Here is a 126949-nt window from a genome sequence, read left to right as displayed (position 1 = left end):
CAAAGTTCCTCCTGCAATACGAGCCATAAATCCCCTAATCTGAGCCGCTCGCCGTTCCCCCCCCAACACAAACGGGAGATGCAAAACTAAAAGAAACTCGCCCAAAGTTGGAGAAGTGCTAAATTTGGACGCCGTGACAAAGGCAGCCTGGTTTGATTTAGAAGGTGTTGGAGTGAGAAGGGCTCCGGTTTTATTATTTTATTAAAACACAAAAGATTAGAATGATTTTCCTTTGGAAAATCAACGCAGTGGTCCCATTATTTGCTCAGCTGAATCCTTCCAGTGTGCACAGGGATTGCTGTCAGGAGGGGAATAAAGGAAGATAGTGCCTGGGCTGGGGCTGAGCTCAGGAGGTCCGGAGTTACTTGCTGCTGCAGTACCCGTATCCCATGGGATGCAGCTGTAAGAAGGCTGCACTAAGCAGGGCTCTGGGGGATGTCGGGGGATGCTCTTCTGGGTGACCCCAGTCTGGTGATTTGCTGGATCAAAGCTGTTATAGGGATGGGGATCACCAGAGGAAGCAGGGTGCTGTAGCTGTAGCTAATGCTGTGCCAGCACAAAGTGGGACCCAATGGCGTTGGCACCCCCCAGCCCCACGCAGGGCTCAGGGATCCCACCCAGACACCGGCATTTGGGAGGAAATCGGGGGGTGGGGGGGACACAGTGACCTACCCAAGGTCCGACTTAACGGCGGGGTAATCACTAGCAAATGTGCTCAGGGTGCTTGTTTAAAGCGGGTGGGGAAGGGAGGGGGGGGCTTTGCATCGTCAGAGAACAAAGCAGGGGGTGAGGTGGCCCCCCACCCGACCTCTGGAGCCCGGCAGCAGCGGGGACCCCCTTGCACCCTGCCCCACTGAATAGGGGGCGCAGAGCCCTGCCTCCCTCCTCTGCAGCTCGCCTTGTAACAGCTAACGATGGAAAATCCGAGGCATTTAAGTGGCTCCCGAATCCGCCCGGGAACCGTGATTGAGAGAAGTCAAATAAAATTTGTCATCTTTAAAATGCAGGAGGACGTTAATGGTGTGTTAGCCCGGATGATTAATACAAGCGCCTGCAAACAACCCTCCAACGTTTCCACCCTCCGCTGCAAGATGAATCGCTGCAAAGCGCCGTTAATCGCTAACATACCTCGGGCCCGAGCCCCTTCCTGCCCCACTGCCGCCGTCACCGCCGCAGTGCCCCGCAGTCCACGCTGGGACAAACTGAGGCCGGCCCCGGTGCTGTCAGATGGGGAGTCGTCACCCAGGGGTGAAGCAGCACGGCCACAACGGGGCTCAGCCTGAGGATGGGGGGAGTGCGAAAGCAGCGTTGGGACCCCCCTGTCCTGGGATGGGGAAACGCAGGGCATGTCCTCACCTACCCACTGCCCTGTCAGAAACGTGTTAGTGTGCACGCACAGGTTAATTCCTATGTATTTATATCTGGAGGTGTGTGTTTTCTGTGCACGTGCGTGTGTGTGTGAATTAATATGTGTGTGAATAAATCTGTGTGTGTGTATACATACACGTGCAGATATCTATGCACAGAACACATGGTGGGTGTGTGCAGGCCACGTAACACGTCTGTGGTGGCATGATGTGTGCGCAGTGCATCAGCTGCAAGTGTGTGCATGGCTGCAGCCAAGCGTGTATGTGACCCAGCTGTGTGAGCAGTGCACGCAGCATCTCTGTGATGTGCTCCCATTCGTGTGCAAGTGCTGGACGTGTGCTTTCCCCAAGTGCACTTGCACACATCTATGCAGCACGTCTGTGTGCTGACTGTGGATGTGCAACATGCTCCCTGCATACAGGGCTCACATGCAACAACCTGAGGGTCCAGCACCACCATCCCAACACACGGAACCCAAAGTTGCTCCCTGCCCACACTGCAGCACCCTCTGCCGCACCGCTCCCACGGGGCCGGGTCCCCCTCCCCGACCCCTCCACGGCTGCGGCTCTGGGGCAGTAGAATCCCCTGCGTTCCGCGGTGCCCACCCGGCCCCGCCGCCCCCCATTCCCCCAGGGGCGCTGCGTGGTAAGGGGTGCGGAGATCCCGGCCCAGGAGAGGGAAGCAGAGAGGATCAAGAAGGTTGCGGTCCCCCCTTGGTCACCGTTCGCCCCTTTCTCCGAGCTGGGAGGGAGGAGAGCGAGAGGCGGAGGTGTGAGCCCGAATAAAACGCCCCTCCGCTCCCCCCGGGGCCCCCGAGCATCCTCCCCTGCCCATTGGTTTCTCGGCGCGGGGGGGGGGCCGGCCCTATAAAAAGGCAGAACCGGGAGGATCCAGAAAGGGTTAAAAAAAAAAAGAATAAAAAAAAAAAGAAAGAAAAAAAGAAGAAGGAAAAAAAAAAAAAAAAAAGGAAGGGAAAAAAAAAAACCCGAAAAAAAACACCCAACCCCGGCAACAACGAAACAACCCAAAGCCCGAAGGCAGCTCCGCCGCCGCAGCCCCGGCCCCGCCGCCCGCCCGGAGGAGCGCAGAGCAGCTCGGCCATGGAGCGGTGCTGAGCCCCGCGGGGCCCCGACGGACCATGAACCTGGTGGGGGGCTACCAGCACCATCACCATCACCACCACCACCACCACATGCTGCACGAGCCCTTCCTCTTCGGGCCGGCTGCTCGCTGCCACCAGGAGCGAGCTTATTTCCCCGGCTGGGTGCTGAACCCGGCCGAGGTGACCCCGGAGCTCCACGGGCAGAGCCCCGCGTACGGCCCCGCCGAGTTCGGTTCGGGAGGAGCGGGAAGGCTGGAAGCGCTCAACGGTCGTCTGGGGAGAAGGAAAGGGGTCGGGGGTCCTAAAAAGGAGAGGAGGAGAACGGAGAGCATCAACAGCGCTTTCGCTGAGCTCCGTGAGTGCATCCCCAACGTGCCGCCCGACACCAAGCTCTCCAAGCTGGATGTGCTCCTCCTGGCCACCACCTACATCGCCTACCTGATGGAGGTGCTGGCCAGGGACAGCCAGCCCGGAGAACCCGAGGGCTTCAAGGCCGAGCTGAAGAAGGCCGACGGCCGAGAGAACAAGAGGAAACGGGAGACGGTAAGTGGCGGCCGCGGCCCTTCCCCTGAGCTGCCCGACGGGAGCGGCGGGGCTGAGGGAAAACCCTTCCCGGCTCTGCTGGGGAATTGCTTTTCCCCTCTTAAAAACAAACAAAAAAAGGGAACAGAATAAGGTTGGGGATTTCGGTGCAGGAAAGGTCGGGGATTCGCGCTGAAATTGCGACGGGCCGCCCTACCCCATCAGCTGGGGCGGATCGGAGCTGGGGCGGCCGCGGCTCTCCCGTCCGTGGGGGGAGAACAGATCGCATCGTATCGTAATAGCAATAATAACTGTAACGGCAGTAATAACTTTAACAACAACTGCGGTCATAGTGTTATTAATAATAGTCATAATAGAAGGAAAAGGAGAAAAGCTCAGGCTCCATATCCCGGGGCTGCTCAGAGCCGCTTTGCTCTGCCCGGCTCTCCTCTCCTCACCGCTCTTTTCTCCGCAGCAGCCCGAGGTGTACTCGCAGCCTTTGGCTCATGGCGAGAAGAAGCTGAAGGGCCGCACCGGTTGGCCCCAGCAGGTCTGGGCTCTGGAACTGAACCCCTGAGCCCCGCTCCATGTGCAATGCCACCTGGGGGGGGGGGAACCGGAGGGGGCACAGCGGGGCCGGGTGCCGCCGTTCCCCCCCCACCTCCCCGGGCTCCGTCCCCGTTTTGAAGCCGTCCCCGCTCCCCCCGCCGCCCGCAGCCCCCGCCCGAGCCGGGCCGGGTGGGATCGGTGTTATTCGTTCGCTGTTGGAATAGCGGAGAAACCCCGACCGCGGCCGAGAGACTGCGTTGAAACTACCTAAGGTGCCTCCGGGACCGCGCCTGGGCCGGGCGTTCTACCTCAGCTCTGCATGACCACTTCCCGAGGGACCGGGTGCGCCACACCACGTATTTAAAACAAACAAACAAACAAACAAACGAAATCCCCCCCCCCAAACCGGAATAATTAAAAGAAATAATAATAACAATAAAATTTAATCTTTATGCAAACGAGCCCGGCTCCGCCCGCTCCTCCTTCCCTGCCGCCTTCAGAACCGCGGTGTTGCTTGTTGGATGGGGCAGAGGGGCCGGGGGACACTTATTTTTGCAGCTCCCCGTCCTGCAGCCGCGTGGTTCGGGTCGGTACCGCGGGGTCCGATCCATCTCAGCGCTGCACGGGACGGCGCTCCCTGCTGTTCCCATTCCCTTCCCCACGAGGCGGCTGCCCCGCACAGCTGCACGCAGCGCTACGGTGGGGCTGAGCCCCCTATCCAGGCTCGGACACCCCATTGCTCACAGAACCCCAAACCTCCTCATTGCAGCCCCTCGGTCACGGCTTCTTGGGCTGCTCGGGGCAAAAGCAAGATGGGAAAGGCATAAATTCATTGTACGGTTAATTCGAGAGTTTAGTTGGGAGCACTCTAGCTTCTATTTCACTAAAAATATATCAACAGGGACGCAACACCTATAAATCTCAAATGTTCCTATGAGGATCGCTGGTTTAAGGACCACGTTGTGCGTGTGCCCGGATCCGTCCGGCCGTGCTGTGGGTACGGATGGTGTAAGGATAACAGCGGGTTGTGCGATGCAGCCCCGGCCCCTCCGGCCCCACAGCGGCTGTGTGCTGGGGGGAGCACCCCGAGCTCAGCCATCCGCCCGCTGCTTTGTATTAACATCATACAGAGTTTTGCGTGGCATCGGATCTGCGAGTTAAAGCAGCAAGGGGGCTTTGTAAAAACAAAAAGAACAAGAAAACCAAAAAGGAAGAAAATGTACCCAAAAGTGGTTGTCAGTGCGTCCTATTTAAGGCTGAGTTTCACTGTGCCTTACGGGGCTGCTTTATACAGGAATGCTCCCTACGCTGCTCTGTCATGAACTGGTGCAGCCCGAGCTCCTGTTCACACGTCCCTCATCCGTATGGCACCGCACGGGGCTGCCCCATAGCGTGGGGTGGGAGGAAGGGTGATGGGTGCAGGGACAGTGGTGTCCCTGGTCCCTGTGCTGTGCTCCCATCACCTGCAGCCTGGAGACACCGCGCTCACTGCTCTACCAACAACCTCCGCTGCTGTTTCTCCCGTGTGTTTCCAGCTGTGAGATCAGATCACAAAAACAAACGCTGTGTGTTTCCTGTGCCCTGGTGCTGCAGCCGGGCTGTGTGTGTGCGGGCAGCCCGGAGTGCGAGGATCGCTGAGCCGGGGAGCATCAGCTGGGGGCCGTCCTGACAGCGGGCAGGCAGCTGCGTGCACCTCGAGCATCCCCATTTCCCACCCGGCAACACGTACCGAGTGGCAGCTGGGCCGTCAGCTTTGCACTTTCGGCCACCTGATGGCAACACCTCCGCCTCGACCCTGCCGTGAACTTGGTGCCGCTGGGACACGGCAGCTCCCGGCACGGGGCTCGGGCAGAAGCGAACGCCCCAGGGCAGCGCCCTACGTGCTGCAGTGCCTGCAACGGGATGCAACCACTGGGGATGGCGGAGGGGACTCGGGCAGCCCCCGCCTGCACACAGGGATGGGAGCTGGGCAGCAGCCCTGTTGGGTCCTTCCCACCCCATCCCTGCACCTCTGGGCTTTGGAAGAGTCCTCTCGTCCTTTTGCATACTTCTGCCAAGCCGAGACCCCGCTCCTTGTTGTTGTAGGTATTTATGGGCCTGTTTATCTGATCTCCAGGGAGCCCGCTCTTATCTCAGAAGCAGCGAGGGAAGGGTTACGCTGGACAGCTCAGTAGACAGTATGGAGCCAAATAAAATACCAACCTGACAAAGGGGAAAAGAAAAAGGGGGGGGGGGGGGGGGGGGAGAAACACCCAACCCCTGCCCCAAACCCAGCTCAGCCAGGAGCAAAAAGGGACCTGGAGCAAAACGGTGAGGTCAGAGGGTGCCGTGCACAGTGTGGGAAGGGGAGAGTGTCATGACAGAGAGGCACTAATGCAGTGGCACAGCATGGGGAGATGTACGGGGTACCTGTGGGTACCAACAGCAGGATGGACTGGCACTCAACACAGCGCTGCTGCAGCCTCCAGCGAGAGCCACACGGGCACATGGGGCAGCAGAGCTGTCCTCTAATAGCACTGAAAAAGAACTTTTTTGTCAGGGTTTTGGTGCCCTGCACTGCAGCAGAACCAGCCACAGGCCCAGCGGCAGCTCAGATCAAACTCCCCCCGAAGGTCACGGCCAGGGCCAGGCAGATGCAATGTGATGGGGTCGGTGGGGCAGGGCTGGGGGCAGCCCCTGTGCTGTGCTGCCCGCACCCACCAGCAGCGAGCCCTGGCCTCCAGATCAGATGCAGCTCGGCCAGCACACGATAATATGTCTACATGCAGGAGGGGACCCTATGCCAAGGGGAGGGTCACCCTCGTCGCTGCCCCCCCCCCCCAGTAATGACCTGCTCTTAAGGAAGCGCCTGACAGTTGTGGCCATTTAAGGTAGCCCCAGCCCCTCTCGGGAGGAGTAATTGGGTCATAATTTGTTTTCAGTGTCAAGATGGCGTCAAAGATAAGACAAAAATCTCCAGGTTTGGGGGCTAAAGAGACAGGAGAAATCCTGACCTGGGGCCGACCTCGCAGGAATGGCCACAAGCTCCAGTGAGGAAGATGGCAGGTGAGAGATTTACAGCCCGGGCAGCTTTTTGATCCTCTCCCAACACTCGGAGCCGCTGAGCCCAGTTGCCAGTTCCCAGGTCAGACTGTCTCCTGCAAGGACTGCTCAGGTGGGAGGATTCTGTCCAGCACAGAGCCCCTCAGCTGCAATGTTCCCAATGCTTTCCCTTGAATCTCCTTGCTTGCAAAGCCTTGTGACTGGGGGACCCACCTAAAGAGAAGACTTGTTCCCAAACCATAGCTGTAGGAACAACCTTCAAACACAGGGTGACACTGCAGGTAGAAGGCAGACGAGAATAAACAAATGCAAAAGTGTTTAAATCAATGCATGCTCTCTGGCTTTGCACCCCTCTGGCAGCTCCCACTTGGATCCACCAGCACTGTGATCAGCCCAGGCTGCAGCCAACAGCGCTGGAAGAAAACCAAGAGCAATGCACCCTTCCCAAGAGCATCCTTGGCACAGTGGACAAACCACAGTCCTGTACCCTACACCCTCTCCAACACTGGCCCACATTGCTTCACTCCACAAAGGATCCATCTCCAGCACATTTACTGCTCTCACAGCGCGCAGGTGCTCAGGGTGGGGTCTGTAAGCATTCTCCACATCAAGCATCCTTACTCGTGAAGTTCCCTTTTTCTCTTTGCCTGCTTGTTCTTTTGTATGAGGAATTCAGGTCCTGACCGCCTTGAAAGACTTCCCAGTAACCAGAGAACCAGGGGAATGTATGGCGTCATCATCAGCTGAAAGGAATTGAGAGGAAAAAAGGACTTTTTCCTTTCTCAGTCTGCAGCTACCTTGACAGAAGTTCTCATGGTCCATAACTGACCTGCAGGAGCAGCCTCAGCTGTTCACCTTCCTTGTTCCAAGTGCCTCAGCCCAGCTTCTTATACAAGGGTCAGGGCTTACACCCCTCCTCTGTGGCCACAGATGGAGTTGGTGAGCTTGGTGATGCTGCCCTGAGCCGTGGCAGAGGAGCATCCCCCCAGCCCAACTCTTCCCTCCTCACCTGCCTTGTGGTTGCTGCTTTCCCCTGCATGGGCAGCCGTGCTTCCACCTTGGTGCTCTGTGCTGAGGAAGCAGACCCTGCAAAACATTCCAGAAACAATTAAGTAAAAGCATATTAGGGGGCTTTGAGGTACTTAGGCAAGAAGCCAATGCTGCTTGCAAGGATAAGAGATGCGAAATTGGCTCCAACTCTTGGCAAAGCGAGACTGAGCGCTGGCAGAGCCACACAGTCACCTCTGATTGGAAACAAGGGAAAGAAATTAGAAATCAAAAAGGAAAAGGAAAAAAAAAATAACAGCACACCCAAGGCCTGAGGCTCCCCCCCACCCTCAGCCTGCTCTGCTCAGTCACATCTCTAAAACACTAAAACAGAAAATCATTAAATGCACATTTGCATTTTTCCCCCAGTCCTCTTTGCTGCCCTTTTCTGCTGAGGAGCAGGGAAGCGGAGCCTGGTTTCCATCAGCACAGCCAGGAGGCTGCAGGAGGGCTCACACAGACAAGAGGACACGTTCAATTTCAATCTCCAGCAGGCAAAAAAAATATGACCAAAACAGAACAAGAAACCATTTCTACAGCCTTTACATCCCACTGCAGCATCACTCCACTTCCAACATCCGACAAGCCCCGCCAGCTCCTGCCCAGCAGCCTCCCTGGGGACAGGGAGATGCGGCCGGTCAGTGGGCACCCAGCACAGTGAGCCAACACTGCCCTCGCACGGCAGATGGGAGCAGAGGAGACACGTTGGTGTGGCCGAGGCGCTCAGTCTGCTTCACTGCAGGGCTTCTGAGTGTGAATACATGAAAAAGAGACTGAGTGGATTCCTCCCTGGTTTGGAGCATGGAAGCCGTGGGTTGCTTGGTGAGGAGCCAGCATGAGATTAAGCAGCGTTATCTATAAGTCTGTGCAAGCTGCAGATTCATCATCAGTTTGTTTCCAGCACTGGAGATCCCAATATACCCTGCATGCTAAAGCTGGCACCTGCAAAACTGCTGCTTGAAGTTGTTCTCCCTTCAGCCCCGCTGCTTTTCCCCCCAGCAGCTCCTCACTGTGCTGGCAGAATCCACACTCAGCTTTGGGAATGCAAATAATGCAGCTTTCCCCTTTCCATTGGGGTTTGCTGCTCTTGTCCTCACCTGAAGACCCAGACACCTCCTAAAAGTGCTTGGCAACACACAGGTGATGTCCTTCTCTGTGATAGTCCAGGTGTTGGAAAAGCTACGTTACAACCTCCTCCCTGGCTAAAAACCAAGGCTAAAACATACCTCAGCCAGTACCAGCAGAGCCTTAGGAAATGCCATGACAGGCTTCAGGAGAACAAGCATTCCAGCCACAGCTTCTGTCATAACTCACTTCTTACTGAAGCAAAACACAGGGAGGAGTCTTTGCTTACGAGGGGGATGGTCAGGATGAAGAACAATACAGGGAAATGAAATAAAACAGAGCTCTACATGGAAGACAGTCCCTGCTTGGCTGATTTAACACTGCAGTGTTACACATTAGCACTGGAGTAGCACCCACCTTAGCAGCTGGGCAGTGAATCAGAAACACCTGCCACAAAACACCCCATGCAAAGCACGACGCCATTGGTTCTGGAGCTGAAAATGCTAAGAGAAAAGCAAACACAAAAGGGAATGTAGGCCTTGTTGCTAGATAGATCATTTATTAAAGTGAAATTCAGCGTTTTATCTTTGTCAGACGGTATAGATTTAAAGTCTTATACACAGTGGAAGCAGGACATCTCCTACACCTCAAAGAAATGAGTTCTACAGTTTTGCTATAAGTTACTAAGTAGCTTTAACAATACACAGCTATATTACACAGTTAAAAATACAAGGTGTCCAAAACATTTGGCATAATATCAGCACAACACATGGAAGCCAGAAAGAGAAGAGAGAACAGGTTTCCTCTCCCAGTAAAGCCACTGAAAGACTCCAAGCCATTCTGTGAGTTACCTGCTGTTCACCTCCCCTGTGCCCCAGTGCTGGGCAGGACAGGAACCGATCCAGCCCTGCCAGGGCACAGCTGGGAGATGCTGGAGATGCACAGCATGGCCTGCAGAGATGCTTGCGAGGGAAGTTTGGGTTTAAGGCAGGAGCCCCCCAACACTCCTCACACTTTCTTCAACCATTTCATGCGCTTCTAACAGACGTGTTCACAGCCAAGTCAACAACACGAGACCGGGGACAGCTGTGAAAAGTGCAAGGGGTATTTTACATGGTAACAGTTCGTTTGCACTTGGAAAGTGGGAAATGAGATCTCCTCTAACTTGGTGAGTTAGAGATGGCTAAAGGACATCGGTGACAGGAGGAGTGAGGCATCAGTAACATTCCTTCACCTTTAGGACTCTTCAGTGGACGCTGTGGGCAGTGCAAGGACTCCTTCTGGTAGGGAGACCACCTCCTATTACCCACTCTGTTAAACTGTAGAAGCAAAGTGACGCTAGTGCTCCAGGGAAGTATAATGATCTGCCAATTTAAATAAACAGTCCTCCAGCAGACCATTTCTCTTCCCTCCAACTGCAGTTACTGCTGAAGATCTCCCATTGGTATTTACATTTGGCTCAACCAAAAGACGTAAAGTGCACAGCTCCCCCTCCTTCCCCTCTCATAAAACATCCATTACCAGAGTTAACACAGAACGAGTCTTCCCCCACCTTGCTAACTGTGGAAGCGTGTTTTGCTCAGCCTTTCCATGGGCTGTGTCCTGTTTCTTTCCCCCCTTGCCATCATGATGTGCTTGAGAGCATGCATTTACTATGGATTATTTTGGCTCACGATTTCAAACCCTCTCTTCTTGTACATAAGAGCAACTTTAAAACGTCAGACAACATGTTCAGATCTAACTCTGTACACCACACTATCTGGTGGTTTACAGCCACAATTCTGAGGAAAACTGGGACACCAGAGTATAGGGGCCAAGCAGTACAAGCCTGTCCTCTCAGTCTGAACATCTAAAGTGCCTGTCAAAAGAAACATTAGCTTTTAATGCAATTGCTTACTTCAGGTTGACACGCAACGTTCTTTGTGTGGCAGAGTTTTACAATAGCTGCATTCTAACACAGCCTCCTTGGAAACGCAGGCACTTTCCAGCCACCAGATTGTTGCTGACTTCACTCTTCACGTTTCAAACTCCCTTGAGTTGAGCTCAAGCCAATAACTACCAGTAATTATTTCTTCTTCTTCCCTTAAAAAGAGCAGAGGGTCAGCACACAGGATAAACTTAACTCCAGTCGAGATGTTTCTGCATTATTCAGATTTCCTACAAATGACTTTGGATCTGATCACAGGTTTAAGAAGTTGATATAACCCTTCAACAAGGATTGAATCAGGTTATGCTATGGGAGTTAGGATGCATAAGAGCTGGAGGGCTTCACAGACAATTCCTCTGCCCCTGGGTGAACATTTCCTATGCAGGTTTGTAAGAAATAAGCTTCCACTGTATTCTAGATGGAAAATGGCATATGGCCATCCTCCATGCCCCAAGGCTTGTGCTCCATGGTTCAAAGCTAGACAGAATTTAAGGCCCAACTGTGAAAAGCAAAAATGGAAAAGAGGCAAAAAAACCAAAAACCCAACAAAAATAAAGCCCCAACCCACCAAACATCATAGCAGCCAAAGCCATCTGGGTCTTCTGCCTTTCCAAACAGTCTCATCCAAAAGTGCTATGAAAATGTCCTACCTCATGGCTTCGCAAGTGTGAGGTTCAAACACATTTACTTCCAAGTTAAAAATAAAGAGTTGGAAAGTCTTTTTTTAATTGGCATGCAGCATAAGGAATCAGATACACAGAACGCTATCATACAGAACGACAATTGCATTGTTGCGTTTTCTGATTATTAGACACTAAATGCTTTTCAAGAATCACAGGCACCCTGAACATGGATATTGCTACTGAATTGACGTGTGATTTCAGTTTATACCACGGCAGCCATCGAGTGGCTCACCCTTCCAACAAGACATAGGCTTTCATTTGCTCAAGGCGTTTTGCTCTAGCTAAGTTGAGAACAAGGCAATAAGGCATTTGCAAGGATTTATAAGGCCATGGGGTCTGACAGCCAAAGATTCTTTTGGGTTTTTGTTTGGTTTTTTTTTTTTTTGGTATCTTTGCCCCCAAGCTTTCCACCTTATAAACAAATAACTGCTAATGGCTGGTAAACATCACTTCATCATCACACATCATCATCATCATCATCATTATTATTATTATTAATTTCTCAACAAAAGTATAATTGCTTTAGGAGTGAAAGCAAGGATCACATTTTACATCAGTTGACTATTTTCAGGAAAAAAAACAAATAAAAATAGAACAAATTCCTGGCTACCACCTCCGCACAAAGCATTCCAGTGAATACACCTGAACAGATGGAACCTGCCACCATAGTTCCTCAAAAAGAATCGTTTTGCTGCTGGCTGCTAAAACACCCCAATGGATGTGTCCAGTCCTAGAAATAAAACAAACAACCAAAAACCCAAATAAACTACTTGTGTTTTTTTAACAGTTTTGGTCTATAAGTTACGCTGAGGCGTAACTCTCTACTCAGAAACTCATTTTCCCTTAATAATAATATCCTCTGACTACATGAGCACTTTGAATATTAACATGGCAGTCAGAGAACATACCCTTTTAGCTATCCATCCTGAATGAGAGAAGCCAGATCTTGTTGACTGATGTGGGAACTGTTCCATCCTTCCAGTAAGGATCGCCGTAACTCAGAAACCTTTAGACATTCACAAAACAGCAGTGGATGACGTTCTCTCCTCATTCTCTGAGCATTTCTCCTGCCCGATGTTCTTCAATTTCACACCGAACTGAACAAGGAAATGTTGAAACCACCCCATTCCCAAAACTTCACAACTGGGGCATGTACCAGAACGGGTTTATCCTGGCTATGACACAGAACTTAAACATGCTGATGTTCACTTAACCTCTCCCTAGACTGTTAGCACACAATTCAAACCTGATGTGAGCACCTTGCTTTAAACTGTGACTTGATTTTTTACAGACTTCGGGAGAGCTCCACTCGTGCCTTACAAAACATTTGACGCAGTATCAAGCTGGGATTGTGACCGTGTGTTCTTCTCTTCAACACAGCATCATCTAGCTCCAGATTATTAAAATGCTACCCAATGTTTTCAACTGTTGAGTTCAGTGTTTAAGGCTTTTTGAGAACATGCTCTGTGTGGAGTCTTGGCATCTTGCGACAGAGTGGAGACAATGGTTAGGACTGCATGAAAACAGAGTGGTGCTTTAAATCAGGAGATCCCCTTGTGTAGCATTTGAGGTCACTGGAGAGCAGACAGACTTGACCAACAATTTCACTAACTGCTTTAGCCAAAATAACCACTGTGTTATTTATAAGGACACATTGGCTTTACATAACAAAACCAAGAGATATTTCTGTCTACAGCTCTCTTTGTGAGCACCAACAATCCTCCATGTCACAGAACTCTTAGGAAAGCACAAGTAGTGCTCAAAAAAGAGAAGTGTTTCCATAATTCTGCTTGCTCTCAGAGACGGATGAAACGCACCACTCTCCAGTCAGTTCATTACCTTGGTTACTGTGCTACATCTGTGCTTAAGTCTGATTTACACTAAACAGAGCACAATAACCCACACTGCAGTTTTGTGACACCTGCTAGAGACCAGTTCAGTATAAAATTCACATTGCTCCTGATAGATACTTCATCTGGCACAGAGATTAAGAGACAGACATCTTAACCCACTCTTTCACCCACTATCATTAAGCCTTGAATACAAGGGAAACACATAAGAGTGAAGTGAAAGAGCATTTCTACCAACATGATCAATCCCAGCAAATTTACCTTGATACCACATTCTGAGCAGCTGCAAAACTCCTTAAATGCTTATAGACAAGTGTGAAGTGAGTTCTTAAATAAAAGAAACTGGAAAAAAAAAAGATTCTAGAAAGTTGCTTGGTTTCCATTTTTGGGGGAGAGGAGGGAAGGGAAGATTAAAAAATATATATCAATTGTCAGACTAGTTGAGTAGCTCATTGGAGTAGAGTTGGTGAGCTGGAGCATTTGTAGTAGTTTGAGACTTGAAGCATTACCTCAAGGCAAGATAGAGCACACGTATGTGGGGAGCAAGCTTCAAACAAACTGCTGACCCGTGCACCTTGACAACACATTTCATCTCTGCTGCTTTTCCAGTCCTGCATGGAAACAAACTGCATGGTGTTTGGTGAGACAGTTGAATTCAGGGAAAAAAATCCATCCGTGATCTAAATTGCATTGAGATGTGGATTTCCAGAAACATTTTAAAACACTATGTTAGCAGATTCCGCACCCCTAAGAAGTTTACTGTTTCCTTGTTATTCTCCTTGCTTTATTCCAGCGTGACTTTTAAATGAGGACGAGAAGTCTTCAGAAAAATGGTGTGCATGTGTTCTCAAATATTCCTGATAAGAACTGTTTATACTTCTCCATCATTCAGATTTACTGCATTAAAAAAAATATTACAATATACTTTAACAGTTTTGATATATCTACAAAGCACAATACCACGTTTTCCTTCAAGATCGCTCCTATTCCAAATCTTGTTAGTCTTCATTCTAGTTGCTTGCTGCTTTCTGACTTCTGGTCCAACCTGCTCTTGTTGTTCTTCACCATATAGATGAAATAAGCAAGAGTCTCTTTCTCATTCACAGGAATATTCCTGAAGTGTCGACTGACCGTCTAAAGGGACAACATGCAAAAAGACAGAAATATGGAAATTTACAAGTAGAAATAATCAAAACTCTGGATTCCCTGCGTATTCCAAGAACTGATTTTATGGTCGCTGAGCACAATATACTTTTAGGCAAACATGCACCAATTCAAACTGTCAGTCCTCGTTTACCTCTCTCTGTCTCTCTCTTTACAGTTGGAATGTTCATATGAGCAGAACACAGCCTTGCTATGTCAGCAGTATTTGCAGCCAACCTACAAGTGGAGTTTGAAAGCCAGAAAGTCCTCCTGCCAAAGCAGCATATTCTCATTTCATGCCGAGATTATTTGGAAGAGTAAAGTCTTCCTGCGTCTCAGTATTTTAAGGCGGGTGTCAGAAATACTGAAACACTTTGCTATGTGAACCAGATGTAGGCAAGTCTTAAGAGTCCAAAGGAAAATACACTGGGTAAGCTTTCACCAAAAGGAATCCCTGGGGATTTGCAATGGGAATGTCAGGGTTCAGTTAAGGCTACCCATCTCAGACTTGAGTGTAAGCCCTGAACCACAGCTGCTTTTTTTTTTTTTTCCCCCTCAGAAAATGAATGTAGAAAACACTGGAGCTGGCTGAGACCTGCTTCTTAGACAGAAGAAGCTTTTTGGTACTCAATACAGCTCCAGAGTTTGATATTAATGCAGGCTGAGCAATAAGTCACTCCAAGAAGATTTATGGAAGTTTGAGTTTTCCTTACGGTGGGGTAGCAGCAGGAGTCTAAGAGCCTCAGGCAGCAGTGATTCAAGCATGGGAGCTGGACGAGGATCCAGCGTAGTGTCAAAGCTGCTCAGACTTCACAGGAAATCTGGGAAGTGTGTGACAACTTTAAGTTAGGCTCTCTTTAGAGTTATTTTCTGCTTGCACAGTAGGTTTGTTTTTTCTGTTTGTTTTCCCCTCCTGGGCATATGCATGGTAAACTGCTTAAGTATGCAGTCCTTCATGGCAGGAGGCAACCGACTGACTGGTTACTTATAACATAGAAATCTGATACACTAATGAGGACATACAATCACCTTACTCCTACGTGCACTACACTATATATTCTCTACATTCATTCCCTAAATGACATTGCAAGAAGAAGAAAGTGTTTTGCTGTCTTTTTAGGTTGTTCTTTAAAGTAATAGCAAAACTGTTCAGTCTTCAGGAAGACAGCTGTGAAAACTCCAGCTTACAAAAATAACCTCATTATCACTCAGTAACTGCTACAGTTCCTCTAAGCATAGAAAAGACATTTCCTAGAGAATGCCTTCAGATCATGTTAGGAGAGAAGGAAGAGCAGATGCATGTCAAGCACAACCCTGACTAACAGTTGCAGAGTTATTTCCCAACAAATATGGTGTGAAAGAAACAGTAGAGTTTTTTTTCCTTAAGGAAAAAGCAAACCCTTTTATTGACTTACTAGAGAATCGTAAGTCAAAGACAAGGGAGAGAAATAAGGAATCTGAAGTAGCAGTCAGTGATTTTGCCTTAAAAAAAATAAGCAATTCCAACCAGTTCAGGTGGCTGCAAGGAAATAAAAAAAAGAGGGGCACTTAAGGTGACTATTAATGGGGAGGTTTTAATTTTGGTAGAACAGCCATCTTCAGCTAACGCTCAGGCCAGTCAAAACTAAGTTTGTTTTCCTAAAGGTAATAGATCATGTCTTTAAGTATGGAAGTAAAGGAAGCAGGAAAAAGCAAGTTACTAAAACATGCTTTAAAGAACAAGCTTCCATGATTCCCATGACCGCCCCTGGTGAAATAAAGCACACAGCTTTCTGCTCACACCACCACCTCAGATCTGCCATGGAGCACATGCTACGTGTTAGTGAGTCACTGCACAGATTAGTGTCCAAGAAATGGGCACTCCAGCATAGGAGCAGAAAAGAATTTTAATAACAAGAGAGAACACTAACACTTCATCATCACTTACTTCTGCCAGCTGAGCCTTGTTGAGTCCAGGCCTAGTCTGCAGCTTATAATGTCTCTTGTAACGTCGCAGAGTATTCACTTGAAGCTGGAACAAGTCAACCTGGAGGTAAAACAGAAAACAAGGGATGAATACTCACTTTAGCATCTATTAAGCGCAGATGCAGGATGATCTAAAAATAACTACTTCCTCATCAACAGAGCTGCTCCTTGCTCACATTCAGAACCACGTCAGCTTGCCTTACGGACAAATCTAAATCTATTTTCTACTTGTTAATGCTAAAAGACTACAATAGCCTTAGGGAAATAGAGAACTGTGTTCTGGTCCACATGCTGTCAACAGAATTGCTGGCCAGTTTCTACTATCAATTACACCTCTGCAAGCCTTGAGCAAAAGGAAACCTTCTGCTCCCATAAGGTTTAAAAAGCTCACATACGAAATATCATTTCAGCAGGCATTGAACAAATGCCTCGTGACACGAGACAGAGCACAGAGATAAAAAGTAATTAAAACATGTATGCTGTTCACAAGCAGGTTGCAGGGGGAGGCTACAGGAAGATGAAGATCATGGGGGAAATGCCAGGTTCCAGAGACAGAGAGAAGTTTTGTGTATTTCCCCACCCACACACACACACACAAAAAGAAATAGAAAAAAAATGACATAAAAACTGACACGCTGCAGAGTTCCACGTTTGGTAACACGGTGAACATCCCTCAGTTTTAAAACACCACACAGCCTACATATGCTGCAGCACTGACATCCTGGGATGCCAGCTGGGCTTTCACCAGCTGTTACAGTAACTGATGTCATGTCAGTATTGTAAAGTTCCAGCAGAAAACCAGATGCAACAGAAGCACAAACAGCTACAACAAAGGGTCAAAAGCAAAACCAAATTTCAGTGCTTCTTCCAAACATCCAAGCAGAAGGTGTGTGAATTGCTGGCGTAATGCCTCACTTTTCTTCTGAGGAGAAAGGCTTTTTACCAGTGTGGGTGGCACATCCAGCAGAGGGCTCTGCTGACACAGCCAGAACTCAGCACCTCCATCAGTATTACCTCTGCACAACTTCATGCAGTGCTCACAGTGCCAGAATCATCAAAAAGCAGACACCGCATACAGCAGGACAAAGAGGTGATTCTATCATTTTGTAATGCAGAAAAAAATATGCCTATTTCCTTAAAATAAATAAATGTTACCAATACGGTCTATAACTTGAATGCAATTTTAAGCTAGAAGTATGACATGCAAAGGTCTGCAGAAGCCCAATGTCTCTGGTTGTCACCAGTCATACAGAGGTTGATCTGATGTTCCAGAGCCTTTGAACTAAGAACCACATTGGGAGCACAGTCCCCTCTGTAAATACATGAGTTGATTAGCTTCAAAAAAAGGAAGCAATGTTTTCTTATCTAAAAAAGGTAAAGTAACCCAGCAGCTCCCTGTTTGGAAATGGTACATACACTAAGCTGTGCAGTCACATTATTATACCTCTTTTTATAGAAAGCTTTACACGGTCGGAGAATTCCTATGGGGATGATGAAGAAAACCAGGATATCACACAACAGCTGAGTCTTGGAAATAAAAAAAAATCAGGGCAACTTCACAGTAGTTTTGGTGGTGCTGAAAATATCCAAGTGAAATTTCACCATGTTCCAAACTGGTAAAGAATCTACAACCAATGTAAAGAATGTAAAGATGTACAATGTAAAGAAGCTACAACCGGTAGCTACTGACCTCCGGGACGTCCGTCTCATGCTCAGGAGAGTCTCCTCCATCATCACTTGTTTTCCTTTTCCGTTTGTTTCGGACACTTTGAATAAAGTTCTTGTGAAAATCACATATGTACAGATGTCTCACCTAAAAAGCAGAAGTGATAAAGAAAAACAATACAATGAAAACAGGCAGTGTAAAAATGGCATCCACTCAAGCAGCTGTATTACAGAGTACCTGCTTACTGCCTCGTGACTAACATTAAGACATTTCTAATCTTAAAGCCCAGGCATGAAAGATTACCTGCACTACGAACACTAAAAACAAGGAAAATGAAGGACTCGAGGGCTGCAGCCGAACCTTTGCAGATAACATATTTCTTTTTTATGGGTGTAATCACATGTCAGAAGAAAAAAACAGTGTGCTGTCTGGAGGAAATGCATCTGCTTTAGGAATTACTGTCAGGGCGCTACCAAGAGAAATGTTGCTCTGTTCCAGACTTGCGAACTTTCTGGTTCGAGCAGAATGTGAGATGATCAATTTAGACAAAACAGAAGTTGGCTATTTAGCTCAATTAAAAGGCAAACCAACAGCAAAAGCATCCCTTTGCTGTAGCTTTCCTTGTCACAGATGCCCCATATTTTAACTGGGATTATCTCACTAGAACCAGCACAAAAAAGGACCACGAGTGATCAAAACTATTTGATAGCAATAAAATACGAATATCTCCAAGTGATGCACACGCCCTGCATTCAAAATGCCTTCATGCAGCACACTTCATACACTCCATTAATCCGATTCCTTCTTTTTATATCTGAAGCCTCTAACCTGGCAATGAAGACTTACTTCCTAGAATGAAGTGACTGCAGCAGCACACAAACCCACGGCACAGAGACCAGCAGAAACAAGATTTCATCCCTAAAACCCCAGAGAGTTCAAATTTACTCCCCTTCTTCCCATCACTTTCTGTATCTTGGCTGCGTAAAAGGGACACAGCCAACAGAAGAAGCTGCCAAACCGAAGGACTCGGAACTTCGCCTTCTTTATTTTTCTCAGTGCTTTCGATCTGAGATCAGATAAGAACAACAGGCAGAGCAGACTTCCGGCAACAGTCTCACTTCTGAGAAATGCCCTCTGCAGTTCCCACCGCTGCTCTGCTCTATGCATTCTCTGCTCTGTGCATTCTCTGCTCTATGCATTCTCTGCTCTGTGCATTCTCTGCTCTGTGCATTCTCTGCTCTGTGCATTCTCTGCTCTGTGCGTCCTCTGCCCGTTTCTATCTTGAGCTGACAGCTGTCACTTGGTGGCACAAAGCAGCCAGCAGCGAACCAAGCCGCTCGGTGCCAAGCAGCCAACACATGTGCAAGCGCTCTATTTAAAAGGCACCTCACATTCTGAGTTTGATGCAATGGGTTATTTTTAAGTGATCCGCTCCAGTGCTGCACTCATTGAATCGTCAAACAGACGGCACGGGCTGGAAGGGACCTTAAGGACCATTCCCAATACTTCCAGGCTAAATCATATTCCTCAGCACCACATCCAAGCGTTTCTTGAACACTCCCATGGTCGGTGACTCCACCACCTCCCTGGGCAGTGCATTCCAATGCCTGACTACTCTTTCTGAAAAGTAATACTTCCTAATGTCCAGCCTGAATCTCCCCTGGCGCAGCTTAAAACCATTCCGTCTAGTTCTATCACTGATTACACGAGAGAAGAGGCCAACCCCCAGCTCACTACAACCCCCCTTCAGGAAGTTATAGAGAGCAATAAGGTCTCCCCTGAGCCTCCTCTTCTCCAGGCTGAACAATCCCAGCTCCCTCAGCCTCTCTTCATATGGCCTGTGCTCCAGACCCCTCACCAGCTTTGTAGCCCTGCTCTGAACACATCCTAAACAACCCCTGCTGCTCTCCCCTCTGCACCACGTCCCTCAATCCGCCGCAGTGTTACGGCAGGGCATCCCGTGCCCTACTGCCAAGAGCTGGATGTGCTTCGCCCCCAGCCCCCGGGGCACCCCGTGTCAGGCAGGAGGCCGCGACTCACGCTTTTATCGATGTCCAGCTTGAGCTTCTTCTGCGAGATGCTCTTCTGGATCCTCTTGCTGAAGGACGCGTTGCCCGCGGGCCGCACACAGCGATCTCCGTCGTCGATGAGGCAGCAGCTCTGACCGTAGAATGGGGCTGCGGGCGGCCCGTCCCGGCTGTCCTCCTCGGTGCTGAACCCATTCATCGCCCACCCACCCGCCCCTCGGCCCCGAGCGCGGAGCCGACAGCCGCGGACGGAGCCGCCGCCCTCAGCGAGCGGCCCTCGGGGGGACCCCGCTGCTGCCCGCGGGGGCCCCCCACGCCCGCAGGGACCCCCTGATGGGTGATGCCCCAAAGCGGTTCAGGAAGGAGCCGCCGCCTCTCGCTCCTATCGGTGCCCGCAACGAGCCGAGAAGCTCCGCTGCCCCTCGGGTAAAGCCGGGACCCCGCTCGCAAAGCTCTCACACACAAAACCGCCTCCCCGGCGGCGGAAGTCCCGCTCCCCGCCTGCAGACACGGCGGGGCAGAGCAGTGCCGCTGTGTGATCCTATTGGGAGGCGCTGCCGTCTGTCTGCCCATACACACAGGCTCCTCCTCTCCTCCGCTCTCACACGGCGGCCGGAAGGCCGGGATGGGGGCGGGCGTCGTTGCCAGGGCACCGCGGTAGAGAGAAACAGCGGCCTCCACACACAGCCGGCACCGCCACCCCACACAGCACCCACAGGCTGCTCCGTGCTAATGAAACACCGCCACAAAACACAGCAAAAACAAGGAAAAGCAAATCTGGGGGTGAACGTGCATTGCTGCCCTCGTTATGAGCTCCTTCAGACACGCTCCAAGCAGCACCCGACCCTGAGGGGATAGTGTTGAATAAATATCGTTTCTAATTACACAACTGAGAGGGAAATGTTGGTAAATCACCTTAGGATGTGCTGTCAGCTGCGGGACTGCAGGCAGTACATATTGCTGCCAATGGGAAGAGCAAAATCAGCTCATCTGGCTGAGGAGAAGACGTGTTGTACAAGGAGAGAAGCAGCGTGCTATAGGATAATGTATTGCTGCAAGGTCTGAGCTCATACACAGGGAACTCAGACACAGAGGAACAGTGTGATATAGGATAATGTATTGCTGCAAGGTCTGAGCTCGTACACATGGAACATACATGTGAAAAGATGCACTTCAGAGCAGGCTGAGCTGTGCTGAAGTTACCCATGTGAAATACAGACAGCAACATCAATGCTTGTGGCCTCTCAGACAGCCAAAAAGCACTAAAATACACACGTTCCAAGCAGCCCTTGCATCACCAAGTGTGTCTCAGGATAAATACTGAGGGCAGGGCTCAGTCTTAGTGCACTTCCTTCTTTTTATTCCCAAGTTGCCTTGAAATATCTATTAAGGGGGAAAATAAATGTTCCTCTTGCTTCTGTTTGCTATTTCAATGCCAGCTACTTCCAGCTCAGGGTAATACAGTGACACATCCTTCCAGTCTCTCAGAAAAAAAAAGCAGGTGGAGGTCTTCATATAACTGCAGTCTATTTCAGCATATTTATCCTCACGGGAACCTGAAGATTTCACAGTCTGCTAGACCAGAACTTGCTGGCTGTAAAATAAACTGCTTCGCAGAGCCGTTCTTTATTAGGTATCTATCACTAACCTGATCTAATAATTCTTTGTGGGAGCTGCAATGAAGTGAGAAACAATGTTTCATACACCCATCAGCACCGAGGCAGCTTTAGTGCCTTTGAAGCAGCGATAGCCTGCTCATCCGAGTCAGCCTCTAATGAAATTAAGGGAACATGCACAGGCCCTTAAATCTTACCTGGAACAGCTCTACCTTCTAAAGATAGGTCTGCAGCATAGCTGTCAGCTGGAAGTTGCTGTTCTAATGGCATCATTCACGGTTCTTGAGGCAGAAATACTATTCTCCAAAGAGTATGTGCTGCAAAAGATGTCCCGAGATGGCCTTTTTTTTCACCTCCAGTCAGAAATCAGATTGTTCCCATTTTCTCTGTGTTGGAAGCCCATGGAAACACAGCACCCAGATTCTCACTCTCATCACTGTTTCTGTGATGGCATATACTGAGTTGCAGGTGGCATTGCTGTGGTGCTTAAAGTCCCACAGCTATAGGCATGTTCTGCCCCCTTCTCCTCCCCCCCCCCTGCTCATTTTATTTCACTGTTTTTCAGTTTTACCCCATGAAGTCATATAAAAATGAGAGCTGGGAAGACCGTGAAAGAAATGAGGTGGTGACACCTGTAGACGCTTCTCAGTGGGGCTGAAGGAGAGCACTGTGTCGTGTGGCAGGAATCCTATGGTATAGAAACACCAGACCAGGTAACGAAGCTACTTCTATGAAGTAGAGAGAAGGAAAATCCATCACCAGAGCAAAACAGTCAGGGACAGTCATTTCTGCATACACAGATTCAGAAAACACATTAAAAATTTATTTTAAATATATTATAAAAGGAAGTCCATTCAACTTTAAAAACACTAGGCATTCTATCAATGATTCCCAGTTTATGAAAGCTACTACATTAAAGTGCTACAAGTCCTTTACCACCCCCAGATATTAGGCTGTTGGTCCTAATATGCACAAAATAAATATACACTGATTCAAGAGGCACCATCCAGTTTTACAGATAAAAATGCATGCAGTACAAGGTATAGACAAACTTAGATCTTATCACCACCATTCTGAAGAATGTCTTTTAAAACCAATTCTCTTCTCCGCCCTACAGACTAAAGCTCTTTGTTGCTTTTATCACAAGGGTAAATACTCGCATCTTTTAGCTTGATCAGGTCTTTTTCTTTTTAAAGCCTGAACTTCTCATGCGGTTGACGGTCTCATTTGCTTGCTTTCTAATTAGGATTAAAACTTTTTTCCAAGAGCTGAACTAGTAGCTTCAAGAGCACACAGATCCAGCGTCTTTAAATAAGACTGCTGGAATCACTGAAGTCCTTTGGGTAATACAGAGGTATCAAGAAAGCTCAAATGCAGGGAGCATAATCAAGTAGCAAAAGCAGAGTTTAAAAAGAAAACAGCCATAGGGTTTTAATGAGGATTTCTGTAATATATCATTGCCCAGCTTCATACGCAGATCTCCAAGTTAAAGTGTGATGCTACAGAGGAGCTATCTGAACACCTGCTAGGGTAGAAAAACAAAGCACTTAAAGCTAAATCTTACACAGGTTAGGAAATTCCAGCACACAGACACACCTTGCTTAGGTGAGTCAAGTCTATTGCTTGAATCAAGCCAAATCAAACCTATTTCTTGATCCACTGAGAAATGGAGCAGGACTTCATGGTGCTCCTGACTCCCAGTCTGGCTCCCCTTTTACTGTGTACATCCTGTGAAGGGCCTTTTTAACCCGTCTCCACAGATCCTGACAGTAACCTAATGTTATTCATCATTTTGACAATAGTTTGCTAACTATTTAAGAAGCTGGTCATGCTAAGTAACTGTTCAAACAAATCTACCTTGCTGCTCCTCAGGTAAGGACCACTTAGGCACTATCAGGCTCCTTTGTCACAAGTGCTTGGAAACACAGTAGGTGATTACGAACTTGAACCACAGCAGCTGGGAACGGATAGCACACTTGGATCCCCTGCTAGCAAAGCCAGACTGTTTCACACAATTTTAACAGCACTCTTTTGACTGAAAGAAAACATTGCAGGCTGACTGCTAGAGGCTGTCTGTTCTCTCAGTCAAAATAGTCAAGTGTCTGTTCGTATCTTGAAAGAATTTTAAATAAAGGCTTCTCCCTTTTTACGCCCAGCACTTATGCAATTGCCCAATACAACTTTTAAGAGATCTCCCTCATCTCCCCTCAGTGATGCAAGCCAGTAGAGCTACTATAATGATCCTACTATAAGAACAATATGTTCTTGCAGTACTGGTTGCTGGTGGTGCTTGTTTGAGTTCAGTACACTGATGTCTCAGTGCAGCACGGAGGAGGAAAGATTGCTGCCTGGATCTTTCCAGTACAGGAAAGCAAAGTGCTGTGGACAGAGGTTTACAGAAAAGCAAACCAGGAAGAAAGTTTAGGGGAGAAATTGCTTTCTTGCTACTTCTGTATTAGATTTGAACATATACTTTCAAAGTTCCTCAGCAACTGAAAGTATCAACTTTCTGTAGGATGCTTCTGCTACAGATCTGATAAGCCCTCGGGACTATTTGTGATTTCCAATTTGGATACTTAGAACATGAAATTCAGGACCTCACATGCCAGTGAACCTCATCAGTCTTCACCACGAACAACCAACAGCCAACCAAGAAAACCTCTGGTTTAACCTCATTCATTAGTGACAACGTCCACCCTACCCACCCCCAAGTCATTAATTGCATCAATTTAACAGAGGAAACCCAGGAGCTTCTGAATTACTGCCACCCACACTAATTTTGCACTTACACACTTAAAAATAAAATGCATACACACAAATTCTGCATGAGTCAAACTTTCTCATCCATCCTCATCCCTCCAGCCCCTTCCTCCCTTCTCTCTTGTCCAGCAAGGCACTAGGAAATGGTTCAAGTTTAAGCATTTGCTGTACATTTACATTTAAAAAGGCACATCTTTATTTTAAGGATGCTGTATTCCTCTTTCAGTAAGGCTCACTCTTTCTTCTACTACAATGTGAAAAACAAAGTTATACACTGAGGCATGAAAAAGGACACCTTGCATACATAAGGTCCTCCAACATTACTCTGTAGGCCTTGGAGATTAGCACCTGTATAAAACAACAAGAGCTTCAAGAGCAAATCAAAGTATAATAACACATCATAACGAACATCCAAGGATCTCACTCTTGTCTGGGATTGTGATATTTTAAAGCAGCAGAATTCATGCAGCCATGGAGTGAGGATTTGATTGAATATCTTTTAAGGAGAAAAAATGAAGAACATTTTGCACTGGATAATCACTGGTATTTAATCTCTAGTCTTGGCTTGCACACGGATATGAAGATCTACTTATGTATTCACGCTTCAGCAATTTTGCTTACAAATAACCAGAAGTAATCGGAATAATCAACCAGTTTGCCCAGCAAAGGCCCAATTAAAGATGCAGATGGTGAAATACAGCTTCTATTTCTCAATCAGTGGATGGCTGGCTGTATTAAGTCTTCACATTAGTCAGCAAATCCTCTAGGGCATTGAAACTTATAACTGACGTGAATAAATTAATAGCTCAAAGCCCAGTGAGCCAGCAGGAAATGTACAGAATCTGTGGGGCACTTACAAGTTCAGAACCCCAAATCTTTAGAAAACAAACGAGATCAACAATATTGAGAAGCACCCAGTGGGACCAGTCACCCTAAAAGCTCCAGTTTCCACATATTGTAATTGGTTGTTGAACACAAAATGCCTCAACATCCCCACGTCTACTGATGCACACTGCTACTATCTGTCCTTCCTCACTCGATTAAGATCACTCTGTGGTAAAAGACCTGCTCATTACTGTAGTTCTTTCTGAAGCAAGAGTCCAGTATGGCAAGCAGCTAGGACTCCAAAGCTCTCTTCACAAGTGAGTCCAAGTATGAAGCAAGCCATGCATTTTAGAAACAGAAACAAATCCTCTTGTTAGAAAACAAAAACACACAAAGCTGCAAGCAGAACGCCCTACAGTCCATGTACATCACTTGCTGATTGTGTCACAGTCATTAGAAAAGTGAAAATTGCACTGATCATGGACAAACAGCTTCTTGTTCCACAGGTATTAAAACATTCATAAAGACATTTATTCAGGCCGTCTAGTGATCCACAGTCAGCACTACTAGACTAATGAGAGCATTAATAACTTAAGGAAAGCAAGTCAGACACAAAGCACTGGAAAGCGGTGCTCTCTCCCAAAGAAATGAAAAGAGATTCTAATGACAGAGATATTGCAGTTACTGAGAACATATGGTGTCAGCTCTGATTGACACTGATCTCACTTCCACAGCAATAGTGCTGCAGAACTGTCTCAGGGAAGTCTAGATCTTTCCTTTCTTCACTCCTAAAGAATTAGACACTAATACATGTGGCAAGCCCAGACCCAGCTGCAATGCAGTGCCCATTTTCTCCCTGCTCTGAGACTATACCTGGTGATTTAGTAGAGCAGGTCAGATATGGCCTCAGTTATGAGGATACGAGAGTTGGAAATGATTTTGAACCTCATAGTTAGCATAACAGACAGAGCTAGGGAGGCAGCTAGTTCTGCCCTAGTCTGCTTAAGCAGCAGGTTTCCAGTCACTGGAAACTGTACAGTTCTGTGGATGTTGGGAAAGAAAGGGAGAGTGCATTCCCACAAGCCTAGAACACCACTGACCACAGGACTCATGATTAGAATAAACTACAAATGGATAAAAACCAACGGCTAATCCCAGCCCTGACTTAATTATTCTGAATTAATCTTCTCACACCAACAGTGAGTTAATCTCTAAAGGAAAAACAAAAGCTGCCTTCGCGTTTAGCTCTAAGAAACGCTACAGGTGTCCATGATAAAATGATGCTGAACATAAAATGAGTTTGGTATCCAAAAATCTTAACTTGTAAGAACTGTGCTCAGTTAAAAACTCCGCTGATCTTTCACCTTGAGGATTCAACAGCGAGTGACAAATTGACTGCAAAACAAATGGACCAGAAACCCAGATTCCTCATCTCCAATAACTACAGCAATAACCCCAACACTCGGCTGCACTTCCTCCAGAGCTCTTTCCTTTATCAGAGCTATCATTTGGAAAGTAATAACAGTCAATCTGTTTGAAATACATTTTGGTTTCAGGAAAGAAAAAAAAAAATAATTCATTTCATCTTACATTTTGATGGCCTATTTCTTTTTTATGTCTGTGACATCAGAGAATTAAATTTTGCGTTCAAGATTTTACTCAGATGGAATTTGGAAGATAAAGCACATATTTGGGAATGCTTCAGCAGGTGGTATAGCAGCTACATAAAGTACTGTATTTGAGGGTCCTAGAGAATAAAATCATTTAACACCAGACCCACAAGGGAAATAGAGCAGGTAAAAAAGAAAAGTAGTTTGAATCACATTCAGACTCCTCTGAAAACAGAGATTTTGTTCTCATCTCAGCACAGAAGCGGCTCTGGCAAAGCCTTTAGAACTCCGCCATTACCAGAAGAGAAGGATGCAGCATCTTCACAATAAAGACTGGCCTGCTAGTTTACCTTCTCCTGAGATTCTCCCTTTTACCTTCATTAACTGTTTAAAAAAAAAAAAAAAAAAAAGTATTCTTAAAAAAATTTTTGTAACCCTCCCCAGTAAAAACTATAATTGTAAAATATATATATAATATATATATATATATATTCTCAGTCTTTTAAAGATCAAGATTTCTGTTAAATTTTTCCAAGACGGTTGAGTTTGTATGTTCAAATATCCACTGCTGCGTTGGAGATGATGGATTGCAGCTGTTCATAAAGATCTTTCGGTCACTCTCACTGCAGTCCATACAGCTGCTGCTTACCGGATGGTAAAGGGTCTTGTCCTGGAGAAGATACATTTTGTGAGGTTGCTAAGCAGAGAAGCACAGCTCATTTAAAACCAACAGAAACGAGACTTAAAAAGCAAGGTGAGACACTTCATCACTTGAATGTAACCCAATAAAATCTTCTGAGCTTTAATGTTTAGCAAGCAGTACCTCCGTTTCCACCCCATGCAATGGTATCGAGCCCAATCCTATCAATTGCACTGGGAAGCTCAAAACCTATTTCTGAATGCAGGTCCTGCAGTCTCCAGGCTCATATCCTGTTTCAGTCACTCCGCAGCAATGTGTATAAGGACTGCAAGGACTGAGACACGTCATTTAATCGGGAACTTACCTATTTGAAACAAAAGCACTGCTTAGTAGGAAGTCGAATAAATCCTTATCTACTTTTGGCATGACCTTCTAGTGTTTACATCAAACCAATAAGCTCAGCACACCTCTCTGCAAACAGGTTTTGCAAGGGCGTTACATTATCTCATTTCCAGCAGCAGACAGGACTGCAAGAACAACATCCTTCTGCTTAGCAAGCCCTGGAGAAGAACTTACCATCTCTAACCAGTGAAGAAGGGAAGCAGCCTCTTTCTAATGAAGGGTAATTAGTGGTACAACCACACCAGATAAAGAGACAACTAAGACATGGGTGGTGACATTTTAAAGAGACTTAGGTGACCATAAGCAACTTGAGACCTTATACATACATGCATGCACACACACACACACTCACTTTTCGGTATCTCCAGAGCTGGTTTCCCTTCATTCCATGACAGTCATAGAGGGTCACAGGGCTGCTGTGGGAAATGGCATCAAAACAAAACTTCTTGGTGTGCTGAGGATCCCCAGGACGGATGTCTTCTCTCCAGCTAAATGTGAATACCTGCTAGGACAAAAAGGATCCTCAGGATGGTACCGGACACAGTCCTTTCACCATAGGAATGGCATTCCCTTCTTCACCCACAGGGTGGGGATTGCTTCAAGAAAGGATAAAACTATCCTAGAGAAAAACTGCTTCTACCTCTGGGGACAGGGACTACTGATGAGGGGAGTCTATAGCAGCTACCACGTGGACTGCCACACAGCATGCTAAATGAGTCTGTGCTGCTGCAAACTGCCATGCTAGTTAGCTTGGGTACTAATGGCAGACTTGAATGTCTCTGCATTGCAGACATACATCAAGGATTAAGTAAGCAGCTGACCAATTACAGCACTACACAGCTAGCAAAAACAGGGAAGAGCTACAGGAGCGCTGAGTTAACGCTGGCAGTAAATATTCAATGCACAGTCTGCAGTCACCTTGAGAATACTTTGTCCCATGCCTTATGACACAAGAAAACAGGAGGTTTACAGCTCCCCACCCCACTCCACTTTATTGTCAGAAGGGTAAACACCAGGGCAATGCTTCCTGGTGCTCCCTATAGACCTTGTAAAGATCTGTCAGCCTTCCTAGACCTCTTTGTTGGGATGAAGTAAAAGAAGGGATAGACTACAGGAAAGAAAGAGGGTTTTATCTCCAGTAACTAGGCATAACCTACCAATGCCTGGCCAAATCATAGCTTTAACAAGACCTGCTGGATGCCAGCATATCCCTTCTATGTGGCGCTGCATAGATATGGGCCAGCATGCAATCCCTCATGGCCCCCATTGGGAAGCGGCTGTTTTGGGGCTCCTTTTAGAGCCAGGTAAGGGAACAGGCTTTTCCTCAGAGAGATCTCATGGAACACTAAGATAAACCAGTAATGAGTGGAGTGCTAATATTTGATGCAGTGTGGCCAAAAACTTCTGCACAAAGCAGCTTTGTTCCCACGTCCCTTTAGACCTCTCTTGTGAGAGAAATTACCATAATCATTGAGGTTCAAGGCTACTCAAAAGTCCAAAACACATTCTCCTCCTAAACATAAGCCAACACTAATTGTTGAAGATCCTCCTGACACAACAGAGGCTTAGTTTTGGACTGTGTCTGAGTAAATTGGTTTCCAGTTTTCATGCATCAAAATTGATAGGCAGCAACCCATTATCTCCCACTGAAGCCACTGCCCTGAAGAGTTACACATGGCTCAGTAATAAAGGCATTGTTTTCTTGATCTTTTCTCAGCCCAGTTGCTACAGTTTAGACAAACTAATATTTCCCTCCCTTCTCTTACAATAAAGCTGTCGTTTCTGGTGCTTTATACGATGAGAGGGTGAATCTATAGCCTGGACGGTTTCATCTCTCTCCAGCAGTGGTTGGGTGTTTATAATGCATTTGCCTCCTGTCAGAAGGATGATAGTAAGTGGTTATTGAATGCTTCTGCAGGCTCATTAATATGCATGACGCTCCTCTATCACTTCTTTCAGCACAACCTTTGAAGTTAATATTCACTTTGTTACATATTACAGCTGCCTTGTTACTGGTTTCTTTTATTATTTTGGCGTATTGTTTTTCTTCTGCTTTCTTTTGTTCACCCTGAGAACTTCAAAGCAGAGGTAAAAGCTCTGCATGAAGGCTGCCAGACTGCAGATCCTGCTGCAAGCACGTCACATCCTGCAGCCAAGCCCATCAAATGCAATGTGCACGTGAGCCTTGGGGTGCACAGCACTCTCCCTTCACCTGACGGTTCTACAACAGCCTTGCTTCACATTTACCTGTTCCTGCAACTCCTCCTCCCCAGATTTATTTAGGAGCATGTGAGTGATCAGAGGGATCGTTACCTGCACGTTGTTCCATGCTGCCTCTCCTCTGTCCTTCACGCAGCTTTCCAGCCTCAGCGGGGATCCCAGAGATCCATGTTTAGTGTCAACACACAGCCCAGTTCCTACATTGCGTATCTGAAATATTAAATTAGTGTTCAAGTGACAGCCAACAGGAAAGAAGCCTTAAACTGCTTCAAATAACAGCAGCATTTGTATGAATACGGTTTTGAGATTTCTCACTTAACTACATATCTGAGCTGGCAGGTAACAGCTAGAAGAAAGTACAGACTCCAGATGGGACCCATCAGGAGCCAGCTGTAAAATAACCTGCAGGACACAGCAAAAACCATCAGCTATACAACTGCAGAGCTCGCTGTTGTTATAAGTAACAATTCAGTACCTCACCACTGGAGCAACTCTTTGAAAACAAATATGTCCTTCCTGGTTTGCAGATGTGGAAATGAAGGTGCTGAGTAGCTCAGAACAGTTGTACAGCTCTTTGGAAATATAAGATTCCTACTATTGCTCAGCTGTCCCTCTTTCTAGCCCACCCCACTGACATGTTCTGCCTTTGACTAGATACACAGCATGCAGACCAAGCCAAGTCCCTTTTTCGTTTTGTTTGTATTCGCGCTCTAATAGAAGCTGCTGCTTAACTGCTCTCATCAACCAAACCTACATATCAGTATGGGAATTCTGGTCTTTGAAACATATCAAGCAGGATCTTTAAATACTTGCTCGCCACTTCCAACAAACCAGTACTGGAGCACAGAGCTAAGGCAACTTTTATGTCCTAAATTGAGCATGTTTGCCCACTGCAGGTTTCAGAGCACAAACTTGCCTCTCCCCAGGCAGCTGCAGGAGGCTCCACAGGTGGGTAAAACTTGGGCAAGTCCCACGCAACCTCACTCATGAACCACTTGAAGCTCTTGCAGTTGAGGCTGTTACGGAGTTCCTTCTGAGCTGTGACGTCCCCTGCAGAAAGATGCCGGTACTCTGGTCTGCGCTGGTAGATGTACTCTGCGTACTCGTCCATCCACACCTCAGCCACCCGCTTCAGATTCTGTGTGGGTAATTGCCATGTGTGAAAATGAAGGGGAGAAACATATGAGAACTCTCTGAACAAACTACTGCCATTAGCATTCAGCACAGCTCTCCTGGTTTAGCTCAGAAAGGATTTTCATTCACATCCACTCTCTCTCTCCGGCTTTAGGACAAAGATTATTTTTATTATTCTCCTGTTCCAAGGGATTTTTAGAAAGATATTTTCAGCTGAGGTCAAAAAAGAATCCTGGCACTTAGCCATTATATCTGGTTCCTTTGTGGCTTAGGAAAACAACATTAATCAAAAGTTGTTTTCTTATTTTGTTCCAAAAAAGAAGCAAGTCAGAGAATGATGCTGGTATATTCCACTGGCCATTCAAAGGTCCCTGACAAATTGTTCTTTCTTAAATCTTCCCCGTTACATTTTATATTCACCTAAGAACCGGATTTGCACTGCTCCCTGATAGAAGGCTTCAGTTCTCAGTATTCTTTCTTACCACTATTTTCTGGTTTTGTGGCTTAAAAAACTGTTTAACAGAAACTCCGAAATACAGGAGGAATACGCATCTTTCAGGTGACCCTTAAGAACAGAAGCAAAGGGTTTATTTCCTGGCAGTGGTATGTTTCACACTGCACTGCACAACAACCCCACAAAAATAAAACCAACAGAAACCAAAAAACACAACACAGACTCAAGGAGTTCAAATCAATGACACCTCAAGCTTCGCACTGGCTCTGCAGTGAGTCTTGCATCTCTTATTTTGGGAGAAAGACAAATGCCAAAATCATCTATAGCTTCAATGCTAAAACAGTGTCTGAACTGTGTAATGTACATGACCCCCTCAAGATGCCTGCCCTACTGTTTGCCATAGGGCACTCAACTGTTGGACCTTGGACAGTTCTCTGGCAACATGAGGTACACTCCTGGTGCCACACAGCAATGTGTTGTACACAGCCATGACTGGTGTGACCCCACAGCATCACCCAACTTACCTGAGGGCAGTCAGCCCCACAGTGGTCAGATGCTGCCAAAAAACCCTAGGATGTTAAGAATGAGCAGTGCTCCCCTGCCCCAGGTGCAGCCCACACAAGACAAAAATGGGCGTTCATCTCAGTATGACTTTAATAAGTCATAAGACACAGCCTCTTCTCTGCACCTGCCCACCACTGCCTTCCAGCACTGTGAGGGTATACAAGAGTCAAACACTGAACCAAAAGGAATACAGCTCCATCCTGAAGGGATGGCACAGATAGGAGAGTGCTCTGTTCCTCTGGTAGGTCATTTCTGAGCTGAGCAATAAATCCAAATCTCTAACTAGGATGATGTTATTAAACTGAAAAAACACTGCAGCACTTTGCAAGCCTTAAGACTGCAGAGCAGCAGGGTACTTTTTGTGGTTTGTAGCTTTGCAGCCTTCCTGCTCCTATGATTTTTTTCTCCCACCAGAGGGCAATGCAATTCCTTCTCAATTTGTGAAATTAATTGGACAAAGCCAGTGCACAACAAGCAAAGGCTCTTTTCTCTTTGGGCTACACTAGATTAAGAAATAAGATGCCACAGAACTTTGCATTGTGGAGAATTACAGCTTGCTCATTTAGTGGTTTGTGATGCTTGAAACGCAGAGGTCTTTCAATCACCAAAACACAATCGGCACTCTGAAGCGTGCTGCTCTTTGAGAACACAACTGAAATGACTGTAGTATTATACAAATAAAAATGGTATCTTGTTTTTTTAAATTGGTGATTCCATACCCTGTGCCTGACTGCAAAGCTCCCTCTCACCATTTAGTAATGGAAGGTATTTTAAGCATGACCCCTGTACAAGTACAGCTCAAGTATTACAAGCCTAAATTTGCCTCTACAAATGTGGCATGGTAACACTGTGGTCAGACACCCTTCATAGCTTAAGAGGTAAAGAAAACAGAACTTTGCTTTTCAAAACCTTCCCGCAAGTGTCTGAGCATGTGCAGGATGAGGGGAACATCATTGCCACTTACTCTCGCCAGGCTGACTCCTGTTGGAACCTTGTAAGGAACATATTTTCTGTAGATATGACCAACTCTAGAGCAAGGGATGTCCTCCATACGACCCCCACACATCCACACCTGTGAAACAGCAGATACAGATTCACTCTTGGTTATATGGAGGAAGAAACAAGACTTCAAGTTATGAAGATGCTTAATGCAGAACTTTATTATTATTTTTACCTTACAGTACATTCTTTGAAACACCCTCCCTCTTTGCTTTAGTCTCAAATCCCTTAACTACCTGCTTAGAGCCATGCAAGCATTGATTTAGTGCAAGTACTATCAAGCCCAATGGCTGATAAACAGTTTAATTTTGCATTCCTTAGAGAGAAGAGCAGAAAGAAAAGTCCAAGCACACAGTACACTTTAAATTGCTATAACAGCAACAGTAGCCATAACAGTTAAACTGGACTGTCATATCCTAGGGGTAGGCTGCACAGAAAAGAAGCATCTCTATAGTACCAGCCCTGTCATATACAAAATGCTCCAGGGAATACATGATCCTGTTTAGGTGTCAGAGGGCAGAAAAAGACTGCTACCTTACCCCATGGTTATCTGCAAAGTCTGGGATATCACTTACACGGTTTTACTGCTGACAGGCAATCACTGGTTTTGCAGCTTTACAATTAAGCAGAAATCTCTTCCTGGTGAAAACGTAATTACCCTTAAAAAAGTTGTTAGAATGCTGATGAAACGCTGCTAGGTAAAGATGACTACATTGATGCTTGACTTGTGGCTACACTATGCCCCAAAGTTTCCTTCCCCATCTGGGAAGACCTCACTATGTGCCAGCAGTCACCAACAACTTTCTGTTATCCCTCATTTATAGCATGGATGGACTCACTTTGCCCAAGCAAAGGATGTTTTCTGAAACAGCTCATCTATTTTGTTAGGTTCAAGAAACATATCCCTGTGTGCTTCCCAGAGATACCTTATCAATAGTGAAAGTATCCTTCACTCTGCAAGACAAATGATTTTCTGAATTCCTGACATTGCCATGCCCTTCGCTTTGTCCCTAGATCTTACATTAATACCCCCAAGGCAGCAGTATTAAAGGCGGCCTGCTGGTGCTGCAAGCTGATGCAGAGCTCTTGATCTCTCCATTCACTGTGGCTAATTTGAGCCACCGCAGTTCACTGTACAATGAGCTTAGTCAACAGCTTCACATATAGCAGGCAATTCCATTAATATTCTATGGTGACAATATTAAATACTTAGCTTGGAAGAGAAATATTTGGCCAAGGCTGCTGCATAATTATTAACTCTGACACTAAAGTCCTCTGGTGTTTCAGCTCTGTCTACTGGCCCTAATAATTACAGTCATTTGCTGACTGTGTATAACTTAATGGGGGTTGGTTGCTCTCTGTTAGTGGAATATTTTTCACAGGCAACTTCTAAAGTTCAAGGTACTTAATTACATGCCATTACAGTGAAAGAGAGACAAGAAGTTGACAAACACTCCTTCTACAGAATTTCATTCCTTTTGTCCCTGCTGTGTCTTGAGGGTCTGGTAAAGAAGAGATGAAGATGAAAAAGAAACTTCTTTCAGGTTCTGTGAAGTTTACAGCGGGATCAGAAACACTTCCTGATCCACAGCTGCTGTGCTTTTCATTACAAAGGGCCACAATATGATTTCTTCTTCTAGGAAATTAATAGAATGAGAAAGCAAGAATTTGGAGATGTCTTATGCTTCTATAACAAAAATGGTTTGTACTAAGTTGTAAGAGCTGCAGCATGTGTGTCCAGAACCTGGGAACTATTAAATCTGCAGGAACAGCAGAAGAAGCCTAGAACTTAGCTGCATAAGCAGAAACACTCCCCAGCAACCTGTATTTTTACACTGTACGCTGCACTCAGCATGAAGAAAGTCCTATTGGTTCAAAAGTAGCTGCATTTCAGCATAATGCATGCCCGAATGAAAACATCAGCTTGTTGTCCTTGCCCAAACAATGCCTTAAGAAAAGGCTTTTAGTTGGGCCATTGTGAATACACATCTCCCCTGCAAACACAACTGCTTTAAGTAACATCAGAAAGTGACTTCCACAGTCAAAATGCAGCTAGAGGGAAGAGCTCTATCCTTGCACTGCAGGTCTTGTGGTGCAACGCAGACAGCACTCATCTATAAAGGAATATGGGAAGCTGGGCAGAATGGTGAGACATTGGGCCAGGAGCTCCTCACTGACTCTCCATAAGACGCTACGTAAACACATGCAATGATATGTTAAGTAAAGCTACTGAATAGGTAAAGTCTGAGATCAGTTCTACAGTTGTTTTTCTAATTGTGATTTAAACTATCAGCTCCCCAGTGATGCTGTACCAATGCAGCACGGAGCCAATGGCAAACTTCCCAATTCCTGCCAGCAGACCTCAGCAACCCTTCCAAAGTACTTTGCCAGCTCAATGCTTTACTATTGTCTCGTGCTGCAAGTGACAGCACGCTTGTGGTACAAATCTAATTTTAAAAGCACAGTCTCCATTCATTCATTGCTGCTTTGATTTATTTTATTAGTGAGCTTCTTTGTGTGGTGACAGAACTCATTACAACCTCCATAAAGATAATTACCAGTCCTTATCTATAAAAACGGCAGAAAGGAGAGGAGGAAAGTGTGAGATGTGCATCAGTAAAACACTGCAAACAAAAGCATTAGGAAGTTGGAGCTAAAGGTCAGAGAAATCGCATCCAAGGGTCTGTCAAGGAATAACTGCAAGGGAAGCAAACCCAAAATAGCTGTGTGCTGAGAGCAGACTTCCACTCAGTTGGCAGTATTTGGTTGTTTTGGAACAAGGGTACAGTTCACAGGCATGACACATCAGAACTTGCACTGCTAAAAATACAGCACTGCTGAACAGCTGAAGCAGCGCTGTTCTGTGGGGAGCACCTCACAGTGACACCGACTGTCACTTACTGCTGCCTTCTCCCGTGGCCAAGGAGCCAGCTTTGTTTTTTGGGTGCTGTTTTACAAAGGGGTGAGCGAGTGACTCACCTCTCCAGTTGATACGACAGTAAACATCAGAGCCTGGACCTGACGCACTTAATTTCCAACAGCCATTTAGTAGAATGTTGTTAAGAGCAAGAATCAGAGCTGGTCAGTCAGGCAGGGCTCTATAAAATGACCTGATCAGATCTCATTAGGAGAAAACAGGAAATTTCTCTTCCTCCTCAGGCACGATTTTACCAATCTACATTCTGAGTTTGGAATCCAGCAGCTGACAGCTCTGCTGGAATTGGCTGAAAACCGGGCTGTACCGAGGTCGATGGGAACACTGCAATAGAGTTTTCTGAGGCCACAGTCTCACCCTAATCATAAAATCATATACAGAAGAAGTAAAATAACAGCACAGGTGATATTGTTTCTGTCTTCCTGGCAGCCTGGAGAGCTATAACTCCATATTCATAGAATGACTCAAGAGCCTTTGACTTAGCTAGTGTGCTATGAAAGCAAGAGATAATATGCCACCTATTCTCTGCATGGGAACGTTATGCTGATCCAATTCCCGTTCTGCCATTTCAGAAAACAATGTCACATAAGAGAGCTGAACCTCTCCTCAAAAACACACAATACAATACCACAGTTGGTGTGAGAGCACAAACTATCTGTGTGTACAAGGTTTATGCTTCCCAAGACAGGAATAAAACAAAACAAAAACCACACAAAAGAATGAGCCAAGCCTTGAAAAGAAAGCTGCTCCTGCAAGAAACAGCAAAAATAAAGATCACGGGGTGCACCAACAGAGAGAAGCTGGCTGGTTGTCTGAGCACACACTGAAAGGTGGGAAGAAAAGGGCACAGTGGATGAGTCCAGGGGGTTCTCTGCATGTCAAGGTAAGTGAGAGGATGAAAGCGAGGGCAAATAGTAACTCAGGAAAACATTAATTCTCTGTGCTGCAAACATCAGCTGCCATTGTAGCTGGGAATGACTGCTCTACAAAAGATTGAGGTGGCTAGAAAGGAGCTGGGATCTGTGTATGTGCAAATCTCTTGCACAATACAGACCAGCACAGCCCCTCCTCATCTCCTTGACCATTACAGAGTAATACAGCAGACAGCACTTTCCAATAGTCACATTTCACAGGGGGTCAGTGAGTGGGTGCACTCATTTTCCTGCTGGTGCAAGAGTACACTGATATTTGACCCAAGCACACAGCAGGAACTGAGACCAAAAACTATCTGACAGTCTGAAGCTGATCTCTCTGCCAGCAGGACAGAGGAAGAGGAAAGAAGCCACCCCTTGGTGAAGCAGAGAGCCTTAGAATTAAGCAGTATAGGCTGCCTTTAAAACAAACCAACAGAACAAAACAGAATGCCAGGTCTGTTTCACTGTGGGCAAACATGAGCTGCTCCTTCATCACTAACCCACTAATTCCTATTTGGATGCATGGAGACTGCAAGGCGGCATTTATGGTTAGGACCCCAATTAGAAAGTTTGATTCTAATTCAAACTTTGCTTAATTTCTATTTTCATCCCTACAGTACGCTTTGTTTCCTAGTGAAGTTTTTGCACACATTTAATCCAAGGAACAGGTGTTTTATTAATGGAATTTGATTCATTCCCTGCTGAAATGTTTTCTGAGGTGCAAAAGACTCATAGTTACTGTGCTGGCTTTGCCTTCAGCCTGAATATTTCTTCTCTGAAGGAAGCACAGCCAGCTGATGACAGAAATACATGCGCTCTCAAAACAGAAAGGCAAGAAGCTCCTAAATAAACTTGTTTATTTGCAGTCTCTCAGCAACAGAGCCCTCGATTTTAAAATAAATGCAGAAAACCATATAGTCTGTGTGTGGCCAAAAAAAAGAGCACATTTGAGGAGAAAAGAAATCTGCTCCTGGTGAGGTTTGAGAAGGCAGAACTGATGCAGCAGCTCAAAAACCAACAGCACAACACAGGGCTGCACCCACAACTCCCGGGCAGAGGAACGGATTCATTGTTAAAGCCGAGCAGTACATTTGGCACAAGTCTGAATGCATTAAGCAATAAATAGTGCAAAAGGAGTTAGCCCATGTCTAAACTTAAGAGTTAAATTATTTGACAACTCAACTCAAGTACAAAATCTCAGTTTGCTTCTAAAGGTAAAACCGGAGCTCTAAGCTCACCAGGAAATGTCATGGCTTCATAAATTCTATGAACAAACCTTCTATTCTCGCAATTCCAGCAGAATTATTAAATCTATCAGCCACAGATGAATGTATCAATTTATCTTAATTTCTGAAGATACACTGAGCCTCTTTCAGCTAAAACTTCATTTTTCTGTTGCACAATGAAAGAAAAAAAGAAGGTCTTTGCAGAGATTAATTAAAGCAAATTTATCCTTCCATAAATTACCGTCTCTGGACTGAAATAAAACACAGCGTGTTTCAGAGAGGATAAGCAAACAGATGAATGAAGCAGTCTTATTTCCTGCAGATCAAGCAGCACGGCTGTCTGCTGCGGCACCAGAGACAAAGGGCTTGCCCTGCTGCTGTCATCACTCTTGGAAACCAGCATTTTCCAAAAGGGCCGAGGAAAAGAGGCTGAATACTGTCACTACCCCTCCTGCAGAGAATGACATCGTTACACTATTTCATTACATGCAACACAAAGCATAAATAGCTCCAGCTGGAATGACATCCCCAAAGAGGGAGTCACTCCCCTCTTTCTGCTGCTGTTACATAGGAAAAGGGACCTCCACCATGGCTTTACTACTGAATTCTGTGAGCAAACAATGGAAGAAAAAACTTTGCTGCATGGTAATACATGGTACATACGCATAGTAATATGGTTTGCTGAATATAATTTAATATGCCTTTGGATTGCACAGAGGCACTGAGATCTAAGAATCTCATTTTGTTAGAGATCACCCATGCCTGTTTGTCAGGGAGACAGATGAGGAATTTCAGCTGCTGAAACTAAACTGCACACTGTGCTATCACTGCTCCTGCCTTCTGGCCCCATACCAAGGCCAACTACCTTAGTTCAGCTGCTTTACACTTACAAGTTTATATACTCAACTGCTGAAAGAGAAACCACACAGTGGCCCAACAGAGTTTAATGTGGAAGTCTTTACTTAATCCCCTACAGGCTACGGGAAGGATTCCCACCACTGAAGAGAAGAACAACCACGTACGTCCCTTTGGTGACCTGGGGCATCCCATCAGGCTCCCTACATGTATTTCAGAGTGTCATACTCCAAGACAACATAGGTATACCAGTGGCCTCTGTGAATCATAGTGGCTCACTGCCATTAGTGTACGCTATTGGTTACCTGGCTAACTTATTTCAGAGCCCTCAAGCAAAACAGTTTGGACAATCAGTAATAGAACTGTCCTTAAGGCAGACAGGTAATGATATGAAGCTGTTGCCAGCAGAAGTGTTATTATTGCAATTGCTGAGGATTTCTCCCAGTGTAATTAATAGGCTCCGTTCCTTGCAGCCAGGAGTCAGATGGATTGACTACAGACAGTAAACTACTCTCAGCTCTGGGAACTCAACCTCAGGATGGAGGCAGTGGACCAGGCAGACAATGAGATGCTTGGATCTCTTTCAATCAAGGAAAGCATTTCATCTTCTTGCTAGAGCGAGGGCAAAAAGCCTACCAGTAACAGATAGCTCCACACAAGCTGACTTACCCTTGCTGGGAAGAACATCTGAAGATGTGACCACAGAGCAGGGGCACCCCAGCTAATGCTCCAAAACTGACCCTCACAAATGACTGGTGTCATCATCGCTGTCTCTTCTGCACACTATCTTACTTACTCCCAGCTCTTTCACCTTTAGTTGCACGCAAAAGCAAGGACAAGATAGAACATTCACATTCTGAGCCTCAGAACAGTTCTTACTTTTCAAAACAAAAGGAATTTCCAGAGAACATAGCTCACCTTAAAGGATATTTCATACTGCTCTCCTCCCCATATCTCCAGACCTGCATCATACCCTCCCAGCTCCCAGAACCACTTTCTATCGACTGCAAACAGTCCTCCAGCCATTACAGGAGACCTTAAGGAAAAACCAGACTCCATATTACAAACATATTCAAAGACACAGATCTCCAGCTAAACATTTAAAAAACAAAGCAAGATTTACAAATATTCTTTCCATCACCCCGTATTCACGGTGCATTTGCAGTCCTTTAGGAACAAGCAATTGTTTTTGCATTAGCTATTAACTTCCCAGTTGCAAGTGGAGGACTAGACCAGGCTCCTTTCAGAACCAATAAATGCCTCCTCCAAACAGAAAGAGTTCACCATTAAATGACAGGACAGAACCTCTCCCAGAGGAACCCATATGCTGCGCTTGTGGTGTTCTCTGTCTCAGTAATACGATCAAGTCATTGAGACTGGCCTCAAAAGGTGTTTGTGGGGTTTTATTTTGCTGCAGAAGTAGAAAGGACAGCAGAACTGTCTCAATGTTGGCAAGCACAGCAACAGCAGAACATAACTTGATCACAGATTTACTTCTGCAATGCACTGCAATCATCAAAATTGCTGTAATTATTCTGCTAGGTTTTCTTCTCCCCCCACCTGGGAATGACATATAAGCTGCCACCGGTTTGTTGTTTTTGGCAGAGCAGTAGGGATACTAAGTTATGTTTGAAAGATCTCGGTAATAAATGACCGCATTAAATGTTATACATTACAGTTTCAAATGAAATGTTAACTTCTGCTGGAATTAAGGTGGCAAAAAATAGCAATGAAAAGGAGAGTGTTCACGGCTACTACACAATGCGTTTCTTTTAAATCAGCAAAGCAAACAGCTGCCAAAAAGCAAGTAGCTCACAATCAGCTTCTGGTTTCCAGTACACCGAGGTGTAAACCAACCCCGTAACAGGGTGTTGTGTCGTTCAGCCAGCTCTTAGCACACTGCATTTCAGTCACTTACTCAAAGGGATCACTGGGATCGAGTTTCTGTAACTCAGGAGGAATAGGGATCCTCTTGTAATACATCTCCCAGTCAAAAGCACCTCGCATTGCATCTCCAGCCTGAGTCTCATATCCAAAGTGGTCATGATCAATAACATCAATCATGGGACAAACGATAGTCTTGCGGTTTCGGGCAATGCGATCTGAAGATTGGAGAAACATGTTAGAAAACCTGCACCAGTTGGTTCTTTGACCATGAAAGTACAGAAAAGAGCATCAAAATATGCAGTTGTCCAGATACAGCTTCTCTCCCTTTCTCCCCTTCATTCCCCTTTGAGCAGGTACTTCAATTTATATCAATTTATCTGGTGGTTTTGAGATAATTGAGATATCCGAGCTAAAACTATTCAGATTAAAACATCAGGCACTCATCCTATTATGAACATCAATCTGAGGCAGAATAGAAAGACGCAGCTGCGCCACCACAGATACTTCAACCACCAGGTTAAAACAACAACAATCCTGTAATTACTTAGTTAGCGGTCCTCATTTTAACGAGCGACCTCAACGTGAACCCTTTCTGCACTGATTCCAATGGAGGGCAATAACCCATTGTACCACCTCGTTTTAATTGCTGTGCCAGAATCTGGCAGGAAGTGATCCAGACTAATGGCATAAGTGCTCTCAGCAGGCTCCAGAAACGCAACGCACCTCCTCCCCTCCGCCTTTTCTTCCAATCAAATAATAGATGACAGGATTAATTCCTGCATAAACATCTGGAACTTCTTAAATACTTTATTACCAAGTAGGTCTCCTGTTGGAAGTTAACTTTCAGAGCAGAGGCGACAAACAGTGTTTCGGCTTCCAATGCATGTGGAACAGAAATCCTCTCTATGCTTTAAAACTATAGCACACCACACATGTTCTCATTTAAATGGCATTTGAACTAATTCTGTCCTCCCTCCCTAGGGCTCAAAAAGCTGCAAGTGCTTTACACGCTATTGCGAAAGCAACATTATTATCATCCAACAGTCCTGCTGACAAGTCTGACTTCTTTGTTAAACCTCAGGGAGAGCTGTGACTGGTCACATGCAAAAGGGTTGTAAAGAGTTTGGTACTCCACAGGGCAAAGTTTCTTCTTTCATAGAGCATAGTATCTGACAGCTGAAGTGAACTGGATACTGCGAGACACCCACGCTAAATAACGTGGGTAGAGCAGCACATACAACTGGGAATCCTACTGAGTCTATAGGAGGGCACAGACCACAGAAATCACACAGATGGCATCATCCCACCCAGCTCAGTGCTGCAAAAACAAACAAAAAACGGAGCTTGCCACTTAAACAGAGACCTCCTCAAGAAGCACCTGTCTAAGGGTGGTGCTGGCCAGGGGCACAGAAGGCACTGCCCTTGCAGTCAGTCATCCTTGGAAAGAACTGACACTGTAAAAGTGATGCCTCCTCCTTAAAGATGAAGCACTGCCTTGGAAAGGACTAATCATTTCCATAAATACATACCAGCAGCCATTACTCAAAAGAAGTATTTTCCATAGGCGTAAAGACTATGAAGTTGAACATAGTTTCACAGGAGGGGAAAAAAAAGGAAGCAACTTACAAACTGTACATAAGATCCTTTCCGAAGCATAAAGTAATTACTCTCTGCAAGCTGCTGAGAGACCACATAATAGTTTACTCTTCTAACAAGCTGAAAGTTATTTAATGTTTAATTTAGTGAGGAAATAAAAGACGAATATGAGCTTTGCTCTTTAATTAATCAAAACTTATTACACAGGACCATTGTACAGCCTAGTACAGAAAAAAATCTTGTGGTAAAGGTTGCAAGTTGCCAATACTTTACTTCAGTGTTGTGGTTAATGGCTGTTGGTTTTTTTTCCCCCTCCTTTAAAGATATTTCACGTTCTTTTTGTTCACTTACTCTCAGTGCAAGGTGACACCAGCAGGTGGAAATAAAATACATTCAGCACCAATATACGTCACCAGCTCTACACCAGTTCAGCTATGTACAACACAACACCACCAGCTTACCTAACAGAGGTGGCAGCCAGTTCACATTGGCCTCGCAATGGGAATCCAAGAAGGTGATAACATCTCCTATTGCCACAGAGGCCCCCAGCATCCGAGTTCTTATCAGCCCTTCCCTCTTCTTGGTTCGGAGGATTCTTACATTTGGGAACTGGGCCATATAATCTTCCAGGCGTTTCTTCAGGTGATCTGTATGAAAAATGAGAAAATAAAATATTCACAAGTAAATTCTTAGAAGTGCAGTTCCCTTCTTTACCAGAAAAGGATGCCTTTGGAAATAGGATCTGGATGCTCAGCAAACGTACTTTGGTTGAAATCTGAGGTTTCAAAATAACTTCATAATCAGGACTACTGAAGATGCTCTCAAACTTTAGAAGTAATTAAAATAAAACAAAAACAAGGAAGAATTGGGAGAAGAAGATGGAGGAGTGCAGGGTGAAAAGAGAAAGCAGCAGAGAAAGGGAAAAAGGAATAAGAAGGCAGCGGACCTGTAGGAGAACTCTATCAGAACAGACTGCAAGGAGTCACAGGCATTCTGCAGAAAAACATAACGTAGCCTAGAAGAGATGCTGAACAATTCACTCTTAGGAGTAAACTGCATCCAGTGCATTTAAATTGTGTTTGGTTTCTTCAGAGCACAAAACCTGCCCACCCCCTCATGCTTAAATAAAAAACAGCAAAAGCCCAGCCAGGTACCCTGCAAGGTAGGCACAGCCTCCCTGTGTATTTGGATGGCTACAGAAAATGCTTATCAGAGATATTTGCATTTAAATATGGGAATATTTATGCTACTGAATAGGGACTGGAGCCATGTTTGAAATTGTGCAGACGCTTGCGGTCACTGTGAATAACAAGAATTCAAACAGGAAGACTGCAGAGAAAGATGACTGAGTGATCAAAACAATGGGCAGCTTGTTTAGATGCTGAAATAGAAAGCTTGGTCTGCATAAAGGCTGAGGGCACACAGCTGTCTTCACATCAAAGAGAGAAACACCAAAGAAAATCCTAAAAATAGGCTGGTCTGGTTGCTAATGGGCGGATCTTAGCAGCTGAAGTTCTGACTTACTTGACAGCAAAGCCCATTCCCTGTAGCCAAGGAATTTCATTAACACATTGTATTACCTGCTGCCATCAAGTGCTGATCAAGGAGATGAGCCTCTTTCAGTAAAAGCCAGTCTGTTCTATCCAAGCAATTAACTAACCTTAAATCTCATACACTAAAAGGATGCCATCATTTACAACCAAATAACCCCACAGGTTTATTTGCCTTGACCACAGGGAACTCAGCAGGAGCTGTGCTGAAGTGCAGCACGTTGTTCATGTGATGTGCATGCTGCGCTCCTCTGCTTCTGAGCAGTCATGGAAAGGCAGGGGCTGAAAAGGCAGATGGGGTGAAAGCACTCTTCATTGGGGTGCCAGGGAAGCCCAGTATTGGAATAGCTCCTCAGAAAGAGCAAAAGAGTAAATAAACGTCACCAAGTCTCAAGCTCTGCTTTAGGGTTTTACCTACTGGGGGAAGAGAACAGGCAAAATCCCTATGCCTGCCATATGCTCTGCACATTCCCTTTGAAGTAATCATCACCTGCCTTCAGTGAAAGATAACCCAAATCGACTTCTTTGCTTTGGAGCTCCCCTCGCAAGCTCTTTACCTTTTTCAAAGCTTTATTTAAAATTCCCCAGGATTTTGTGCTCACAAATGCATTTTACTGTTTTGCCTGACAAATCTAATTGTCCCACGAAATCTGCATAGCCTGCCGTACTTTTTGCTGCCTGGCACACCTTTCCTTCATCCTTTTCAAGTCTTTTCTGAATACATTTTTGAAAGCAACCCGAAATTTTGTCCACTCAATTACAGGTTTGTCAAATAAGAGGTTTCTGTAGAGACGAGATCCATTATTACTGCAGCTGTCTTCCTCACAAGGTAGTGGGTAGACTTGAAAGGCAGAAAGAAATAAAAAGGGGGAGAAAAAGAAGAAGAAAAGGCCACCACCACTGTTCTCTAACATCACAGAACATCCTTTGCCATTGTTAGCTTATCACAAAAGAGAAAAATAGCCCTGACTTCACACATAACCCAGTGAAGCTGGAGCTATGAGGTATGGCTATGGGTAAATCCACCCATGATGAGTTCAGTAAAAGAGCAGCTGCTGGTGTTCACCGTAATAAAAGAAGGGAATGGTCGCACAGAGGATTTGGGTCTGAGCTGGTTTCCCTCCCAGTAGCCACAGACATAGCAGCATTTGCAAGATCAGATCCCACAGTACTTTTCTAAACCAGACCTACAAGACACAGGAAAGTCTTAAAAAGAAATCCACAGCTCCCAAACAGTGGAAAATATTCATCTGCTTATTAACATCTCGACTTCCCCTTAGCGGAGTGCGACAGACTTTCAATCAATTTCACAAACAAACCCAGAAGGTTTCCCCCTTTCTTTCTCCACACTCTACTCTTCTCCCAGCCTGGCCTTTGTGAGCCCTGATAGAAGAGGTTCGCTTCATCCTTTTACAAACGCTATCACAATTAAGTCAATTTTTTTGCTTTTAAAAGAAAGTCTCACAAAACAAACAAGTGGCATTAACTACTACAAAATGTTATGAGCCTTTAAAAAATGTATTATGGCATCTTGTCACACTGAGTAATTTTTATTACAAGAGCAATTTTCTTTAATGAAAGTTGTTAGGTGAGTTGGATAGAATCCAATGGCTGTGCCTATTCTGGGCAAAGCGATACAGCCCAAGCACATAAATGAAAGTAAGTTTATCTGTAGATTAAAAACTAGGCTGATAGCTTAATAACACACTTTGCAATAAACTTGATATACGGTGTATACATTAACAGTACCAGTCAAGAACTACTTCAACTGCCATCAGCCAAGAAATATTGTCGTCTTTATTTTGAACTGTAAATATAATTCTGTGCTAAGAAAGAAGCTTCAACAGTAAGAAGGGGGACAAGGACAGAGAAGCCCAGGGATTCTTTTTGATACCTTAGAGGGGTAAATACAAATGAAAACGGGCAACTGGAGTATCTGCAGCACAGGACCAGCTGAAATGGCACTGAAGTCCTGGGCTCCACAGGATTAAATTGTTCAAACAAAGCAAAAGTTGATGTATGTCTTGATACGTCCTCTCATTGCAAACCATGCAGCCTGTCTCTGTGCAGCACGCCTGGGTCCCCCACACTGCTTTTGCTTCCTGGTGGCTGTCACATTCTCATAGATGCTTGTAAAAACCACCAATGGGTCTGTGGTTTATTTTGACTTGCTTAGTCTTCGACCACAGTTATATTCCACAAACATCACTGAAATGATTCAACAGTCCTCAGGTTTATGTCTTTTAACATCATTTTGCCCTCAAGTTAAACTATTTCTCTGTAGAGCTGCAGGCCACTGCACTGCCACAGCTAACAGAGGAAGTCTCACTTCTTTTCTGTTCTTTCTGCTCTCCCAAATCGCACTCCATGACCCAAAGCACCCACTTAGAAGCAATTGCATATGGGGTGCTCACCTTCCCAACAGACAGCCACAAACCCCACAGCTGTACACAGCTCTGTGCACATCACTCACTGGGCAGACTGGATGCACATGGCACAGGAGGAGAGAACTAACTGGAGGATCTGCAGAGCTTCCTTTTAGCCAAACAGGGCTGGCTCTTCTTTCCTGGAGGTTATTCTGAATAGTTTCCAAACACTAGAAGTGTAACTTTTTGCCTGGCATTTGTTTACTGGTTATCCTATCCCTACCCCCCTACAGGCAGACGCGCTCATTTAAGATTACAAATGAGCCCATTCATCTTTTCTAAGATACTCGGGCCTAACGTGCTGTTTAACAATTTAAGAATGAATTATACTTCCTCCCAAATCTATCACAACATGCAAGCCAGGCCTCCCCCAGAATAGAAAGCTCTACATCATTGAAATTAACTTTTCTCCCTGTTTTGGTACAGATGAGTAATCCTTTTAAGTAGCAAAATGTGCTGTTATCCAAACAGGCAGCACTTACACTGGTTTTAATTTTCCTTCAATGTTTTCAGCCTCTGATCAGTGAAGTTTGGGAGGATAATAAACATTTAATAGATTACACTGTGAAAAATCAGTCCCAATAATAGCAACTGATTAAGCTGATCACAGCCTTCCGAGCAGAATCTGCTTATAAGCAAAGAAGAAAAGGCCTGGGAAGAGAGAAAATTAATATCTGTTGCTTGCCTGATTACAGTTCTGTGGTGGGCTGTCTTAAATGCCAGATAGCTGTGCAGAGCTGTGCAGCTCCACAGCCCCTCTTGTATCAGTGCTGGGGCTCAGCACTGGGGGAAATAGTTCTGAGTAAAAAACCAAGAGCTGAAGCTATAGCACCTCACTTGCTAATACATCTTTCCCAAGGCAAACAGTCAGCCATTTTCATTAGTTTACTCTTCTTCTTTCCAGTTCCTAATTAAATATGATTCAAAATTAAAGAACTCAGGTGCTGTTGTTCTTTTTTCCTCCTTCTTTGACTATATTTGATCTAAAGAGGTGATTTCGTGACTAATTTCCATGTTGTTTGCTTTTGACATCAGAGAATATTTTGCTGACATACACACTAGATAGCTGTATTTTTGGGCTATGTAGCTTTTGTAGCTGCTGGAACAGGAGTGAACTCTTTGCAGCACACTTAATATTCAGCTCAAGATAAACGTAGCCATGGTGACGAGCAGGCAGGGCATTACTGTCCCAAATGCTGCCTTTAAAGTGGGGAATCTGTGCCCTCAATCTTAATCAAAACCACTTCTTTGGCCTTATCTAGTTGCTTACCCAAGGGAACGTCCACACTCCTGCTCAGTGCTAATGTACTTTCACTAAATTGATAAACACTGCATGGGCAGAGGAAAACGTTAAAAATTACTAAGACAGGCCATCACACCATTGGCATCACCACTCCCAGCAGAGGCTCATGGATGCACCTCTTCCTGGTTCACAGTCCTACAAACAGATGCACACAGAATGAGTGAAAGCGAGCTGCTGTGCTAGAACTGCTTCTACACTTGGTCAGCTTATCAGTGTACTTTCACTGTGGATAGTGATGTACAGAGTAAAGTATCATAACTAGGGCCTAAAACCTATGACCAATACCAAAATAACCCACCCAACTTGCCATCGGATGGAGAAATGCATGCAGGCTTTTAATGCAAGTGTTAAGACATTGCACGCTGAAACATTTTGGAACAAATCAGAGCTGAGAGATTTAAGTCTTAGAAGTTACTGAATTTTGCCAGGAAAAAAAAAGCCAGCGCAAACCCAAAAGACAACAAACCAGCTGGTCCTCAGAGATTCAGCTCTGCCTTTATCAGCAACATTCATCTGAAAAAGTTCTTGGCCTGAAAGTATTTGCTCTGTGCGAAACAACAAAAAAGGAAAGATTCCAGAAATTGCAAGAATTCACAAAAAACTCTATTATGGATTTCTGTCTGTTAGAGATGATGCTGTTAGGTCCAAGATACAACCCACTTGACAGTGGTTTGGTAGGACTGTATTCCTTTGGAGTCCAAAGGCTTTGCTCTTAGGTGTCTCTGTGAGGCAGGGTAACAATGAAGGCTAAAATGAACAGCACAGACCTACAAATGTTGTACGTCAGGGCTGCAGCCAAACAGAATATTGAAAAACATAACCCTTCATTCCTACAATAACACTCATTAATAACAAACAATGACAAAGCGAAATGTTTGCGCTGCAGTCTGTATGCCAGAGAACAATAAATGAAATCTCTGGCAAACAGAAGAAGTCAGCAATATGGCTGTGGGAGAAAGTACACAAATATTTGACTTGCAGTAACAAACCCCCAGCATGTCAGAAGTACATTCTACAAACTCAACACTTCACTCTTTTCTTCCAGATCCCTTTTCCATCAGTTCCCAATGCTCTTGTTTACTTGATTGGTGCAAAATGCAACTATTAGAGTAAGTTGTTGACATCTGCCAGAAAGGTCAGTGTATCTATTAAATCCTGAAGCACAAATCCAGGGCTTCTCACAGCTGCGCTGATACCACAGCAAAAACACCTCATGGAAAATAACCTCACACATTCATTTCAGCTGGATGACATACTGGAAGGGGAAGCACTGATAGATGGAGGAATGCTGCTTGGGCACTGCCCAGCATGGTGAACTACCACACTGCATAAGCTTAGCTTGCTGTTAATAAGGCCCTCCTGGCACAAATAGATGCTGAGAGAACGTATGCACTGTTTCTTCACTGAAAATACATTACTGCAACTGAAGCTATAGAGAAGAGGAATAAGTCTCATATTATCCACTTCTATTTCTATACTACAAAAGCGTTATTTTCCAACTTTCTCAAAGTGCAGAAGTTTCCCCTTTTACTAAAGTCCCTGCATCAGAAGAGCTGCTTTGCCAGTACCATCCAAAATGCACACTTCAATAGCAGAAACCATGATTACCAATAGGAGACATCACATAAGAGCACTGGCAGAGGGTGTTCGAATCACATTTCTAATTAACTCCTGTAGAGAAGCGGCTGTAAGGCATTAAAACGCTGATTTGCACTGCTGCTGACACATCTAGATATTTCTGACTCCCGGCAGATGAGGACACACACTTCAAGACATACTTCAAGGTGAGGAGAAGAAAGTTAAATCTGTTTTCTTGCAAACTTCCGCTAACAGCAAACTACACACGCAGGGTTTTGTAACACAGAGCAGTGCAGTTGGATTTATTTAATGAGCTGTAATGGAAAGCCTGCTCCTCAATTACTTTTGCTGAACTTCGGTTTACCAGCCATCCTTCGCTACACAATAATTAGCTCACAAGGAGGTCACAGTCAACTGGACCCTTTCAATCTACCTCATCTTCTTTCCAGAAGGATCCTTCAGCAGCAGCAACTGATCTCAAAGCAATAAATACAAGAAGATGAAAAGTAAACTAGTTAGTTAATTTAGGCTGCCACTTAAAAAGCACAAGGAAACAACTACAAGGGGCTCTCAAGTTCTTTACAGCTCTAGAGAATACGCTTTAATACTCTCCAGCCATTGCTTAATGAACGCCACCGTTTTTTTTGTAGCCCTTTATGAAGTTACACACAAGAAGAGAAATGGTGCTTAACAACATTAAAAATGATTATTCAGACATGAAAAAATTAGAAAACTGAATCCCATCCACATCTCACTATGGATCCAAAGAAAGCTGTTACTTTGCCCATCTCATGTATCCCACAGCCACAATACATGGCCAGAAGTAGAGGATAAAAACTACTCTTTTTTTTTCATTAACAAAACCAGACCATCTGCACCAGGCTTTATGCCATTATCAAATACAACAATAGTGCTCACTATCAAATACAACACTGTGTAGTCCACAGACTCACTGCAATGGTACAAATGCTCAGCAGTGGTAGCTCTAATTCACACAGGAGTTTTGGTTGCAAACATCTCGTACAGACTGTGGGTGACAACCACTCAAGAGCCCGAATCCTCTTTTGCTTTTAATATTTGTGCCACTATCTCTATGAGTGCTACTCACAAACTCAAATCACATCCTCCCTGGAAAAACCACACGGGTATTAGTGACAGCCTTAGAACTTGGCCACAGTCGGAGGGCTGCTTACACTGTGATGTTCTGCACTGGTGTTAAACCACAGGACAAGTGAGCACGCTCACACAAAAAGCATCAGAAACAAGCTGAGCAGATTTGTGATAAACCTTTTATTCCAATGAAAGAATGAAGTTTGTTTTCCCTCAGACTTCCAAGCCTCTATACCTATAAGGACCAACCTGGCACCACTTACCCAAGGGGGGATTCTCACTGACAGCCATTTTCAAAGCAGTTCTAAAAATCTAAGCAAATCTGAGATGATTTGCAATGAATGCTAAGGGTGAGAACTTAATTTACAAAAACAATCCTTCTCTAAGTTGTTTGAGACTACAGGTAATCACAACTTCTACTTAACTTCAAAGAAACACTTAACAAAAGGTTGTGGAAAATCAGTTGCCTAAGAAAAGTTTGTTGTTTCCCGCCTCCCCCTCAATACTTGAAGGTTAAAAGCTTTAAAAGAATCATATTCAAAATTCAGTAAGAAAAGCTGTCATCACTTTGCCCTAAGTACAGTCACTATTCCAGAGATGTACTCACTAGATGCACTTTCGTGCATTTAAGAGGAAAAAAATGACTTTTACAATGCATGTGCCTAAAGATGAAAAGATAATCTCTTTAGCTGCATAAATCCTTTACTGTTCCATTTAAAGATCAAGAAGAATTCAGGTTTTAAACCCTTTCCTTTATTTCAGATGCTAAGAGCACGATTTCTTTCAATTAAAGCCTGGCGGATACGGTTAATGGAACAGAGTTGTATTTGCTACATACCTGATGCTGCACCAAACGACACATTAATCACCCCTTGCCTGTTCCTTTCAATACGCTTTGCTTAGTGACTTATGCCCTTCAGACCAGCATGCGGCTCAGCCAAGTAGCCTTACCCACAATTGTTTTTCCATTCAGATTATCCCATGTGGCTACCCCCAGAATTACTCGCTCTGCAATATGAGGAGAGATTTAAAAAGTCACAGGGATTTATCTGTAAAAGGGAAAAAGGAGATTTGGCTGTGCCTGCCTCTGGCACTCAGGGAACAGATAAGCTCCCAGACTCCCAATGGTAAACTTTCAAGCAAGCTAAAGAAGAGTGTGGGCCAGCAAAACAGGGAAAGACAACTGACCCTACAGGTAGAAAGGACAAACAGAATGGAAAAAGGCAATCAAAGCCAAAGGCTTTGGTAGAGGTAAAAACAGATGGCACTGCTAACACAAAACAATGCTTGGACTCCATTACTGGTAGCACTAGAAGTCCTGTGCTGCTGCTTTCCAGAACCAAGCAGTGCTCACGGGCTGCATTCTGGACTCACAGCACTTTGTGGTGTCTTTCCAATGTCAAACTGCAGTTCTAATGCTTATTGCATAAAATCCTGCTGAAATGAAACCCACAACTAAGCAAAAAACAGCAAGTACAGATGAGGAAAGAAAAATTAAAAATGGATGAACAAAGACGTCCAGGACTTCTAAACAGTTCTCAAAAAATACAGCTGAAGGAAACAGGGCAGTGGTGAAAGGAAGGCAAAGCTGTAACCTGGAACCTCCCTAATGACTTCCCAAGGGAATATAACATCCCATGCACCCTGCTTATAAAGATAATGTTCTCAAAATGAAATACGTCTATATGTGCGCACTACCTCCTAAAATACAGTTGTTGGGGTATTTTTTAAAAGCTAGAGTCAGAAGGTTGATTTTGAAAACATCATTGTCATTCCGCATTACACACATTAAATTCAGCTGAAATTGTTACTGCCTTTCAGTCCCAGGAGCAGATTTTGACTGGTTACAGCAAGGAGGATGTTAAGCCTTTCTGCATTGCCACAGTACACACGTATAGTGCTGTGAGGCAGACAGCCCAGAGCTGAGTTAACACTTCCAGAGCAATCCTGATGTTTGGAGACTGCAGTATTTTCAGTGCTGCCACATTCAACTTCACTGCTGTATCAATACAGTGCTTTGCATATAATGCGCGCCTTCGAGATGACTGATGTGCGGTTCTCATCCTTCAACAAGGGACAACACTTGTTCTAAAACACTGTCATTTATACAAAAGTAGTCTTAAAAATGAGTAAGAATGAGCTGTCAGGCACTATGCAAATAACCGAACAGTAGAATGTGATGCATATGAAATATAAGCACTTAGTCACAACCACTGATTTGTGTCAAGCTAAACCGTAAAATAGGATACATCCAAAGCACTTCTGAACCACCTGTGTGGTGTGCAGATTGTCTTCTGCACATAGCGAACCCCAAGTGCATGGTGAGATGCTTCTTGTAGATGACAGTCAGCATTTGTCACCACCTCCCAGCACACAGGGAGTTTATGATGACTCAAGTAATTTAAAATTTTGAATTGCTACAAAGGGTGAAAAGGTACAAACACAACTTTCTTACGTTAAAGGAAAGTCAGTTTGTACCAAATAATCATACTAATGCAGATAATGTCATCAGTTCTCAGAGATGCGAGGTTCCCCTCTTGTGTCTTTTGGTGACTCAAGAAGGCAGCTGAGGCACACGGGCATTTAATGTGCATGTGCAGCCCATTCTGTTAGGCCTACTCTCCCAATACATTCGGGTTCCCTCATTTTGGAGATTTTCTTACCTATAAAAAAGGCAGATTGGTTTCAGTGTTGCCTTTCAAATTGTCCTAGTGGGCTAATGGATGAAATACCATCAGTTCATTCAACTTCACTGAACATCTTCATCCACAACCTCAATAAAAGGATAAGAGAGATTATGGAGCCTCTGTCCCTGAAGATTTTCCATACGTAAGAACTTGAACAATCTGCTGCAGCTGAGCACCAGGGAGGCAGGTGAGATGATCTCCAGTGCTACTGTGAGAGTCCCAGTCTAGCCTCCATCTCAAAGCCATCTCTTCTCCAAAACAGTCATGAGAGAGGAGGGTTTGACTTCAGCCTTTCACCCAGTGTTAGAGTAATACCTGATGTTCTACTGTGGCAGAGAACTACTAAATATGTATTAGGTGCAAGTCAGAGAACATTTAGACAAGCATCCTGCAAAGAGAAAACTCACCAGGCTCTGCCCTCTCTTCTTTTTTGCTGAAGGCTGTTCATTCATGTATTGAGAGACATTTGCTCCACATTTGCAAGCTGCAAGGATTAGATGGGAGATCAACAACCCATTTTGCACAAGGCAGACACTTGAGATGAACAGCTTGATTTCTCACAACCGTAGATTCAAATTGTTCACCAAAGAACTAAAGCAGCCCCTGAAGCATCACAAACTGCCTGCCTGGTATTCATTGCCCACTAGCAATAATAAAAGGCTAGAGTCAATACAAACTGACCCGCATTTCAACTTCTCTTCCCCTCCTCCCATTGCTATGATATAATGGAACTCACACACTACTCAACAGCACTATAATTAAATAATCAAAATCAAACAAGTTTCACATCTGACAGTCCCCAGGAGAATGCCGATATACATACAAAAAGCATTTTAGTTTACTTAGTGCAATTCTGGTAACAACAAGCTCAGAGGGATATAATTAGTACCCTGCAAGCCAGCATATGAAAAGCCTTCATTTAACTGAGCTCAACACTGAAGAATGGCTATAGAAATGAAACGTGAAGCCACAAATGCACATAGAACTGCCACAGCTAACCATTTTTATGATCAAGAATCATTTTTTTTTTGTATATACTGCATTTCTGATTTCTACTTATCCAAAAGGGTGCTATTCTGGATCACTCTGATCCAGCTGAGGTCAGTCCATGGGTCTTTAGCAGCTCTCAGCAGGATGCAGAAAGAGGCAGACAGTGTCAGGCAGGCTCATTCTTCCTCTCCAAAAATAGGTACTGAATTGGTGCCTCCCTCTGTTCAATATAACCCATACTCTTTTCCGCATTTAAACCTTCCCACTGCTTTGAAATGCTTATGGTCAGGAGAATGAACTCCTTATATCCCCACAAAGTTTGTGCAGAAGAAAAGTGCATGCTACTATAGCAGTCTTATTGGGAATGCTAAATTCATATTAGAGACTAATTGCAATAGAAGAAATGGCAGAAATATACCCAGAACATTGACTCTGTTGTGACCAATGGCATTGCTAGAAAGCAAATTCTTTTTGAACCAACCCAGCCTAGATTAGGAAGTCAAGGGTCTGTCTAACCCTAACAAGAGTCAGGTGTTGAAGAACTGCTGGAGGCAGCACTGCAGTCTGCTGCTCAATGCAAGCTGGGTGCTACTGCAGCACTGCATCAGTATCATAGAACCATAGCACTGTTATGGTTGGAGAAGACCTCTAAGATCATAATCAACCCTTATTAAACTGATCCCACAAACAGTCAGACCTTCCCAGAGCAAAGTGGCTGATATGGGACTCAGCTCTAAGTTTGAAGTAAGACTAGATTTTGATCACTTGCATTGTATGATAGACACCCAAAAATAATTCCATTCAGTAAGCTGCTCCAGCACATTTAGCTTTCTCAAATACAAAGCTAAGGAAATATTTCAAAAACGCAATTGGTTAAGCTTTTGCTGCTTGCTGTTAAGATTTGCTGTCATCAGGACCATCTTTTTTGGCTGAAAAATGTTTATTGTTAAAGGTCACAGAGTTGTGCCTCAAACAAATTAAGAAATAAATGGCTGTTGACACTTCTAGAAGATGATTCATCTGCCCAAGAGATCCAGTAATGAAAGCAGCACAGCTGCCTCTCAGGTATGCAGCAGAACACAGCATCCACCAACTAACCCAGAAATCCATCTTCGCTCTCCTGTCACTTTGTTAGACAACTTCTCAACTCTCTTCATAACCGAACCAAAAATGCCTTGCTTGAAAACAGATGAAAAACTTATGAAAGTAACATCAGACAAAATCACGAGCTTAGCAGCCAGGTTTCCATATCAATTCTTTAACTATTATTAGTTAAGCCCTTTTTACTCTTCTGGTGAGTCTCCAGGTATGAGAGCTGATCAGATGCGCTGATGATGCTGATGGACTGGCACTACACAACTGAGTGTAACAGCAGAACAGGAGAGCAACACCATCAGCAGGGCCTCAAGGGCAGCTGGGCAAAATCCAGTGCAAAATCCAGTGTGTTTATCTCAACACAGGTGAGCACATGAGAAATACTAGTGAGAAGAATATGGTCTCCTACCTGGAGACAGACAGGTTTTTGTGGGTTAGTCTTTTTAAAGAGTTATTAAGGTGCTAGGTCTTTTTAGAGAGCCCTCAAGTGAAAGGCCACCAGGAGGTACAGCACAGAGCATCAGATATTTCATCTTGTCGGGGTAATTCTCGATAAAAAAATGATTAAGGTTTTTTTTTCTTTTCATTTCTCACTATTCACTGGAGTTCATTATGACTGTTTACTGATCTCTTTGGGGAAGAAGCTGACATTTACTGTTCTTACTATTGGCTCTCTGATCTCCATCAGGCTCCTAGCTATCACTGTGCCCAGTGGTTCTATAATTTCTGAAGAAAGACTGTTACAAATCTGTGGGAAAAGCAATTGAAAGAGAAGCATCCCACTCTGCAGACAAAGCAGCGGACCAACCATCTGAGATTTTCAAAGGAAACCGAGAAATCTCTCCTCACTAATAACTGCTCACCGATTCTGTGGCACAGCAGCGATGGTATCATCTGCTCAGAGATGTGGTCTTTATTCTCTGCCCAATTTAATCAGGAGATAAATAACCAGAATTGTGGTCTAACAGTCCAAATCCAAGAACGTGGCCTTCTCAAATACACAATCTGTGAAGTAAAAGATCTCCTGGAGCAGTTCAGTTTGATGTGTTAAATTATCTAAACTCAGACCCTGGGTTGAAGAAAGGTGATTATTTTTCTTTAAACACATACCATGGATAAATTAACAACAAAATTATAACCAGCAGCCTTTCAAATTGAGGCAATGCACTGTGCTAAGTGCTAAGTCATTTAGGACTTAGCGCTCTTGCCTCTTGAAGACTGAGGAACTATTTAAACTCCAGGAGGGGTGTGGGAAAGCAACACCGGTGCGGTTAGGGGAGAACAACTGCCTGCTGGAAAAGGAGAAGGAGCCAGCAGGAAATGCCACAGTGCAGATACAGACTGACAGCAGGGAAGGAAAAATGTTTCATCCTAACCAGTAATTGTCCCAACACGGATAGATCAACTGAGCTAGCAGGAAAACATTGGTTTCAGAAAGGTTTTTATTAGCATGCTGTCTGTGTCTCGTTCTCTTTCCTTTACAATTCACCTCACTGTCCAACACCAGCAGTCTTTTGTACCCATCTGTAAATAGCTGCTGCACAAATTAATCTCAGCCATTTCTTTGTATGAAAGATGGATGACTGACGGAGAGGAGCTAGCAGAGGCAGGTGGAACAGAACAAAGGCAAGCCGGACAAACAGCACACGTGTGGTCTGTTGGGGAGCAGAAATGAGAGAGCCAGAGAAGTGCTCTGTCAGCTGGTCAGATGGGCACTTCTAGAGAACAAGGAAAACAGATACACAGGAAAACAGATTTCATTACTTCCACTTCTCCCATAAGAAACGTGTTTGTACAACTCAGCTGTGGTTACTGCATGAGCTTTACTAATTTGCTTCTAGACCAAGTAGCAATAAAGAGACCTTGTTGGGAGGGTATTTTTCCTCCGGCTTAGTTTGAAAATCCTCTGAAGAAATACTTAATTCATATAACTGATTGATTTGTTCAAATCAGCACGCCTTGCTTGCAAACTAATTAGAGACGTAGTTTAGAACTAATACTGCAGCTATCAGGTAGTGCTTATTTCAAAGTCAATATAGGTCAGAACACAAAATACTCACTAGCTTGTTCCCAAGCTCATTTTTGGAATTTCCTATGTGTCAGAATCTTGAAGCTGTATCCTTTCACATCCCTACAGCGAGTTCTTTTTGATTAGTTGCATAATCTCAGGAGCAGGACTCAAGCGCTGCAGCCCGTAAAGAATCTAAACAGTCAGAGTAATTTTAATGGAGAAAACAGAGTTGCTGGATCTGATCATAATTCTTTAAAAATCACTGTACCCTCCTTAACATAGGAGGGCCAGCTGCGTCACAGGGCTTCCAAATTCCACGTGTTCTCAACATAGCAACGTCTAGAGGACAAAGACATTCATTCCTCATGTTTGATTGCTTTTTTCCCCCACCTTAGCAGTAGTGCATGCTGCACATGTTTTGCTTTAATACATAAATTAATTTAAATCACACAGCACATAAATGATTCAGAGAGAAAAGGTATCTTGCCTTTCTGCTGAAGATTAACTACATTCAGCAACTACACGTATACACTGCTATGACAATTAACAACAGCTCTTCTATTTATGGTAATTTCGCATGCCCAAGATTATATGTATTCACACGTAATACTTGAATCCAATCCAAAACAAATGCTTTTTTCTTAACAGTACTCTCCCTTTTTCGCACTGCATGTCAGCAAGGGAAAGCAGTCAGGGCTTCAGATGCTGCAGATTTACTTTCCAGGGGTACAATACTCGGGGGAAAAAAGCCAGCAATCATCGATAGTCCAAAGTAGAGACCTTTTATCAAGGCTTCTCTCATTTTCTGAGTCTAGAAGAAAATGCAAGACCTGAGGAGTGAGCTGTTTCCCTCACTCCTTTTGTTTTGATCGTTTGGTTTTAATTGCCTGGTTCCTTCATATTGTCCAAAATGCAGGACAGCCCTTGCTAAGAGTTAAAATAGCACAAAGTGAACTTGAGACATGATTATTTTGCTGGACTTTTGGACTTTCAGGTACATTGGAGCAAGATTTACCTGAGCTCTGCTCTTGGCAAGGAAGAAGTCACTCAGTCACCTTAATTATACAAATATTTGCAAGTTCGTTGACCCCTTTGGCTGATAAGCATAGGCAGATAATAACAGATGGAGATGCTACATGCAAATTCTCATACCTCTGTCACTGAAGTCATCCACCAGCACTATCTCTGCTATCAGCTCAGGAGGGGAGCGGTTCAGAACGCTGTGCACTGTCCGGAGGAGGGAGGACCATCCTTCATTGTGGAATGGGATTATCACACTGGTGTTTGGCAGCTTCTCCAGGTACAGCTTATTCTTGCAGCTGGATAAAGAACAAGGTCAGAAGGCAGTGCCAAAAAACACCAGCACTTCCATATCAATTGCTATCAAGCAACTCAGTTCATCCTCTATTCCCCAAAATGATGCAAGGTGCCAGAAAAAGGACTTCTTCAATACAGAGTTGACCCATTCCAGTTTGCCTTGCCAAAAAAACCCATTCCTTATGAAACAGCAACTGTTAATGGCCAGTAAGTGATATTTAGCAATGCAGAAAGTCAAAGGAATCTGTTAGGTATTGAAACTGCTTTTAAAGGAAATTCCCATTACAGCTTTGGTGCAGCAGTCTGCAATACTTCTTTTTTTCCAGTTCTCACACCTCAAAGATCATTAGGAAGAGGATTTTCTGAAGTTATTCCAGGAGTTGAATGCATCTGTTTTAAGCTCTTTTAATACACTGGTTTAACATATTTAATCCCACATTTCAGAGAAGTAAATAATTCTAATCACACATATAACATCATCCAAAAATTTAAAATGGAATGTAAAGAAATTAAGGACCTTGTCTAACAGCTCCTTCCCTAAAGAGCTGTAGAAATTGAAGACGTTATGAACAATAGATGGAAGAGACAGGATAACCACATGAAAAGAACTGGTCGATAAATAAACCCACTTCCCTCAGTAATAGATCAATCTCCAACTTCTACACAGGGCTTTCTTTGTCATCCTGGGTAAATTATTCAAATGCTATTTTTCTTAAATAGCCAGTCTTGTTTTAGGAGTTCTAATTTGACACTCAGTTCAGCCGATCAAAGCCAAGAAAGCTGGGCTTTGAATTCAAAGCACTGCAGAATTTGGATAGGGTCAGAGACTCAGGTCTAAAGAGCCTCCACAGATCTCCTGGCTTTAAGGGCACTGCCCCAGACCATTAGTCTCCCTTAAGACTGAAATAGGCGTAATGCTTTCTTGTCTTGTGGGAGTGTTTTCAAGAGAGCCTCACGAAAAACATCCAGACAACAGCAGTAAGTGCAGAGTTTATTTGCCGGCAGGTGTGGCCCTCTGGAGTTTGAACCTTGCTGAACAGGTGAGGCATGAGGCCATTTGATGAACAACTGTAGTTAAAATTACCCAGCAGCCGTTCACTAGGGGACAAATTTATTCCATTCTCAGAACCCCACATGTCCAGCGCACAACAGATAGAGGTGAGAGCATGAACAGAGTTTTTTAGCACTTAAATGGTAATGCTAGCATGATGGGCTGCCCTCTTCCTGCTAGCAGAGAAGGAAGGCCGTGCTCTATTCCCTGCCCCGCCACATCACTGCCTATTGTGCAGCATGCACTACAGCTGATTTGCACATCAGGCTTTTTGTACATGCACGACAGAGCACATGCATGCAGGTAGTCCCCTCCCCATTCCAGGAAGGGCAGATAGGAACAAAAGCAGCTCTGGCAGTGGAAGCTTTCTCCTGGGTGCCTTTCCCAGGGCATGGAGAAGGAGACACCTATGTTATACAAACTCAATAAATCTGTGGTTACAGGAAGCAACTGTGGTGCCTGCATGAAAGGACAGTAGCTTATTCTAGGTCTAATGAATTGTCTTGGGGAGCTGCCAAGAGCTTGCAGGCTACGGCTGCAATGCACAGATCCAGTATGCAAAATAAAGCTGCATGGACTGCTTTCATCCAGCCCTTGGCAATGCAATCAACCTTCTTCAGAGGTAGCTGCTAGCTATAATTTTGTGACAACATGAAACAAGGTCCCCCAGTTCTCTTCTAACCCTTCCTAAACTGCAATTCTCATTCTCCAACTTTAACAAGTAGAAGCTTTACCTATTAAGTTTAACTATTAAAGAGTTTCTCTCAAGCTATCATATCCACAATTGTTTTACGAGACCTGCAAAATTAGTACTGAGTATTAGAAACCCCAGAGGCACTGAAAGGAAACATTATTGCCCCAGTTCACCTGGTGATTACACTCCCCTTTATCCGAAGGCACATTTCTGAACTTTAAAGTTTCCATTTTCTCTTATCAAACATAAAAGGGAAGGTAAAACAAGTGCTCTGCAGCACAGCTCGTCTTTCTATTGCGCTTTTTATGGACCTCAGCTAAACTTCATTATAAATTGCCCTCATCAAGCTCCCAAATAATATGAAACAAAACGTTTCAAGTGTATCTTTTTTTAATGGGCAGGGAATAAACAGACCTTTTCAGCTGTGAATTCCTTTACTGCAGATCTCCATTAAATGCAACCCCATTCCCTGCCCAGCTAATCCTAGCATCCATTACATACATGCTGTTTATCCTCATCTTGAGACCTCTGCAATTATAACTCACCACACTGGGGGAAAGGATGTGTCAAACATCAAGCAGAACCAGCTGCAGCAGTATCATTAATCACAGCTTAAGTTGTTGGTGACTCAGACACTTCACTTATTAATTTTAACTGGGGACTACAGTCAGAAGTTTTACATTTTAAAAAAGTTTTAATAGCAGAATTAGCAATGAGGAATCAGCAACTCTGTAAAGCACTGGGAAATGTAAGGTAATTTATTAATCTTCAGGTGAGGAAATACTGCATTGTCTACAGCTTAAATCCTCAGGACCATGGCAGCCCCTTTAAATGGCAGCCAGGCACAGCTTAGTTGAGCAATCACAGAATCTTAAACTATTTCCCAGAATTTGAATATTAGCTGACCAACAAACATCTTTATCCGGTCAATCTGGATGTTTAAACATTTCAGCTGCGTGACTAAAGCATTTATGGAGCTACACTTGCTCCTCTGGTCTGTGGGTACATGCTGAGAAAGGTTGAGCTGCAGGATTTGGTTGGTTCATTGTGACAGCTGAAGAGGCGACCTCTTGAATGCCCTAATACATTTTAAAACCTTATTTTTGGAAATGATACTTCATGAGTAAAGCACATGTTGAATTCAAGTTGTTGAATTCAAAACCAGCTTTCCACAAAACTAGCTTTTACCCACTTATCTAAACGTGGCTTTCTAATTCAGCAGTGCACACAGTTTAAAACACATCTCGGCTTTGTATCAATAAGGATTAAACAGGTGATTTCAAAGGTCATATTAAAATGGAACTGCTTTTTACACAAGCTCTGGTTAAGTTTTATGAGGAAGATAATGACAAAAACCAACATCTTTTCTTCACTAGTAGTTGAGTAGAGCTACTCAGGTCTTGTTCTGCTCCTAAAAATTTCACGGTTATTTCCAGCTACCGGCAAATGTAAGAACCACACAGAGTTTACTGACAAAGCCATCACCCAACTACACTTAGGGCACTTGTCAAACAAGTCAGACATTTACATCACTTTCCGCTGCAGAGAGAAACAGTTCTATCCTATTAGTTGCTAAAAATTGTTGGCCATGTCAGTAGGCTCAGGAACTGAGCTGTCATGTTAGAAGAGATGAATGTGGAAGTAGATGCCTCTTCAGTTCGAGGTTCCTTCATTGCAGTGCTTTGCAGGGGGGTGGGACATGATGATCTGCAGAGGTTCCTTCCAACCCCTACAGTTCTGTGATTCTGCAATTTTTATTTATTCTTATTATTTTTTAACTGATTCGTCACCTCCATTTCCCACTGCAATTACTGCACACTGTCCTTTATGAAAGGGACAGCAGCTACCAACAGCACCCTAGCTGTGAAAGACTTGTGCTGGACAAACAAAACAACATAAAAGCCCGGCAAACTGCACATGTGGTAAATTAGGGCTTGTAAACTTTCACCTCTAGAAATGCAAACTGTATACTCACTTTGGATGTCTGATGTCTGGAAGGGAACGATTCAGAGAAATTTTATCGCTCACAAAGATATTAAAGCCATTTTCTCTGTATGCCTGGTCCACTCGCTCTGCGTCAGTCATTGGGTAAGGTTTTCCCTGTTCCCCATTTCCTACAGACAGACAAAGTAAACACGCACTGTTACTATTAATTGGCGCTTAACAGGCCACAGACTAACCCGCATATCAAAAGGACAGCACTTATCTCAGAGGCCTTTGAAATTCCTCCATTAGTTTTGTGCTGTATGCCATATTTAGCGCTGGGTTAACCTCAGCTGTGCAAAATCATACAAGTTAAAGTCTTGCTTCTGCCATCAGAAACAAATGAAGGGGCTACGGCATCACCAGGAAGGATCTTTATTTTTCCTTTTTTTTCCACAGCAGGAAGAATACATATGGTTTAAATACCTCATCAGAGTTGCTTCTTTCTTCAGCACAGATGGATATGTATTTTTAACAAACCTTAGTTCTTGTACAGAGGAGACAGAGCCCTTGCAGACATCAGTGTAAAGATGTAACATTCAATATGGCCCCTTTTATACGATAGAAGATAAAACCCACAATTACAGAATAAAAGTTGAACGTTATGATCTACAACATTTTTCTTACCCCTTTTCTTTTCCGAATATCCCAGGTTTGGAATCACATGATTTTTAATAAGCTTTCAAAAATCAATTCTGCACTTACTCTAAAAGCATCAAGATGTTACCATCATCCTTTCACCTCATAATGATTACTTTGGAGTTAGTGGAGGCTTTAACTGAGATTATCCAACAATAACTGCTGCATCACGTCAACATCATCTCCACTCTGAAGTTCAACATACCAACCCACACTCAGTCTAGCAAATAAAATCCAATTAATTTACGATTTTTATTAAAATATTTATAGTGATCTTACATACCCACACGCTCAAGGTCCCTCCTTATTGCTTCCTTATTATGCCAGTCCTTTTTCCTCTGTCCATCACCAAAGTAAAGGTCTTTCTTTTGCCTCATGTGCGGTGCCTTTTAAAAAGAAGACTGGATATATTATAAAACCCCCAAAACCAATGAAACCTTTCTATTAACAGCCTCCCCCTTCCCGTAAGGGCAGACTATGGATCTCCCTTGAGGTCAGACTCAAAGCAAATCACTTTTAACCTAAATGGGAAGATGGAAAAAGCAAGCTTTACGTGCCTCGGAACAGTACTTTATCTATAGCTGTTAAGTAGGTTGTTTGTTTTTTTCTGGTGCGCCATCATGTATGCAGACCGGTATTCTTAATCAGAGAATCTATTAAGAGCTCCCATTTTCATTTTGAAAACATCTAATACATCTTACTTCCTATTTAATTAACAATAAAGCTTTAATGGGTGACCTATTGCAGGATCATTATTAATGAGCACACGACTATACCTGAATAAAATCAAAATAAGATTTAAAAGGTCATTTATTAGGACTCTTGCTGCTCAACTTAAAAGCAAATTTTACATGAGGCATGAGCCTGCGCCAAAAGCAATTAGAGCTGCTCTTTTCATGATGTTGTTCCTGAAATTCAAAAGCAATGGGTGTTTTGGGAACGAGTCAGCAAATGAAAGATGGGGTGAATTCAGAATCAAGCAGGCTATAGTGTGTGGAAAGAAAAATCACCATCTCTCCGTAAGACAGACATCCCCCACAAACCAAGGGAAATACATACACATTAAATAGGGTTTAAGGTTAAAAAGAGAACATCTCTAAGAGTGGGTTTTCAATTACATTCTAATATGCTGCTAATTACAAATACAAGTAATTTGTAGCATCTTTTCTGAGGAAGTAGTTGGATTTTATCTTATTTATTTATTTATTTTAAACTTTCTAATTTCTCTGGAACTGCAAAGTAAGGTCCACACACTACAATGTCCCAGAAAACATAAGCTACAGAGCTAAGCAATGCGCAGAGAGCATGAGGCTTCAGATCTCCCCTTAATGGATCAGCCCAACTAAACCACCACCAGATCAAGCAGAAGTTGGCACAGTAACTTTGCAGGGCTATCAGATGTCTTTGGCATTTAATACACAGATTTCATTTGCTTTAAGAGTTAATTTGCAAACTACTCTTAAACTTAAGTTTCTGATGGGAAAATAGGGTGTCTGGACATTTTCCTTGCTATTTCAAGGTATGCAAGGCTTCAGACACACAGAGCACACCTCACTGCAGTCTGACTGCTGAGCTCTGGGAGCCTTGCTGTGAAGCCTTAATGGATTATCCCCATAGGAACAGCCCTTTCCTACACTTTTCTACACTTGCCAGCACTTTTCCCACTCCAGCTCAGTGCCCAGTGTGTTAACTTACAAAACCGCCAGTGAAGACAGGTTTAAGATAAGATGTCAGCATAAACTACAGAGGCTGAACATGGGTGTCTGCTCTGTTCTGGGTACTTCTTTATGGGTTGTTATCCTTAGCAGAGGAAGAGTACCAACAGTATGAGCTATGCTGGTGGTATCATCAGACCAAGGGTAATAAATGAGAGGTCTGCGAGTAACAGAGCTTGATCTGACTGAGAGATGCCCTATGAACTACTAAAACTTACTTGGTATTTTATTTTCCATGCAAAAGACTTAAAATCTAGATTTTTTCGATGTAGGAACATATTATGATTTATACTCAATTGCTCAACTTATCTGGCAAGACATTTTGCATACCTGGCAGAAGTCAAGTTTGATTCACGAAAGCAGACACTCGGTTACACATACCAATCAATTAATACCAAAACTCAAGAGTATTCCCCTTCCTGCTGTCTGCAATTCAGATTTACTTCCCCTGCGGGAGAGCTGAGGGACACTCAATCAAAAAGGAGTCACTCAGCTACTTCTCAATGTCAACAACTATTAAGGAACTTCTATTTGTGTCAAGCAATGAGTGAAGGAAGAGCAAAGCTCTCCTCATCACAGAATCACTCAGATTAGAAGAGATCACCAACACCAACCCCAACACACCCCTACCATGCCCATAACCGTATCCCTCAGTGCCACATCTCCACGGTTCTCGAACAGCTCCAGGGACAGCGACTCCATCACCCCCCTGCACAGCCTGTGCTGCTGCATCACCACTCCACTGGAGAAGAAATTTTTCCTAATATCCAACCTGAACCTCCCCTAATGCAAGATAAAGCCACCGACTCTTATTTGGAGATCAAGAAGCTGCTCCAACCCAGTGTTCCCAGAAGCAATGAATGCTGGCTAATGCTAGCAAATGCAAGCAGGTCTGGGTGACAACTGTGACAGAGCAGCACGACAGGAGGAGAGACAGCCTGGTTATTTTTGGTATGAAGCACATCAAATTTTCAGCTCAATGAAGCAGCTGTCCTGCAACACTTCAGCAATCCATTTGTCTGGTCCTCCAGAGCTGTTTCTAATTTTTCATCCCCACTAAATAATCCTCAGTGCACGGCCATTCCGTGAGAGCTTGGCCTCTGTTTTGCACGAGAGGCAGATTACGAGTTATTTATCCTTAAATTCTGTACAGAGCCCATTACTGGGATCCTCCTACTGACACTTACAGGACTGATAGCTCTCCATGTCAGCACCAGGGAAGTAGAAGTGATCTACACAGTGTGCCTCGTCTCCAGCTCATCTGCCTCTGGTGCATACAGCCTTTCTGCCCTGTACAAGTGAAGCGCGACAGAAGAGTACCATATGTAAACATCACCAATCTTTGTATCAGCATACTTCTCTATGAGTACCTTTTAAACCTTTAAGCACAGACATACTGCAGATGGTCAGGCAGACCGGCTGAGTTCTGGAGCTGTTTTGGCCTTGGGCAGACAAGGAGCACGAATCAATCCAATTGAGAGGTGCTGCACTAAATGCAACACAACTTGGCTAAGTGTAACAGGGTTAGAATATTTCTTTCAACAGTGCCACTGGTAAACAAACTTCTAACACACTGGTTTGGCAAGTCACTATTAAAGCATGAGACCTGAGAAGCTTGAAGTGATGAACGTCCATGTCTTTGCTCCAATAGCCCTGCCAGCACCTACCATCAGTGCAGCCTTGAAGGGAATGTGTACCTGAAGCAGCGTGGTTAACGTAGCACTTCTTGCTAAAAATGACACAAAACTAACTAAAGTTAAACAGACTACTGAAAAAAGAGCAAAAGACAAACATTTGCCTTCCCCTGGACTGCAACTGCTGTGCCCATGTCACTGCTATTAGCAGAGCAGCTCTAAGGGCATAAGCAGCAAGCCACTGTCACAGGGAATGCACGCATGTTAAATCCAAGTCCCCCCAGCAGTCACAATGGGCACTTTGCTGACATTGGTGTTATTCTAGAAGCTTTATTTTACATGTCTGAGCTCTAGACACCCAGACACAGCACAAACAGAGCAGAAGGCTTCCTTTTTTAGTGGCTTTCTTCAGTGATGCTGCAGGGATTTGACTCATTTATGCAAATGAAATAACTTGATGATATCCTTTCAGCAGAAGCTCTAGACTGAGATATCCAAGCAATGCACAAAACACAGCCAGGTTTCTAAGACAGACTTTTGCCTTCACTATTTAACAAGCAGCTCATTTGTGGGAAGCTTCATCTTACCTGTAACATTTGTGTCAATTTTCACTTTCATCCTCATTACCCATAAGTTCAAATTGCACAGCAGAAGGCAAAACACTTTTGTCCAAAACCCACCAGCACAATCCCCTCCTTACTCACGTTTTTACTATGCAATTCAATGGCCGTTGTTCGAACACTGCGGCTATCTGTTATTCATGGCAAAGGTAAATTGACATTAAGCATCTGCATTTCTGCCCCTATAAAGCAGCTCAGCAAACAGAAGTGCCGGGCTATAGACTTCGCCATTTTCCATTTTGCTCTGCTTTCGCTTCTCATTTTGCAAAAATCTGTTTGTTTTTGAAGTGGTCAGTTGTTAACAGCAAAGCAAAAAGGAGATTTCAAAGCCTGAAAGCTTTATTACAATCATCTATTAAAGCTATGTAAGTGCACAGGCCATTGAATTTCATCCATTAAGTCCTACAGCAAGCCCATAACTTCTGTTTCAGCTCAAACACATTCACTTCTTCAAAACTGGAAGCTGTTTACCACTCAGTGATTACTTCTCCAGCAATATCTTAAACTAATCTCCTGCCTGCTTTCATTCCTCCTTTTTTCAAAAAGTGAAAATGAATTAAAGGAGAAAGGCTTATTAAGCAATACATTGGAAATGGATTTAGACAGATTGCTGGAAATAAGCCCCTTCTGTCGTCTACCATGCTGTTACTTAACATGCCACCAAAGGAATCGATCAGTGTTCAAACGCCAAACAAAAATGGAATTTTAATCTTTGCTTTAATCACTATTTAGTGTGCCTGGCTCCAGTCAGAATAAGGGAAGAGTAGATGGAGATGTAAGCCAAGAGCTTTATATATTAGAAGAAAAAAGATTTGCTGAAGTGCATGCAGCCGATCACAGCACTGTACAGAATTCAGACCCTGTTCAAACATTTATTTTGTTGCTTAATTATTATTTTTTTTTAAATCAAGGAGCTACAAACTTTAGAGGTGATGCCATTTTTTTCACCCCAGGTCTCTTCATTTATCCCAGCACCTCAGCGAGTAAATCTTGCTGTCGCATCCTACAACAAGATGCTGAAGATGAGAAAACACTCCAGAAAAACAACAGGGAAAGGGAGGGCAAATGGAAACCATTCCTTTATTAAAGGAAGCTGCAGCCAGAGGCAGAGGTAAGTGACATGCCTGTGGGCTAATGAGAGCTGGGTCAGAAAATACTGACCAGAGAAACTCACTGTAAGAGGTCAGTTTTGACTGTAACCCCTATAAGCACTGCTGACAACAGCTGGCTATTTTAATCCAGCACTTGGCAGGATACACATACAACAAAGGTAGGATTTCCACCTCTTCTGCTGATACACATTTAGCTTCCAAAGGCCAGAAAAGAGAATATCTCACTTCCCAGAAGGTTGTTCCTAAACTACACGAGGAAGAAGAGGGGGATAAGGTTTAAGAGATTCCTCGGCACTGTCTCCTCCACTCACAGCAGCCAAAAAATTCTTTTCCTTTGCAGCACTGAGCATTTTGCAGTGCCAATATATGACTGTTAGCAATGTCTGCTGGCAAAAGCTACAGAAGAAGCAAGTTGCAATTAATATGGGCAAAGCAGGCTGATTGTCCCCATCCTCCCAAGGGCAAGAGAAGAGCATGCACCTTGCATGCAGCCTGCCATGACTGTGCTTCAGCAAAGCTAGAGTAAGCAACACCTGGCCTCAGCACTGTGCAGTCTCCATCCTCTGTATTAGCATGAAAATAACTGAGATTTTCAGATCCCATAAAAAAGAAAAATATCTCCACCATCAGCCGGAGATACACCTTCTAGGTCAGGAAGTTGAGCACGACCTTGATTAGTCACAACTTTTCATTTACTGGAATAGGAGATGGCATACAGCTAGAAAAAGGAGGCTACTAAAAGCCTGTCCTGCATTCTACCCGAGTGTTTTCAAAAGGTTAATTTCTGAAGCTATTTCAGTTCATCAAAAATTTAAGAGCTACATTAATATAATCCATACGCTCAACGTTTCAGGAACCGTTAAAAGGCAACGCAGAACTAAATGGCAGCACATCATGGGGAAAGATTAAATGCTTTAAAAGACAAAAAGAAGTACATCTCCACAGCTGTGTTGTGACTCAGAACCAAGCAGCAGATCTGAATCAGACCTAGAGGTTCCCTGCATATAATGCCAAGATCCTGCAGTTTGGCCATCATGCTCTTCTCTCCCACCAGGAACACCAGGAAAATGGAAATCTGTATGTTCAGCCTTGGGCTGTTCTTTGAGGCAGTCACACCTCAGGGTATGGAGATAACTTGCTCAGCTCCTGCAGGAAGGAAGAATGCAGCACATGCCCTTGGCTCAGTCCTTATCTTGTATCAGGGACTGGGACCAAAGCTGGAGCAGAACCAGCAGAATGAAGTGGGGTACACAGACACGGAGCAGAGCCTTCTCTGCAGAACACCCAGGGATGCTTGACAGCTGTTTGCAGAGTTGTTGGAGCAATGCTTCCCTCCCAGAAGGCCAGGTGTGCAGTGCCTTTGGTGGGCAAGATGACCTACTGCTTCAGCATTACCCTATTCTGGCTGACTCATTGCTTATTAACACAAAAAGCTTTTGTATGGAATGCTAGGACAGTACTTTGTTGATCTGAATGACCCCTCCCCCTTTTACATTTCTTCATTTAAGGTTTATTTGACCTCAGTTGCTGAGAACCCATTAGCACAAACCAGTTTTTAATCTGCAGAATCTTCCTGGTTCATCAAAAGATTAAAGTCTGAAGACATCAGCTAAAGACATCCAGCTCAGCCACCTATCTCTGCCAAACACTTCACACCTTGTTCTTCACTTCAGAAGTAATGTGATGGTTTTGCAGTGCTTGCTGTTCTAAACCTGCTCTCTGACTAACTCCGTCCAAGCACACAAAAATACAGAGCCTTCCCAATGTCAGTGCAAACAGTGAATTCCTCCCCAGGTTCCAGCACACCTACTGAGTGCAGTACACTTTCAGTCTCGGGCCGTTCTTTCAGCTGCCAAAAACAGAATTATTTTAAATCAGTCCTCATTGCTTTAATTAGCCCACAACCTCTTTCTCATCCTTTCCGTTCACCACAGTGTTTAAAGCCCTTGGTATCTGCAGAAGAGCTCTGTTTCCCACGTAGCAGCATGCCTCAGGAATCTGCTCCGAGTTGAAGGATAAGCTCTCACAAGCACTGAGCTGCATCAGAACCTCATTTTCTCCCTCAAGCGACAGGCACAGCTCTTTGACCTTGCTTTAACATACAGCAACACATTGTAAACTCTTGTTTTTGGAACTTTACTCCCTGGGCAATCCTCCCATTGAGATAGGAAACAACTGTTAGTCACATTGCCTGAGGTACCGCTACGATGAGCTGCTCTGACAGTGAGTTTGTGAGGTATGGAAATGGATAAATCATCTCTGAACCGCCAGTCAGAATGAGATTAAAGACTTCCCAACCCCTCTCTTTTGATTTCTGTTTCATGTGCTTCATGGGGACTCCACACCAGCTGAGCTCTCCCAAGCAGCCAACACATATGCTGTACGTCAGTGCGTCCCCAAGAGCCCTTTGGATTGCAACTCCTGGAAGAAGCTACAAGGAGAAAGTCTGAAGAGATGCATGTTGTTTTCCACAGTATTCAGCTCTATCAAAAGCTGTTTTAAATGCAATAAACCTTATATTCACAGGAAGAAGAATGAACAAGCTGGTCTGGAGATCGATGGACAGCTGAAGCAGAATCCTCCAGATGTCTGCATACATCCACGCTCCATTTAATCGCAGAAGGCACTCAAGCTGCAGCAATTTCCTGTATGGACATACTTTGCAGCACTGCTGCTGAAATCTGACTTATCACAGACTTACGGCTTGTGCTGCATATGACTAATCTGCATTAAGATTTAATAAAAATGCAGGATATAAGAGCTGCTAATTCCATCATTTCTATGTATCCCCTGTACCCAGACCATAAACTCCTGGTCAGATTACAGGAACATGAGGCCATTCAAAGATTGTTCAGATGAACACAACTTCTGAATATTGTGAATATTAGCAGAGATTCACACCATGCATTACACCAGCAGAAATTCAGATCTCATTAAATATGCCACAACGATCACAGTTTGCCATCTTCAACAAATACTACACAAGTGAAACTCACAGTCTTTGGACAGCAAATGTAAAACTACAAGTAAGTCGCATGCTGCAAGTAGTTAGGCCTGGTAAAAGCATGACCACAAATTGCACTTTGCTCAGTTTACAAAAATTACAGCATTTGCAACAGCAGAAGATGAAAGAGCTGCTGCAATTTACAAATTGGGTAAATTCGTAATTGAAATGTCCCTGGGTGGACCTTGGAAAACTTTGATATAACAGCTGAAAGAAGGGAGATGGCTGCTAAACCTTCAGCAAGTCATGAAGTGAGGACAGGACAGAATCTATGCACTGCATGTCCAAAGAAGAGCTCTAAGCATGTTTATGAGGCAGATAAAATAAGGTGAAGCCATGGTGCACAAATCTTTCTCTTTGATGCTTTCTAAAGCATAAACGATGCTACAATTGCACCTTGGATTTTGTCATCAAGAGCCACCAACGAGACAGGACAAAGCATTATAAATATTTACACAAGGCAGGATTTGGCAGTTTGAAAACTTACTGAGTGGTAGCTGAAACCAACAAAAAGAAGCAACGTGGATTTTGCCTGGAAGAAAAGGCAGAGCATTACAAGGTATCCAAAAGCACCAGAGACCTGCAGGCTTCAGAACAGCTAAGATCAGATGGTTACCTTGTGGAAGTTGGGTTTATGCTCAAACTCACTGAAGCAAAACTCAAGGGCATACTATGGAAGTTTGATGCCCTTGGAAGGTAACAGAAAAAAAAGAAGTCTATATTTTAGCTTTTCTTCTGAAGTTTTTATCCATCATTGAGATGAATAAATTGCTAACTTAATACTAATACATCACTTAAAATAATTCCAACTAACTCCAATAAAGCAAAGAGAAGTACACACATTATTCTGTCTTATTATCCATGCTCATCTCTCAGTACCTTCAGTTCCTGTAACCCTCACTGTGAGGGTTGTAGTATAGAAAAAACATTACTTGTATTTGAACATATTTATCACTGTTACCTCAGGTGATGAACAACTGTTGTTTCGCATCCTAGTTCATACTGCTAACATCAGACTCAATCTGGCTTTTTAATTAGAAGCAATGGAGCAAAACCCCATTTTACTGTTTTTCAGCAATGGAAAAATCACTGTTTTCCTTTCAGATATTTTAGGAGCTTTGAAGTAAATTCTCTATCAACTTCCTGGCAGAATTGATGCTTCTTGACAGTGTTATGCTAAACTGAAAATATCAGCACTAAAAGGCAACATTTTACACACCTCTTCTTCCTGAGGAGTTATTTAACTGCTGTTCAAACAAGGAGAACATTGCACCTAGCAATAGAAAACGCACAGATCGATGCCAAAATTAATCATGCTCCTCTCACAATCAGACTTCCTGAGATCACCTCTGTTACTCAGAAACGTTTGAGCCACCCTGCCTCCAGTTTCCCTATTCGTGCTGTCAGTTCATTTGACATACTTGTGTTTTGTTTGCACCTCCAAGTTCTTGAGGAGAAGGCAACAAATAGAACAACTGCCCTCAATGGCAAGGAGTACGGCTGCCTATCACAATGTGGGGTGGCTGATCAACTGTTGTACAGTTACAGCATTCTTGTACTACTCCTCTCCTAGCAAGCTGCCCCAGTGGATTGCTTTTACTCCTTGAACACGTTGTGAAGTTGTGACCATCACACATCTTGACACTGTCCCAAGGCTTTTATCCTCCATACCTTGACCCTGGACTGAGAAGAGGCTGACCCAAGGCCAAGAAAGGATCAAGTAACCTATACTGAAGTGATGAATCTAAAACCTACATAAATCCTGGGTGGGTATGTTGGTCCCTCTTAGAGATGCCCTCTAGTAGTGATCATCACTTGACACACACGGCTGCAAGCTGGAATACAGCAAGAAATTACCCGATTGCTCAAGATGTTAAGAGAGGTAGCAAGGAGGGCACAGTATGCCTGGTTAGGGTACAGTAGGAAATGAATTTGAAACACGCAGCTTCTGAGTGACAACTGTGCAGACAGGAGGGAGGAGATGCATCACTTCCGTGAGTGATGCAAACATGAGTAGGCAAGTCTTGTTACTGCTAATATCCAAATTGGAATTTACTCAAATCTAATCAAAATCTACATGTTTTGATGAAAACATCCCAGTCACGTATGAAATTAGCCTTGCCAGAATCTTTCTAGACTCCATAAGATTACCTATTGATTGCAATATAGGAATAACAAGCACGCTCGTTAAATCTGACGTTGCCAGCTAAGTGGAAAACAGAATTAAAACCCAGAAGAGGTCCTGGCTAAACAGAAGAACGCATCAAAAAATTTGGGATACCACTCAGAGGATGACTAAAAAGGCTTTAACTGCATAAATGTAAGATGTGACTCACTTCTTCTGCAGCATTTCAGCAGCTGTTTTATCATTTCTGGGTGATGACAGACCAGTGACTGTATGAATCTGTTCCACTCTTTGGAAGAGAAGCAGGGCTCTTCCTGAGATATTTACTGACACATTATACACAGAAGTACATGAAATTACGAGCACTGAGCAGGTCAGAAAAGACTAATTAGAAAAGAAGGATATTAAAGACAGTCCTCTTTTCAGACACTGGCAAAGAAATGGGGAAATGTGAGATTAAAAGCACAGCACAGTCAGAATTACAGCAGTGGCTTTTCTACTACAGGAGAAATTAGTATGTGCCATCTCAGGCCAAAAGCTAATTAGACTTTGAGGAGTCTCATTTTTCCACAGGGGGCTTAAGGGACATCCCTCCCTTGAGTTTAAACTGAAAACATCCAGCTCTGGATGTCTTCACTAACCAGTCTCTGGAAGCTTAAAGTAAGTAAGAGCTACAGAATATCCTCAAGAGCATCCAGCAGGAATCAGAAAAACACAACACAATACTTTCAATTTTCCTAAATCTACAGCACAGCAGAACTATATTCCAAAGAAACTGAATTATTTGGAGCATTTATTGTCCTTTAGCATCATTACGACAGCATAGGACTTAGCCTTATAACAAAATATAAATTCTCTTCTCTGCAGCCTGACCTAGCTATAATGAAGCTCCATGGGACTGAGAAAAATTGCTGTATAGGAGGACGTTCTCTGTAATAGAGATTTGGTAGCTCGCTGTACCAGAATCAAGCAACCAGTCTGCCTTGAACACGTTACACCTAGCATTTTTATGAGTCTCACTTCATATTGAAAAAATACAGTTTAAGCATTGACAAAAAAATCAATAAAGAAATAAAACACATGGTCATACATAAATACACCAGAGAATGGCCAATATAAATACCTCACATTTGCCTAGGTGTTTTTTTTTTCTACCAAGGCTTATTAAACAAGCAAAAAATAAGTTCATTCTGCTAGGACTGTTTTAACGAGGGAAGGCTATTAACAGGTCTTGGTAAGGTGCCTCTGAGCAATTCATTGTATGCACGACCTCTCTCGTGTCCTCTGAAAATTTATGCTATAACACTTCAAGGCAAAAACAGCGCTGGTAAAATTGTACTACAGCACAGCTTACATGAACAGAACACGGAGCTCTGTTTTACCAGCCTGAAGGAATTTTCAAGGGGAACCTCTGTTTAAGCTTCTGTAAAGTCTTTCTGTTTTCCTTCAGTGGGAGCAAGAAGCAAAGCACATCCTTTATCCTGGATTTTGGGGCTTCCCAGAACACAAGGGCAGTTATTCCAGATAGTATTCAGGTGATGTTTGGGCTTGGTAACCTTGTTGTGTATCTGCTGTTCAGTTTTTGTTGCTCTTAAAATCAGCTGGAATTCAGAATGAAAGTCTGCACTGCTTACTCTAGTGCAAGGAGGACAACACCTGGAAAACAAAACACCCCAAGTTCAGCAGCGTGCAGAAGACAGGAAAGGGTTTCCAATGAGTATTTCGGACCAGCTTTTGCAATGCTAACCATGTTTTTATTTCCCTCTGTCTGCAGTAGCATGGATGCTCTGAAAACAGAGCACTCGTCTTCAACACCATTTGCAACTGAGGCAGCCACCTCTACTTTGAAATTTGACTGGACATTGCATGTAGCATTAGTCAGACTTCCCAAATTCTGTGCCACAGTTGAACGCAATAGGATAGGATAGAATTTCTTCTTGAAAAAGTTGATCTATTCCAAGCTCTGTGTTTTTTAAACATTTTGAAAGATGTGAATATCTGCTGAGTGGGGAGTAAGCAGGCTGAACAAACTTGGACTGAAGAGAGTCAATTAGCGATAACGGACTGGAGTTATTACCATAAAAGACTAAAGTTCAAAACTTGTTCTGTGTTATAAATGAAGAATCAATCTAATTAATTTCACCAATAACCACTCTTTGGAAATGGTTTTTCCATCACTGCTCAAGAAAAAGCCCTGACCTGATGACTGAGAGCACAGACCAGAGCAGCTGAGGTCAGCCAACACCATCCAAGACCTACTGTCTCTTTCAAGACTGAGTTGCTGACCACAGAAAGCTTCCAGAGATCCTTTTAGTTCATGACAAAGGCCTATTTCACTGACACTTCTGCAGCCTCTTAAAAAAAAACCAAACCCTGCCAGCACTAGAGCATCACTGTATAATAATTCAAGACTAATACAACAAGAATGCAAATTCTCTCCATCCTTCTGAAAGTCAAAAAAATAAGTCTTCCACTCAAGAATGATTCTTGAAGGAACCATAGCACAGATACAGACATACAAGGTTACTACTGGTTATTAAAAGTTCTTTCCAGGTTATTAAAAGTACCTTATGAGGGACAAACAAGGTGCAAACATTGTAACTTCTAAAAACCTTTCAGCAAATCAGCTAAGAAGTTCTGAATGACTTTGCTTAGGAGGTGGACATCCCTATGTGCTCCATCTGACCTTACTAATAATCACTCAAGCTTCAAATCTGCTACCAGAGTCTCCGTTGTAAGCAATTATTTGCCTCCGTTCAAAAACGTTAATTTCATGCTCTGTAAACACATCTCCTTGTGAAAGACCAGCCTGCCTGTAAAGATTGCTTTTGACAGCCTGATGACCATCTTCTGCAGCAAGTGACTGAAGCATCCTTTGGTAGGCAGCAACATCTGTTCTCCCCTCTGTACAGCAGAGGACAGACCGACATGACAGGTTTACAGGTGAATCACATATAATGACCTTTAAAAAAAGGGAGCTGGAGTGCTCAGGCACTTACTTAAAACAGAGCAACTTGACATCATAAAATTAAAGCCAACAGCTGCTTTCAAGTAGCTGTAACATGTCATAACATTCCATCAAGTAACCCACTGTGGAAAACGTTATTTCTGTAGTGCTACTCTTCAAAAAAAGAAAAGAAAGGATGTACAGAAGATGAAGGCTGGGGTAAGAAGGATGACTTTCTAAGTAGCAGTGGAACCGCAAGAGAAAGGCTGGTTGTCAAACTTAGGGGGAAAAATACCACACTTGACCAAAACCAGCAGCGAGAAGTAGGCAGATTATTTGGCTCATAGCACCAAAGCCAGATGCATCTACACCTGTGAGCAGGAGACAGGCGCTGCCCATGAGGTCAGGAAAGATTATGCTATAGTGCAAGCTTTCTTCCTCCCAGCGTTAGTCTGAATCCCAAACTAAACCCATCAGATATATACAATTTTAATTCTCAATGTCAGCACATGTGAGAGAGAGACAAGATAAAATATTTAAGGCAATATAAAAAAGCAGCTGACTTCTGAAAATGTTACATGTGAAAGTTACCACCTTTGCTAGAAAGGCAAGAGAATCATAAATATGCCAGGCATCTAATCTAGGGAACAACTCAACTTGGAATAATTCTATGCTATTAAGAGATGCACACTGAATATGGACTCGGATCACTTCATAATTCATAACTAACACACATTAAAAGTCAGCCTCAGTACTGCAAAGCTTGTCAGGGTGGTCTTCCAAACACATCTGAATCCATTTTGACATATGTAAGAGCAATGAAATGCTCCTCCACCTCTCTTAAAACTTTCACTTCTGGGTTGCTCCGCTGATGCCCTCAACCAGACCTATATTCTCATGCTCTAAAATAGCCCAGGGGCCACGCATGTTAAATGAACCAGTCCTCTTCACCTCTCAGAACATTTATTGAAACCAGAAGCAATAAGCAAAGTGACTTCAAAATTTAAATCTTCTTATGACACTTCCAGATTAGGAAATGTTTATGCCTTTCCCTAAACTTACTGCTCTGTGAAGAGGCCAGACAAATTCACCATCCCCAAAAGCACAAAGCAGAGCAGTTGGCTATTATAAATTATGGAAGTATAAAGCTCAGATGGATGTCAGTGCTTCCATAATCCCATTTAGGACAACAGCTCAGAAGCGAGCTGCATAGGACTTGATTTTCACAAATTACATTAGGAGGAAGAAGGACCATAACATTTACTATAAAGAAGAGATGTCAATCTTACAAAGATAAGAAGAAAGATTCTTAATACAAACAATTTGTTGAAATTACTTTCCAATTCAAGAAGCAAAACAAGCAGGATCAAGGCTGCTATGTACTTCCAAGTAAAACTAACCTTAGACTGATACATTCTGAGACCTTTTCCCCATGGTCTGGGGTAAATGCTTGCAGATTCTCTGAATAGGCAAGACCAGACTCTCCTCTACAAAGCACAGCAAAACCTGCTTGCAGAATTACATTGCTGTCCTGTACTCATTTTTTTCTGGAGAAAGCTCATTTAAAATACTTATTTCTCCCCCATTCTGAATCTAGTTGATCTAATTTAGAGGAATTCCCTACACAGAGTTGTATCAGCACAGCTGAGCAGGACATGATAAGGGCAAGGCCAAAGCACCCCTGCCAACAAGACAACAACATGCCTCCAAACCCTACTTAACATGTGCTGTTTGATTACTGGACTGTTACCAGCCAGGCAGACTATTTTATAATTCATTTGCCATTCTTGCTATCGCTACCATTAGCAAACTCAGATCACACTTTGTTGCCTCAAAAAGGAACATGTATCAACCTCCAACTTTCAGGCTTATTGAACCAAGGAGTTTTAATTCCTTGCCTGGCAAAGCAGAAAACCATTCATGTCAAAAAGAAGGGAAACCTCAGTGCCAGCCTGAGGGAGTCAATAAGTGCTTCCTGGTAGGTGCAAAATTCAGGATATTTTTGGCTTCTCAGTACACTTCGTTTTAATGTGTCTGAACATCCTTAACTAGTTGCTGCAATTTAAAACACCTTCCCTATACATAGCTTTAAATGGGGATTTGCTGTAGTTTTCAGAACTGCACCGAGCCCATGCTAACGTGTTAATCGCGGGGACAGCTGAAGATGACCCCAATTAAACAACTCCACAGCAACACTATTCTATTTAAACAACCTTGAGAAGTTTCAGAAGGACCATTGTCTAAAAGAATTAAAAACAAACAACCACCCACAACAAAAATGAACCACAAAACAAAAAAATGCTTATGTAGTCAAAAGCCTTCATCATTTAATCCTCCATACTCAGTAAGAAGCATTCAGACTGTCTGGAATAATTTACATAGCAGCTCTCATTACAGTAAGCCAAATATTTTATCCAAGAAGGGAAAGTATGAAGAAACCATAGTGCATGGTGGTGATGGGCGGGGGGCAGGGGAATCAAATGCTTTTACCTCCATAGTTCTTTTCAATGCATTTTCAAAAGCAGCAGTTGTTTCAGACAAGCCAAGATATTCCAGTTAGACCACAGGGACAAGAAACCATGCCAAATTCCTTAAATTCAAATAGAAGCCAACTTCTTGCTAGTTTCCATTAAAGGTGGGATCATTTTCTTTTCCTTAAAGATGTGAGCCAAAATTCATAGCTACTACAGATTTCAAAGTATTCATATCAATCTTCTGAGTGCTGCTTGGAAATATGGGATGCTTTTGATTGATGCTTCTGAAAACAAACCGTGATTTGTCTCACAAATGCAGACCTGTAGAAATCGTGGGCCCTTCAAATGAGGATCCACAGGTCAGTGGGATAACCGAACTACCTGTCTTCAAAGCCAGCTTTGCTTTAGGCCAAACACAGTATCGCTTATTCAAGAATCAGTGCTGCTTGAAGAGGCAAATCACATACGGCTTTCCTGCTGTCTGGTTCTGCAAGCTTAACTACCTTGGTAGAGAGCTGACTGATCTCCCTAGCACATCGTGGTGCACTTTATGCAAGAGATGGAGAAAATCTCGGGTGAAGAACAGCTGAAGGAGAGCCAAGTGAGTAACAGTGAAGAAAACCAGAATGTACAGGTAGAAGGAGCTTGGCAAGGACTTCAGGCTCCATGGCGCATTATGGAAAGGGGACTTCTGAGCACACATTAAGACAACACTGCAGCTGAGGGCACCATCTATCTTTGAAATTTTCTGATGTGGTGCTAAGAAAGTAGAGCAAACTCTTTAGACAGTGGAAGCACCCTGGGTGACAGAAAACTTCTTTGTGGCTCAGACAAGCAACCATAAAGAAAAGACATGCATTATGAGCAGAAACATTGAAACTTCCCTAATTACACACTGTAAGACAAGAAAACATGCCCAACTAAGCACATCCAACCAGTAGCTCTATAGCAAATTACCATCAACAGAGCTGCCCTCCTCACACACTTGGCATGTATCACTTTCCAGACAGTACATGCCTAGGAAGCATCAAAACCTGAACACTTTATTCGTTGTAGCCTACCAGTAAAAAGAATCATTTTATCTTATACAAACTGAATCAAAAAAGAAAACTTCTCCTCTTTGCCAGGCATCAGTGAGAGCCTTTGTTGAGCTGCACAAGAATTCAGCATAACCAGATCATACTTAAAAATCAACGTGCAGCAGTGAATGTTTGCCACCCCAAAGCATGGGGAGATTTGCTAGGAGGATTATATCTAAGCAGTTTTAAACAGCAATGTGAAGTAGCAAAATCCAAATCATTAGACTTGCATTTGCTTGATTCTGCTCCTGCTGCAAGGCAGCATGCCATGCTCCTTCCAGCATGCAGGTAGGCCCCTGCTCAAGCAGTTACCTATGGATGCTTGCCATCTCTAATCTCCTCCTGGAATTGTTCCCCAGTGCCAGGCAGGCTCTGGAGATTTCACTGAGCACAAGCTGGCTGATACCTAAACTGGTCCACAACTGGAAGAAGGCTCCTGAGCACAAGAGCACATGGAGATATCCTAAGGTTATTCTGCAAGGTATAAACCAAATACATTGTTAACCTCTACAAAGGAATGGATGTAACTTGTTCTGAAATATTTTTTACCCCTAAAGACCTCCTTGCACAAAAGTTAGCAATAACATTTAAGCAATTCCTATTTTCATTTCTAATCCACTAGAAACATTTTTGGTGGAAATCCCCACTTGCAGAGAATTAGGACTACCATTAATTGAAGAACTACCAGCATTTACACAACTACATCCATTTGAAATGGACTGCCTCTTCAGCACCTCAATGCCCAGAGTGCCATTTCTACTGCCTAGCTTTGAGCAATTAATCTTTCAGCATTCAGCCTGTCGACTGAGAACTCAGGGTGCTGAATACAAGATCACTTTTTAATGAGGCATCTACAGCAAAGCATAGATATTTCCCCAGCCATTCTCAGGCTATGGAGAAATGACTGACTGGTTTACGTATTGGGGAGTCAAGTTGCTTGAATTTTGGAAATCAAGAATGCCTGGCATAATTCCCAGCGTCAGTAATCACACAGCTCTGCTTGACCACAAGCCCATACATTTGAACACAAAAGCAAGATTTTGTCACGTGTTCATGTGTGTATACACACACACGGTACACTGTGTGTATATGTAAATATGTGTGTATACATGTGTGTACACATAGGCTACTCTGAAACTAACACCTCCCATTTATTCCCATGGAAACTACAACAGATACAAAGAGCACATCAACACTGTCATTCCTTCTGCATGGAGGGAATCAGTGACACACCTTTGCTTCAGTTACACTTCTATGTCATACACTATCCTGTCAGAATGCCTCTCTGCTGCCAGCTGTCACACAGCAACAAAGTGCAATACAACAATCTCTACTGCCATCCCACCAACATCTGTCTCTGATGTCATGGGCCAATGTAGTAAAACAGGAGGCATTACTTTCGGAGCAGCCATCATATCTAAAATGCAATGAATGAAGATGCCCTCCTGGTCATTCGATCCAAAGCTATGCAAAGACAAAAAAAAAAGCATAAAATTCTCTTTATTTGAAATCCTTTACATTAATCCTGAATGGAGTCATTGAAGTACCTCAGCAGTGTCTATAGCAGAGGGCCTTGCACTGCTGCTGGTGCACAGAACTCAGTCACTCCCATATGCTCCAACACATGCTCCAACTTAATGCTGAGAAGTTGCATGCATTTAAAGAAGTCGCACATTTCACTCCAGCATTTAGCAATGTGTTGAAGGACCATCTCAAGCAATTGCTCACCTTCTAGTATTAGCTGCAGAGGGCCAGTAAATAACAGACTAAGACCATCCGTGGCAACATTTGTTCCCGTCTCCATGTGTGCCCCTACTGACTAACATCTGTGCATGTCTTGTAAAAGAATGTTTGCAGCCAGTAAATTCCCTGACAAGGGCAGAAAGTAAATTTTCTTGCTTCAGAAACAGAACGCTTAATTCCTAAAACTTTATTTTCAACATTTCCTCGGAATACACTGCATGCAATATTTAGAGCTCCTGGCTTCCAGGAGACATTTGTCAAAGCACATTTAGAAGCAATAATGTCTAAAACATCTGCAGCTGGTTATAATGCAGCAGGAAAATAAAGTTGTCTGGCTTCAGCACTGTGCCAATGTTTGAAGGGGAAAAAAAAATAAAAATCAAAACCATATGCCTGCTCTTAGTGTACTCTCAAGTGGTCTATATTTCATAAGGTAACTTACCATTAATTTTTAAAGTCCTATGAATTGAGTTCTACTAATTGGACTTCTTGGGCTTTTTAAAAAAATGCTTTTAAAGAACCTTGAAATTCCCATAATCCAGCTGGCTTTGATCCTACAGGTCAGACATCCAAAATCTTGCCAGTAAGAGGCATAAGCTCCAAAAATTCTCCTAGCAGGGCTAATACCCAGAATATCTCCCTTCAGTCCTACCCAAGAAATAAGTCTCCTGAGATTGTTTTATCCAGGATATCACTATGATGGGTGCACGAAACGAGTAACTTAAGTTGTGGTTTTTAAATTTACGCTGTCTCAAATGAATGCTGGCTTACACTTTCAAATGAAAGGGAATGACAGCAGGGATTTTAACCCAGTAAGAAACTCATCCAGGTCTGAAATGAACGGCTCCAAAAGCTGTTCAAACAAGGTGAAGCTCTTTTCCTGCTCCAACACAACATTTTGGCTTCACATCTCCTGGGAAATCAAGGGAGATACAATTAAGCAGTCTGGTTGTACTCTTTTCTCTGAGCAGATGAATGTTTTTCTCAGCCCCACAGATTAACACACGCACTCACCACTTTCACTGCTCAGCCTCTGATCTCTGTGTGAACTTCATAAAGATTGGCCCCTGTCCCTCTTTCAGAACACAAAAGACATTTCAAAACCTGCCTTCAGTTTAAGTGCTCAATAACCAGTTTCCCAGGAACACTGCTGCTGGCTGACCACTCTGTAGGCTTCCCTGCTCCTAAAGAGCAACGGCACTGCAAAGATGGAGGAAGGGTCACCCATTCCTCCTGCATAACCTTGCACCAGGATAGATATAGACGAGGCTGTTGACACACCAGAAGACTGCAAAGCAAATATAACAACAAAATTAACATTTCACTTACTGATAGAACAAATATATGTACACAGATCCAGATGATGTACAAGATAACAGCGCTCTCTTTGCAACCGAATGTTTGTTTTTGAGCTGAGCCCTGGCACGACAGTCTTGCAGTTCCCAGTCAAAAGCTGAACATCAACTTGATGAGCAGTTTCCCAGCTGCTCACAGGTCCCAGAAGGGGCAACACAAATTGGCAGAGTTCGGATTTTATTTTTTAAACCTTTTGCAGCTTTATAAAACCAAGCAGCCAAAAGTCAAAGGCTAACTGCAAGCTCAGAGGGGCCTCTGAAGCAGCAGCCAAGTTTCCCTAGCCCTGGTTGAGTAAGGGGAGATTGAATATCACCTCCTACAGAAGTTAATTGCTCTCACCAGGAAGATGTAGCAACTCTACTGATGTCAACTGATCTCTTAATATATCTTTAAAATGAAAAAAAAAAACATAAAAATTAAATAACAACCCACATCAGAATCTATGCAGAACACTGATTTGGAAAGACATCAGACCAAGAGCTCTTACAACGCAACTCATAAATGGAAAACTCTGCTTTACTGTTACCGAAATTCAGTTCCTTCAACACAGCCTTTTCAGTAACAGCCTCCAAAGCCTGAAGTTCTGCTGCTGATCTGTCAGCACCTCCATTCCAGCACCGAGAGCTGCTTTCAGTCTATAAACTGCTCCTCATGCTGCAGCCTGGCACGAAGTTCAGCACCATGCAGGGGCTGCGTTCAGTCTGACAGCAAAGCGCTGCATGGATCTTGCTTCTGGATATGGCTACTGAAATGTCCTTGGAAGGATTGCTAAGAAGCTTTATCACCCCAACTGCACAACTGCTTTCAGCAAAAACAGTATTGACACCGGCATGTCTGTGCATTGGTTCGTAAAACTCTAATCCAAGCCCCAAACCAACAGTACAGCCCAATAGAAGCATTCAATCCATGAAGGTAGACATGTCTAGAACTCACTACGTGTATTCGGACCTTAACCGCTATTCATAATGGCATAGATCTACCTCTTCTCAGCTTCCAGCACAGACCCAAGCTGGCCAGCTGTCCTTACAGGTAAGACTCTCCAGCACTTGTTGCCTTCCTGCCACCTAAACAGTGCATTAAATACTTGCAGAACAAACTGCCAACAACTCCACACAATGCCAGTTTTCTGCAAAGTTCAAAATCTATCATGTAGAGCACCCAGTGCTTTAGTAACAACAGCAAGCCATGCAAAAAAGAGGGAAAAAAAAAAGCAGGGAAACATTGTGAATGGCTGTTAGTCTGGATGTTGCACGGCCTTAGGAGGCACTATCTAACCTGACACATCCAGGGAAATGCCCTCCAAGAAACACTAGGCATTTTTTTCCACAGCTGCTAAAGGACCACATATACAAAGCTGCAAAACCCCAAGGAATGACTCAATGGCAGCATCAGCTCCTGAAAAACTGCTGCAAGAAAATATACACGTGTATTTGTTTGAACTTATCTGCAACCAGCACAATATTACTTTGTAACCCACAACAAGGAGTAGATCAAACCTGGAAAGGAATGTACAGCCCGTTTTCAAAGACTTCTAGAAAATGCCTGGAACATTTTAATAACTTAATTCTGACTTAGAGAAATCTTTAATTAAGGCAGCATTTAGAAAGCATTTTCAGAACAATATGGAATCCTGTGGAATGTGCTACGGCCCCATGGGAGCTCGCTTTTGCTAAGAGCTGAGCTCAGCCACGACTTAGGAAAGGACAGCAGCAGCCATGAGCAGCCAACAGCACCTACATCACGCCGTGCCATGTGCCCATCACATCAGCATTTGGCACCACAATCACCTCGTCTCCCCTTTATCATTTATTAAATGAGTTTGCCACGCTTTTTCTACAAAGGAGTTACCTCAAGTCATGCTCGTATAGGACTTAATTATTAACTGCTGATTACTTCTACTGGCAAGCCACTGATAGTCCTTGTCGCTTTAAAAAGCAAGTAAATTAGGTCGAGGCAGCTTAACTGCTAGTTAAGTATGTTGCATAGCACCTTATATCCACAGCTCAGACAGCACTTCCTCACCCAGCAGCAAGCAAACAATGTATAAGCTCAGTCCAGACAGCCAAAGGGTCTTTGTCTGGATACAAACGAACTTTCCCTCACTCTTTAGGCCTTATGCCTCCTTTAAGTGTCTGTTTATCTGTACAGGCAGTTCCTGAGAGATTACTTTTGAGGAGATTATACCCTGCCAGGGTCCTGTTCTGAAGCTTCTTTCAACTACAACCTTCTGAAGTACTGCAGGCCTCCTGCTAGCAAGAGACAGAGCAGAAAAAGCCACAGCAGAGGGATCTTTTTCTCTTTCTGGATAGTCCTCAAGTGACAACCAGAAATTCATCAGCTCTTCCTCTGGAGAAAACTGCCCATCCAACCACCGCCAAGGCAAGATAACAAAACACTTTAAACACTTCCAATTTCTGCTATACACACAGAAGTAAAGAGTTGTTCTGTTATGTGAAAGCCAGAGAGGACACACAATCCATCACATCCAAGACTGCAGCTTTAGCACAAGCACTTCCCAGCAGCAGTGCTTAAGTGCTGTGCTCCAGTAAGGTCCCACTTCTAAGCAGAGAGAGTGCCTCAGGAGCACATACTCTATCATCCACCTTGCTGACTTTATGATGAAAAACTGAGGCCGCCCAGGCAATTCCATTAACGTTGATTAATCGCTGTGTCAAGAACTGTGTCAGGTCCTGGGGATGCCAGCTGTCCAGTACTTCAAATCTGCCAGCTTCATGTGAGGCAGTGCCAAGCGTTCTGCCCGGCGCAGCCCCAGCTGGGTTTGGGGCAGGATGAAGAGAGACATTGCATCCTCATTGCGTCCTATTCCCACATCAGCCTGTGCAGCCCAGATGAAGCTGAGGGCAGCTAGAGCTTCTCCTGCAGTCAGAGAACAGTGACTGGCAAGACACACCTTAGTGCTCTAGCTGGACTAGTCCAGGTTGAACATAAAGCACCATGAAGAACAAGAATTACTACAGCAGCATCCCATTTCAGACTGGGCACAGAGCTATACATCAAGAGCATAAGAAAAATGAGAACAATTTGACTAATGGGAATAAAACAACCTCCCCTACTCACCCTTTCAACCCCATACAAGAAACCTCGTATGCAGCAGTCAGAAGGTATAAGGCTCAGCAGCATTCCTTACGTTCTCTGATTGTCACCTTTCAGAAGAGACAGAGCTGGTAAGCAGAAGCCAACAGCAAGGCAGCCAGGGCTGACCCAAGCAATGGCATGGCATTATGTGGCAGACATATACCTAAACTAACTCTTGACCCACTCCTGCTGATAATTGTGTCATTTCTCAATCATGGAGTAACCCAGGGACACAAGCTGGCATTTGCAGCTACTGGTCGAGCTACAATAAATCTCTTAAGAATGACTTTTGCAGCTTTTTTTTGCTAAAGAGCATTGTTAAATGCTTCTACCATTTTGGCTGAAGACCACAGTAATCTCTTGCATGTTCCCTTGTAAGCTGTCCAAGTCATTCTGCAGACCAATAGAGAGGTAGTTTTTATAACATAAGCTAAAGCCAAGATTGTTTTGAACCACAAAAATATACAAAACTTGAGGAACTTCAAGAAACCCGAGGATATCTTTGCAACTGCTGCCTCTGTCTCCTGTGTTTTCAAGTATTACCATGTCTGAAGATAAAGATCTTCTGGAGATAGATTACTTCTTACACAAGGAGTTGATGCAGGAGGTAGTAAACAGAACTGCTAGAAGCCATCATTAAATTTATAAACCCAGACACACAAGTAGAACGTTGGATTATATGTCATTAAATTTTAAAAGTACTCTATAACCAAGAAGCTTTCAGGGTCTTTTCTATCAGCCAGGTTCCTCCTCCAAGGAGCTGCCCGGAGTTTTTACAGGCTTCTGAAGCTTTGTACCCAACGATTTCCAGCAAGACCCGGGTGCACACACTGGTCTCTCCTCCAGGTCCTAACCCTTCTTGCTGACTGCACACAACACATAATTAAGAACAGCTTACAGGTATAGTGAATGGTGATGTGTTACATGTTCTTGTTTTGGAAATGAGAACAGAAGCCAGTCTGCCTAATCCAGGAGCAACGAACACATCCAAACTCATGCACATTAAGCTGACAGAGTTCATTACTAGAATGGAAGAAAGCCTTTTCCTTTCCTTATTCTGAATGGAAGACATTGCTGGATTCTACACACAAGCTCACCTTAACAGTGCATAAGGACCTCTGAAGACTGAGACACATCAGCTTCAACAACCTTCTACCAGAAAAAGAGAGACAAATACAGTTCCCCACTGTTGACTTTGCAATCAGACTTATTGCCTTTCCTTTGCTGCCCAGGGATAGCAGCAAAGAAATAGCTACATGTACACAAAGGGCTGTGAACAGGACTGTAGCTGCAGACACAGCCAAAAGCCTACATGAACACATCACTGATTAATCCAACTTTAATGAGCTTGAAAACATTTTGCCAAAGACATGCTGCTATTGTGAAGCTGTGACTCACAGATGAGGTAAGCCAGAGCTCCTCTTAAATGTTTAGTTCTTTAGTTTTAAGGAATTAAAAAGGAGATGAAAAACAAAGTTTCAGAAGTCAGATGGTTTCACAGCTCTGCTCAGCTAGGGATGAAAAAAAATCAGACCCACAAATCTCACATCTGAGACAGAAGACAAAACAATACAGTGATTATACCACACATCAGAAGACTGGAAACACCAACGATCTTCACACTGGACTCAGCCACCAGTGAAAATCCAGCTGTCCCTTTCAGGAGGCTGCAGATTGCTTGTCACACTGCATGAAGTCAAATTACTGCGCGTCTCGGAAGCTGCTTTTTGTGCTACCAATACCAGCAAACAACCTGACTTTTAAGGCATTTTCTACAGAACAACTTCAGGGAAGGAAAATAAACATGCTTTCAGTGGATGCAACTTCCAGAAACATTTTTCCTTTGAGTGTTTTACCTTTTCCTTACAGACTTCTGACCGGGCCTCTCGTGCACTACAGAAATAGAAGTCGGTTCTCATGGAGCCATCATTTTTCCCTAATGGGCTCAGAGAATTTAATTCTGTTTTTCTAATTATCTTAATAGCTCCTGAGAAGCAAGAGCTTCATAGACTAATAAAAATAGACCTAAAATAGTTTTACAGAAGCTGAAAATATGAGGGGGAAAAAAAAATCTACACCAAATATTTGTAAGAGGGGTAAATCACAGTCATAGAGTGCTCCAGACAGAGCAACCTCAGAGAGCTGGGATTTAACTGGAAATAACTTTGCTTCTTGTATCATTTTTGATGCTCCCAGCTCTAGAAACACAGTGTTACACAGTGTTACACAGACCTTCTGATACATTTTCCTCTCTAGTTTTCAAGGATTCTCTTATTGCTTTCCACCTTCCCTAATCCAAATGGTATTGAGCTTCTCTGACAAGATTTCAGAGGGAAAAAACAAGCAGATTTCATAAACATTGGTAAAATTAAAACACTAATATCTACTGTGATAAATGAGGCAGAGCGAGCTCATTTTGCTCTCATTTATATGACACATTTGGCAAACTCCAATATAGCTGACAATGCATGAACAGGGTCAGGAGGGAACATCTCCTACAGCAACTGATTGGTGACCACATGTATGATGCTGAAGGTGAAATCCATTATCAAGGTTTACATTGTGATGCTGTGATTCCTGCAGAGGGACGTGGGGCACTCAGTGAGGACTGGAGGTACCTTCAGAATCATATGTAAAACAATTGAATAGGTAGATCTTTCACTCTGTTTTCTTCCAGGTCTTAGGTACATGACCTCTTCTCTCTGCCCCAGAGCTTTGAATGCAGATACCTGGAGTCCCACATGCCTCATGCAGAACTCATCATGCGCTGAACCTGGTGTCTCCCAAGGGGTCAATGCTGAAGATCAAAGCCGGGTTTGGATGAGGAAGAGGCAAGAGTTGTTGTGCCCTGAGCTGCATAGGAGCAAAGCTTGAGCACACACCCCAAGGGTAAGAGCCCCAAACCTGGGCTTCAGGTCTGAGGAGGATCAGCTGGTTTCAGAGGATCACCCAGCCTAAGCCCTTAAACCCACTTAGGCCTCCATCCACAAAGGAGTTAGGCACCAAAGTCTCACTTTCTAGGGTTTTCAGTTCACCCTGGCACAAAACAAATGTGTGAGTGCAAGTACCATACAAACCACAAGAGATCTAAAACAGTTATCAAAATGAAGAAGGTGATATACAGAGAAAAGAATGAGCTGCCCACTTGCTTAAATGTGAACTATTTGCAAGAAAGCACATCAGTTACATGCAGATAACCCTAAAAATATCTATTTCCCCTTCCTCCTTTAATAGCAGTCCACAAAGCACTACATTTCTCACACCCAGCCCATTCAGTGCTTTCTACACACAACGATCCATCTCCCATTTCACCCTGTATCCCCACTAATCACTGACATATGCTCCAGCGCAGCGCGTTTCCTCTGGCATGCTGTAAAAAGCAGCGCTGTCACCAGAGCAATGAACACACTGGCAAATATGGTCTGTCAGGTTTTGTTTTCAAGGACTATAAAAATAGACTTCACTTGAGAACTGATACCCTCTAGAGATAATTTTTTTTTAAATAAAAAAACCAAGAAGTTTTCAGATGGCTTGCTAAATTAAATACAAAACTATGCTTTTTCTCTCTGGATGTTTGAAAACAATAACATTTTCAGGTTAAGCCAATATTTGAAGTTTTATTGCATGACTGACAATTCTCAGCTAATTTACCTGCAGACACTGGTGCTCCCTCCTTGTGTACATCAATTTACAGCTGCTCCTCAGACGTTTCTATGAGGAGCAGCCTCTTATTACAAAACTTATCATGAAAGGCACAACCACTTCATTTGTTTACAGAGCTGAAGTCTTTCACCTTTGGTAACCGGTGTTACTCTGTGCCCATAACAGCTTTGGCTGGAAACACAAGGAAAAGGATCTTGGCGTAGATTGAAGTTTGAGACACTTTCCTGTTAGTCTGTATGTAATTGGCTTTGCCAAGGACACTTGTTCTCTAATCAGATGGCCCAAGCTCGTATTTGCAGAAAATATGCAACTATGGAGGAAGAAAATCTATTATCTTCTACACACAGGCACTCCACAGCAATTGAAATCAAGGACAACTCAAGTAGTACCCTCCACGTTTCTGATAAGACTTTTCTAATCTTCCACATCCCCATTCACAGAGCACAACCCGCATCTGCGATCACAAACTGCTCGTGGCAGCATGAGAGAGCCACTCCTCAGGGTCATTTAAGAGACTGCAGCTGGAAGAGAACAGCTTTAGATCATACATTTCTATTAGATCTGGACTTCTGAATTTAAGAACTGGTTTAGGTGATGGCACGTGTGCCATCCTGCTTAGAAGGATATGGGAAAAGGAGAATTGATTTGCCTTAAGATTGATTACTGAGGCTTTAACTCAAGTTTCTGCATGCACCTACATGCAAAAAATAAAATTTAATCACATTACATTGCATGTAGCAATGGTATTCTGTTTTGGCTGAGAGCACAAGGCAGCAACACAGATGTATGTGCATCCAGCAGCTCTACTGAGGAAGTTCCCAGCAGCAAAGACCTTCTCCCCAGCACTGACCTGCTGAGATGGATGGTGAAAATCTACAAGCAGATAAACTGAAAAGCTTGAAGAGACAAACTTGGGCTTACATGGGACAACAGAACACTGAGGTTCAAACAGGATCCCAGGGAAGTCAAGAGACAACATGGGAAGAGCTCCCCACAAGAAATACCTGCATCTATCACCACAGGAGGAGAACAGCAAGTGTCTCATGCCTACCTTGTCAAAACAATGGGAGAAATCTGAACTGAAATACGAGACAGATCTCATAATAGAATTGCCTGCTCTTTTTTTAAAGCTCAATTAATACAACAGTATATATTTTTGACATTCCTCCTCATAAGATTTTAAAACATCTGTTTTATAAGCAGCAATGATAGAAGTCACGACAGCATAGTTCCTCTGGCAGTATTTGAGTGAAAATGCCCTTAATTCTTAAATGAACCTCACTCAGGGATATTTTGATAAATTTTAACAAATTGGAGGAGTGGAGATGCAGCTTTCACACATTCCAACTGTGCGAAGGAGGCGTTGGCCAAATCTCAATACAAAGATGTATTTTTAACCACAATGTATAGGCTCAGCAAAGCACAGCACACAGTTCCAGACTCCTGCTTTTCTCCAAAGGAATTCCACGTTTGCCAAAATGTAATGGCTCCTTCTGCAAAGTGCAAGAGACAAATGTTATTGATGCAAATTCCACGAACACTGAAGTTTACCTAAACAGATCCCTGCTAAAGAACTGAGCTCTGAGCACCTGCACTTCCAGTGCAGCATCACACACTGCCAGCTTAGCTAGCACCTCTTCCTGTAGCTAGAGCTGCCTGTGCTGGAATTCAGCTGCTTTGTGAAGTTCTGTTTATTTCTCAATAAATCCTAAGCTTTAAAAAAACACCATGATGGGTCTGGATGATTAAATCAAGAGGGAAGAGATACTACACATGGCAATTACTGGGGCCATTTACTCCTTAAAGGCTGATCTCCCCTCCACATTTCCAAACAGTCAACAGGAACAAAAGAAAATGCTAACGATAACCATTTTAGTTAGCCCTCTGCTCTCTCTCCTCATACGCTTCTGCCACTTTCTGCATCAGAACCCCAAGTCTTCTGATACTTTGCAGATGTTTTTGCAGTGTAATTCCACATCTGCAAACCCAGGGAAGCAAAACAATATTGGGAAGTCTCATTCTGAACACTTTAATTGTGCCAACGCAACATCTTTGCCACCATGAAGGAGACCTGAGAACAGATGCTGTTTTCTTGAAGTGAGGTTTTTTTCTTGTTTGCAGATGAGATCAGTTTCTTGAACAAGATTCCAAAACAGCCACAAAAAAAAAAAATAAAAATTGGACAGCATGCAACAGCAATAAATAAGTAAGCATTAGTTTTAGATATTTTCAACACAGCAAGCTGCAACCTGGGAAGCAGAGAGAAGCAGCAGCAGCAGCCCACAGTTTGGTGGATCAGTGAAACTAACACATTCAGGAATGAAAAAAAGGTTATTTCTTATTACTTGGTTATCACAAATGAAAGCCAAAACTCTGCAAGATACATGAGACCACAGAAAGTAATCACAGGGTTTACTTCTTTTTGAGATACTGAACCCTCTTAAGCAGTGGCTAACATGAACTGACAGTTAGGTTAGCTAAATGTAAGTGCTCCTTTGCAACGTTACAACGAGTAACTTACTACCTAACTAAAGCCCTTTGCAGAGTAACACCTGTATTTACCTACCTTCTGAGGGTCTGATTTCCTTTAGTGAGGGAATAGATTTTTGATTTCACTCATCTGAGCTGAAAGTACAACACCTGAAGAGCAGCACTTTCAAGGACATAGAGTTAAGATTAAAGTCAGCCTGAGTAGAATAGAAGGAACTGCTCTTTCTTCTAAAAAATATAAAGAAAACTCAAATAATCTCATGGGATGCTAGACCTGGTTATGTGTATTTGTGTTTCATACCTTAGATCAAAGTCACTAAGACTCCGGTTTTTCAAAGGAGCATCACATCCTAAGACATCTTTGAAAACTTTGGTCTGAGCATTAAGAACACTCAAACACCGTTTCGCGTGTTTTATTTATTAAGCAACAGCTCATGTTTACTAATACCTGAGAAAGTTCCTTCTTTGGACTTCATCTGAGAGAGGCTGAGAAATGTTAGGTGCTTCTTTTCTGTCATGGAGAAAAAACTGTTTTGTTAACGAGGAGAAAGCAACTTCTCAAATGAATCTGAACAAGTAACTTACACAAAGGCAACATGATCTTCCTCTTAGGAAAATCAAGATTGCCAATTAACGATTTTAAATGTTAGATATTTCTTACATAATTATAAGCAAAGGTAGAGAAGCAGATGATAGAAAGCCATCTTAGTTCGCATACATAATTGCAAGCAAAGGATTTCAGAGTTTAGAGAGAAAGCAGTGCTGAACCTTTCATAACAACCCAGCTTTGAAAAAGCAGCTGTTCAAGTGGGCAGAAGAAAAGTGGCTCTGCATGTAGGAGAATGCAAACAGCACATTCTGATCAGATCCAACAAAGCCCTAAAACAGAGCAAGACTTTGACCAAAAGAGAAAAAAAAATAATCCTCATTCTAATCAGGTTATTCAAAGGACAGAGTAGCCATGTAGAAATGTAGGCTTCATTCATCCAGAAAGTTCTTGCAGGACACTGACAGATTTACTGTTGTTCTGCAATTCCTTTTTATTTATTACTGACTACAAGCTCTGCAGCAGGAAGAGTTCACCATCAACCATACAGAGCAGACAGATCCGTATTTGAAAGCTACACCATCAAGCCACTGCTACATCAGCTGAGAAATACACATCGGTGCTGAGGGGAGAAGCTCAGAACACAAACTGGTGACCTCCACCCAAAGGTAACACTCAGCTCGGCAGGGAAGGATGGCACCACTCACTGCTTTGAGAAACAATGTTTAGAAGTTACTTTCTGCTACTACTTGTACTAATTGGACCCACAAAAAATGTACTACAGTTGAAAGATTAATAAGAGTTTGAGCCTGGCAAACACAGGCATTGAATAAACGTTAAGAGGAAAATTCAAGGTTTGGTGCTGCTGTGCATTCAAATCTTTGCTGCCTCCACTTTCCTTCCATATTCCTCTATGTCTTGCTAAGGAAAGAATCACAGTATCCACATAAGTTATACCTCACTTACAATGTTTTCCATTTGAGACTTTTACTTTGTTTACCTGCCTGTCACTGCAGCTTGATTCAACAATATGGGAAAGCAAACGCTGTAGACACAAACCACATTTGGTAGGATACAAATCTCAAGCCCATCAGCAGCCATTTAGTAGCTGCCTCCAAGCAGGTGCTTGTTCACAGCACTTAGAAGACCTCTGAGAGCACCCAGCCGACAAGACAAATTTCATCCCCCCAGCTCGCTTTGATGGCAACACATTTGTGCACTTGTATAATGATTTCCAAAAGATGAAAGTCAGTTGAATGCCACTCACCTTTGGTACTGTTAACCAGAACTCAGTTTTAATTAAGATGCCTGAAGAGAGGTGTTCTAAGACCCGAAGAAGTCAGACCTTAAAAAGGAACTGGCTGACATTTCCCCCAGCTCTCTGAATATGCTCATGATGGACACTAATCGCTGTAGCTGGGAGTCACCGCTTCCAAAAAAAGTGACAAGAAGAATAAATAACTTCTCTTGTGAGCTATAGAAAATGTCATCAGCCTTAAAAAGGCAACTCAGTGAAGTGGGAAGGTGCAGAATAGCATCAGAAGGAACTCCACGAATGGGATAGCTGCAAGAGTTCAGCTTTAATAAAATCAGCAGCGTCTCCACTGAAACAAGTTTCTTCCCTGGGTACTGGCATCACCGGAGCACTGCTTGTACTCCTCTATAACAGTGGTTGAAAAGCCTTAATTATAGATATATGCTCCAGAGAGTTCTCTTTTAACCCCAGAGCTAAGATTAGAGAAAATGAATCAACTGCAAAAGGGCAAGGAAAAGAGCTAATTATTTAGAAAGAAAAGCAAATTTAAAGACCAAGATGTGGCAGACCTCCCTTCTTTGAAGCCGCAATTTAAAGCTTTATCAAGTTTATGAACAATCAGAAGTGTCAAGTGACATATTTCTTATATTTTAAGGGGCACGTGGGACTTAGACACAGAGCTGCCAGTAGATCTCAGACACGGGAACAGTTAAGCTCTACCCAAGCAGTTAAGTTCTACCCATGATTTTGGAGAAGAGGGGGCTACCCAGTAACCTCTTGTGCCACACACTGATTTACTGACTGGTAGCTTTCTCCAGTCATTCATCAGACCCTTTACATTTGAGAAGAGAGGCACAGCCTGACAAGTCAGCCATAACTTGATACCCAGCACTGCTTGTACTCCTCACAAAGCAGTGTAATAAACACTCTCATCCTTGTTACCTACCCATTATCCAGTCAAGGTAACACAAAGTAACACCATGAGTGTCAGTTACACTGATAGGGCAGATACTGTTATCACTGAGGGGTCATGCTTTGTGCTGAATGAAGCAGGACAAGAAACACTTCCTAGCTCCCTAGTTGTAAGGAGTGACTGGCAGCAGACCTGATCTGAAGGTAAACTCCAAAGGAGATAATAAAGAATTCAAAAGCTTGTTCAAAGCAAACAAAATGCAAAAGGCAGTCTTAAAGGAGAGCACAGAAATACAAAAAAATATTTATACGAACAATTACTTAAGTAGTCATTGATATCTGCTTTCTATCCCAGTATATCCCACTAGATGATCCAGTTCTTAATCCATCCAGTTATGGAAAAATTCCTTTCCAGTTTTCTTTAACAAGTGATCCAGAAGACCTATATGTGCATTTCAGTCCCTGAACATGAGAGTGCTGCTCTGCTACTTTTCCAGGATTTCTTATGCACAAAGCCATTGCAGCCACCTGTCCCTGTGACTGCACCATACCATGCAATATTTATGGTATCAAGCAATTTAAAGCAGCACAACTTACTGAAGTTACTCCACAGAGATGATAACACGGAAGACATGAATCATGATGGACCCTCCAGAAAGGCAGAGTCCTCTGACAGCCAGTGCCATGATGGCTCTATTCACATGTGTTCATAGCTCCCTGATGTACACTGCACCATGGAACTCCACACACTGCATTCTGGTTATGGTACACTCCATAGGTGTGTACACAAACATCAGCTCTCCCACACTCAACATGATGCTACGTGAAAGGTGATACAGTCTCAGTCTGGCAGAAAGCATTTCTTGCCGGACTTCAACATACCATCGGTGTTAAGGAACTTCCCAATATTTTCACAGTTGGCCAAACATGGGGCAGTTTGCTGGCAGGAAATCTTCAACTCCAGTTGCTCATAAATCTTGCTGTCTCACCATCTGATCCCTTCTCATACTGGGAAAACATACAGCTCTGCAGATTGCTGTGCGATTACAGCTTTCACTGCTGACCTATGCACGTCAGGAGCCAGAACGTTTTCCTACTGAAATCTTCCTTTAAAGAAGCAGAGTTAATTATGGCAGTGTTTAAGGGCTGCGTACAGAGTATGTTTCAACAGCCAGCCACAGAACTGCTCATCCATGGAGCATCTGCCCCACAGCAGAGGTAACCCCATAGGATTTTCATAGAATTTTCACATAATATGGAGGAGCTAGAACACAGACTGTTTGTTCGTTCAATGAAGTGTTACCAGCACAGTTCAGACCACCAGCAGGAACAATGAGATCAACGAAATCTCTAATTTCTTAATCAACATCTTTCCCCAGATTAACTTTGGACCTCATGGCAGCGAGATGGGTTCACCTCTTCATGTGCTTCTAAACTCCTCTGCCACACACCCCCAGTCTTCTTTCCTTCTGAGACAGAAACCTAACTTTTGCTTAAGCTCACTTTGCAGTCCAACATTTAGTCAGCCCAGGAAAAACTGCTCATTTTGCAACTACACTGAAACAATGAACTTCAGAGCAGCCAATACTGGAAAATCAGTCACACAAAAATAGCCGTTCTAGCTCTAGCACTTGCATTTCATTCCTTACATTCCAATTGTTTTACACTTATCAAAATAAGCTTTTCTAAGTTTGCTTTTGCATCAGCTGGGAAGTGTCTTGCCAACACAAGCAAAAATGGCAGCCTAGAAAGGGTCAGAGGGAGCCAAGTTAAAAGTTCAGCTGCAGCACCAAGGGCCAGCGTGACACTGCCAAAGACATGGGCAGCACAACAAGCCAGCTTTCTGCTTACCTCTAGCTGGCAGAGAGCAGGAAGGTTTTCCTCTTCTCTTCCCAAGCCCTTTGGGAAGCCTTCCAAGGCAGGGGAAGTCTGCAGAATCTCCCCATTCCCGAGCAACATGTGCCAGCAGCAACATGAAGCTGACAGCCAGACAGTTCCATAGCTGCCCTGAGGATGGTATAGCAAAGCTGATCTTCTTCCTTTAGTGAAGAAGATGTGAGCAGCAGCATTTTTGGAAGCAGCATCGTGCTGCTCCCTGCTTAGACCGTAACCAGGACTGCTTTTTCAGCAGTACAGCCCAGATACTTGGAACTTAATTGCACCAAAGCCAAAGTTCACAACCCCAAATTGCCCAAGGGCTGCGTTCTCACAAATTTTCAATCACAGTTGAAGCCTGCGTCTCATTCACAACCCTGAACAGCCAGGTAGAACTGGCAGCAGAGGGCACCACACAATCAGCTTTGTGATTTATATACTTCCATCATGCTCACAAGTGATTTTACAGAGCACAAATTACTACTACAACAAGCTACAGGGTGACTTTATAAAGCATGCATCATATCAAATGAAATGAATAAAACGAAAGGCTGCTAATTTGCCACAGTGATTTTATCCAGCAATTCAGAGAATGAGATGTTCAAGCTTAATCTCTCCTGGAGTTCAGACGCCACGTTCCCATAACAGCACACACCACGCAGTGCGGATCTCCAGCGTGGCCAGACAGGTACTGAGGGGAATCTCTGCAGAGGATTAGGAATCATGCAGCTATCACATCAGCCCAAGCACAAACCACCAGCCCACAGACCAACTCATCTGTGTTTTACACACCGCAGGACCACACAGCAATTAAATGTTTGGGCTGGCGATGCCCAGCAGCCTCTGAAGCAGAGAGCTGAGATTCAAGAGACAAAAGGAGCGGGCTGATTTCACTTGAAATCCTCCACACCTGCAGATCATGTGTGTTTTACCTACTGAATACCTGTTTAAAAAAAAATAAAGAGAAAGATGAAACTACACCAGAGTCAATCTTTATTACATTAGCATGCTGATACACACACACTGGTGAGGAAGAAAATATACTGAGTATAGGAAGGTAAGCCAATACTTCTGTTATCAGCAGAACATCTTAGTACCTCCATCCTATCGTCCCTATCCAAAGCCACCACCCTCACCAACGTTGTGGTACACGCCATGAAAAAAGGAACTCCCAGTTCATATTGCCTGGTGAGCAATCATAAATCCATCATGACAAAGGATGCTTCTGCACATGCAGTAGTAGTTGAAGCAAGTCAATGCAGTATTGACATCTGCAGCATGACCTGGGTAGGTCCATCACAGCTTGATCACCCCTTCTCTGCGGGGCAAGACCCAACCAGCAAAGCTCCAGAAGCAGAAACCCAAAGGCAAAAGGAAAGAACCCAGACCTGACCCATGGTGTTGAAGCACCCCATTAATTTCAGCCACCATAATGTTTCCCCTGCCAGTGTAACTACACTTAAAACAATTAACTGCTCAGGAACTTCTGCAGAAACAATCCACCATAATCTTCTCAGGAATATATTTACACGGCTCCTGGTTACTTAACTTTCTGGTAGCTTTGTTTCAGGCACTAGAAAGATTATCAAGGCAAAGATAGCCTGTATGGATACACCACCCTGCTGAAAGTAACGTGCAGCACAGGTACACAACTACACAAATTCTGAGTGATTTAAACATCCAAATCTTAGCATCACAACTGCATACTCTAGGAATTCTTCTTTTATTTTTTTACCCGTTTTAATCCAACTGCTGCTTAAAACTTCTCTCCTTTTGCTGTATTTCCAGATGATAACATTACTGAACAGCATGCACTATTTGAGAGAGAATGAACATGAACAGAGATCTCATTGAAAACCTCATTTTGTATCACATCTAAAATGCCTCCAATACAGACTAGAGTCTGCACAAGAAGGCAAATTAAAGCCAGAAATAGACAAAAAAAATCTCTTTTCTGACTGCTACAAATATTGATTTTTTATGATACAGCCTCCTATGGCCTTACTAGTTTCAGTGTTAAGAAGTCAGCCCTTCTGGAGGGCTCCACGAGCAAGCAGACAAACAGCGCATTCATTACAAGCTGGAAGGTGATGAGCTGTACAGAACTGCGAATGGCTGTCAGGACCATTGGAATCATCAGCACTGAGGGTGCCCGACAAACTCTCTGCAGTCAGCTGGCAGATAACTCTATGACAACAGGAAAAAAAAAACAACCAACAACCAAACAAACAATCATTTGTTTTATCTTTATTCTGCTTCATCTGAAATTATTCTCACCGTGGCAGCCAGCTGCCCTTCGGGGTACGTTTTCTGTTGCTCACTGTAACTGCAACTATCATTTCAGGGCCCAGTCCTTGAAAAACACACACATATGATACACTGACATCTTTGCTATCAGAACCACTGCGGCCCATAGCTATACATTAACAAGAAGGGAAGGTCGAGCCTCCATCCTGCACCCAGCAGCTCTGCTTTGCACAAGCACAGAAGCTTTCATTTCAAATTCTCCTGTAATCAGCACAAATATTTGCAGCCCAGTTCAATACACCCTTGAAACAAAACAGACCTCAAAATTTATGGACAGCTGTCACGGTTCAAACAGCTACGGGATAAAGAAAAACAGAATGAACATTCTGCATAGCCCAGGCAATACGACATATCTTACTTCTGAGATGACTGAACATGTACCGAAATCAGCAGTGATGCACTGCACTGTAGAAGCTGCCAGGCTTACAGCTCCTCTTACCCAAAGCCCACAGCTCAGGGACCATTTTGGAAGACCAAAAATAAGAAGTCAGCCTGTTACCGTCTCTTCTGCTCTTCTAGATTTAACCCAGCTTAACTGCTACCTCCACAGCAAGGAACTTTGAAGCCTCCCAAGGATAATTACCAGCTTCCGCCTCCATAACGCCTTGAAGCTGCAACTTTACATTGGTCCTCACCTCGCCAAAACACCAACTATGCAAAGCTGTGCAGCCGTGGCCTGCAGGGCTGGGTTTTGTCAGTCATGCAAAGCAGACTGCCTGCACACAACACAAACCCAAGTGTAAGGCAGCACCATTAGACTTGCTACAAGCACTGCGCGCATTAAAAGCAATTCTGTGCAGTTTTGAGTCAGCTGCACAATCACTATATGGCACACAACAACCTCTTCCCCCACCAACATGGGGCATAAGCAGGAGATGATGATGGTCACACCTGGGCTTAACCCCAAATGCTCACACCTGGAAAGCATTTCTTTAGGAAGGAAAAGCCCAATCCCAGTTTGGTTATGCCCTGTACCAAGAGAGGAATTACCACAATAAGTTTCTCTACCTTTACGGTGCAATCATAATGGCAAGTCTCCAAGGAGGGAAAGATTTAGACAACCAAGAGTTTTAAGTGGTTCTGAAGGAGAGTCTAGTGAAGCAGCAGCTGAGATGATAGTTACATGCTGACATTTCAAGCTTTCACGTCCCCATCATTCTTAATGGTACGGAGCCAAAGCAAGAATTGGATAAAGCGATTACATTGCCAGAAGTAAAACAGCTAAGCTGAGCTTACAAATGTCTGATTTGGGTGATGTACCACTGCTGTCCCTCATACAGAGCAGAAGGGTTTGTCTGTTAGATCTACAGCTACACCACTGGAACCGCTGCAATGTCACCGAGCAGTGGGCACACAGCGGGAAGAACTCAGGGACAGCCCCGAGCTCCTGCTGCACTCAGGAAGGGCTGTGCACAGACACCATGCCCTGTAAGTAGCTACAAGGGCCTGGGGGCACCAGGTGTAAAAGGAGGTGCTCGCTGCCCGCACCTGAGGCAGGTGAGGAGAAACGGAGCAGACATCTCTCCTTTGGGAGGCAGAATCCTCTGTACAGTAAGGTTGGGACCCTTGGTTTTACCCTAGATCACAGAGCTCGCTCCACTCCCTCACCACGCTCAGTAAAAAGACAAGAAGCCCTCCGCTCTCAGGATCCACGGGTCCCACCTAGAGCCCATCCCCGTGCACAACCCTCATCCCTCACCTTACATTAAAGGCAGCCCTCGCATTACCCGTAGAGCCACGACGCTCCCATCGCAGCCCGCTCAGTCGGGCGCTGCCTCCCCCATCCCTCCCCACGCACGGCGGGGTGGGCTGAGCCCCCCAGGCACTGACCCACGGCCGGGCACCCCCAGGCAAAGGGGAGCGCTCAGCCCAACCACCCCCCACCCCACCCCGTGCATTCAGGTGAGCTCAGCGCTCACCCCCCGCCCCACGCAGCCCCTCGCACAGCCGGGACCCCCCCCCTCCCTCATTATCACACCGCCCCACTCACCGCCGCCTCTCCGGCCGCTGCCCCCGGCGGCCCCACTGCCGCCCCCTCCCCGCCGCTCGCCCCGCCGCCTTCCAGCTGCCGTTCTCGGTACAGGGACCAGAGCCCCACGTTGGGCAAGAAGACGAGGGCGACCAACGCCAACCCCACCGCCTGCAGCAACCGCTTCTGCTTCCGCCGCATCGGAGTCAACACCACCACCGCCGCCGTAAGGAACGGGAGGAAGAGAAGCGCGGAGCCGCCCTGATGGAGCGCAACTTGCTCAGCGGCAACTCGGGCACTTCCGCTCCGATCCGCGCCGGGAGGACGGGACCCGACGAGACCACTCCCACCCCGACGGGACGGGGCGGTTCTTATTGAAGCCCCGCTCCTCCCGGCTCGGCCCGCGGGGGCGGTGCGGGGAGCGGTGAGTTAATTGCTACGGAGCGGCTCCGCAATTAGCGCCCTGGTGGAGATCTGCGTGGTAATTAAAGTGCCTTCCGCCGGCACATAAAGCAGATGATGGATAGGCACGGGATGGCTATTTATTTATTTCTTTTTTTCTCCCTTAAATAAACAAAGCGGCTTAAATAAACCGATGTGCCAAAATTAGGGATCATTTATTCATAGCAAAAAGCCCTGGGGGTCAGCAATAACAGCAGTAACAGCAGTAACAGCAGTAACAGCAGCGAACCCCGTGTGAACAGCATCATTGTGACCGCAGCACCCTGCAGGGCTGCCGGGGTCTCAAACACGGCCCTCTTCCAACGCAGAGCCCCGAGGGAAACAGCAGCAATAGAAAGTGCATGAGAACCTCACGACCCCCCCCGCCGCCCGGCAGAGCGGGTTGGGGTGTCACCGAAGTTGTCAGCCCGCTAGGTGGCGGCTGCCCGCATGGTCAGGCGTAGAGAGCCTCGATTTAGGGGAAAAGACCGGATTGGGAGAGCAGTTCTGAGCCCCACTCCTTTCTTATTAACTATAAATGAGGATTGGTTGCCAGCTTCTTTCTTTTCTGGAGCTGTTAGCGCTTGTGTTGTTCCTTCTTGAACAGGGACAACTGAGCCCCCAAATTCCCCTCTTCTTGCCCCAAAAGCAAAGCGAGTGCCATTCCTCATTGCTGAGTACCCCAAGCAATACCGAGACTTCAACTGCAGCACCAATAAAGCTACACTCACATTACCCTCATTACTGTAGTCAATACTGACAGTAGCTGGACAGTTGGACTAGATGGTCATAAAGGTCTTTCCCAACCTTAATGATCCCATCCTATCTCATCTCATCCCACCCAGGATTCAGGCTGCAGAGCTGCATGACCTCTGATATAAGACCACAGAATGTTGTGCTGCCATCTGGACCCTTATAACAACAGCCCATCCCTTTGCCTCTGTGCTCTTTGAAGAGCAATGGGGAAGCAGCAGACGGTTTTGTAGGTATACGCACAGGATTACATTCTGCCCTTGGCAGAACATCCTCATTTATATAAAGAAATGACAGCCACAAAGTTTGAGAGTTAATTAAAACAAAGCTACTAGCTGGCTTGACATATGTTTAAATTTGGGATTCTGAGTCTGCTTGCTAAATTAAATGTTTGCTTCGTAGATTGACTTCGGCAGAGTCGCACAAGATTTAACAGGGAGCAGAATATGTCCGATGCTGCAGGTAAATCAGTGCTGAGCCTGAGAGCATCCTGAACTGTGAAACCAAATGAAGAGCCACATAGGGTTTGCAGTGATCACACCTGAGATGAGTGCCCCAGGTTTTCCTTCCCAAGTCATTGTGGGCTGCAAAACCATGTACAGCTCATGCAGTCATACGTAGAATCATAGAATGACTTGGGTTGGAAGGGACCTTAATGATCATTTAGTTCCAACCTCACTGGGCTTTCGTCCACCGGTGGGGTTCTGATAAATGGTTGGGTTCCATGGGGGGAGTGAGCAGGTTGTGTGTGCTATGAGTACACGTTGCAATGCCTGTGCCCTCCAGTTGGGACCTTTCCAGAATGTCACACTGGGGACTGGGGGACCCAGCAGGTTCCCAAGCAGAGTCTGCAAGCCAAGAAAACCCAGCCAAAACCATGGGTGGTACCAGCACACGGCTTTGGCATGTTGCTGTAACTCCGCTTCGCTGACTTCTTCCACTAACAGCCCAGCATTTCTCCCTCTTCTCTTTCTCCTGAAGTGTTTCAGTAGAGACAGCTCTCATTTTGGCCTGTTGGATGTAATGCCGTGGGGATTAATTGGGTGCATGCAAAATAAATGTGGATTTGTTTCTGAGACGGAAGAAAGTCTGTGGATGTTAAGCCTCGAGCTGGAAAGGGAAATGGTGTACCTTGCTGAGGCACTTTTCAAAACAAATATAGGATGAATTAATCACTGCTCAATCCCCATTTGGAAGCTCTCTTTGCTAGCAAGCTGGGTCGCCTGGTTTCCAGCTCATGCGCTGAGATGCTGAGAGGCAGAATGCAGCACAAAATGGGTAAGGGCTGGTGCTGGCTTTGGTGCTCCTGCAGGGGTGGGTGATGGAAGGTGGCTGTGAGCTCCTTGTCCCCACTATGCCCATGTGAGGTGGCACCCAGGGTGCAGCTCCTCTGCTCACCCTTGGGCTGGGCTCTGGGGTAGGTGTTGGTATGCTGGCATTGCTCCTTTCTGCAAATCTAGTTTTTAACCAGGAGGAGAAATAGGGGGAAAAAACATCTCTAAATAATAAATGAAGCTCAAACATGACCGTGTCACAACAGGACTTTTTTTTTTTCTCTTTTCTTTGGCATTGCTTTATCCTTCAGCATTTATTGGTTGAAGATCAGCTCAAATCTCACGTGAACGGAATTGATTTGTTGTTTCTCTTTCCTGTATTTTTCCCCCAGAAAAGGCAATGTGCTGTGCTCAGCAACCAAGCCACCTGTGGGCAGGAGTCAAGCCTTGCTCTGCCGCCCAGCAGATGCTGCTTCTGACACACTGGGGTGCCCCCAAACCTGGGGCACCAGCACTGGGGATGATGCAAAACTACAGTAGTGCTTGAATTGCTCAGGGAGGTGAGGGTGACTGCAGGATTTTTAAAAGCAGCTGTGAGCCCCAGCCCTGTGGGAGGGCATCCAGACCTTGCAGGAAAGGGGAAAGAGCACCAAAACTGGTGGAGTAAGGGAAAAAATAGGGAAGCAAAATAGGAGTTCTCTGTGTTGAGACTGACTTTGAGGTTAATCTGCTTTGGACAGACCTATGCACAGCTTCTAGCAGAGAAAGAAATAAAACAAACTAGCCAGTGTTCCCCATGGATCCACCTGGATGAACCAAATCCCCACGGTCAACAGAGAAATCTGCTGCATTTGCTTTGGGCGAACAGAGGCAGCAGTGTGGGACAAGACCAGCCTGCTGCTAGTGCAGAGCGTGAAGCAAAGAGGGATGTGGGTCTCATTCATCCTACACAATGCAAACTGTTGTGTGAATGTACCAACAGTCAGCTTTGTAACGGGATGTATTTGTTGTGTTTTCTTTCCCCAAGTGCATCCCAAATCCCTCACCCACTTCCAGGCTGGGGTACGGTGTGTGGCAGATGTGTGGCTCTAAGGGCTGTGTGGCTTTGCTGCACTTTCTGAGCACAGGAGGATGCTAACAAATCTTGGCATGGGGATGAGGAGGGAGAGGGTCTCCTGCTGCTGTCTGCTCACGTAACCTTATTACAAAAGAAAGAAAACCGCAATTGTTGTTGCAGTTTTCTGCCTGGCATAGGCAATGAGCCTTGTCTGCTCTCTCTGCTCTGAGTTCAGGTAATGCTGCAATGAATCGGACTCGTTCCAAGCCCGGTGGAGACAGCAAGGCTGACTGCAGTGAGATGTCCCCACATCTCCCTGCCTGTGCTGCTCTGAGCACGCCGTGCATTTTTAGGCCAATATTTCCCATGCTTCCCAAGGGATGTAGAAGCTCACGCTCTAATAATTAAGGAAGCTCTGAGCATTGCAGCCTTCAGCCTCACTTTTTGCTTCTTAGACTTTGTTTCCTGTCACAGCTATTCATGCATGGAACAGGTAGCAGCATTCCAAATGTGCCGACATGGCTTTAGCTAGGATGAACTGAGAGCAGATTCTTCAGTGTATACATGACAGCAAGGCAGAGCTGACACTAAGAGAGATTTGCAGCCATGAGCCTTGTAGCTGGGAGGTTTCCTAGGAAGAGCTGTGCAGAACTGTGCTGGACCTGAGGAAGAAGTTTGCTCCACTCTAGATCCATGGGTTCAGGCTGGATGAGACAAGCACTGTGTGGGTCCCAGGTCTTCTTCCCAGTGGAACTGAGTAGCTTGGGAGCACCTCTATGCTCAGGCTCTTCTGTATTTGCAAAGTGTGAGAAACTTCGCTTGCACCACTAAAACATGCTGAAGACAGGCAGGAGAATTGGAAAAGTAAAGCTGGTTATGGGTGAGTTGAAGTGAAGTGCATAAAAACATAAATGATACAGATCATCACATCTTGAGTTACTGCACTCAGCCCCACTACAGGGGAAAAGAGAGGAGAATCCTATCCAGAATTCAAGAAGTGCCTTTCAAGTGGAGAAACATCAGCACAGGAGCTGACCTATGGAGCAAGGCTGGGGCATGGGGTCCTCTATGGGGAGATAGCATTGTGGAGCAAGCCTGAGGCTGAGCACAGGTCAGCACCTCGTCAGCTTCCTTGTGGCCTGGGCACAAATCACCCCTCGCGGACCCCAGCAGGGCATGTGGCAGCTGAAGTGGCTGCTGCCCAAAGGGCATGGTGCTGAGCCAGCCCTGCTGAGCACTTTCCCAGCAAGGTGCTGCTCTCTGCTTCAAGCAGGCCCTTTCTGAGGGCTCTCATGTTCAAGAGCCATATGAAAGCCAGGTCCTTTGTGCTTCATTTTCCCTTTCTAAAGGGAATGGCAGGAAACACCACACATGAGCTCAGTGCATGGTGCTGCCTTCATCCCCAGGGTCCCAAACTTCCTTCCTTCTCCTCCTCCTGCAATCAGCAGCTCGACCCTTCCTGCTCCCAGTCTGTGGACTACAGGGATGTGGACAATGACACCACCCCTAGCAGCATGCCCAGGACCCCCTTTCCCTCCCTGAAGGAAATAAACTTCCCAACCTGTGTGTCCCAACCTGCCCAATAGCAAATCTCACTGGAGAGCTGTCAGGGCATTTGGTCTCAGAGCTGTGTTTAATGGAGCATGAAATGATCCAGGGATTCTCTGTCACACACTTGTGCATGTTGCGCCCTTGCAGGTGAGGATCTGAGCTGTGTATTTGGTACATTGATAATGTATGCACTTTTGTTTCTAGACCAGAAGAAAACTTCCTGACATCTTCTTTTTCTTCTTCTTCTTCTTTTTTTTTTTCTCTCCTTTCTCTCTTTTTTAAGGTCTCTCAAGGGGCTTTACCAAAGGGAACTGCTATGAAATCATTTCAGTGTGGTATCAAGTGGCTTGCTGTACCCCCAACAGGGATGTCTGGGGGCTGAGAAGCCCAGAGCCTGTTCCCATGTCACACACACAGAGGACACTGCCATTACAGCATCCCCTCTCCAGTGCCCAACCTGGTCCTGGTGCTGGGAACCCCTGCAAGTCAGAGAGTGACCGAGGAGGGATGCAGAGAGGAGACAGCAATTGCTGGGCAGGAGGACAGAAATTAAAGCCATAAAAAAGCAGCTGACAGTATTCTTTTGAGCCTTCCCAGACATAAACCCTCTGCTCTTCAGACACTTGGGTCTCTCATCAGCTCGCATTGTTTTGTTCCTCCGTGTGCTTTTCGTCTGGATGAAGAGAACTGTTATGGCAGGGAGGGAAGACAGGGGCTATGAAATGCTGCGAGCTGCCAGTGTGTTTTGAGTTGTTTTATTCTGAATCAATATTGAACTGAAGAGGAATTATAAATCTAGCAGATTACAGCTGAAGCAATGCCAGGGCATCTGTTTCCAGATATTTTCTTGTATTTATTTATTTAACTGGCTAGAGCAGCTGTTTTTACAAGAATCCACAGCAAAAGACTTATTAAAACAAAAGGGGGAAAGAAATAACAATAAATGGGAGATATATAGCAGACAAGGAGTGGCAGAGATGCGGGGCTGGGAAATAAATGGAAGAGAGGAGGAAGAACCAGCAAGTGACTGTTTGTAACCAGCACCAGGCGCTATGAAATCTGGAAGACATTTGTTTTACACGACAGCGATCCCAAGCCCCAGGATTTTGCTGGGTGATTTATGATGTCTGGCAGCTGTTGCAGGGGTTGAACTAAACACAGCAGAGAGAGAAATGTGGAAATCACCCTGAGCACCAGCGTGTCATTCAGTGACTGGGGGAGATTTATGGGTGGGAAGCAGATGGGGCAGGTGGGAGTTCTTGGAGGTGGGGTTCCAGACCCATCACTTTGCTGTCTATGATCAGATTTAGCTTTGGTGACATTCAGGTTGCAATTAAGGCCACGGCTGCGTAACGGAGGACATTCATGCAGCTTAAAGCCTCACTGCACATCACTGGGGTGAAGTGACCGACACATCACATCCTGGCCAAGGATGAAATAATGCAGGGAGGGGAAAGAAGCTGGAGGTCATGGAGCCCATCACACAGCCTCACCCAGCCCTCTGTGGGTCACTGGGAGGCACGAAGCCATGCAGCATTGCTGAGTCCATCATCAGTGACCCAAACCTCCCTAATTGCATCCCTGCCATATTTTGATCTTTCTCTAACTTCCTCCATTTGACTTTCCAAAGGCTAAAAACCTTGGAAAAACTTCCATTTTCACAGTTGCAGTGTGCAGGATTTTGCCAGTGCCATCCCAGATGTATGATGTGCAGGATCTGGGAAATGGTTTTAGACTAAAAGAGAGGAAATTTAAACTGGATACAGGGGGAAAAAGAGGTTACAATAAAGCACAGGATGCCCAGAGAGGTGGTGGATGCCCCATCCTGCTCTGTTCGTGGTGCCAGGAGTGATCACAGTGTTCCTGACCAGCACTGATCCCACCATGGGATGTGCTCCTGTGCCTGCTGCTGCACCACACGTTGCCCCTTCCAGCCGCTGGGGATATGGCTTTGTGTTTGCTCTGGGTTTATTGATTCATTTTGCAACAATGCTCCGTAAATGGATTCATTCTTGCAGTTATAACCGAGTCGATGAGAGCTTGGGAAGTGGAGATGGAAAGAAAACTGAATAGAAATCAAGCCCGAAATACAACAACCACAGAATGAATGCATCTCCTAGGTGTGAGAAAATGCAATAAACGTCTCTCTGCACCGAATGGACAAACTCTGTCTGAAAGTCTAATTTTTGATCTCTTTTTCCCTCAGCCCTCTCCATTAAAAGAACAGACTCAGAATTCTCTTCTTTCTCCTTTCCTCTGGTTTGTGTCTTTAATTGTTCAATCTTCCGGGCACGGATTGTCTCTTCTAAAGCAGCTGAGGACCGTTGTGCACACTGGCCCTCCAGTCGCTGCTGGAGCTCCAGGATGCAATCCAAAGCAAAATTATTCACTGAAATTTGCAGTCAGCTCACAGAGAGCCGCTGAGCAGGAAGGAAGCAATCTCCACCTAATCCACAGTTTGATGCAGATTATTCATACAGTCCTGCTGAAGAGTTAATACACTCGATCGGGACAGAATCGAAACGATGCTGACTTAATATGATGGAAAATAAATAGAATCTGCTTTCGAAGGATGCATTGACTGAGCTGTCATGTCTGATGCTGGGGAGACAAGAGTCTACAAGGTTCAGCTTAATGTAGCGTGGAAATGTATTGGGTTGTATTTATGCTCATATACAATACTTAACTGGCTATTGTGCTGATTAAATATTTAATTAGCTGTCTGTGAGGGGAAACACACCATTAGTCTATAGGGAATTACACTGTTCCTCGAGTCTGCTCTTAAATAAAATGTGTAATTCATTGTCACTTAAGTGTAATGTTAAGTGTACATTAAGGAGGTGTTTTCAAGGGGAATAAATGCAAAAAGTAGTTGCTGGTGTCAGGTTGGGTAGACCTGTGTGTGCCTTGTGGGCATCCTGAGGCTGCTCCTGGCTGCTCCTGCTAGAGGAAAGGCTGTGGGGTTCTCTGCTCTGCTGGGCAACTGTTGGAGCTGGAGTGCTGGTTGTGGTGGGCTGCAATCACTGTGCACCTGGTCCAGGTGCTGGAGCAAACATCTCACTGCAGATGGACCCAAACCAAACCCAAAGGCTTTGGCACTGTCAGGTTGCTTCATCCTGTGCCCAGCTTCCAGCTGTCCGGTGGCTTCTGAGAGCAATCACTGAGATGGGATTCCCACAGCTCTTCTTTTATGCACTTCACATGGGAGATGCAAGGTTTACTCAGCAGCCTCAAGTCTTGGGGAAGAATGGATCTGGGTTCAAGCCATGACTTGGCATCAAGCTTAAATGTAAGGCGAATATGATGCAGAGCTAAAAAAAACCCAGCACCTTACATCTCATATTTTCTCGTAGCATGAAGCTGAGACTAGAATCCCAATGACATGTGGGGACATGGCACATCCCAGTGCTCCATTTGCTGCTTTATATCTATCAAAGGCACTGCCTTGCAGACACAGCTGGGCTGGATGGGGTTGCAATGAGACACCCCAGAAATGGAGGGACACAGTGCCACCTCCAGACAGTATTGCTGCCGGTGGGGCTGTGGGAAGCTGCAATCTCCCTGCATGAGGGCTGAGGGGCCACAATGCTCAGCCATGCCATGGCTCCCTGCCATGCAGAGGATGGGATGCAGAGCCAACACTGGGTCACACTGGGATTCACAACACTGCTTTCCTCTTGTGCTCCCCTCCTCATGTACTGTGATTGGAGCGGTGGTGCCAGAGCTCAGTGTGGGGCTCTCGGGGGAGGCGGAGGAGGTTGTTGACTGCCTGAGTTGGGTTCCTTGGGTTTCATTTCTTTTTCTCTTTTATTTTTATTTTTCATTTTCTTCCTTGCTGGCTTTCACACCTCCCTTCACTCTCTATTTTTGATAAATTGAGTCAGCCCCGGGTTAGGTACCGGGGGAGTGGAAAAGCATTGAGATAGCTGAGGGGTGGGATGGTGGTGAGGCTGAGTGCCTCTGGTGCAGGGCTGTGTCACACACAGAGAGTGCACAGGCATCTATCAGCTGGTTACGATGGGGAAAAAGGGTCTGGGGGGGGCTTTAGAGGCAGCCCATGTATGGTGAGTAGGAGTTGAAAGCCCCTTCTCAGCCCAGGGATGTATCTCGTGCAGCTCTTGGGGTCTTTGTGCCCTTCTGCAGTGTGTCCTTCACGGTGCTGGAGGAACATCTGGCTCCTGAGCCCTGGATCCAAGCGTGACAGCACAGAGGATGGCTCTGGGCTTCACACAGCCGCAGGCAGATGGGGCGAAGAGAGGGATGGGTTTTTAGCTTTTCTTTAGAAAATTAATCACACTTTAATTACAGTGAAACCTGGAGACATGGCAAAGGATTAAGTGGATTATCTTCAAAGTAATTTGTTATCAAATATTTATCCTTCTGGGAAAGGAGATGCAGTCTGAGAAAGTCTGTGTTATTAGTGCTGCGGGCCAAGGACGTGCCATGTCCTTCCCTCCTGCTGCACCCCCAACCCTATGGGGCAGTGGCAATGCAGAGCAGGGTCCTTCCTTCCCCATGTGCTTCACTGGATCTTAGGAGTGGTGGCACTGGTGCCATACTGGGACATGGGGTGACAGTGAGAATAGCCATGGGACAGATGCTCTACTGAGGAATCAGAGCTGTGGGGTGAATCAGGCTCAGCCCGAGCTCCTCATCTGCTCAGCAGACTGCAAGTTTAGTGCTCGGATGCTTCATTAACTAATAATAATGAGTCATTGTGTTTGCCTCCTGGGCACTGTAAATGATCTAGTGCCAGGAGATGCTGCAGGGCCGTGGAATTGCACTGAGGCTGGAAGGGACTGAGTCTCAAAGCACAGAGAACTGTAGCACAGATTTACCTCCATGTGCCCAGTCCTGGGGCTGCAGCCATGGGGATGGAGGTCTCAGGGACAGGGGCAGTGCTACATAACAGCCTTCTTCCATCTGTCCACTCACACAGAGCAGCTCTTCTCTCCTTTTCCTTCCCACTGATAACCATCCTAATGTACATTGCATGGGCTTCTGGTACCAGGACACCCCCAGTTTGGAGCTGTGGCCGAGCTGCAGCATGTGGCCATGTCTGTGTGCCAAAAATGGTAGAGCAAAGCACTGTTTCCCATAAAACCATGTGGATTGACATTAATTAGATTTCTATCCTTTAATTCTTTATTAATTGAATCTCACATTTGCTTCTCTTTCATTTTGCCCTGGATTAATGCCATGCTGAACAGTAGGGATTTCCCCGGGCATCCCTTCCCAGCAGCACCCCCAGCCCACGCTCCACCCAGTGCTCACCACCACCACATTGGGCTGGGAACCTGACCTGTGCTGTGGCAGCACTGGGTGTGGGCGGATGCTATTTAGTGTGTCCACATCATTAACAAAGGAGAAAGAACTCGAGCAGCCTGACGGGAGATGGGAAGCATTTGTCTGTAATAATATAATTTTAAGAACGCCTTTCTTATTGCTTTTAGCCCTTCCAGCAGTGGATTCTCCCCAGCAATTTTATCTTACTTTTTGCATTAACCCTTCACATCTCCCGTGCAGTACCAATCCCCGCCCACCTTCCCTTTGCTATATAAACATTTTCCATTATAATTGATGCTCTCTTTCCATTGCCAAAGCACAGAGCCTTTAATTGCTTCCTTTCTTGACCACACAGCTGGGTTTTTGGTCTGCGAGCCACCTCTCATCCTCAGCCATACATTTTCCCACCTGATTCTCACAACTCCTCACCTTCCTGGATCTCAGCCATTCCTTATTCTCTGCCATGACCACCAGCCTTGCCAAACAGGAACACTGCCCCAGCCCCACACTGGGACTGGGTTTCCCTGCCTGCAGACTGGCAGCACACAGCATCCCACCTTTGCCAGGCTGGGGGAGGTGAGAAAACTCCCACTGTGCTACAGGAGGTGTGAAAACTAAGGAAGGGAGAAGCAGAGACAGCATGTTTTCTCTGAGTGTTAAGTCACCTGTGTGACCCCCTGCTATGTTTTTTCCACATGCTGGTGCCTACGTGGGGTGGGAAGCAGAGCTCCAGCACTGGGTGTTTGCTGTACCTAGGATGGCCTCAGCCAGGTTGGCTCTGAGGGCCGATGATAGGAGGGGAGGAAATCTCCAGGCAGTGAGTTAGGGATGCTGTGAACCTCCCTCTCCAACCCTCCCACCGTGCCTGTGCAGCTCAGCAGCCCACTCACACTTCCCTCCCCTTGCCCTTTATGGCAAGCTTCAGAGCAGGGAAGCAGCCTCTGCTTGTTTGCTGCAGGTAATTTCTTGCAGATAGGGCTGCTCTGGGAGAAGTGCAGGGAGTGGCTCAGGGATGAGAGCTGGGCTGAAGGAGCAGACCCTGTGCCCAACACCAGCTCACCAGGAGGTGGGTCTGGGCCCATTCTCTGGCTGCTTCCTGCCTCAGAACTGCAAAGCCCCCTCCCTCCCTGTCCCCCCCGGCAGGGGTTGGAACTGGGTGGGCTGTAAGGTCCCTTCCAACCCAACCATTCTGTGACTGTACAGTTCTCAAGGAAAGCTGAGAGCTCGGGATAACCCACACTCAAGAAGCACAGCAAACCCCACGAGGCTGGTGTGAATTACCAGTTTTGCAGAATGCAACTTGTGAGCAAACTCACTGCTGGAGGCAGGATGCGGGTAGCCCTGAGGCAGCTTCCTGCACAACACACACACGCACACACATGCTTGTGTGTGCAGATTTTGCATCCCTTTGGACACTGCTGTTGAAAAGTTGCAAAGCCAGTGTTGGTGAAGATCCTCTCTGCAGCCAAAACCCAGTGAAATGTGGCCCTGCTGTCCTGCAGCTTCCCCCTGCCTGATGCTGGGGGCATTTCATCAGCCAAGTCTTGTTGTTGAGCTCCTAGCTGCAGGTTTTGGCTGACGGAACCACGTTGAGCCCACGCAATCAGAAGTTAGAGGGGGGAGCTTGAGGGACAGGAATGGGAAACAGAACCCTAAAATGGAGTGGGGATGAAAAGAGAATGTTTTCTTCCCCCATTTAACTGGCAGAAGGTGACACTGGGCTTGTCACCCGCTCTCATTATGTCTCCAAGGCTTTTCATGCAAATTCAGGCAAACAATTTCTCGGCTCCCTTTTAGCGCTCCGGGAGGGCCGTTTTCATTTCAGGAGCAGTGGGGAACAATAATCATCTTGAAGTGTCTTCCATCCTGAGAGACGCCGATAAGAGCGGTGCAGTGGACTAACAGCACTAATTTGGCATTTTCAACTGATAGCTTTGCAGATGACAAAAATCAGCCAACATAAAAGCATGGTGAGCTCCAGAGCAGCATCACCCCCCCTCTGTGCCCACCATCCTATATCCCAAGGGCAGGGTGAAGCTCCATCCTGGGGATACCACTGCTCCTTTCTGTGCTTTCAGTGTGGATGGGGATGGGTTTGGGAGGGAGCAGGACCCTGCTGTGCCACAGCTGAGCATCTGTTCTGCAGTGTGAAAGTGTTCGCCCCATGTTCCGCTGCTGTCCTAAAGGCGTACCAGCCCCAAACCTTCTTGCTGCAGTTCCAGTCCATCCCATCTCGTCCTCACTAGCAGAGGATGAAGAACAGACACTTTCATCCTTGCGCTCCCTTTTCCAGCTGTCACTTTGCTACAGCCGGATCTTTCTGTTCCTAAAAGCCGATTTTTCTCAGTCTACCCTTTTGTTTTCCTCTCCTATGTGGCAGAAATGCCCATATGGTTTTCTGCCCCCGTATTCCTCACTGGGTTATTTGAAATGTTCAGCTGAGCCACAGGTGTCAGGGCTGGCAGAGAGTTAAACTGAAGGTGCTGGGGCAGGATACGCTGGGAAGAGCAATAGGTGTTGCTGATGTAAGTCCCCTGCTGCCAGCTGGAAAATGAAAATCCCATCCCATGCTTGTGAATGGGATTTCAAAGCAATCTTTTGACTTGAATTGGGGCAAAATGCAATACCAGATTTTTATCTTTTTTTTTTTTTTTTTCATAGGAGAAGATGTTCAGAATGGGTGGAGAAACAGCTTTAGGAGAGCTGCAGTGGAGTGCCACAGCTCGACGCGTGACTGCTCAACCGGTGCCCATTAATTTTGTTTTCTCCCTGAAGGCAGAAATGGGACGAGACGAGCGGCTCTGGTTCTCCCATCCCTTCTCCCAGAGGAAACTGGTAATTTTTCAACCATCTTGAATTTTTCCCAAAGGAAAAATTTTCATTTTTATGAGAGTGACATTTTCAGCCAGCAAACTGTTCTCGTGGGAAGCTGCTACCTGCTTTTAAATTCACCTCACTCTTCTCAGCTTCCATTTCTTCTTCTCTCCTTTTTTATTTATTTATTTATTTATTTCACTCCTTTTTGACCAGAGGCACTGAGGACAAGCATTGCTCTCCCAGTTGCTCTCATTCTCCTGTGAGATCAAAGGCAGTGATGCTCAGGATAGCCCAAGTCCACCATTTGGGAGACAAACTCTTAGGCTGCATTACACTTGCTGGCCCACGTTCAGGTCGTCTCAAGCATCTCCTGCCCTCTGCTCTCACTCCGCTGACATTTATTGTGGCTCTGCCAAAGCTGAAAAAGAAATGATGCCCATTTGCCTTGTCCCTTGCAGGGAAACCATACAAGATTTCTTGTCTCATTTCCAAATGTAATGGGATAATATCTCGCTGGCCTGGCTGGTGGTTCTGCGGAGGGAGCTTTGCTAATGCAGCAGTAATACCCTGTTGATGTAGGCTATGTGTCACCAGGGAATCTGGGATCAGCACCATTATTTTTTAGCACAGGCAGCATTCGTGGAAGGGATCACCAAAAATCACCTATCCTGTGACATATGGCACTGTGTGACCACTCCCAAGGACTCTGCAACATCCTGGAGTCCACTGTGATGAGGGGCTGAGCACAGCACCAGCCTGGCGAGAGCCTTCAGGGGCACTGAAACACAGGCAAACCCAACCCCCTTCCCTTTCCTTCCCTTCCCTTCCCTTCCCTTCCCTTCCCTTCCCTTCCCTTCCCTTCCCTTCCCTTTCCCTTCCCCTTCCCTTCCCTTCCCCTTCCCCTTCCTTCCCTTCCCCTTCCCTTCCCCTTCCCTTCCCTTCCCTTCCCTTCCCTTCCCTTCCCTTCCCTCCTCTTCAAGCCTGAGGCTCGACTCAGCCTTTGCCCAGGAACCCAGGGAATGGCAGTAGCTGGTGGGAATGAACAAGTCTCTCCTGCATGTGTGATGCCTCCCTGAATTATTTAAACTGCCCAACAAACACTGTCTCATTTTGCCGAGGGGAAGAACTTAATGGCTCAGCCCTGCCTTACCCAGCTGCTACAGGGAGCAGTGCTCCTGCACTGGGAAAGGCTTTGTGCTGAGGTGATGTGACCCTCTGGAAAGCCCTTAGAACCAAGCAGCATCTTCGGATTAGCATGGATCATACTGCAACTTTTTCTCTCGCAGTGAAAATTGCAGCGTTTGACCCAACATGCAGGGAAACATCCATGAAATGCATGCAAAAGCACCGAAACGCCATCTCTACAAATTGTCAGAAGGGAGGAAAAGAGAAAAAGGAGCTGTCAGCCCTTGTCCTTCTCTGGGAAGTGCTGTAGGATCAGGTCTGTAGCACTGGCACCTGCTGCCCTATACAGGGCCTGCTGTGGGGCTGCAGCTAAGCAGAGCTGAGCGTCAGCTCCATGCAATCAAGGAGAAGGTGCTTGCAGCTATTTAAGCACACACTCCTGCTGAGCAGGCTGTTATCAGTGAATCTCTGAAGCCCATTGACAATAAATGCCAAAGCTCCCAGAGCCCTGCTGTGAGCCGGGCAGCCCACTGCAGCTCTTCGGAAGTCTCACTGTGACCGCAGCTTGAAGGAAGCACTTTGCTCTTTCTATCTCACAAAACCTCAAGTATTTGGTATCCAGGTATTTGGTATTGCCATCCCTTTGCTGCTCTGTGGCTCCAGGCTCTTTGCTGCTTTCCAGTCCCCATCCGATTGTTCCAGACCTCTGCATTTGTCCTTGTCTTTCCAACAGAAGATGCTCTTTGCCACTGTCCCCTGTAAGCAGGGCTTCATCTGAGATAGGTTTAATGAGTGACAGCAGAACTACCTCGGAAGGCTCTTAAAGCCTTGCTGCTCTCGAAGATTTTATTCAGCTGGAACAGCTCCCGTGTGAGCCCTCCAACAACAGCTGGAGGCTGATGTGTGCTGAGCCTCCTGGGGACCACCAAAAGCAGAGGGAGAGGCCAGCAGGGCAGCACAGAAGTGCTGATCTTGCTCAGAAAAGCTGTAACAGAACACCCAGCGCTGCCCGTAAATCCCACTGTCTCATTATACTGCTGAGCAAAACCCCAAAAGAAGAGAAAAACCCATCACAAAAAACACTCTGCTGTAAAAGAGGAATATTATAAAACTCGGGGCATAAAAATAATAATAAAAGTGCAGGAAAATCTGAAAGTACAGCTCTGTGTGTGTGCCAGCAGAGCACCAAGCACTGCAGGGGGAGTGCCAGGGCTCACTTATGGGGTTGTGGGTCTGACCCACAGAAGTTCTCTTTTGCATTTCCAGCTCATTACAATTCCTTGGACTCAGGAATATTCATGTGCATGATGAAATACTTCCCCCCTGCTAATATTTTAATTGCCAGCCGCTCCCTGTTCCAGGCAGGATGAGGGAATGGGATGCTGAAGAATCAGGGGGGAGCATCAGGAACCGCAGATGGAGTTGGGGGGGGGACTCGGAAAGGGATTAGCACTCTGCACACACGTGCACACACACACGGCACAGCGGGGTTTCTCTGCATGCTGAGAGGAAACCAGTTCAAACAACAGGTCTGGCATGAACATCTCCTGCTCTATAAATAAATCAATAAAGGGAGCGCGCTTTGGCTGCTCCTCCTGCGAGCCGCTTACCTCCCCCCCCCAATACTTTAGGTCCTGCTTCAGTCCCATCTCCTGTCCCTGCTGTGAGGTTTGCGGGATGAGGATGGCACTGTCCCCACTTGTGGGGGTGGCAGTGACCGTGGGCAGGGAACAACCTCCCAGAACCTCCAGACCTGCATTGCTGAAGAAGCAGCAGGGCTCAAGAGGGGTCACCCCATAGCAGCCCACAGCTTTAGGGTTGTTGCCATTTGTTCACGTTCTTGGCACCTTAAAGTGACAGAGGAGGAGGTTGATCTTGTTTCTGAGTTATGTAGGCGACTTGGCAAAAATATTTGGGGGGGGGAAGTTAGTCAGATGCTGTCAGCAGCCTGTTGGTATAGGATGGCTCTATCTGGGATAGCAAGATCTTGTACCCAGGGCTGCTGCTGGTTGCCTCAATGGCCACATTTGGGGCCACATCCCACTGTAAGAACCAGCAGCACATAGAGCAGTGGGGACCTGGGGCTCATTCTGCACCACAGCCAAATACTGATGGGCTCAGAGCCGCTGGCTGCTGGAGCACAGCACGCTCCGGACATGTTACAAGGTGATCAATAATGAGTGGAAATTAATGCAGTGGAAATGTTACATTCAGAGCCAGTTGAGAGGCTGGCTGCAGGCTGTTACTGCTTCTGGGCCTCATGGGGACAGCAGGACCCAGCATGGGATACGGGTGTTGTCAGAGCATTCCACTGCACCTCCCTCAGTCTGGGGTTTGCAGGATCTCAGGTGGAAAATCAAAGCTCCTGACGGGCTTGCAGTCACAATGTTACTTTAACAATCAAATGGTTTTCATCCCCATAAACCCCATCCCGCTCATGCTTCCTGCAGACTCAACCCAGAGCCCATCTGCTCTCACCTCACTCACATTCCGCTGCCATTTTTATTGCCTAACAAGTGATTTCTGATGTCATTTTGCCATCAGGCTGAGCCTCTGCTCCCAGCCTGAATCGCTGTGTTGGTGTAACACAAGGTCTCAGCAGGGCTGCGAGGGACAGAGCTGTGAGTCACAGCTACCTGCGTTCCACGGCCAAGGCAGCAGCTCCCTGCCTCAGCAGCTCCCTTCAAAATATTCTCAGCCTGGGGCTAATGTGGTTTCTTTGGGATTGTCTTTTAAGAGAGAAAAAGATCCTGTTTTAATTTTAATCAGCAAAATCTCCATCAGTTTTCCTGCCCAGCTGTATCACCTGGAACACCACTTGCAGGATGAATGCTTTGCCCAGGAGTGAGCAGAGGTGCTGAGCGTGGCTCCCAGCCCTGGCTCCCTCTGCAGCTCCCACATGGTGCTCAGCAGCTCAGCAGCAACAAGGTTTCCCAAACACTTTTAGTGCACAATAGGATTGGTTCAATAATCCCATTACGGTCTGTCTTCAGGATGCCAGGACTAATTGGCAGGCACTGGGACCTGCTGCCCCAGCTGGAATTTTATTGCTCATCACAATTAACCACAATACTAAAGTCTCTTGGCTGCACGTGTGCCATTAACTCAGTCTGGAGCTGCGTCCTTGCTGGACACTTCCAGGTCCCCAGCGTACCCTGTCCCCAGCCCCTGGCAGGAGCTTATGGTTATTGCTGTGGCCGATTCTCCTTTGCCACGTGTCGTTTGCACTAATAGGATTTATTTTGCACTTGTCCACTTGGAGCATCTTAGTGTTCAAAATGCTGGAAGCCGGTGGAGCTGGAGCAGCAATGGATGTGTGCTTCACACTGAGCGCAGGGCAGAGCCTCGGCTCAGCTCACTCAGTGTGATGGACACATTTGTTGAAGTGCTGTTTGTTTTTTCTGCCCATCCCAGCTGTGTGCCTCCAGCTGCTCCCGGCTGTGCCATTTCCTGGGTCTTGGAGGGAGCAGAGGGCTGAGGACAGACCCTGACAACACAGCTGGGACCTTTTGTTGCCTTATAAGCAATTCTGGCTTTAGAAGCTCCTCTCCCACTGTGGCTCTTCCTGGTGGTGAGAATCTCTTTGGCTCTGCTCATATTTCCCATCCCCACGCATGGCTCAGATGATGCAGTGCCACGGACTGATGCTCTGAGAGCACTTGAGCCAGAGGAGAAACAGAACCAGAGAGCGATCACAGGAGACATTTTACAGGGCTTCAGAAAGTGATCAGACAAATTCTAGGGAGAAAAAGACCCCCCCCACCAAATGTATTAAATAACAAAACAAACTCAGAACCATGAGTGGATAGAAGCAAGGAGAGCTTTCTGGGGAATCACCAGCAGTCCTGATGGTCCCTTTCCATCACTTCAGCAGCACCAGGATGCTGGTGTGAAGGGCACAGTTTGTGCAGGGCTCAAGCTGTCTTTAGTTTCTGGACATTTTTTAGCCAAGAGCTATGAGATATCTGTGGATGGATGAGTGGCTGGGGATACCAGAGTGCTGCTTTGGGACGAGGCTCCATCATGGGACAGAATGGGGGGCTGCAAAGTGTGGCACTTCAGAAGATGCTTGTTGAGAAGAGAAAACAGAGGGAGGCTGGGAGGGTTTGTGTTGTTTTTCACAGCCTGGGCTGTGACTAAGGCTGAAACCCATGGGGTCAGGGCGGGGAGGGCTGGGCACCGGCTGCACCCTTGGCTTCAGCAGCAGCCACAGTAATGATGGCATTTGTGTTAAACACAGGCTGTCGGAACAGATAACCACCGAGCAACAGCTGAAATTACACTTCATTCCTCTGTTGATTGCTTTTTAGGTTGGATAAAATCCTATTTTAGTCCATGACTTACAGCAATAGCTGTTCACCAAAATAAAACTCTCCCCTGAATTCACCCCATTTCAGTTCACAGTTCCAAGCTCCCACCCCATACCCCTGTGCAATGGCATTTACATGCTGGGAGCCCACAGAATGAGTGGGGCTGCCTCTTATTTGGTGCCTCTTCTTCCACACCAAGCTGCTAGCAAATATCATCTGAATATTGTGGTTTTTCCCAAGTAAATAAGCCAGCCTCCTTTTCCCACTTGGCTGTCTGTGCCCACATGTCTCCCATGGACATCACTCATTGCTGCTCCCTGTAGTGCTCAGCACACTGCAATACATGGGGCTGGGGGCTCTCAGCATCGTCCTGGGCTGGCACTGAGGGTCTGATTCCGGCTTAGCGCCGCGTGCTGGGGCCATATTTCATGCTTGCTGGTGTCGGCTGATAAACCTTTGATTTTCACTTCTGGGAATAATAGCACGGTAATGAATTATATTCACAAGAATAACTGTAATAGTCATAAAACTGAAAATAGAAGAAAACTGTAAATCAGTCACCCTCTTGTAATGTGCTTACTTCATCCGAATCACCCTCTCTGGGCAGATTATCAATTTTATTTGGCTTTTCTGTCCTAAACTTTTATTAAGTGGGGTGCCTCATGCGTAAAGATCCCGAACACGAGCCATATGTTCCCGGGATTTATCTGTTTATTTTGCCTTCCTGCTCTCCCCCTCCCGCTCACAGCTCTCTGGACCTGCAGGCAGCTGACGTTGGACCGTAAAAGACACATATCCCTGGTGTGGCTTTGCCTTTATCATCAAAAGCAGTAAATGCCATCACGCTGCATGGTGATCAACATGTTCCGTGCTGCGCAGAAGGACCCGGTGCTGCTGCACGCTCATAATTCCATGTAATTAAACCAGAAGGCTGTTAGCATCACTGCTGAGCAATGAGAAGGGCCCATCCCATTCCCCAGGATGCTGTGACTTGGTGGCACAGAGCCACTCCTGTCCCAGAGCATGGTGACCCCAGCAAGGCTGCAGCAACCCCAGGAGCGGCAGTGCCAGGGTCACAGAGCAGGTTATTGATACGGAACATTCCATGGGCATTTCTATCCATGATCTGAAATCACTGAGTAATACAGAGACCCAGAGCTGCAGCCTTTCTCTAGGGCTGTGCTTTTGCCATCATCCTTTCTGCCCCACAGCCAGCACCACGCTGGGTTTGCCCAGCAATAACCCTGAGTCTCTGTGTTGGTGGCCATGTGTTCCTGGAGGTGTTGTAAGAGAGGGTTCCAGTGGGGTTTGTGACCTCAAAGATCATCTCTGAGCCCAAGATCCAGATTTCAGGTGTTAACAAAAATCATCTGAGCCAGGTAATGACATGTGCACCTATCGAGGACACTTAGTCCCTTCAACACTCAGCAGGTCGTTGGCACAGAGCTGTGGAGCAAAGGCTGTGCAGGAGAGGAAACCCTCCTGCAATTGACTCCTCCACCCTCACTGCATCACTGCTGCCCAGTGCTGCTCCCCAGCCATTCATATGTGGATTTCCCCACCTCGCTGGTGGACATCACAGCAGCTACCCATAAAAGTCCCACCTTGCCAACCCTTCCCAGCTGGAGTTGCTCTGGCTTTTCCACTGCTGCTATTTGGCCTGATGTAAGGAGATCCAGAGCTTGCTGTGCGGCTCAAAGCACTCCTGTCTTCAGCAGAGCTGAAGAACAGACAAAGAAACAAATTGCAGAGGTGACTGAGATGGGCCGTGGGTGGAGGATAGGCAGAGGGAGCTCAATTATTTCCATGAATCACGGGGGTGCTTCGCTCAACATGCAGTGCACAGCACAGTGTTATCCTGCACAGATTCCATCAGAGAGCTTCATCAGGGGAATTGTACAGCAACTGAGTGGAGCTCCCCTGGAGCAATGGGTGCTGCAAGGTGGGGATTTACTGCTCTGGTTCATGGCTTTGCACTCATCTGCATTCCCAGCCACCCCCTGAGGCTGGGAGAATCTCGTAGCAATTGGATTTAAAGGACAAATCCGAAGTTCAAAAGTAGCTGCAATTGGAACATCAGGTCTGCTCTTTGCAGCCAATTAGCGAGGTGGTAAAAGCAGTGGGAGCAGTCTGTGTTTGGACAGCTCTAAGAGGGCACTGGAACCAACACTGCATGCAGTGCCCACAGCTACTCACACTGCTGGGGATGAGGGGACCCACTTGAAGGGACCCCAATCTCCCAGTGAGGGCAGAGCGAGGGTTGCTCTGCTGCTCTGAGACAACAGTGGGACCTGGGGAGGTCCTCCAGGTCAGCAAAGTGCTGAGGCTCACAGCAAATGGGTTTGGATGGTCAATGAATGGCAAAAAAATGGACATCTGTGTCTGATGTCCAGGGCTCATGCACAAATGCACACAGCTCCTCAGGGATCTGCTCCTATGAGAGGCTCCTTGGTGCAGTTTCTCATGTTTACCCAATGAAAAAACAGGAAGATCTGATACACAGGTGTACCCACGTGTATCTATCTTCCTTCAGTGTCTTTGGATCCACTGGCCAGCACAAACCCAAACTGGACAGAGGAGAGCTGCCTCCCTAGTACTCAGCAAGCACAGGCTTTCACCTAGAAAGGAGAGCAGTGTGAGACCAGGTACCAGGAGACACAGGAGAATCTCCACCATTCCCAGCACTGGCAGTGAGTCCTTAGGAATCCTGCAACCCCCTGCACATGTAAGCTCCAGTGATGGGCTGGCCTCCCCAACTATCTTGGGCTTACTCCTGTCGCTGGACTTCCATCACTGGGATGAAATTAATGATGGACTCCCATCACTGGGATGAAATTAATGAGTAGCACGGAGGCAGAACCTGCCTGGAGTGGGATGCAGTGAGGGGGTGGTGGGGAGGGATGCTTGGGGTGACTCAGTGCCCAGCTCTGCTGTCTGCTTTGGAAAGCAGCTCCCTCCTTCCCCACCCCCAAGCCAAAAAAAAAAAAAAAGAAAACCAAAACGGTGACAGCTTGATTTAGTGCTGGATAATGAGGCAATTGTGAGGAGGATGGGTACAGCAGGAGCTTTGCTTGCCAAATCGTTCGGCTTAATTGATCAAATATTTTTATGCATCGTTTATTCCTTTAAGGCGACCGTAAGCCTCCTCTCCCGCTGCACTGAAATGAAAAGAGCAGCGCTGGAAATCACCCAGGCTCAGCCCTGCTGGGACAGGCAGCTGCTGGGGACATCCGGGCCACCACAGACCCCACATGCTGAGGGGCCAAGGGTAGGGTGGGCGAGTGGACCCGGCCCCCCAAGGGCTCTCTAAGGCACGCAGTAGGCAGGGGCACAGCCATGGGCACTGGATGTTTGTCTGGGATTGTCCTCAGGTCCTGGCAGGAGTGCAGAGCAGTGCCATGTGATACCATGCCCTGTGCCAGCCCACGTCCTCGCTGCCTGCAGTGTGATGGTAGTGCCCCGCTAGCCAAGCTGGACAAATAAGGAATTACTAGGAAATGCTTTCCCCATGCAATTAAGTCACTGTAATCACTAAATCCCTCCATCAAAGCTGCATCTGTTAATCTACGAAGAAAGAAGGACAAACCAAATCCTTCATTGCTGGCTTTTATCTCCCGCCCTCCTGCTGCCAGGGTGCTCACAGGGGACATGTCCCACGTCCCCTGCCCAGTATACAACTCCTTCTGCCAGGGCTGGGGCTGCCAGGGGCAGTGCTGGGGGTCTGCTGGCCACCCAGACTCTAATACACGCTGTATTTGGCACCGTGGGGAAAACTCACAGCTGGATGGGCTATGGAACCCTATGGGGCTGTGGGACACTGTGGTGGTTGTTGGACCCCACACAGGCTGTTGTGAGGGGTTGCAGGGCCTCAGGGAAGGACAGTGCTTTGACCCTGCAGAGCAGTGCCCAGCAGAAGCTCCGTGCCTGTGAGTGCCAGGCTGCTTTCTCCGCGTTCACAACAAGAGCTGCCTCTAGTGGTAATGAGGATGGCCTCGGGGCTTGTGCTAGCTCCATGCTGGAAGCTCCTTCCCCATCCTGCTCTGGATTATCCCCTGCACACTGTAACCTGCTGGGGCTGTGGATGAGAGGGTCTCTGCAGCATCCCAGTGCATCCAGATCATCCTCCTGCTCCAGCCCAAATCTCCAGGCACTGCTTCCAACCCCATGCTCCTGCTGTTTGGGTTCAGCATGGCATGTAATGGGGCTGCCTTTCAGCTGAATAAATTGCACGTCCTCAGCCAGCCTGGCACTGCTCAGAGGAGAGTAATGTGTGATGTGTGCTGCAGCCCTTCAAGGACAGCACGATGGGAAGCAGAGCACAGCTATTTAAACTCCAGGAGATCAGCAGAGATGTGGGAAGTGACACAACTCATGGACCAGCGGTGTGTGCTTCATGCAGGAGTGGCTTCAGTGGGGCATAAAGGGACCAAAGGAATCAAGGCATCCCATTGGCTCCAGACATGGTGCATCCTTGTAGTCTCCCCACACCTTGCCCATGTCCTGCCCCGCTCTGAGGTTTCCTTGGAGACCAGGAGATGTTGAGCTGTGGCTCAGAGCTGAGATATGAAGCAGCTGATAAGTTATCACATATCCCAAGGTGCTATTTTGGACAATGTTGACCCACAGATTTCATTTCCTCTTATTCAATGTCCTCCATGCCAAACTTAATTCCACTAGAACTATCCTCACTGTTGTCCTAGAAAACAAGATCCAGGTAACTTCATCACTCTTTTGGAGCCCCCCCTGGTTGCCCAAGGCCAGGTGAGCTCCATCAGCAGCCCCAGGATGCAGAGCTTTCTTCTCCTGTATTCAGTTCTCTGCACCTTCCACTTGTTTCAGAGCCAGATTTCCCCGAAAACACACCCAGGGATGCTCCTCTCTGCTCTACAGTCCAAAATCTCAGGGGAAAAACACTTGGCTCCACTTGCAGAGGATGCTGGTTGAAGTATATCAGGAAGAACCACCGTTCCTTATGACCATTGATGGTATTTGCGGCTCTGCATTTAAAGATGATGATAAAGGCAATCAAGCTGTCAGGAATGAAGACAGATGGGGGAGCTCAATGGAGCCAGTGAGGGATTCCCTGCTTTTGGCTTGCAGCTGTGGTTTATATTTCATTCACACCTACAGGCTTGGAGCAAGGAGCGGGGCAGCATTGCTACAAACACTGCATGGAGTACAACCAGCACTGAAACACCCACACCCGAGCTTCTAGAGCTGCTTGTCCCTCCTTCAACCATCCCCATGAAATAGATCTGGGGTCATAAACTGCTCCCAGAAACATTATGGAGTGCAGAGCTCACTGCTCACAATGAACAGCCCTGGCTGCTCCCCCTAATCCCGTCTCTTCGTGGCTCTGCCCCCTCTCCTTCCTTTTGTTGTCAGATGCTGTTTTCTCATCTTACCTCTGTATATTGTCATGCCACCAACGGACGGTGCCAGCCTTACTGCCTTTGTCAGACAAAGTCGTCAACAGGGCTGTGTGTCTGCGCTGATACGGTATCCATGCAACCTGTGTCTCAAGGAGCGTGTTTGCTTTATTTCTCTGGATTAAAAAAAGAAAACCCACAACACAACACAAGAACAGCCTCGCTACGAAGAGTTCTAGCAGTTAATTAGCTGCTGCATTGAAAGGGCCACTGCCCGGCAGCTAAAAATCATCGTGTTTGAATGGGGAATTAAGTCAGCCAACCAATAAATCTGAGCAACAAAACAGTCCCTTTAGCTCCGAGGAGCTCTCTTTCCTTAAAACACTGATAAATGGCTTTTTCTCAGAGCCCACGAGGTCATCAAATTAATAAAGCATTTCAAGTAATGTATGGAAGAGAAGTGACACCCTGTTGCAAGAGATTTGCTGTTGAAATCAACTCTCGGTAACAAAGTGTGATGCATGTAGGGTTTCCAAAGCAAACCCGTCCTCTAATGTAGGGCAGTTGTCCAAACTCCTTCATGTCTGTTCAGGGCCGCTGTCCTCCTCCTCAGTCAGCACTTGGGAGACTTCAGTTGGAGGAAAACAATATGAAAATGTGGGGTTTTCCAATTGACAACGCAAGAACCTCAGGATATTTACCATGAAGAAAGCTTAAGAGAAGGCACCTGTGAGGGAAAGTAAGAAAGATGCAGAAAAGCTCTTGAAATGATGGTAATGTGTGGTCATGTCCTTTGCATGTTCATGTCCGTTGTGGGCATTGCTCCCCACGCTGCACCACACACACATACGATGCAATGCTGCACCCAAAATACTGCATTTATGGGTCTGACAGGACCAGGGCAGGGACTTTGCCTGCCAGCACTGACACCAGGGACGCTTGCATGACCCAGCACAGATCGGATGGGAGCCTCTCCCCTAAGCCGAAGGCTGGATATGTCCCCTCATTTCCCACTGAAATGCCTTTCTGCAAGCTTGTGTTAGACTTGAAACAATTTAATATGAAATATATGTTTAATAATAGGTAGCACAGAGAGGCACTGAATAGGACAAACACTGAAAAACAGAGCTAGCAATTGCCTCTGCAATACTGCATCCACTGGGTACCTTTCTTCATGAAATCCTCGCCTGGGTTTCATTTGCCTTTGATTTACTCAGAGCATAAACCTCTCGAGGGTCTCTGGTATGGTTACAAGCACAGTGTCACGGCCTCCCAGCAAGATTCCAACGCGGTGCCCATCACTACGCTGGGACAGCCCATATCCCAGGGCATTGCTCATCGCTCCCCGGCTCCCGACACAGCCAACACACAAACCTGGCAGCACACAGATAACTCCAGCCTCTGCGCGGGCTCATCGGCATGCAGCAGGAAGCCCAGATGCCATATGGAGCGTGGAGGCAGATGGATGGACATATGTATCATCTGTGCGCGTCTCCGCTGATGTGAATGTCCCAGTGCAGGCATTAGTGCTTGAGTGTATGGTTTGCATTTGGGGCACGAGAGAATTTTTCCCCCATAAAATAAATAAAATACATTCTGAGCATCTTGGGATGCAGCCATTCTAATCCTTTTATTCCTTCCAAAGGAAAATGATTCCATATTCAGGGCGCTGTGCAAACAATTAATTAGCCTAATGAAAATGAAAGCCCTAATTGCCTGATATTATTATGATCACCGGCCGCCAAGCGTGACCGAGGAATAGGAGCTGTCCTACCAGTGAGAAAGCTGCACTTTCTGCCTTTGCAGGATGTTTTTTCCCACATTTAAATGTCTACCAAAACCATTCTTTTATTATTTTTTTTCTTGGTTTTGGAGCGATGCTGCAATTCTGCATGCGGAAAAGCTGGCAGTGTTTGGAGACATCTGAATGAGCCGCTATACCATCTAAATAGAGAACAGAAGAGATACCCAGCTGGTGTGAAATGACCTGGTGGAGAGGAAGCAACAAAGCCATCA

General features: G+C 45.1%; 3 protein-coding genes across 6 annotated transcripts; 1 reads left to right on the top strand and 2 right to left on the bottom strand.

Annotated features, from left to right (window-relative positions):
- Positions 1 to 2347: 2347 nt before the first annotated feature.
- On the top strand, positions 2348 to 3969 carry HAND1 (heart and neural crest derivatives expressed 1). 2 transcript variants are annotated; one of them, XM_015875606.2, is made up of 2 exons: positions 2348 to 3013; positions 3471 to 3969. In XM_015875606.2, exons 1-2 carry the CDS (start codon positions 2507 to 2509, stop codon positions 3567 to 3569), a joined length of 606 nt encoding a protein of 201 aa, XP_015731092.1. In that variant the 5' UTR covers positions 2348 to 2506; the 3' UTR covers positions 3570 to 3969. The 2 variants fall into 2 exon arrangements, with proteins under 2 accessions (XP_015731092.1, XP_015731091.1); XM_015875605.2 differs by having other exon boundaries at positions 3468 to 3969.
- Positions 3970 to 9233: 5264 nt separating this feature from the next.
- On the bottom strand, positions 9234 to 20475 carry SAP30L (SAP30 like). Its single transcript, XM_015875853.2, has 4 exons — positions 19970 to 20475; positions 17954 to 18076; positions 16226 to 16324; positions 9234 to 14289 (listed from the first exon to the last, which is right to left on the bottom strand). The coding sequence occupies exons 1-4, from the start codon at positions 20153 to 20155 to the stop codon at positions 14161 to 14163; spliced, it is 537 nt and encodes a 178-aa protein (XP_015731339.1). The 5' UTR covers positions 20156 to 20475; the 3' UTR covers positions 9234 to 14160.
- A 1898-nt stretch (positions 20476 to 22373) lies between these two features.
- Positions 22374 to 101295, bottom strand: GALNT10 (polypeptide N-acetylgalactosaminyltransferase 10). Of its 3 annotated transcripts, none has more exons than XM_015875854.2 (12): positions 100972 to 101295; positions 63311 to 63413; positions 62381 to 62519; positions 58496 to 58662; positions 43055 to 43240; positions 41029 to 41212; positions 40029 to 40146; positions 33146 to 33253; positions 30946 to 31167; positions 30123 to 30239; positions 28162 to 28314; positions 22374 to 27437 (listed from the first exon to the last, which is right to left on the bottom strand). In XM_015875854.2, exons 1-12 carry the CDS (start codon positions 101149 to 101151, stop codon positions 27270 to 27272), a joined length of 1845 nt encoding a protein of 614 aa, XP_015731340.1. In that variant the 5' UTR covers positions 101152 to 101295; the 3' UTR covers positions 22374 to 27269. The 3 variants fall into 3 exon arrangements, with proteins under 3 accessions (XP_015731340.1, XP_015731341.1, XP_015731342.1); XM_015875855.2 differs by having other exon boundaries at positions 28162 to 28311; XM_015875856.2 differs by lacking the exon at positions 100972 to 101295 and adding an exon at positions 65930 to 65996.
- Positions 101296 to 126949: the final 25654 nt, after the last annotated feature.

This window comes from Coturnix japonica, chromosome 13 (assembly GCF_001577835.2).
Source record: "Coturnix japonica isolate 7356 chromosome 13, Coturnix japonica 2.1, whole genome shotgun sequence".
Lineage (NCBI taxonomy): Eukaryota > Metazoa > Chordata > Aves > Galliformes > Phasianidae > Coturnix > Coturnix japonica.
The sequence above is the reverse complement of the archived record's forward strand: the minus strand, read 5'-3'. Positions and strand labels throughout refer to the sequence as shown.

What these genes read in the sequence shown, in the direction of transcription:
- HAND1 (XM_015875605.2), top strand. Translation starts at nt 2,507, where the DNA reads ATGAACCTGGTGGGGGGCTACCAGCACCATCACCATCACCACCACCAC. An exon ending in ACAAGAGGAAACGGGAGACG is followed by an intron (nt 3,014 to 3,467) that starts GTAAGTGGCGGC and finishes TTTTCTCCGCAG; the next exon opens with CAGCCCGAGGTGTACTCGCA.
- GALNT10 (XM_015875854.2), bottom strand. Translation starts at nt 101,151, where the DNA reads ATGCGGCGGAAGCAGAAGCGGTTGCTGCAGGCGGTGGGGTTGGCGTTG. An exon ending in CAGGAGTCAGCCTGGCGAGA is followed by an intron (nt 31,168 to 33,145) that starts GTAAGTGGCAAT and finishes TTACCCACACAG; the next exon opens with AATCTGAAGCGGGTGGCTGA. An exon ending in AGCTCTGGAGATACCGAAAA is followed by an intron (nt 27,438 to 28,161) that starts GTGAGTGTGTGT and finishes TATCTTCTCCAG; the next exon opens with GACAAGACCCTTTACCATCC.
- SAP30L (XM_015875853.2), bottom strand. Translation starts at nt 20,155, where the DNA reads ATGAATGGGTTCAGCACCGAGGAGGACAGCCGGGACGGGCCGCCCGCA. An exon ending in AGCTGGACATCGATAAAAGC is followed by an intron (nt 18,077 to 19,969) that starts GTGAGTCGCGGC and finishes TCTGCTTTTTAG; the next exon opens with GTGAGACATCTGTACATATG. An exon ending in ACAAGGCTCAGCTGGCAGAA is followed by an intron (nt 14,290 to 16,225) that starts GTAAGTGATGAT and finishes TTGTCCCTTTAG; the next exon opens with ACGGTCAGTCGACACTTCAG.